Source organism: Sciurus carolinensis, chromosome 9 (assembly GCF_902686445.1).
Source record: "Sciurus carolinensis chromosome 9, mSciCar1.2, whole genome shotgun sequence".
Classification (NCBI taxonomy): Eukaryota; Metazoa; Chordata; class Mammalia; order Rodentia; family Sciuridae; genus Sciurus; species Sciurus carolinensis.
In genome coordinates this window covers 41,026,341-41,170,519 of record NC_062221.1, presented here as the reverse complement: position 1 = coordinate 41,170,519, position 144,179 = coordinate 41,026,341, and the positions used below count along the sequence as shown (strand labels likewise).

At 35.1% G+C, this 144,179-nt stretch overlaps 2 protein-coding genes, 2 non-coding genes and 1 pseudogene across 12 annotated transcripts in view; 3 read left to right on the top strand and 2 right to left on the bottom strand.

Annotated features, from left to right (window-relative positions):
- Positions 1 to 40,992, bottom strand: part of Prkci (protein kinase C iota) — a 76,746-nt gene extending 35,754 nt beyond the window's left edge. Inside the window, exons 1-9 of one of the 3 annotated variants that reach the window (XM_047564277.1) lie at positions 40,676 to 40,741; positions 21,367 to 21,417; positions 20,050 to 20,171; positions 13,484 to 13,573; positions 12,459 to 12,509; positions 8,802 to 8,887; positions 6,614 to 6,754; positions 4,169 to 4,223; positions 3,246 to 3,304 (exon numbers count right to left, since the gene is read on the bottom strand). In XM_047564277.1, coding sequence (XP_047420233.1) covers positions 3,246 to 3,304; positions 4,169 to 4,223; positions 6,614 to 6,754; positions 8,802 to 8,887; positions 12,459 to 12,509; positions 13,484 to 13,573; positions 20,050 to 20,171; positions 21,367 to 21,392 — 630 coding nt within the window. In that variant the 5' untranslated portion in view covers positions 21,393 to 21,417; positions 40,676 to 40,741. Of the gene's footprint in view, positions 1 to 3,245; positions 3,305 to 4,168; positions 4,224 to 6,613; positions 6,755 to 8,801; positions 8,888 to 12,458; positions 12,510 to 13,483; positions 13,574 to 20,049; positions 20,172 to 21,366; positions 21,418 to 40,291; positions 40,442 to 40,675 lie in introns of those variants that run through there. The other 2 variants (XM_047564276.1, XM_047564278.1) reach the window with 2 other exon arrangements.
- Positions 7,762 to 7,834, top strand: Trnav-cac (transfer RNA valine (anticodon CAC)). Its single transcript has one exon. It is a non-coding gene; the product is annotated as a tRNA-Val (tRNA).
- Positions 24,011 to 25,229, top strand: LOC124992915 (ras GTPase-activating protein-binding protein 1-like; annotated as a pseudogene).
- A 21,044-nt stretch (positions 40,993 to 62,036) lies between the features above and the next one.
- Phc3 (polyhomeotic homolog 3) lies at positions 62,037 to 142,522 on the top strand. Of its 7 annotated transcripts, none has more exons than XM_047564311.1 (16): positions 62,037 to 62,155; positions 65,267 to 65,432; positions 69,534 to 69,689; positions 70,742 to 70,819; positions 91,927 to 92,085; positions 94,189 to 94,284; positions 100,859 to 101,105; positions 107,186 to 108,057; positions 108,356 to 108,403; positions 112,588 to 112,741; positions 118,401 to 118,651; positions 122,291 to 122,450; positions 130,024 to 130,138; positions 132,243 to 132,375; positions 132,475 to 132,706; positions 137,723 to 142,522. In XM_047564311.1, the coding sequence occupies exons 1-16, from the start codon at positions 62,142 to 62,144 to the stop codon at positions 137,875 to 137,877; spliced, it is 3,036 nt and encodes a 1,011-aa protein (XP_047420267.1). In that variant the 5' UTR covers positions 62,037 to 62,141; the 3' UTR covers positions 137,878 to 142,522. The 7 variants fall into 7 exon arrangements, with proteins under 7 accessions (XP_047420267.1, XP_047420270.1, XP_047420269.1 ...); XM_047564313.1 differs by lacking the exon at positions 62,037 to 62,155 and adding an exon at positions 62,979 to 63,063 and having other exon boundaries at positions 122,378 to 122,450; XM_047564315.1 differs by lacking the exons at positions 62,037 to 62,155; positions 137,723 to 142,522 and adding exons at positions 62,979 to 63,063; positions 136,054 to 136,609.
- LOC124993859 (small nucleolar RNA U13) lies at positions 79,028 to 79,129 on the bottom strand. The gene has a single exon (XR_007110375.1). It is a non-coding gene; the product is annotated as a small nucleolar RNA U13 (small nucleolar RNA).
- Positions 142,523 to 144,179: the final 1,657 nt, after the last annotated feature.

Genomic DNA, 144,179 nt, shown 5'->3' with positions numbered 1-144,179 from the left:
TTACCGTACCAGAAGAACAGAAAATTTACTCCTTATTATTAGGAATTTCTCCCTTTGACTGACTCAATCAACTTGTGAATGAAATGTAGATGATTTTGTTATTTGTGTTGACAACCTTGGCAATGTAAAAGTAAGTAGGTAAGTAAAAGAAAATTTGGAAGAGACAGTATGGCTAGCTAAAAATGGAGTCAACATATTGACTAAAATAGAACAAGAAACCAAGATAGTAGATTAAACAGGTGACCAACTGATTTCCTTCAAAATATAGGAATAGAGACAGTGGGCAGATCAATCTCAAATTATACTACAGAGCTATAGTAACACAAACACTATGGTACTGGCATAATAACAGATATGAAGACCACTGGGATAGAAGACAGAGACAAACAGGTGTAGATTCAGTTATCTGATCCTTGACAAAGATGCCCAAAGCATATGTTGGAGAAAAGAGACTTTTAACAAATGGTGTTGGGAAAACTGAATATTCATATATAAAAGAATGAAAGTAGATCCCTATCTTTCACCTTGCACAAAAATCAACTCAAAGTGAATCAAAGACCTAGGAATTAGACCAGAAACATTGCAACTGATAGAAGAAAACATGGTAAATATTTCAACAAGTGAGTGTAAGCAATGACTGCTTGAAAAAATTCCTGAAGTTCAAGAAATAAAACCAAGAATCAACAAGTAGGATGACATCAAAAATAAAAAGATCTTTACCAGTTACTTTTCTAACAGGAGATTAATATTCAGAATATATAAGAAACTCAAAAACACCAAAATAAATAAATAAATACTTAACCCAATTAATGAATGGGCAAATGAACTAAACAGACATTTCTCAAAAGAAAAAACACAAATAGCCAACAGATATATGAAAATATGTTCAATATCCTGAGGAATTAAGAGAAATGCAAATCAAAATTATACTGAGATTTTATATTGCTCCAGTTAAAATGGTAATCATCAAGAATATGAATAAAAATAATTGCTAGAGAGGATGTGGGGAAAAAGGTAAACTTACACAATATTGATGGGACTAAAAAATTAATACAACCACTTTGGAAAGCAGTATGGATATTCCTCAAAAACTAGGAATGGAATCGCCATATGACCCAGCTATCCCACTCCTTGGTATTTATCCAAAAGATCTAAAATCAGCACACTATGGTGATACACACATATCAATGTTTTTAAGAACAAATTCACAATAGCCAAGTAATGAAATCAGTCTAAGTGCCTGTCAACAGATGAATGAAAGAAGAAAATGTGGTGTGAGTATAGATATATTCACACACAATGGAGTTTTACTCTGCCATAAAGAAGAATGAAATTATGTCACCTGAAAGTAAATGAATGGAAATGGGAGAACACTGTACTAAATGATATAAGTCAGACTCAGAAAGTCAAAGATTGACTCTGTTCTCTCACATGCAGAAGCTAAAGAGAAAGTGTGTGTGTGTTTTGGTGGGGGAGAATAGTATAGAAAAAAAGATGGAAATCTCACAAAAATAGAAGTATAGTAGAGTAGAGGAAAGAGATCAAGAGGGAGGGATGGAGGAGAGGAGGAAGTATGGGAAGCACTGGGGAATGAAATATACCAAATTTTGCTATGTTCATGTATAGAGATACCACAATAAATTATATTATAGATATATAGATATAAATAAGCTATACTAATTAAAATAATAATAGAAGGAAGATCTGTTAAGTCCAGCAAGAGGATTAAAGTTAGGGAGGAAAGGAGGGAAAGTAAGGTTCAGGGAAATGAAATTCGTCAAACTGTTATATCATGTATGAATATGGTAAAACGAATCCCTCTATTACATATAATTATAATGTACCCAAAAAATGGTAGGTAGACAAGAAAACTGTGTAATTATAATTATTTCAACTGGGTAATGGATACAGGGGCTCTGCTATACTATCCTGTCAACTTTATGTTTGAAATTTTCCATAATAAAAAGTTAGGTTTTATTGACTGATTGGCTGTGGTACTGGAGATTGACCAATGGGCTTCACACATCCTAGGCAAGTGCTCTGCAACTGAGTTCCAACCCCAGCCCTTTCTTCCTCAACTCTTTTTATTGATGCATTATAGGTTTATATAATGGGATTTATTGTTACATATCTGTACATGCAAACAATATAACAATATCATTCCCCATCAGTCCTTACTTAAAAATTTTATTTTGAGGCAGGATTTCACTAAGTTTCTCAGGAACTTGTAATCAATCCTTCTGACTCAGTCTCCCAACTTGTTGGATTATGGGCATGAGGAATGCCATCATTCAGCAAAGCTGGGTTTTTCAAAAGATAACCAAGAGAAAAGCAAAATATAATATACCTATCAAACACTGGAAAAGAAGGGGAAAGGAGGAGGGAGTGTGAACTAAATCTTTCATGGCCAGAAATACATTAACTTGAAAAACCAAAAAAAAACCAGAGATATAAACATTAAATGGGGGAAAAAACAAAATAAAACATTAAATGGCTAAAAAGTGATGACTCTAAGAAGTCAAACTGGGAGTAGAAGGGGTGAGCCATGATGTTTTTCACTATACACTTTAAGAAAGGTAAATGGTTACCATTTTAAATATTTCAGGTTAGCTGGGTGCAGTGGTGCACACTTGTAATCCCAATGGCTCAGGAGGCTGAGGCAGGAGGATCACAAGCTCAGAGCCAGCCTCAGCAACTTAGCAAGACCCTAACCAACTTAGTGAGACCCTGTATCTAAAAAAAATTAAACAAACAAAAAAGCATTAGGGCTATGGCTCAATGGTTGAGTGCCCCTAACGCGCGTGCACACGCGCACACACACACACACACGCACACACACACACACACAAAATTAAATTAGGGTTTGTTCTGATTTTAAAAGTGATAAAATGCTTAATTAATAGAAAATAATGGAAGTAAAGACATTTTAATTGTACTTTAAATAAGCAATTAGTTCACAAACTTGAAGAATCTAAAATTCTAATATTACCAGGTATTCTAAATACCATTCTTAAATATACTGTAATTTTTAGATTATCTTAAAATGAAAATGTTTCCCAAACTATTTCCTAATTTAAATTAATTTAATTACCAAATTAAACAGAACAAAATTCTCGAGTCATTAAAAACCATTGTCTTTTATCACTATGATCTAAAACCTAAGCCAATGTGTCACATTTCAAACTGTTGTATCTTATTTAAAAACTATTGAAATAGTATATATGCAATATGACAAATTATCTTACCTCCTTTTCCTCACCAACTTGGTCCAAACTCTCATGACTTGAAGGATTATATGGAATTACTAAAAATCCAAACCCAAAAATTAAAAAGAAGGAAAACAACCCATTAAAGGACTTCGACATAAAATTTTTCTTTGAATGATGTTGAGTTTTTACTTTTTGAGTTTTTACTTCTGAGTAAGTTTTTATCACTTGAATCTGAATACTTGTCCTACTAGTAGCACATTACATATAAACTTAAGTGTCAAATCCTAATCTTTAGGTAAAGAGAGAAAGCACCAACCTCGTAGACTTCTGCTCCTTAAAGCAACAGGGGGAAAAAAGGGCCTGCATTTCATAGCTTCAGGCTTTTCCAGCTTCATGAGTAAGAGATTGCACTGTCTTTCCAGAAAAACTCCCATCTTGTCTTTTTTTTTTTAATTGAGTGAGGAGCAGATCATGCTGTTCTATCCCCTTTAATTGCTCTCCAGATTTCCCAGATCTGTGCTTAGGGTTTTGTTCTAATTTAACATTTTTACTCACGTGACAGTTTTAGATTTCCTACAATGCATCTCTATATATTTTACATAATTTCTACCTCTGCTAACAAGGCTTGGAATAAAAATAGGTCACCTGAACACAGGCAAAATGGCCCACAAAATTTGCTTTGAATTTTTTAATTATGAAAAACAAATTAGGTTTGCTGAATGTAAAGGGGTTTCAAAAGAAATGCATCTGAATTAGAAAAATAAGTTATTTCTTAAGAGTTTACATAAATGTCTGTCTAAAGTGCCAAATGTGTGTATTAAATATTATGACTAAACTTACCACCACAAAATAAGCTTATCTACTATTGCCAGGAAAGAATTAATGTTTTCAAGCTTAGGGAGAAGTCTTTAAAGGCTACCTTGTTCATGAAAAATGGTTCACGCCAGACTCATTCTTACCTGTCTGTGCATGGTCTGAATGCATGGAGGACTGATCCATTGGCATCATTGGTTCCTATAAACAATTCCAAAGACACACTTTGTGAATTTTTTTTTTAAATCCCAATACCTCTATAAATTAAGAAACATTTTTTCAATGAGGAATATTAAAATTTAAAATTTAAAAGAATAAACCTTAGGTAAGAGTTGTTATTATTGTGTTTTATGAAACCATACAACATTCCTGTGAATGAGGTAATGTTTGTCACATTTTACAAAAAAAGAAAACTAATTTTAGACCATTGATTAGAAATTAAACTCCTATGCACTCTGATTTGTTTCTTTTCTTCCTTTGAATTCCACTTTAAGTCTTTGACAAAATATCACTAGAATATGAGTTCTTTGCTGAGGTCCAGAGATAGATTTTAGGGTTTTTGTAGACCCTTTAAAAAAGTATGTTTTATTTTATAGGTTTCCCATTTTTCTGAATATTCTCAAAGGTGTCCATGGCCCAAAAAAGGAAAAGAAATACCTCTAGAAATTGACTTAACCAACCATTTGCAAATAATCTCAGGAGCAATGCCAATTCAAATCAAAGTTGTTACTAATTTGTTAACCTTAAATCCAAATTTAATGCAGGAAAAATCAACTTTAGGAACAACATTAGATATATAATTATAATTTTAAGGCAGCTTAATGATAGGCTCAGAAATAAGTGTGTGGATTTTTAAAGGAATTCAACCTCTATCCTAAAGCATCAATAACTTTACCCCTTTCTTCTACATGTATGAACACCCAAGTCCTTCTATCACCTAGAAATACTCAAGAATATCAACAGGAACCAGGGTAAGTTATGTTTATAATATTTAGCCTTCTGATTTTCCTTAAAATTTAATTTTCCCCCTTAACTTTAAACCCATTCCTAAATTTATATGAACTCACTACATAATTCCAATACCAAAGAATCAGCAATAATATCCTACTTTCACAAATGACAAAGAAGGCCTATGAATAAATATGATATAATCATTGTAGAGTACAATTTAGAAAGATATATCCTAATCCTCTTAAAAACACATTTCTTTTAACTTAGTAATTCTACTGCTGGATCTTTAAGGAAATAAGATTTATCAAGCAGTTCATCATGATTTTCTTTATAGGAAAACTTAGAAAACAACCCAAATGTTCAACCACAGGGAAATAAATTATAATCAACCACAGGTTAAATAAATTATGGTAGAGGCATGTAACAAATTACTATGGTAAGAATGATGAGGCTAGCTATAAACAAACATAAAAAGATGACCAAATTGTATTGTTCAGTGAGAAAAATAGGTTAAAAAATAGGGTGCGTATGACCTCACTTTTGTTAAAAGGTATGTTAGAGAGAGAGATACACTCAATACACCCACCTTCTGATGAATGAATACAAGTCTTCTACAATAAAATTACAAGGAAAAAAGGTGAGGGGAGGAACAAGTAAATTTAAAAATATCTAAGAGATCAATCAATTACAATTTAGATCCTGATTCTTCATGAAAACAAAAAAAATTATGACAATAAATGGGACAACTGAAATTATGGGCATTGTTTGGATGGATATTTGATATAAGAAATTTGGGTTTTTTAAGTCAGATATTTAAAAGAATCCTTATCTTTTAGAAGTATACACTGAAATAAGTTTCAAAATAACATAGGGTGAGGGGCAGTTTGGTGAGGGGAGGTTTATTGAGGGGGGAAATAGAAGAAAATAAGATTAGTCATAAACTTTAACTGTTGAAGCTGGGGGGACTGGTTCATCCACCTATCTCATTGTATTTCACCCATTCTCATATGTTTATATTTTTTCATATATAAAAATTTAAAATGCTCATGTAAATAATTTGCATAAGAGAAGTTATGGAAAACTATAGATCAAAAGACAACCACCTTTAGATGATAGAATTTATAATAATTTTTAACTAATTTTTGCTGTATTCACCTGTATTCTCTAATTTTTCTAAGTATGCCTTAATTACATAGTTAAAATATGAAGAGAAAAATCAAAATTTTAAATGCTTTTCTACCCAGTAATCTCACACTTTAAATAGCAAACTTGATACTCCTAACTATTCTTAACTGGTCTCTGCTTAGGATAGATGATAGAATAATGGGAGCTATAAAGTAAAGAATTTAGATTAAAGAAGAAAAAAAAAAAACATTTCTTAAATAGTTCCTCCTATATCTTAACCAGAGGATTTTATAGGACAAAAAGAGGAAAACTACATCCTACAAATAAAAAATTATCGTAGGTATCTGAAAAGTTACAAAGTTTACAATATATCCAGTGGAATGTAAAGTGTTCCTAATCATACTACAATTTTTTGAGATGTTCCCTTAATGTCTCCCTATTTTAACCTTGTTTTAGTAATGTTATCAAGCATGCTACATTAAAAAAAAAAAAAAAAAAAAAAAACCGTGTCTTACCGGTGGCAAAGAATGTCGCCCACATTCGATTGTGACTAGTTTGTGGCACTTCTTATGAACCAAGAGTTTGCAGTTGATACACTTATATCCTTGGCGTCCAAGTCCCCATATTCGGTCTGTGCAGATGGCACAGTGAGCACGCTGCAAAGAGTATTTTATTAACAACCAAAAAAAAAAAAAAAAAGGTTATAATCATCTCCAAGACTTTTCTCACAAAATAGTGAAAGTAAGTGGCTTTCTTCTGCAACTCAATTTCCTTTATCATGGTATCAATTGCAAGCACATAGAAAAATAAAACAAAATTTCCTTATACCTAATTTTTCAAAAGCTATGAAGGTCAGTGAAAAGACAAAAAGGAAAGGGAGCTTGTTTTAAGGACATAGTGAAATGCTGCTGTTATTAAGGTCAAAAATTTTCTATAATTAAGTTCACAGTAATGAAAGCAAAAACAATGAATTAAACTTGAAAAACATACGACTTTTCAAATTAAAGTCCTGCTTTGGCCTCAAATTTTATAATCCTTCAGCCTCCAGTCCATGTAGCTGGGATTACAGGTGAGCCACCACACAGGGCTATAGCCCTGCTTCCCCTCTCCACCACTGAGGATTACACCCAGGTGTACTCTACCACTGAGATACATCCCCAGACCTTTTTTTATCTATCTATCTATTTTAATTTTGAAACAGAGTCTTGCTAAGTTGCTGAGGCTAGTCTCAAACTTGCCATCTTCCTGCCTCAGCCTCCCTAGTTGCCAGGTTATAAGGCATGCACCACTGTGGCGCATAGCCTTGCATTTTCTTTTCTTTTTTAAATACATTTAATTGTAGATGCACATGATATCTTTCTTTTTATTTATTTTTTTTATGGTGCTAAGAATTGAACCCAGTGCCTCATATGTGCTAGGCAAGCACTCTACCACTGAGCCACAATCCCAGTCCAGCTTTGTGTTCTTAAACAGCAATACCTGAAATGACTTTTCATTTGTTAAAGCAATTTTTAATACAGTGATATTGGGAAGATGAGTACTGGGATCCCAGGTGGTTGCTTCTATTTACATTAATGAATTTAGGACATAACATTAATTTTAGAATGGAAATGAAGTCCACAAATTTGTATTTACAAAGAAGTCAAAAATACGGTCTTGGGTTGGGGATATAGCTCAGTTGGTAGAGTGCTTGCCTCACATGCACAAGGCCCTGGGTTCAATCCCCAGCACCACCAAACAACAGAACCACCTTAGTGTCCATCAACAATAAATGGATAAAGTTAATGTGGTATATACATACAATGGAGTATTATTCAGCCATAAAGTAATGAAATTATGTAATTTGTAGGAAAACAAATGGAACTAGAGATCATTATATTAAGTGAAATAAGTCAAACTCAAGATAAAGGGATGATATATGTTTTCTCTCACATTTAGAAGCTAGAGAGGAAAAAGGAAAAGAAAGGAAGGGGTGGCTCTCATGAAAATCAAAGGGAGATCAGTAGAGGAAAGGGACCTAGGGGTGGAAGGTTGGGAGGGTGGGGCAAGTGCTAGGGAGTGATATTGGTCAATTATATTGTTATATTGTATGCATGTATAAATATGTGACAACAAATTCCATCATTATGTGCAACTATAATTCACCAATAAAAAATGTGGGGAACAATAATAAAAATTTTTTTAAAACTTCCTATATAGAATAAAAGCTAGGTAAACATTTGCTATTTATTTTCTAAACAGTGAAAATTAAATTACAACATTAAATGGTTTGCAGAACAAACCATGCTGATTTTCTGGGCTGTCTTTAATAACATTTTGTTTTGTTTTGTTTTGTTTTAAAATGCAAATTTCTTATAGCTAGGGTAACCATATAATTAATTAACTAATCTGGAGCATTTTTAAGAGTGAAAGGGGGAAAAAAAAAAAACAGAATGAAAGGGACAGAGCGTTTTAGATCAGTAGCAGAATGTTTGCCTAGCATGCAAAAGCCCTGAGTTCAACCCTCAATACTAAAAAAGAAAAAGTAAGAAAGGAAATGCTTTTAAACACACAGGCATACTACCTCAGGTAAACTGGGAATGTAAGGCTCTGCTACCTCTTCAAAAGGGAATAATAAGATTTAGGGACAAAATAACTTTCTTTCATAGGAAAAAAACAACAACAGATGTCTCAAATTATCAATATTCAACAAACTAAATTTACCCTGTTGAAACGTTTAGCTTGAAAAGTGTGGCCATTTGCACAATAAAGCTTTCTCCAGCGACGGGCACCTCTGCGATAGATGGATTCTGACAACAGAGTAAAAGTGAAGAAAAGAAAAAAAGAGTAAGTATGAGTAAAAATCATTTTATAAGTCTGTGATTTTTTTTTTCCTGATATTCACTGCAGGAAAAAAATATATACTGATAAAAACCATTAACTGAAAAAGTAAAACAAATTCTTCAAAACTAAATGAAAATAAAGACCAGGCAGTGTAAATATTGCAATTATTACTATTGTTTTTCTTTTAAAAATGTACCCCAAGCTTTTTTTCTTTTTTGGTACTGCAGATTGAACCCACAGGTGCTTAACCAGTGAACCACATCCACAGCCCTTTATATTTTTTGAGACAGGGTCTTGCTAAATTGCTTAAGGCCTCAATAAATTGCTGGGGTTGGTTTTGAACTTGTGATCCTCTTCCCTCAGGTTCCAGAGTTTCTGGGATTACAGGCATGTGCCACTGTGCCCAGCCCAAACTTTTGTGTTTTGAAAAAATTTAAGCCTACAGAAAGTTGAAAGATAAATCCTGAATCCTTCACCTAGCTTTACCAATTATTAATGTTAGGTCATATTTGCTTTCCTCTATAAAGACATATTTATCCCCTACCCCCAATCATTTGGAAGTATAGATGCAGACATCATAAAGCTTAAATACACTTAAATAACTAACTATTCACTGCCTGAGATAAAGGACAGTCTCCTTAATTACTTGTAACCACAATATCTTTCCTATGTTTTAGAAAATTAACATTAATCCAGTATCACCCAACATCGAGTTCATATACAAAAATTTCCTAATTGCTTCCAAAGTGTCTTTTAAAACTCTTTCTATTTAGGATCCAAACAGGATTCAGGCATTTCATTTTTTTTCTTAATTTCTTATTCTAAAACATTCATTCTGTCTTATGGTTTTTAGTATTTTCAGATGTTGACTTTTTTTTTGAGTTTCAGGCCGTTGTCTTATGTTTTATATTCCGGGTTTGTCTGTTTCCTCATGAGTCAGTATTAAATACTTTTGGCAAAAGAATAACAACATATAGATGATGTGTTTTTCTTATGACAGTACATCAAGAGGCACACAGATGTCAGAATGTAGGCTCCCACTGCTGATATTTAGTCACTATTAAATGTAGTGACTACAGATCTCTTCATTGTAATGGTACATTTTGTTTTGTGAAAAGGTGAAAGATTTACACAATCTGAAGAGAAACTAGAGTACTCTGTACTTTATATAAGCAATTTGATATTTTGTAACCACAAGAGTATCTCTAACAACCTTTTATCCAACAGTTTTATGTTAATGCTTTTCTTTTTAAAATTTTAATATTTTTTAATTGTCAGTGGACATTTATTTTTATTTATTTATATGTGGTGCTGACAATTTAATCCAGAGCCTCACACATGCAAGGCAAGTGCTCTACCATTGAGCTATGACCCCAGTCCATATATTAATGTTTTCTTAAACACATTTAAGAGAAAAAAGTTCTACAAGATCTAATTCAGGCCACCTTGGAATTTTGGTTAAGGCTATCACTATTACATATATTGACTATTAGTCATGAACAATAACATTCCATTTTGATAATTAATACTATGGAAAGATTACATTAGGTTTCAGCATTCTTTTTTAAAATTATTTGTATTATTTGGTACTAGGGATTGAACCCAGAGGCACTTAACCACTAAGCAACATCCCGAATCCTTTTTTATTTATTTTGAGACAGCATCTCACTAAGTTTGCTTAGAGCCTCACTAAGTTGCTGAGGCTGCCTTTGAACTTGTGATCCTCCTGTCTCAGCCTCCTGAGCCACTGGGTCTAAATTCATATTTTAAAGCAAATGTAGCACTGAGTTCACTATTCCACATTAAAATAGAAAAGACCAGTTGTAATACTCTGAATTGGAAATCTTCAGATAACATCATAACCTTAAATATAGATGCATTTGCTTTAATTATATTGCTAGCAATAGCCAAAGCAGAACATTTCTGTTAATAATATTTTAATCTAAAAGAACATCCTGTTTCAGAAGTTTTTATGAACTACTGTGATGTACCTTAAGCATTTTAATGTTGTCTGAGAATTAAAAGGGCCAAGAGACCTCATTAAAGATTATCAATTTTCTTCCATGCCCTAGGTTAGTAACATATATTTTACTGGAGGAGAGGTGGTGTCAAAATCTCCACTAGTAAATTTAAAGATGGAAAGTATGAAGTATAACGAAAAGCTGGGAAATTATATATTTTATCTGCTACAGACTTATAGACTTGGATGACAACAGGACTCTAAAATCAGGAAGATCTACTAAAATGGCAACAAGTATTTCAAAATTACAGCTCCAGACAAAGAAATACAGTTGTGTGAAGGTGGCGTATGTAGCTTTAACCGTTTTGCACCTAGAACCCTACAGAAATATTCCTAGTTAAATCCAAACTTGCATTTTACTGCATCAAGGTTCCACCTATTTGTTTTATTTCCCCATCTTCTTATACAGTATGTGGCTCCCATTTAACCCCATTTATAAACACCAATAATTTTTCAATTTTCCCTTTTTGCTAAAGAGCATGAGTTGTCACACAATTAGAAGTTTAGAACTTGATATTTCACTTAATTCAAAATAAAACGTTTACTGCTATTCCTTCTGAAGTCATGGATATGTGCAGAAAGCAGAAATCATAAATGAAAATGAGTTGTCTAATATCCATAATTAATGCATTATACTAAATAGTAACTAAGAGCAGTAAATTATAATCAAACTTAAGTTTGTATTTTTAAATTATGTTAAAACAAACAACAGACTCCTTCATCGTATCTTATTTATAATAACCATCTGGGCTGGAGGTGTAGCTCAGTGGTAGAATGTTTCTCTGGTTTTGAGCAAGGTGCAAGGTCATGGGTTCAAGTCCCAGCACTACAAAAACAAACAAAATATAATCATCACCTCAGAGACTTAAAAGAAATCTCCATAATGATTACCAAGAAACAAGATGAAGTATTCAGAGGTGAAGAGTCATGTCACTCCTTACTGTCATATGGTATAATAAAAATAAAACAAATGTGTGCTTGTTATGTATATATGTGCAGGTATACGTTTACACAGAGACAGGCACAGAAGTAAAGCAATCAGAGAAAATATTAATAATTGGTAAATCTGGGCAAAGAATATATGGGTACTCCTATTTTCACAGATTTGAAATTCCAAAGTTAACAACATGAAGCCACATGACTTAAAATTAACTTAGTTTTCCTTTTAGATGTACAACAATTACGTGAGCTGTAATTAACTATCTAAATTTCATCCGGCCAACGAAGAGTGTAGGCAGATGCTAATATATTCCAAAGTAGAATGAAAATATGGAAAATAAATCAGTTAAAAGTTCTATTTCTGATTTCTTTTTACTTGAGCCCTCACATAAGTCTTTTTGAGGTAAAAAGTACATAAACATGGGCTAGGGTTGTAGCTCAGTGGTAGAGCGCTTGCCTGGCCTGTGCAAAGCACTGGGTTCGATTCTCAGCACCACATATAAATAAGCAAAATAAAGGACCATTGACAACTAAAAAATATTTTAAAAAATTTTTTTTAAAAGTACATAAACACTTACTATCTTCTCCTGGACAAGGCATCCCAGGACGTTCTGGCACACAAGGGAATACTGAAAGAAAATAAACTAAAATTAATTAACAGCATATTTGAACATATGAATTATATAAAATTAAATTTGATGCAAATTTCAAACTGACTCTCTCTTTACTTGAGACAAGATACTTCGAATATGGTCAATATTATTTTTTGAAGGGATTCATTTTACTAAGGTTGTATAAAAGAAATTATGATAAAAGCAAAGATGTCTATTAACAAGACATTAGAAACTCAAATTACTAATTCCGGTCTCTCCTTATTATTCTTTTTGTCCTTAAAGAAATTAACCACTATGTCCTTAAATCCTTGTTGTAGCGATGACTTTGCTACTATGAAGAATTAAATTATAAAAATATATACAAATATGAAACCAAACACCAGAGTTTAAAGATGTCAAGTAAATTCAGAAATAAAGTAACACCAGAAACAGTACCAAAAACTCAAAAATATAAGTTCATATTAGGAGTTATAAATTCATAAAACATACGAAATCAGACCATTTCTACAAATACATAGAATAAAAAGTAAGAGTGCATTCATGAACATCTCGTCAGCTACTTGTAGTTTGTGATGTACTAAAAGACACAGTTCATTTAATAAGAGCATGGAATATAGAGTGCATAATTTCTAGTATTACATATTTTTAAAAGCTGAAATATAAGTTAACTTCTTTAAGCATTTGCTATAATTTCATACTAGAAAAAGATGAGCAAAACAATAAGATGAATTCTAAAGGTCTACTAGGATCTCATCAACCTATCTTAAGATTGCATACACACAGGTAACAAATTTCCCAAGACTATAAGAAGCAGATTGATTTTACCTTCTGTACATTTGAGAAACTACTGAAAAAAGACAATTACACAGGAATGAGGCACAGAGATTAAGAAAATGATATCAGGATTATGTTTTTAAATGGTCAGTAATAAAGGGTTATTAAAAAAAAAAAAAAGCTCCAGGAAGAGTATAAAATGATTACTTTTTTACCATGAATCAAGAGTTCAGAATCCTTGTTTAGCTCATAAAGCCTAAAGGCTTCTTCTAACTCCAACTGAGATGATACTGTACACGGGTCTCCTAAAAAATACAAAAAGTAAAGCTCAAATTTTAAATTTCTAAATGTGATGATTATATCATAGTATAATATTTTGAGAAATATATGATAAAGACAGACCTTTTAATATTTATTTAGACAATTCTATTCTCTGAAATAGTGACAAAACTTACATTTCTATTTGTAAAAATTAGTACATAAGGCTAACAGAGACCAAATTTTATACATCTAAGCCATTTTGTTCTTAATACAATGCACTAAACAAAACCTGACCACATTTCAAACTGTCACTGTTCTATGATTAATGGATCTGGTCAAGGGCAAGCTGTTACCTGCTACTTTATTGTAAGTGAAAGTAGTTTCATTACCACAATTTGGTTAGAGGTCTCCATAGAATCATTTTGTCAGTTTTTCTGTCATAGGAGAGGCTAATCATAACTACAATACCCTGAACTTAAGAACAGTCCCACTTGAGCTACTCTTAAATATAAATGCAGGGCTGGGCTTGTAGCTCAGTGGTACAGTGCTTGCCTAACACACGGGAAACACTGAGTTTGATCCTGAGCACCATCTGATCCTCAGATGGTTTGTCCATCTACAACTAAAGAAAAATATTAAAAATAAACAAATAAATATACATGCAGAGTTTTAGTAAACAGACAGAGAAAGGAAGGAACATGACCCTTAGTCAACTAACAATAAAGCGGTGGCACACCTTTGTGGTCAATGACATTCCTTAATAAAGGAGTCATTTGAAGGAACTCTGGAGTATGAGTTGATCCTGCTCTGTGCCATTCTTTTGCTCATTCTGTGTTATTCTAAACCTTACTACACACTAGATGACACCAACCCTATCTCAAACTCAGTCAGTCTCGACAGAGAACTCTGCCTACTACTTGAGGGAAAAATGAAGAAATGAAGTCATGTCCTTTCCAACTGTGTGGAAGAAAAGAATGCCTGTGTTCTTTTCTCCAATTTGGTCACTGAATCCCTATTTCCTTTCACCTTCTCTGAGAATTATTAGTCCTTTTTAGTTAACTGTATTCATTTTTTATTTCTCATAGTATCTATCTAACAGTCTGCACTGAGTAGGTATTCCATAAACTGATGGATGATGGAAAGTCCAAACTAGCTCTTTTCTTTCCTTTTTTTTTTTTTTTTGGCAGTAATAGGGATTGAAACCAGGAGCTTGTGCAAGCTAAGCTAGCGCTCTACCACTAAACTACATTCCTAGTTCTTTTAATTTAAAACAACTTTGGCACTGGGGTTGAACCCAGGAGCACTTTACCGCTGAGTTACATTCCCAGAATGTTATATTTTGAGACAGGGTCTTATTAAGTTGCCCAGGCTGGCCTCCAACTTGTGATCCTCCTGCCTCAGCTTCCAAATAGATGGGATTATAGGCCTGGACCACTGAGTCTGGCTATTCCAACTGCTCATTTAAAAGTAAGCCTGGGGTTGGGATTGTGGCTGCATGACCGAGCACTTGCCTAGCACTTGCCTAGCACGTGTGAGACACTGGGTTCCATTCTCAGCACCACATATAAGCAAATAAAATAAAGGTACAATGCCAACTAAAAAAATATTAAAAAAAAAAAAGTAAGCCTGACAACAAAGTAACATTCTAGTCTAGGAAAGTTTACAAAAGTCTGTTTTACTTTGCCTAAAAGAAATAAAGTTACTCATTTACAAAGATTCACTTCTTAGTTATACAAGTTTCTCTGTTTTTTGTCACATAAATCAAAGTCAATATACCCAGGTGGTGCACTCCTATAATCCCAGCTATGCAGGCAGAAGGAGCACAAGTTCAAGGTTAGCCCAGGCAATTTAGTGAGACCTTGTCTCAAAATAAAATTTAAAAAGGGCTGAGTATATAACTCAGTGGTAGAGTACTTGCCTAACATGCATGAGGACTTGGGTTCAATCCCAGTACTATGCAAAAAAGAGAGAGAGAAAGAAAAAGTCAATAATTACATTTCATTTTTCACAAAGGTTAAAAAACAACTGTGTCTACAAAAGTATATTTAACTACAAAACAATTAAACAAGGAAGCAACATATGATAGCATAACAAAAGTCTCCTATTTTAATAATCATGCAAAGTATCTTTTCAGTAAGAAAAACAAGCCAGCAGACTAAACTAATTCACTTCAGTTGTGATCAAACTTGAGATCAAAGTTACATAGCTTAGAGGTAGAATGCTTGCCTTGCAATAGCATTTGAGGGAGGACCTGGGTTCAATCCCTAGAACCTTCCAAAAAAAGGATACACGGGGACTGGGGTTGTAGTTCAGTGGTGGAGCGCCTGCCTTGCACGTGTAAGCCACTGGGTTAGATACTCAGCACCACATAAAATAAAGGTATTCTGTCTATCTACAATTAAAAATTACATATAAAAAATTAGAAAAAACAAAAATAAAAAGTAGATTACATGGGCACATGAGGGCTGGGAGTGTAACTCTGTGGTTGAGCATGTGCCTAGCATGAGAGGACCTGGGTTTGATCCCCAGTACTGCAAATAAAATAAAATAGTATATAGAAAGGGGGAGGGGAGAATGATGGTTACAAAATCACTATTGCTTCTAAAATGTTTACTTAATTAGCCAAGATAGTTCTTCCACATCAAAACAGATCAGTAAAACTGGTTTTAAGTAACAGGAAAAAAGGTGATTGTTTTAAATCTGTTGAGAGAGATGAAGTAAGCTTATGATCTTCATTTACTCCTACATAAAACCCCATAATTAAAAGTTTAGTTTCAAGAATGGTGCTTTTTATATGTCAGCAAAATCAAATTATAGTATTGTCTTTGACTGATCCTATAGAAAAAATTTTTCCTCCAGGTTAGTATGCCCTAATACCTACATGATTAACAATAAAGGTGACAAAAATTACAAATGAAAAATAATTCCAACTGTGAAAAAGAATTATTACTATTGCCTCTGTGTGCCTAAAATTAAGAAAAAACTGGTATCAGAATTTAAAGGTCACATATGGAAAATTTAATTTTTAATGTAAGCAAGGCAAAGACTATAGTAGTTCCATAGCTTCCCACAGAAAATTAGAACACACAATAGCTATTTGAGGAGAAGGAACTATGAATTGCTTATAAGAAGACTGTTTCAAAGAATCAATTTAATTTACCTCATGAATCTGTAAATTAAAATACCACCTTAAGAAAGCATCAGAATAAACAGCAACTTTCAATGCTTAAGTCTCCAACAGCTGAAGTAAAATCAAATCGTGGAAAGGCTTGCTACTAGCCTTTTGTACAAATCACAAATATTTTTTGAACACATTATTATTAAGAACTGCTCTAAACCATGGGGTTGCATGGTGGACAAAACAGATAAGATTTTTGCTCTCATGGAGTTTACATTCTACTACCAATAAAAAAAACAATGGTGGGAGGAGCCAAAACAAAGAAAGAAACAGGGTAAGAAGAAATAGGTATGAATGGAAATAAGGCTCTTTGGAGGACATGATATAATTAAGACCCAAATGACAAAGAATCAGTCATGTGACAATATGGGAACAGAACCTTCCAGGCAAAGACAATACAAAGTACAAAGGTATTATAAAAATATTTAAGGAATTATCTCTGAACCAAGTTCTTTTAATAAAAAGCATTATCCAATGACTCCTATGTGAGTTACAGTTTGAACACCTTGACTAAAAAAAAAAAAACCCTAAAAGGCAAATAAATGGTCTGAATGATCAGGATTGAAGTAGTGAGAATAACATTGGTTTGTGACAGGAAGCATTTTATTAAAAGCATATGCTGTGCGCTGTGATAAATTATATAGGCTGAAGACCTATTAGAAGATATCTATGACATTGATAATTAATCATACTTAAATTAACCTTTGATAGAGTAGGTAAAAAAGAATGAATGAATAGATGAAGACACTCTTCCTCTCAAATAACACAAAATTTAAAATATCAAGTTAGCATTTCACTTATATTTGCCAAAATGGTAGCAACTCAAACTACCGGAGGTGGTAAGGGAAAGAATGAAGGGATCCTCTCATGTACTACAGTGGGGTCATTAAGCATTTTAACTTTCTTGTTGATTAAATTTTTTAACCGACAAAAGAAAAAAACTGTGTACTTGTGGTGTACAACATGATATTTTGATGTGTGTGTGTGTGTGTGTGTGTGTGTGTGTTTATGTACCACATACATACATTACCGAATAGCTAAAACAAGCTAATTAACACATGCATTACCTCACATGCTTATCATTTGGTTTAATTTTTAATTTATTAGTACATTATAGTTACACGTAATAATGAAATTCATAGTAAAAAATATATGTAACATAGTTTACTCCATTTCAGTCCCTAGTACTACTTCTTTCCTTTCCCTCTTTTCTCCCAGGTTCCCTTCCTCTACTCTGCCTTCCTTTAATTTAATTGGTACATTATAACTACACATAAAATTGGAATGCATTTTGATATGTTTATGCAGACACATAACATAATTTGGTCAACTTCATTAATTGGTTTAACATTTTTTGATGACAAATTCTTATGATGTACACTTTCTGCAAATGACTATACAAATTATATTTAGAAATGTTTACAATATACGGCTTATAGTAGTGAAAAACTGTTGTCAAATGTCCATCAATAAGAGTTTAAAGAAATAAATCAAGAAGCATTCACAACATGCAGCACTATGTAGTGCTAAAAACAGATAATGATCTGAACGGATGCATACTAAAATGAAAAATGTCCAACACATTTTTTAAAAGGAAAATGGTATATAACTGTTTATATGTTTATGTTAATAAAAGTGTGCTAATAAATAATTTGCACTGGGCATGGTGGTGCATGCCTGTAATTCCAGTGGCTGGGGTTGTGGCTCAGTAGTAGAGCACTTGCCTAGCAGGTGTGAGGTACTGGGTTCATTCCTTAGCACCACATAAAAATAAGTAAATAAATAAAATAAAGGTATTGCATCCAACTACAACTTAAAAAAAAAAAAAAGCAACTTAGTGAGACTCTGTCTCAAACTAAAAAAATTAAAAGGGCTGGGGATGTGGCTTAGTGCTGAAGTGCTCCTAGGCTCCTGGTACCAAAAAAAAAAAAAAAAAAAAAAAAGACATACACATTTGTACACAGAAATTTTCTAGAAAGATATATACTAAGCTGTTATAAGTGGTTCTTCTCTTACAACTAGGATTGGTGAGGAAGGAGAGGTAAAGAGGGCAAATAGGAGATCTTCTTCTAAACTTCATAAATATCTGTACTACTTTTCTCCCCAAAACAAAAATGTCCAACAAACTTTGGAAAAGGAAAATGGTGTATAACAGTTAATATGTTTGTTAATAAAAGTGTGCTAATAAATAATTTACAAAAATACATAAGAGAAACTTTTTAAAAACTTGTTTAAGAAATGAAAATGCATCTGAGTTGCTGATAACTCGGAATTGGGTTAACGTCTTTCCAGAGCTCTTGATAACAAAAATGGCTCCAAATATTGAGCCAAACATTATAATGACATTATTCAAAATAAAATTCTATTTGTATTCCAATTAATAGAAAACTACTATTCAAAAGTAATGTATTTAGGGTAACTTTTAATTACACTTCAATGGCATTCTCTTGTGTAAAATAAAGTCTAATGTGGTTTGTAATATATTTTGGGATCCAAACCTATATTTCTCAAACTTGCATATGCATGCAATTCACCAGTGGATCCTGTCAAAATGTGAACTCTAATTCTAGTTAAGTTCTGCAGATCACAACTTTGAGTCATAGAATCTAGCCTAAGTTCATAACCAGCTATACTTGATTTTAGTGAATAACTTGATCTTTAGTGAATTATGTATTTCATACCTTTATGCCCTTTAATATTTTATTCTTAGCCTATATAGTTTTCCCAACATCCTCCATCTCAAAAGCTTTTTATTCTCTATAATAGGTTTAGTTCAAAACTGAAGATATTTCAGGCAGGTGTAGGTGCTGCTTCTTTGGTATTGCCTGAAGGCCTGTGTACCTATGTTTTAGGTATATATACACATTTGCTATACATACATCCATCTCTCTATCAGACTCTGAGTTTGAGTGGGAAGTGTCTATCCTTGGCACACAGGTATTCCATAAATGCTTTCTGAAGACAGGTCACTAAGGTATCAAGTTTCTGATATCACTTTGAATTAATGGTTACCATAATCACTTTGATTTCATAATGGTAGTATTCAGTTAAAAGTAGGTAATTTCTTAAAATATGAGACATTTACATTAAAAATTAAAGTAAATGTACTATTTGATATTTACCTTACTGCTAAAAAAATGGCAAGTTAAATTTACTTCATTTTGGGGGTAATAAGGGCAAAACAAAGATTGTGCTCTATGGTACTCTTTTAAATAAGAAAGGTGTTAAATTCCTGATCTACCTTTCTCCCTTAAATTAGAACTCATATATTTTTAAAACAAAATGGCAGAATAATATCTTAAATCAGATGCTAACACGGGCAGACCTCTCTTTACCACTCACCTTCCTCATCTATCCATTTCATGGTGAAAAGCTGTTCATTGTCAAAAGAACACATGTCTCGAACCTCATTGCAAAGCCCCTCAAAGGAGATGGAAGGCTCAAAGTGTGTTATCATGATATCCCTGAAAAATAAAAGAAGTTTTAAGTCTGAAAATGAATTAAACATAATACTCTATATATTATTGAATGCTCAGCAACTTGATGGAGTTTAGCTACTGTGTGTACATCAACACATACTACTTCCAGAAAACTATAAAGGAAAAATTTAAATATCAGTACTAAATTTCTTAAAACAATAATGTTGAATTTATGAGAAACCATAATTCAATCTCCCCTCATTGAGAAAGACTACTGTAGCTGTTTTAACAGATCAGAGTCCCACTTTTGCTTTACCATTAGTTAATCAGACACTTACTCCTTTGGGAGGAATTCTGTTCTACTAGTGAACAGCTCTTTAACTGAAATCTGCTTCTATCACTAGTCCCATATTTCCCCTCCCCCCAAACTCTAACCTTCATCCAAGAGATGTCCTTCTGTCACTAGCCTTCTGTCAGTAGACTTGACTGCTACAGATTAACCACCAATAAATCTGTTAATCATTCTTTTTGTGGCATAATTTCTAGATCTCTCTGCCTTCATTTTCATCTTTTTCCCATAAGAATTACAGTTTGCCAAAATTGGTTTTAAAGTGATTCATATTTTAAGGTAAGTAACCCAAAACACAGGAATAGACATATATTACATGTACTACCTTTAAATTAGTATTAGATGAGCAAAACTTTAAGTAAATTCACTGAGCAGGCTGGTAATCACTATAAGATTTGTAACATAATGTTTTAAAGTACAGGCTTAGGGTTTTCTCCAAGGAGCCAGCAGAAGGTTCCCTATGACCTAATCTCCCCACAACAGCCACAGTTCTCCATTCAAATATAAGTTAAATAAATTGAAAAATTCTTTATTTAACTTATATAATGATCCCTATGTATCAGACTGTGTTCTAAGGTTTTTACAAAATTAATGTAGTTTATGTCCATCCTCTGTTTTAAACTCTTCAAATGCATATACAGTCACGCAGAGCAAAATCTGAAGTCCTTCGCAGGGTTCACAAGGGAACTGTATGAACTGGCTCCAGCTACCTCTCTAACCTATTTTTCTTACCACTAGATAGACATACAAATGCTTACAGTCCACCATCTGTTCCAGCTAACATATAAGCTTGGTAAAGGTGAAAGCAAGGACTTTTTCTTCAAAATCCTCCTAGTGGCCAAAGCAGCGCCTAGCACAGAATAAATGGAAATCACAGACCAGTGAACTAACCTGGGTAGCCGAACACAGAACAGCATATAAGAAATTTAAAATTTTAGTTATCTGCAAAAAAAAAAAAATAAAAAGCTATAGCTGAAGTCTTTTAAGCACTACAAATGTAAGCAGAAAGTCAAGCAAGCATAGAAATTGATTGGTCTTTTCTTGGTTAATACTATTTTATCAAGTACCTCACGTTTTTCTGCCGCTTAGAACTCTTTGGCCTTTGCTTTTAAAATATATGCTTCCCTGACTCTCTTTCTACTATTCTGAACACTTGTGTCTCCTTTTATCTTCAATCACAAGACATTCTTTATCCTTTCTCTCACACTCATTCATTCTCTCTGAAACCTAATTCACATTCAGTGGTTTTACTATTATCTTTATATAGAGATCTCCTAAATCTGTAATTTCAACTCTGTGTGGTACTTAATGACTCTTGATAATCTGGTTCTAACTTCTATTTTCAACTGGATTTGCCACTTCCAACTCTGATTTACTCACAATCCCACACATTAAGCTCTTGATTACTCAAGTCTAATCCTAACATTCCCTCAGTTTAAGGCTCAGTGTATGGTGGTGAATGATAGAAACTACTCTGTGAAGGGTACTAAAACTTCCATTACACTTTTCAACCTACAAATTCAATGGTCTATGATTCTAAACCTGTCTAACAGGTATCTTACCATCTAGCTTCATTATTTAACTTACCATATGCTGATAACACATCCTCAACTAATTATAAACAATTAGAAGACTACAGGGACTCAAATATCTCTTGACTGAATGCAGAAGAAATACTTTCAGATCTGGGGAAATAGCTGATACAGCACTAGCCTCACATGTGTGAAGTCCTGTTTCCCAATACCAGTGAATGCACTATTATGATTTTTTCTTTTTTTTAAATTTTTTTATTGTAAACAACTGGGGTACAACTTGTTTCTCTGGTTGTACATGATATGATTTCTTTTTCTATAAATATTTATAGAATATTTATTATGCTTCAGGTGTTTAACAAGCTCTTATGTAATCTTTACAATAACTGTCAAAATAGACATACAGAATCCCATCTTACAGATTTATTTAAAAGGCACACAAAGGCAAGATTAGGTGCTTTGTTTTACTGACTACTGTGTTACCACTATCTGAAGCAGTGTCTGGCCCACAGTGGATTTCAATTAGTATATATTCAGTGAACAGAGGTGTCACATGTTGGACACTAAGGAAGTACAAGGAAATTAAAAGCATTCCAGAAAGGATGAGTGGCATATAAGAGGTAGCCCCAAAATAATGGTTAAAACCTTGAGATTTTTTTTTTTTTTTGGGTGCTGGGGATCAAACCCAGGGCCTTGTGCTTATAAGGCAAGCACTCTACCAACCGAGCTATCTCCCTAGCCCCAAGATCTTTTTGTTTTGTTTTGTTTTGTACCAGGGATTGAACCTAGGGGTGCTTAACCATTGCGCCACATTCCTAGCCCTTTGTTTATACTTTTTTAGAGTCAGGTCTCACTAAGTTGCTTAGGGCCTCACTAGTTGCTAAGACTGGCCTTGAAGTCATGACCATTCTGCCTTAGCCTCCTGAGCTGCACTACCACACCTGCCATGTTTGGGTTTGAATTCAGGCCCTGTAACTTACCAGCTAGTTTAAGTGAGGAGAGTTACTTAACTTCTTTGTGCCTTAATTTTCTCATGTATAAAATAGGGATAATAATACTCCAGATGATATAATATAATAAGTAATAATGGGTTGTTTATTTAATATTTGTAATACTTGGAATAATGCCTAGCAAATAACATACTTATATGCATTTAATAATTTTTAAAAATTGTACATTCATAAAGTACTCTAAACAGGAGTGAAACTTCATTAGAGAGAGAAAAATAATTTTAGATGGACATAACACTTTTATTTTATTTATTTATTTTTATGCAGTGCTGAGGATTGAACCAGTGCCTCACACATGCTAGGCAAGTGCTCTACCACTGAGCTACAACCCCACCCCTTTCTACGTTTCCTTTTTCCTTTCTTTTTTGGTAGTACTGAGGCTTAAACCCATGACCTTGAGCATACCAGGCAAGAGTTCTCTACTACTGAGCCTTATTCCCCACCCAATGCCCTGCCTTTTTTCTTTCTGCAGTTAATTCCACTTTTTAAAAGCAGTGCTTCTAGTGTAGCTAAAGTAAATTATCTATGTTGCTTTCCTCCTAAGGGTTCACTGACATGACAGAAAACTGAAATGACAAATTACTAAAGTCTTAATAAGCAAAAAAGGCATGAGAAAACTCTAGATGATTGAAAATGAGATAAATATGACCAAGAAAACATACCAGCCCAAAACATCAAAGGTAAGAGAAGCTTGTAAAAGAAAACTGTTTTATTGGCGGACACACTTGTATGAGGGATTCCTGCCACCTTCTGGGCTGTGGGGCAAAGCTTGTTCCTCTCCCACTCAGTCACGCAGGTTGAACTGACCAAAGCAATCGTTATGAAAAGCCTAGTCCCCTGCTGGTCGGGCGGGAATTTGTGAGACAGTACTACACACTGCTGAACCAGGTCCCAGATGTGCTGCACAGATTTTATGGAAAGAACTCTTCCTATGTCAATGGGGGATCAGATTCAAATGGAAAGCCAGCAGATGCAGTCTATGGACAGAAAGAAATTCACAGGAAAGTAATGTCACAAAACTTCACCAACTTCACCAACTACCACAACAAGATTCACCATGTTGATGCTCATGCTTCTCTAAATGATGGTGTGGTGGTCCAGGTGATGGGGCTGTTATCAAACAACCAGGCTCTGAGAAGATTCAAGCAAACATTTGTACTTGCCCCTGAGGGCTCTGTTGCAAACAAATTCTATGTTCATAATATATCTTCAGATACCAAGATGAGGTCTTTGGTGGCTTTATCACTGAGCCTCAGGAGGAATCTGAGTAAGAAGTAGAGGAGCCTGAAGACAGGAGATACCTGAGGTGGTACCTGATGATTCTGGAACATTCTATGATCAGACTGTCAGCAATGACTTGGAAAAACATTTAGAGGAGCCTGTTGCTGAACCCGAGCCTGATCCTGAACCAGAACCAGAGCAAGAAACTGTATCTGAAATCCAAGAGGAAAAATCTGCGCTGGTATTAGAAGAACCTGCTACTAAGGATGCTCAGAAGAGTTCTTCTCCAGCACCTACAGACATAGCTCAGACCGTACAGGAAGACTTGAGGACATTTTCTTGGGCATCTGTGACCAGTAAGAACCTTCCTCCCAGTGGAGCTATTCCTGTTACTGGGATACCACCTCGCGTTGTTACACAAGTACCAGCTTCACAGCCCTGTCCAGAGTCTAAGCCTGAATCTCAGATTCCACCCCAGAGGCCTCAGAGGGATCAAAGAGTATGAGAACAACCAATAAATATTCCTCCTCAGAGGGGACCCAGACCAATCCGTGAGGCTGGTGAGCAAGGTGATGTAGAGCCCCAAAGAATTGTGAGACACCCTGATAGTCACCAACTCTTCACTGGCAACATGCCTCATGAAGTGGACAAATCAGAACTTAAAGATTTCTTTCAAAATTATGGGAATGTGGTGGAGCTGCACATAAATAGCGGTGGAAAATTACCCAATTTTGGCTTTGTTGTGTTTGATGATTTTGAGCCTGTTCAGAAGGTCCTTAGCAACAGGCCCATCATGTTCAGAGGTGAAGTCCGAATGAATGTGGAAGAGAAGACTCAAGCTGCTCAGGAAGGGGACCGTCAAGATAACTGTCTGTGAGGACCTGGAGGCCCTCGAAGTGGGCTGGGTGGTGGAATGAGAGGCCCTCCCCGTGGAGGCATGGTGCAGAAACCAGGATTTGGGGTGGGAAGGCGGATTGCTCCAAGGCAGTGAATTGCTCTTCACTGATCTTCATGAAGCATAAAAACTCCAGCTTCTGCAGAATAGTGAATTTCTTCAACCAGCCTTTGTTATCTTGGAGTATGATGATCCTAGGTTTACAAACTGCTTAAGTTTGTACAATTTTACTTCTTTTTGTGTTAATGGTGTGTGCTCCCTCCCTTCTCCCTTCTCTTGGCCTTTTAGTCCTTCACTTTCAGTTTTGTGGGATGCTATTTTAGGAGTAACAGATTTTTAAAGAAGAAAAAATGAAAAGACTGAATGTCCTTGCTTACTTTGCATATACAAACTGGAATTTTTTATTTTTAAACAGTCATTTCCCCAATGTATCTTGCTTATTACTAACATTTGGTATGTTTCATTCATTGGAATATTTTTTACTTATTTTCTACGTGTTTCAAAGTCTGTGAGAAAGGCAGGATTTGATAAGCATTTTGGAGGCAGGAAAAATCCAAATTGTTTATTCTTTGAAAGTTGACTACCTTCTGATGTTGAAAAATTGCCATCTGGAAAATTTGACATTCGATTCTCCCTGATGTGGTTAAAAACTGAATAAAAGGTGTTAATAGGAAAAAAAAAAACTGTTTTATTGACATAAGATTATTTTTCCTTCTATAAGCACCTAATCACACCTCTTCACACTTTATTTTATAAATGTATATTACAGAAGGCTAAGGAAAAATTTATGGCAAAGAATAGAATATTGTTATAAACCTTTACAAATGTAAAAATTACAAAGAAAAATCAAGATGTAGAAAAAATAAAAGGAAGTATAAATTAAAAAATATCTCTCTCCTAGAGTCAATCCATTATCTAAAACTAAAAATTTAAAAATAAAAGCATTAAACAAAAAGAAACAACCTAATTTAAAAATAAGCAAAAGATGATTTGAACAGACTTTTTTTCAAAGAGGATACACAAATAGCCAATAAGCATATGAAAGATGCTCAACATCATTCATCATTAAGAAACTGCAAACCAGGGGGCTGGGTTGTGGCTCAGTGGTACAGTGCTTGCCTGGCACGTGTGAGGCCCTAGGTTCAATACTTAGCACCACACATAAATGAAAAAAATAAAAGATCCACTGAAAACTAAAAAAATGTTAAAAAAAAAAAAAGAAATTGTAAATCAAAACCAAATGAGGGGGTTCAATCCCCAGTACCGCAAAAAAAAAAAAGAAAAAAAAATGAGGTATCACCTCATGGCTACTATCCAAAAAACAGGTAATAATGGTGCACACCTGTAATTCCAGTAGCTTGGGAGGCTGAGGCAGGAGGATTGAGTTCAAAGTCAGACTCAGATAAAACAAGGTGCTAAGTGCTATTCAGTGAAACCCTGTTTCTAAATAAAATATAAAACCAGGCTGGGTATGTGGCTCAGTGATCAAGTGCCCCTGAGATCAATTTCCAGTACACCCCATAACAAATAAACAAACAAAAAAACAAGGAGGCTGAGAGCAGAGGCACAGCCTGTGATCCCAATTACTCAGGAGGCTGAGGCAAGAGGATCCCAAATTGAAGGACAGCCTAGGCAATGTAGTGAGACACTGTTTTAAATAAGAAACAGGGTTGGGGATGTAGTTCAGTGGTAAAGTGCCCCTGAGTTCAACCCCCAGTACTGCAAAAAGCAAACAAAACAAACAAACAAACAACAGAATGAGTATTAGCAGGGATGTGGAGATCTAGAACTCTTGCACACTTTTGATGGAATGTAAAACAGTGCATCAGCTCTGCAAAATAATGCAGAAGTTACTCAAAAAATTAAAAACAGATTTCCCACATAATCTACCAATTCCACTTCTAAGTATATATAAAAAAGAATTGAAAGCAGGATATTAAACACTCATGTTCATGACAGCATTGTTTATAAGAGCCAAGAGATGGCACAAGTCCGTTGACAGATGAATGAACAAGTAAAATGTGATACTTACATAAAATGGAATATTAGGTAAGTCTCAAAAAGGGAGCCTCAACTCCCAGCTTCTCCCCTTACCTCATTACTAGCTCAGCACAGAGTCCCAGGCCCTGGAAAGATGGGTCAGGGGTGGCGGGAAAGGCCAGGTGGGGAGTTCTCAGGCATGGCCCCCATCTGGTGTGAGGACAGTCAGCAATTGAAGATTTTTACTTAAAAATAAAGAGGTCCTAGAATGACTTAAAAAAAAAAAAAAAAAAAAAAAAAAAGAAGCCTCAAAAAGGAAACTGACACATACTACAACATTAATAAATATTGAGAATATTATATTGAGTGAAATAAGTCAGTCACCAAAAAACAAATACTGTGGAATTATACAAATATGAGGTACCTACAGTAGTAAAATTCATTGAAACAGAAAATAGGATGGTGATTGCCATGGACTGGGAGGAGGAACAAATGTAGTTGTTTTAATGGATAGAAAGTTTCAATTTTACAAGATGAAAAAGTTCTAGAGACTCTATGACAGTGCAAATATAAGTGACACTACTAAACTGCACACTTTGAGTGGCAAATTTTGTTATTTTTTTAAGTAACCATGATTAAAAATTGAAGTACGGAAAGATATATTATTTAAGTTACAAATATAACAAGGAAAATTAGGCATGGTCAGGAGAGAATACAATGCTAAAAAGTCCCCATCTTTCATAGTGAGCAACAGACATAACAAAACAGGATAATTTTTTTTAAAGTGGTTAACTATGGTTGGTAGAACTAGGGGTTGGGGAGACACAACAGATGGAAAGATGTACTTTAAACTTAGGGAGACTTCTGAGTCAAACAGACTTTTAACTTCTCTACCGTATAGAGCTATTTTGCCATAACATATTTTCTAAGTAAATTTAAATGACATTAGACAAGTTAAAATAAGTTTTCTTTTTTTGGTATTGAACCCAGGGGTACTTAACCACTAAGACATATCCCCAGCACTTTTTTATATTTTATTTAGAGACAGGGTCTCGCTGAGTTGCTTAGGGCCTCACTAAATTGCTGAGGCTGGCTTTGAACTCGAAATCCTCTTGCCTCAGGCTCCCAAGCCACTGGGATTACAGGAGTATGTCACCATGCCCAGCTAAAGTAAATTTTAGAAAACAAATAGTTTTAAGTAGTTTTAAATTTTAAAAATAGTAAAAAAGAAAATAAAAATAGAAAATACTTCCTTCTCATAAAATAATAAAAGAGAACTGCTTGTCTCAAAGCAAGTTTTCTTTTAAAGTGCCCTCGAGGTTACTAGTATGAATAAGGTCATAAGGATTGAGAGGATGTATTTTGGAATTAAATTAGAAGACGAGAAAAGACTCCTATAGAATTTCTTTGGCAAAGAACAAGTGTGAAATTATCTTTTTTGAATGCAAGAGAAGAAAAATAGTATCACTGAAGTATGACTTCCTTATTAAAGTCCACCAGGAATTAAAATTAACATGTACGTATGTAAATAATAAGGATTTTCAGAAATCTGGCTTTTTAAGACAAATGTTTATCAGAAGAAACAAATATTTCTGAAACATCTGTGTAATCCTTAAAAAGTATTAAGTATGTACAATTTAAAAGACTAAAGGAAGGAGTTATGCTTCATCAACTACCATTCCTTAACCAATTTTTTTCCATTGTTCAAGATGTAGAACACCTATAAAAACTTAAATAACAGAATGAATCAAACACCATTACCCTATGTAAATGTATGATTACACAAAGGGTATGCCTCTACTTCATGTACAGAAAAAAAAGTTGTACCCCATTTGTTTACCAAAAAAAAAAAACTTAAATATAGCATATAATATATAACAATTATACTATAAGAATACAATCATAATACACTGATTATTAGTCAATAATAACATTGATCAATATTAATACAATAAATGCACCTGTGTCAACTGTACTGAAATATTCATAAAATTGAAGACCTGGGACTTAATGGGTTAAGTTCTAGGAACTAAAACATTTAAAAGAGTTTTATATATAAACATTTCTCTAAGTAATTGGGAAAGTACCATGATCAAAACACTCCACAATCGCTAGATCCTTATTATAGTAGTAAAGCTAAAAATGAACTGCAAAATAAATATTTTACTTGTAAAAGTATAAAACAAGAAGATCTACAAGCAATCAACAAACATATGGAAAAATGTTCAACATCTCTAGTAATAAGAGAAATGCAAATCAAAACCACCCTAAGATTCCATCTCACCCCAATTAGAATGGCGATTATCAAGAATACAAGCAACAACAGGTGTTGGCGAGGATGTGGGGAGAAAGGTACACTCATACATTGCTGGTAGGGCTGCAAATTAGTGCAGCCACTCTGGAAAGCAGTGTGGAGACTCCTTAGAAAACTTGGAATGGAACCACCATTCCACCCAGCTATCCCACTCCTTGGCCTATACCCAAAGGACTTAAAATCAGCATATTACAGAGATAAGGCCACATCAATGTTCATAGCTGCTCAGTTCACAATAGCCAGATTGTGGAACCAACCTAGATGTCCTTCAATTGATGAATGGATAAAGAAACTGTGGTATATATATACAATGGAATATTACTCAGCCATAAAGAATGATAAAATTATGGCATTTGCAGGCAAATGGATGAAACTGGAGAATATCATGCTAAGTGAGATAAGCCAATCTCAAAAAACCAAAGGACGAATGATATCACTAATAAGTGGATGATGACACATAATGGGGGGTGGGAGGGGTTAGTGTTAGGGTTAGAGTTAGGGTTAGGGAGGGGGGCAAGAATGGAGGAAGGAAGGACTGTATAGAGGGAAAAGAGGGGTGGGAGGGGTGGGAGGGAAGGGAAAAAAATAACAATGAATCAAACAACATTACCCTATGTAAATTTATGATTACACAAATGGTATGCCTTTATGCCATGTACAGACAGAGAAACAACATGTATCCCATTTGTTTACAATAAAAAAATAAAATAAAAACAAAACAAAAAAAGTATAAAACAAAGGATGTACAGATGATTTTTTCTGGTTTAAGTTCAAAAACCTAAAAAAAAAAAAAAAAACTAATCTTCAACGGTTTTAGTCAGCTTTGCCACAAAGATTCCCAAAATGGCAAATTTAGATTTAGTTTTACTTAAATTAAAAAAATGAAAAGGAAGAAAAAAGCATTTTTAATTATGCTATCAGGCTTTTGAAGACAAACTGCTTTAAGCACTCAATTTCCTATGTTCTAAAATAAAAAATCTCAAGTTTTTATTAAGACTAATTGCTTTAAAAAATAAATCCCCCTAAGAATCATATTCAGTCCTTCTGCTAGTTCAACATAAGCTTTTCTTCTAAATAAAAGTATATTTAGAAAAAATTTTATTTGTAAAAACTAATATAAAATTGGTTAAGACCAGATTATCCATGATACTAAAACCACTGGATATGGGTCTGGGGAGAATGGAAGAGTAATACAATCTTAAACTAGCATCCTTCAAATTAATTAATTACAAAAAAAGTCACAAAGCGACTTCCAGTTTTTAACATCAAGACAGAAAATGGACTCAAAAATAACAACAGTAAGAATTTGAAAATAAAGCAAAAGAGCTGTGTTCTAAAGCCCCATCAACAGAGTAAAATGGAAAACAAATTCTGTTTGAAGCTTAAAACCCCGTTTTGTATTGTCACTGAGTCTCAATGCTAAAATCTGTAAAATGGAGATGATGAGCATTACTGTGAAGAGTAAATAAAAACAAGCACAAAACATTTACCATAGTTGGAAGTAGGGTAGATACATTATAAAAGTATGCACTTTTAACATATTTCAAAGAGAAAAGAAGGCTGCGTTATTTTAAAGTTAAAAAAAAAAGGGCAAACTAGCAACACTCCAATTCAAAAACAAAACAAAACAACAAATAAGAAGCAAGCAAAAGAATAGGAAAAAAAGGGGAAAAAAAAAAGATGGTATAAAGTAAGTCTATTAGAATAAAAGGTGCCATTCATGAAAGCAACAAAATTACAAAAATATATATGAATAAACTCAGCAGGAAATACATAAGACTTGAATAGGAACTATAAAATCTTGCTGAAAAACATGAAAAAAACAAATAGGTGGATACCACATACTTTTAAGGCCAGGCTAAGTACGATAAAACTGTAAATTCTCAAATTAATCTATAAACTCAATATGATTTCAAATCAAAATGACAATAGGACATTTTTGTTGTTGTTGTCCCCCCCTTTTGAACCTACAATAACCTTCTAAAATTCATGTAGGCAAGAAAATGCACAAATAGTCAAGAAAATTTGGAAATAGAAAATTAATGAAATGAGACTTTCTATACACAGTAAAATTAACTGTAATATTACAATGATTAAACCAATCAGCATATATAAAAAGATCTCTCTTAAAAAAAAATCCAATGAAACAGAACAGAAAGCACCAGCATATAAAAGTTGTTATTTCAAATCAGTAGTGAAAAGATGACCTCTTCAAAACTGGCATTAGAACAAATTTGTAACTGGGTGCAGTAGTGCATGCCTCTAATCCCAATGACTCAGGAGGCTGAGGCAGGAGGATCACACATTCAAGGGCAGCCTCAGCAATTTAGTAAAACACTCTCTCAAAATGAAAATTAAAAGGGTTAGGGATGTAGTTCAGTGATAGAGTGTTCCTGGATTCAATCATCACTATCATCCAAGAAAAGCAACATTAGAACAAATTTTTTAAAAATAAGTTGTATCAGACCACTGATGACTAAATTTCATCAGATGACTAAATTAAATTACAGATGACTAAATTTCCAAATACCATACTTATTGAAAAGAAAATTACCTAAAAAGCTGCATAGGGCTGCAGTTGTGGTTCAGTGGTAGAGCACTTGCCTAGCATGTGTAAGGCACTAGGTTTGACTCTCAGCACCACATATAAAAAAAGGAGAGCTTCGATTACACAAAAATGAAAAACTCAAGATAAGCAACAGATTGGGAAATGAAGACAACTTTAAAAGACAAAATGTCAGCGTCCCATCAACAAATAAGAAAAATAATACAACAGAAAAATAGGCAAAAGACATGAAGAAAATTCAGAAGAAATAAAATGAATAATGTACATCAAATTGAAATTTTAATAAGAGTAATTAGGAAAGAGAAGGATATAAAAAGGATACAAGCAGGGAAAAGTCAAATTATCACTGTTTGCAGATATGATCCCATACTTAGAAATCCAAAAAGCTTCACCAGGCCTCTAATTAATGAACAAATTCAGCAAAGTAGCAGGATACAAAATCAACATACACAGATCAATAGCTTTTCTATGCACCCACAATGAATCTACTGAAAAAGAAATCAGGAAAACAATTCCATTCACAATAGCCTTAAAAAGAAGAAAAAAAAAATACCCTAGAAATAAATCTAACCAAGGCAGTAAAAGACCTTTACAATGAAAAGTTATAGAACACTGAAGAAAGAAATTGAAGAAGATAGTAGAAAATAGAAAAGACCGCCAACATTCATTCCTAGGCAGAATTGATACTGTTAAAATGACAATATTACCAAAAGTAATCACAGATTCAATGCAATGCCCATCAAAATGTCCATGAAATTCTTCACAGAACTAGAGAAAAACAGTCCTACAATTCATATGTAAGAATAAAAGATCAGATTAGCCAAAGTCATTCTAAAGATAAAGAGCAATGCTAGAGACATTACAACACCTGCTTTTAAATTTATACTACGGAGCTATGCTAACAAAAATAGCATGGTACTGGCATGAAAGCAGACACATAGACCAATGAATAGAAGACACAGCTACAGTCCTCTGATCCTTGACAAAGGGACCAAAAACATCCAATGGAGAAAAGACAGGCTTTTAAACAAAGGGTGCTATGAGAACTGGATATCGGTATATAAAAGAATGACACTAGATCCCTACACAAAAGTCAACTGAAAATGATTTAGGAATAACACTTTGTGGCTCAGTGGCAGAGTGCTTGCCAAGCATACATGAGGCACCGGGTGTGCTCTTCCGCAAATTAAAAATAAATAAAATAAAGGTATTATGTCTATCTACAACTAAAAATAAAAAATTTTAGGAATTAGACCAGAAAACTTTGAAACTGCTAGAAGAAAACAGGGTCAACATTCCAACATATAGGCATAGGCAATGACTTTCTCAGTAGGACTCCTAAAGCTCAGGAAATGAGGGGACAGTATCAAATTAAAGCTTCTGAATAGCAAAGGAAAAGAATAAGAGCATGAAGAGAGCCTAAAGAATGGGAGAACATCTGTCAGTTACTCTTCTGACAGGATTAATATCCAAAATATATAAAGAACCCAGAAAACTTACCACCATCCATGCTAATAATAATAAACCAACCAGTAAATGCTAAATAAACAGACACTTCTTAAAACAATACAAATAATAGATGAAAACAATGTTCAATATCTTTAGCATCAAGGAAATGCAAATCAAAACTACAGAGATGTCATCTCACTCCAGTTAGAATGGCAATCATAAAGAAAACAAATAATAATAAATGCTGCTGTGGATGTGGGGGAAAGGAACATTTATATACTCTTGGTGGGATTGTACATTAGTACAACCACTCCAGAGATTGGTATGGAGGTTCCTCAAAGGACTAGGAATTAAACTGTCATATGACCCAGATACACCACTTATTAGAATTTATCCAAAAAGAATCTGTTGGATAAATTCGAAGTGGTGTATCTGGGTCATATTAAAGTTAATATACTATAGTGATGCATGCATACCCATGTTTATAGCAGCACAATTCATAATAGCCAAATTATAGAACCAGCCCGGGTATCCATCGACAATGGATGAATAAAGAAAATGTGATACATATACACAAGGGAGTTTTATTCATACATAAAGAATGAAATTATATCATTTGTAGGAAAATGGATGAAACTGGAGAACATTGTGTTAAATGAAATAAGATTCAAAAACTCAAGTGGCATATATTTTCCCTCATACATGGAAGAGAAAAAAGTGGGGAAAAAGAGGTTAGGGAATCTCATGAAATTAGATCAGAGAGTAGAGGAAAGGGACCAGTATAAGACTTGAGAGAAAGGGAAGGTACTGTGAAGTGAAACTGACCAAAGAATGTACATGTATAAATGTCACAACAAATCCCACTATTATGTATTATTATAAAATACCAATAAAATTAATTTAAAGATAATGTATAAAAGCATACGTGTTAGAAAGTTACCATATTTTGCCATGCAACTGTCAAAAACTTAAAAGACAGATAACAAGCAATGAGAGCATAAGGAAAAAGCTTTACTCATATACTGCTTTTGAGAATGTAAGTTTTGAGGAGGACAGTATCAAACTTTAAAATGAGAATATCTTCATCCCTGTTTGCAAGTATATTAAATATAAGGATGCTCCTCCAATACTATTTAAAGTAGTGATTTAATGAACACAACTTCAAATGTTCATCAGGAAAAAAAAAAAAAAAGATTCAATGGGGATGGGATGTAACTCAGTGGTAGAGCTACTTGCCTAGCATGTGTGAGGTCCTGTGTTCAATTCCTAGCATAAAGATTAAATTATGCTACACTATATACCAACTACAAAGAAAGAGACTTGTTTATCTATCTGTCCATCTATCCTGGAATGAAAAGATGACCAAGAATGAAAAAAAAAAAAAATCAAGTTGAAGCACTGTGTAGAAACATGAACCCATCTACTGGAAAAATAAAAGGGTGTGTCCATGTGTGAATACATGTCTCTACATATAGATACATTGCGAGGGTAGCCCACACTGTTAACGAGGGTTGCCCCTATAAAAGTGGGAATGTGAGACTACAGGGGGATTTTTCCACTTCATGTTCTGTTTTAAATTTAACTTCAATACCTTGTCTTTGTGATCTGTAATTGGCCACTGATGACATTTTCTATCATCATTCTCAGTCACATTCCCACATTATTTAGTTGTCATGCATAGTACCTGCCACACAGAGCAGGTGCAAAATAAATTATGTTCAGTTAATTCTGGACATTCCACCTGGATGCCTCACAAGTACCCAGGACTCAAAATAAATTGTTTTGGCAATGAATTATCCTCTCCCACAAATATTTTCCTTCTGTATACCCTAGACTCTCTCAAACAAGAAATCTTTTTGAGTTTTCATACTCCCCTAATGGCAATAAGTCTCAAATTCATATCATTTCTACACCCTAAAATCTCACTGAATCATTCCTTCCTTCCATCTCCTTAGATTATTTCATAAGCTTCCAAATTAGGCTTATCCTCCACCAATCCATTTCCTATCCTGGTTCCAAGAGTGATCTTTCTAAAATGAATGTATCTCTCTTACTTAAAATCTTTACCAATGATAAAGTCCGAACTCTGTAGTGTGACAATCAAGGGTTTTCAGGATCTAGCACCTGAGAACTTTTTTAATTTTATTTCTCATCAGTGCCCACTTTATACTTTTTATTCTAATAGGGAATGAAAATGAGACTAACAACCAAACTGTCTTTAATTCCCCAATCTTATCAAGCAGTTATTTAAAGCCTGGAATGACATCATCATTCACCAGACAAACTTATTTATCTTTTGTTATGGCAAATGGAGAGGTCCTGGGGATTGAACCTAGAGCCTCATGCTTGCTAAGCATGTGCTTTACCACTGCACAAACCCCCACCCTACTTATCCTTTAAAAGTTGCAGGCTTGTCTTCCTCTAAGAAGCCTTCCTTCACCCAAACTTCTCTCCTATATGCAACCTGCAAGCTCCCCCACATCAAATTTAATCCTTTATAATTCTATGTAGTTACAATATACATGTAAGCTATAAATATGTATGTAAACACACGCAAGTATATATTTATCTCTCCCTCCACAAGTCTCTCAGATCCTCAAAGGCAGAGTCTTATATCGCCTACCTCTAAATTTTATCTGTGTCTAGGAGAGTCCATGGCCCTGAATTATAGTAGGTGTTCAACAATATTTACAAAACACAGTTCAAATAACCTCCAAGAACTAAACAAGATTGGAATTTTTAAAATTCATGTTTTAATCAGGCTCATGTCAGCCACTAAAAACAGACACTCAAGTTACCTTTAAAATGGGGCCTGGGCCTAAGCCAGGTGCAGTGGCACACGCTTGTAATCCCAGAGGCTTGGAAGGTTGTGGCAGGAGAACCACAAGTTCAAAGCCAGCCTGAGCAACTTAGTGAGGCCCTAAGCCAACTTAGTGAAACCCTGTCTTAAAATAAAAAAATAAAAAAACAAGCTGGGCGTATGGCTCAGTGGTTAAGCATTCTTGGGTTCAATCCTGGTACCAAAAAAAAAAAAGGGGGGGGGGGCTAGAGACCTAGGAGTTCTATTAGAAAGCTATCATGAACTAAAGACCTCAAGGGAGAATTTTCTGTACAGAACCCCTTCTTCCTTCTCAGCTTTTGTTTCTGTAGACCTCAAGTTTGCAAGGAGTCAATTCTGGCCTCACCTGCCTTTTTCTCCAACTCCAGCTTCAGGCCCCAGTGCTGACAAGGAATTTATCTCCATATTATTTCATTCAAATTTCTGATAGGGTTTCTTTTTTGCTCTCTTTCCTTCTCTCTTGTTCTCTTTTTTTAATTGGCAGTAAGCCACCGTGTCTCCCTCTGGTCAGGTTATGGATCAGCTGCCCTATGAGTGCTGTGCCAAAAACACTAGGACCAATCTGCTGCCATTCCCTCAACCCTTACCTCAAGATGCTGTTTTTATTTTCCCAGAATCATTACTAAAGCATAGTCCTAAAATAATTTTGCAACACTTCTCAAAACAAGTCTTGACAAGACTTGTTTACAGTGAGAAAAATCCTACATGCACTTTCACCAAACCAGCTATGGAGTCCAAATATGCAGAGTTAACAATCCTTTTTAAAATATTTTTTTAGTTGTTGATGGACCTTTATTTATTTACACGTGGTGCTGAGAATCAAACCCAGTGCCTCATACTTGCTAGGCAAGCATTCTACCACTGAGCTACTACATTCCAGCCCCCAGAGTTAACAATCTTAACTTGGGGATGCAGCTCAGTGGTAAAGCATCTACCTAGCATGAGTGAGGTCCTAGGTTTGACCTCCAGCACTACCAAAAAAAAAAAAAAAAAAAAAAAAATTGTTAACAACCCTTTTTGTTTCTAGATGCGCACAGAAAGTATCCTATGGATTGTTATCACTGTTCAACAACAGTGTTTTAAAAAGTTATTTGCAAAATTTCCCATACAGATATAATATAAAGAAATGAGCAGTTCAGACATTCTGTGGTTAAATGCTATCCCATAATATCAAAAAACTTTATATAAGGATATGCACATACAATAGCAATCTATCACTAACCAACAAAACCTGTTTCTCTTCCTCCAAACTAACACCACTAGGTAATGAGTGAAAAAGGTCACTCACTGAAAAGCTCCCATGTTGGGGAAAGAAGGGTGCTGGCCATGAGACAGGAACCCTTAGGTTGGTCTCCATAAAATCAGATTCTCAGTGCTATTAATCACCTGCTTGAAAACTAGGGGGAAAAATCAAATTAAATGTTTATTATATCTAGGAAGACATCACACTTTCACTAGGATCAAATTTAGCAGAATAAGAATACCATACATATTGTTGAAGGGAAAAGACAATTTATTCATTAAAAAAAATCTGGTTATTTCAAGATTCAACATTCACTGTAAAGAAATACTGTTAGAAGAGAGTAGGGGAAAAGTTAAATGATAATGCCTGTTCAAAAGATCCAATGGAAAAGAAAACCTTTTTAAATAAAATTGTCCTTATATTTCTTAGTATAAAGAGGAGATTTTGTATTTTAATAACAGGTAGGTGTTCTAGTTAGCCAACCTGTATACTCATTACCCTCCTTTGGTGACTCATTTTAGTTTCATAAAAATTGATGAACAGCTGACTATGTAATAGTATAACCATCAGTTTAGACTGTTGTTAATAAACATAATCTTAAAAGATCTAATATCAGAGGACAGAAATTTTTACAGTTCAGAGAGTGCTGATGTCTTAAAATAAAGGTACTATTAGGAGGCCTCTGTAGAATAAAAAGCATGAAAGGGCAAGGGGTTACTGTGTCTTTCCTTAGCAAAATTTTCTAGGTTTTAAAAGATAATGTTAGGGCTGGGGATGTAGCTCAGTGGTGGAGCCTAGAAGGTAGGAGGCCCTGGGTTCAATTCCTGTATCATTAAAAACAAAAACAAGTTAATTTGAATGTCTTGGAGAAATTTTAGTTAAAACAACTAAAAGGCTGTATGTCCTTAGTCTTTTCTTTTTTGTCACTGGATCAGTAAGTCAAGAAAGTATCTCTAGAACATCTATATTTAAGCACAGCAGACTGATTTCTTTCCAAAGGAGAAGCTGTACTGCAAATATAGCTCACTGGTAGTGCACTTGGCTGGCATGCAGGAGGCTGTGGGTTCAATCCCCAGTCCACCAAAATAAAACAGGGGGATGGAAACAAAGGAGACATTTACAATATTTTTCACTTATTATGTCTATTTACACTTATTAAATAAAAGTAGGAAAAATGAAAAAGCATTAATTTCTTTATCTTTCAGTGTCACTGGATGTCATAAAAATTTAGTAACTCAAGATTTTAGATTATTTAAAACCAAGAAGGTAACACAGAGAACTAAATAGCTTAACAGTCAAAACTTTAAAGGCACTGAAAGGACAGGAGACAGAGGTGATATGCACTTAATTTCTCATCTTTCTAATGAAAAGAATCAATAAATACAATCTGAAATGGATACGTCAAGAAGTGAAAGTACAACTTTGAAAGTAATAAATTTAACCTTTAGAAAAACTAGAAATAAACTGCCAGTAGTAGTAACCTGTGAAAGCTGAGGGGATGAAATGGGACACTTTTTATTTTACACTCTGTACAATTTGTACTTTTCCTACCATGTGCATGGTAAATCTAGTTTGCTGAACTGTCAATAATCATATACCTTAAAAAAAAAAAACTACATTCCTGCACCTAACAACTGGATTGTCAACCTTATAAAATGGAACATACTCCAAAATTAACTGTTTCATCTATCAAATTGTGAATTAGATCAATAAAAAAAAAGCAAAGGAAGTTTTTTTCTCATCTTATTAAATTGATGGGTGACCGTGAACCAAAATGGGCAACACAGCTACAAACATTAAAAAAAAACACACAAATTCATTGGTATTGTTTTTAAAATCAAAAACCTCTTTTACCTGTGTTTTAAAGTAAAAAAAGTTATGATACTGTCCAATATAACTCTTATAAACTACTGAATGCAGTCAACCTTTACAAAAGACAGAGGCTTCATAATTTAAAATAAACTAGTATATCCTTACATTTAATGAATAAGACATATGGGGATTATATTTTCTTTGAAATCAAAACAAGAGAGGCAGTTTGAAAGTTTGCTATCTTCACTGATCCTCTCAGGAATGTAAAAGTATGCACTGCAGTTTCAATCTTGTAGTCCTTGAGTTTTTGGTTTTTGTTTTCCTTAAGCAACTTATTTCTGCCTAGACAAGCAGTAACCTGGGCCAAAGTAGTAGGGTTTTCTGTTAATCCTTGGTCTCAAACTTTGTGCTCACACTCACCTTTCACCTTATTAATGCTCCTAAACATAATTATCTCCAAGAAATTCAAACCACAGCTGAATTCAAAGGAGGGGAGGACTGTGCGTCACTGATGACAGAATGTGATTTAACACGATGATCTCAGGATTATTTGTTAATCAAAGTCCTTACAGCTTAGGTAATAATATGAGGAAAGACCACAGAATTTAAAGCTGTGCCTCTTCCTCTTCTCACCTTACAGTATCTCACCCTATCAGATGGTCCTTAAAACAATACCAACAAAGAAGGGTCCACAAAATTTTCATTACACATTTGCACTTATCTTGACAACATAATACCTAATGCACATCCTTGAAAACGCCACCAACTTTACTCCTAAGTATGACTCCTATATCTAACATACTGGTCTGACCATAGCCTAGGTGCACTCTATGAATTCTTCCTCGGCAAAGATAACCCTGACTTAGAAAACCAGAGGCTTTAGGCCTGCTGGGAATCGAAAGGGCCAGCAACTGAAACAGTCCTGTCTTCTAAACCCTGAGCAAACTGAGGTTACCTGAGACGTGACTAGGAATCTTCAACTCTCAACCCCAAATACACCTAAACGAACGACATAAGGCCCTCGCAAATCTCTCAGCAGGAGAGCGTCTCGTCCCCATCAGGTGCACACACTCTGTACCAAGGCTCCTTTTCTCGGACTCCACTCCGTCGCGCAAGCCCCCGGCTCCCCAGGCCCGGCCCCACACCTGGGGTACCTACAATCTGGTGCCGAGTTGCTCCTCCCCCGATCACTTCGTCACCAACCCCCACCCGGAGCCGCCCGCCCGCCCGGCCCAACCCACCCACGACACCTCCAGCCCCTCACCCTTCCCTCCTCTAGGCCAAGCCGAGTTGGCCTTTCCTCTTGCTCCCACCCACACCCCTGCTCCGAGACACTCACCCGCGGTAGTAGGCTTTCACTCGGACCTGATGAGAATGGTCCCCGCTGCCGCCGCCCGCGACCGTATGGGACATGGTGCTGCTGTCCCTCTGGGTCGGCATCTCCTCAGTGCCCCGCCTGGACGCCGGCGGCCGAGGGTGCGGGGGGCGCGCCGGGCGCCGCTGTGCACTCCGCCGCCCGAGCCGGTAAGAGAGCGGCTGCCGCTTGCTCACCTACCTGCGTTCCTCGCCCGCGGCGCCGACCCAAGGGTCGCCTCTCCCGGGCAGCCGGAACCCCGCGGCTCCTCCCACCGCCCGCGGCCGCAGCCGCCTCCACCGCCGCCCGGGCCCAGCACGCCTCCCCGCCGCCGCCCCTCCCACCTCGCGGGCTCCCAAGGCCCACATTCCCGGGGAGGGCGGGCGCAACCATCAGACCAGTTCAAGGAGCCTCCGTGCCGGGCCGAACCATCCTTGAGGGGGCAGCAAAAGGAACCGAGCCAATTGGAGCCGCTAGCCATGGCACCAAACCTTCCGGAATCACGCCTTCCATGGGAGCCGTAGTAGATAATTCAGGATTATCGTTCTGTAAAAAGCCTCTTCCCTTCAGGAAACATGGTGGGGGGCAAATACTATAGCCTCTCACCCCAGTTCCCAACTTGGTCGCGCCCACGGCCTGCCTTCTTGGTACCTGGGATAGGTTTGTCGTGCGGGTTTCTGGGACTTGGAGTCCGGGTGGGATTCTGGGACTTGTTCCTTACGTGTGGTGTGCCGCGCCTTCTTGCTGATAGTCTGACTCTCTGGCTCCCCCGGGCGCTGTGGGCGTGGAGATCCTATATACAACTTGGGCATCTGAGGGCACTGAAAATCACTGGGATTCGTCAGGATCCAAACTTTGTTCTCTGATGAATTCTCCTTTCCAATTACTTAAATCACCTAAATGACAGTGCTTCTTTTGGGGAACGTTTGGTTTCCTGCTCTGCATAGCCTCTTTTATGGTATTTAATATGTAACAAACGTATTAATGAATGTAATAAATGGAGAAACAAATAGAAGATACGTTGGAAAGCAAACTTTTCTTCCTTCTCGGCCCCCACAGTTGGACCCCTGTGCACTGTCATTGGGTGGAATAGATGCACAATAAATACTTAACCAACCAACATTTGTTCTATGGACACTGGCTAACCAAGGATTAGATATTGTCGAATTTTATGGTGGTTTTTTGTTTTTGTTTTTGTACTGGGGATTGAATCCAGGGGCATACTACCACTGAACTACATACCCAGTCCTTTTTCTTTTGAGATAGTGTCTCGGTAAGTTGCCCAGACTGGCCTAGAACTTGCAATCCTCCTGCCTCAGCCCACGGAATTGCTGGGATCAGCCGTGTGCCACCACGCCTGGTTTTAACCAAGAATTAGAAAGAATCTGCGCTTGTAACCTACTCTCTCATTTTCCTCGAGTCTTGGCTCTGTCACAAAACATACTACAGTTGCTGGTGGCATGAATCCAGGCTCTGAGACAGTCCTGGAACCAAAACGTGCCAAGAGTTGGAATAATCAGCCAGGCACAGTGGTCCACACCTGTAATCCCAGCGACTGAAGAAGCTGAGGCAGGAGGATAGCAAGTTCAAAGAGAGTCTCAGCAACTTAGCCATATTCTATCTCAAAATAAAAATAAAAGGGCTGGGGATGTAGCTCAATGATTAAGCGCCTCCGGGTTCAATCCTGGTTTAATAAAAAAAAAAAAAAAAAAGAATAATCAAAAAAAATAGCTTTCTTTTTTTTTTAAGATTTTTTAGTTGTTGATGGACCTTTATTCATTTATTTATTTATTTATATGTGGTGCCAAGAATCGAACTCAGTGCCTCACACATGTCAGGCCAGCACTCTGCAACTGAGCCACAACCCCAACCCAGAAATAGCTTTCTTTACAACAATAAATTGGGCTTGGGAGTTGATTCATCAGAGTTATGAGTAACACTTAGCTTTTTTTTTTTTTTTTTTTTTTTTTTTTTTGCAGTGCTGGGGATTGAACCCAGGGCCTTAAGTGCTTATGAGGTAAGCACTCTACCAACTGAGCTATATCCCCAGCCCAACACTTAGCTTCTTATGACATTCTCCAACTGCTACAAACCTGCATTATATGTTTTTAATGAAAATTCCAAGAACCAGGGATGTAGTTCAGTGATAGAACATGCAACGTGAGGCCCTGGGTTCAATCTCTAGTACCGCATTAAAAGAAAAAATTTCTGACAATTGGAGACCTGCATGATATGTTAAATATAGATCTCAGATTATTGGAGAATTTGATATGTGCAAAATCTGAGTACATGCCTTAGGGAAAAAACCCTAAAGTCATGTAAGGAATGAACATTAATAAAGAAATGAAAGGTGTAAGAAATGTTTTTTCATCCTTATTCCTTAGCACTTTTGAAAAATCCTTCATTTGCCTCATAGCACACACATTGAAGGCAACATTACCAAAGGAGGTTTTCTGTTTACTTTGTTCTCTAGAAGAATCTGTAAATATTTATAATTCACATCAATAACTGCCATGTATAAATAAGTTCTCCTTTTCTTAAAGATGAAAGCTTTTAAAAGCAGGGTGTGGTGGCACATGACTGTAGTCCCAGCTACTTGGGAGGTTGAGGTTAAAGGATCACTTGAGCCCATGAGTTGGAAACCAGCCTGGGCAACATAGTGCCTGTTAAAGAGAGAGAGAGAGAGAGAGAGAGAGAGAGAGAGAGAGAGAGAGAGAGAGGAGGGAACATATGTGACAGAAGAGTTTTCTGCTGTGATAACCAGGGAAAGCATGGCATTAAAATTTTTAAATAGCTTTATTGAGAAATAATCAATAGTTTTTAATATATTCACAAAGTTGTACAACCATCACCTATCTAAATTCCAAATATGTGCATCACCTCAAAAAGAAACTGCATATCCATTAGTAGTTACTGACCATTCTTCTCAGCTTCTAGCAAACACATTTAATATCTTGTGTTGCTATGGATTTTCCTACTCTGGACATTTATAAATGGTATCATGTAGTATGTGACATTTGTGTGTGTGTTTGTGGTACCAGGGATTGAACTCAGGGGCACTTAAGGGGTACTTAACCACTGAGCAACATCCCCAGCCCTTTTCTATATTTTATTTAGAGACAGGATTTCGCTAAATTACTTAGGGCCTCTCTAAGTTGCTGAGGCTGGCTTTGAACTTGCAATCCTCCTGTCTCAGTCTCCCGAGCTGCTGGGATTACAGGTGTGTGCCACCACACCCAGCTAGTATGTTGCTTTTTTTGTGTCTGATTTCTTTCACTTTGTTTAATGTCTTTGAGATTTCCTCCATGTTGTATCATACATCAGTACTTCATTCTTTTTATATAGTTAAATAATATTTAACCAAAAAGATGTTAATGCTACTATGAACATTCATGTACAAGTTTTTGTGTAGACATAGTTTTTCATTCTCTTGGGCATATACCTAAGGGTAGTTGCTGAGTCATATGGTAACTATGTTTAGCATTCTGAGGGAATGCCAAACTGTGTTCCAATGTGGCTGCACTATTTTACATTCCACAAGCTTTGTTGCTAAGGGTCTTGCTATAGTTACTGAATTCAGTTTCCTAATATTTTGTTTAGGGACTTTGCATCCATACTCAAGAGATTGGTTGAGTCGTTTTCTTATGTCTTTGATTTTGATTATCAGTTTAATACTGTCATTATAGAATTGGTAGGAAAATGTTCCCTCTTCTTATATTATTTGTAATAGTTTTTGAGAAATTAGTGTTAATTCTTCTTTAGATGTTTGATAAAATATACCAGTGAAGCCATCCAGGCCTCACTTTTTTTCTTTAAAAGAAGATTTTAGGTGACTAATTCAACTTCTTTACTTGTTATAGGTTTTTTATATTTTTAATTTTTTTCTTGGGTCAGTTTTGGAAGTTACACATCCATCTAGGAATTTGTTCATTTCATCTAATTTCTTCATACAGAATTGTTGATAGTATTCCATTAATAATTCTTTTATTTCTGTAAGGTTGGTAGTTATAGTTTTTCTTTCATTTCTGACTTTGTTAACTTAAGCGCTCCCCCTCATTTTTCCCCTTGGTCAGTTGAGTTAATCTGTTAAATTTTGTTGATCTTTTCAAAGAAACAAATTTTGCTTTTATTGCTTTCTCTCTTGTTTTCAGTTCTGCATTTCATCAATTTCCACTGTAATCTTTATCATTTTCCTCCATTTAATTGCTTTAGGCTTACTCTTTTTCCAGCTTATCTAGGTGGAAATTCAAGTTACTGATTTGAGATTGTTTTTGCTTACAGTTGTCAAAGGAAATACTCCAAACATGTCTTTTACTGCACCACATCAGTTTTGGTATTTTCATTTTTATCCATTTTATGACATTTCTATTTCTCTCTTGATTTCTTCTTTTTAGAACTGTGTTGTCCACATGCTTGTGAATTTCCCAAATTTTCTTCCATTATTGATGTCTAAATTCATTCCATTGTGTTCAGAGGACATGCTGTTTTAGTCAGCTTTTTCGCTGCTTGACCAAAAAACCTGACAAGAACAATTTTAGAGGAGAAGTTTATAGGGAGGCTCAAAGCAGTTTCAGAGATCTCAGTCCTTAGATGGCTGACTTCATTGCTCTGGGCCCAAGGTAAGGCAGGACATCATGACAAAAGAGTGTGGCAGAGGAAAGCAGCTCAGGACATGGCACCAAGAAGCAGAGAGAGAGAGAGAGAGAGAGCGTACAAGAGAGAGAGAGACTCTCCTTACCATTGCCCAAAGACACACCCCCCAATAACCCACCTCCTCCAGCCACAGTCTTCCTGCCTAAAGCTTCCAGCCAATTAATCCCTATCAGTAGATTAACACATTGATTAGGTTAAGGCTCTCATAATCCAATCATTTTACCTCTGAACTTTCTTGCATTGTGTCACACATGAGCTTTTGGGAGACACTGAGTATTGAAACTATAACATATGCTTTTTATTATTTTGATTCTTTTAACTTTATTGAAGCTTGGTTATTGTTAGCATATTTCCATGAGTATTTAAGAATGTGTTTTCAGCTGTTATTAGGTAGAATATCCTTTAGATATCTATTAGGTCTAGCTGGTTTGTTGTGTTTTCAAGTATTCTCTATCTTTATTGGCTTACTGCCAATAATACTTGTTCTATCCCATAATTAAAGTGAGATGTTACAATCTCCAATAGTTGAATAGTTCAGTTTCTCCCTTCAATTCTGTTAATTTTTGCTTCATGTATTTTGGGGTTATGCTATTATAAGGTTTATATGTGTTTTAATTTTATATAATTCCAAGGAATTAACATTTTCATTATAAAATGTCCCTCTTGATTTCTAGTTGTTTTTAAAGTCTATCTTTCCTGACATTAATATAGCCACTTCAGCTCCTTGAGGTTACTATTTACATGGTATATTTTCCCCCGTCCTTTTATTTATCATCTGTTTATATCTTTGGATCTAAAGCATACATCCTATACATGACACATTGTTGTTGGAATTTGTTATCCAACCTGACAATCTATGCCTATGCCTTTTGATTATTAATTCACTTTTAATGTACCAGTATGGTTGGATTTATATCTTTTTTTTTTTTTTTTTTTTGTACTGGGGATTGAATTCAGAGGCTCTACCACTGAGCTACCTCCCAGCCTTTTTCTTTTTTAAATTTTGGGACAGGGTCTCACTAAATTGCCAAGGCTGGCCTCAAATTTGTGATCCCCCTATCTCACGCTCCTAAGTAGCTAGAATTATAGGCTATGCCCCCACAACATACACTCTGCATTTTCTTTGTTTTCTATATGTCTCGTGTCTTTTTTGTTGTTGTTTTCTTTGTTTTCTATATGTCTTGTGTCTTTTTTGTTGTTGTTGTTTTGGTGGTGCTGGGAATTGAACCCAGGAACTTGTGCTTGCAAGGTAAGCACCCTACCAACTGAGCTATATCCCCAGACCCCTTGTTGTTCTTTTATTACTTCTTTACTGAATTTTTTTTTAAAGTATTTTTGTTTTAGTTGTAGGTGGACACGATACCTTTATTTTATTTTTATGTGGTGCTGAGGATCGAACCCAGGGCCTCACACATACTAGGCAAGTGCTCTACCACTGAGCCACAACCCCAGTCCTTTACTGAATTCTTTTACAACGATTGTGTTCAAATGGAATATTTAAACTCCATCAGTGACTTCCTAAATACATTGAGTTCTTTTCTTTTTCCGGGGAGTACTGGGGATGGAACCCATAGGCACTTTACATCTCTGGCTCTTTCTATTTTGAGACAGGGTCTCCCTCAATTGCTGAGGCCGTCTTTGAACTTGTGATTCTCCTGCCTCAGCTTCTGAGTTACTAGGATTATATGCATCTGCCACCCTACCTGGATTTTTGTTTTGTTTTGTTTTTGGTACTGGAGAATTGAACCCAGGGGTGCTTTACCACTGAGCTGCATCCCAGCCCTTTTTATTTTTTGAGATAGGGTCTTGCTAAATTGCTTAGGACTTCATTAAGTGCTGAGGCTTGCCTCAAACTTGCAACCCCCCTGCCTCAGCCTCCTGAGTTGCTGGGATTATAGTACGTATGCACCACCCCATCTAGCTAGCTCTTGAGTTATTTTCTTAGTAGTTGCTCTAGGGTTTAATATTACCATTTAAATTTTTTTTAATTTAAAATTTAAAATTTATCACTTCTACCTCATATGTATAATAACTTCATTCCCATATGAAGGAACAGTTACATAGAAACATTCCTTTGTAACTCCTCATAGTTTGATGATGTTCTGTAATACACATAGCATATATATTTATTAAAAACCAAACAATTAATTATTATAATTATCTGCATAATTTTATGTCTTTTAAGGACCTTGAAGCAAGAAAAGAGAACAAGTGTTCTCTGGGTGTGTCTGGGTGTGTGTTTCTTTACATTTATTCTACTTATGAGTTTCTTGGATGCTTGTTTGTATTATACTTTTTCATCAAATTTGTGGAGTTGTAACTATTATTTATTTAGGTACTCTTTTTTCTTCTCTTTCTTCTGTTTCTCATTCATGGGTTGCTGCATATAGTGCTATCCCACATTTCTGAGGCTCCCCACACCGTTTTTCAGATTATATCATCTCCACTGATCTATCTTCAACTTCTCTGGTTCTGTTGTGTCAGTTCAAGCCTTGTGTTGGTCCCTTAGGCAAATTTTTCTTTTATGTACTTTTCAACTCTAGATTTTCAATTTGGTTATTTTTGTTTTGTTTTGGGTACCAGGTGCACTGTACCGAATCCCCAGTCTTTTTTTTTTTTTTTTTTTTTGTTACTGTTTCAAATTATATATTTTCATTGTTCCATCTTGGATACAGAAGGCTGGTTGTCATGATGGTTGTTTGTTTGGTGACTTGGCTAGACTAGTTTAGCAAAGTCATTTTGCCTACAGTATACACACTCCACAGTGTCACTCTCCCTGCCCACCCTGCCCCACTGCCTTTCCAGGGATGATAGCTGTAATAGTAGTGGGTTCTCTTTGTTACCCTCATCTCCCTAAGTTTTAGATGATTTGCCTTTGTTGATACCACTCCCTGCTAATTACTAACTGACCACTCCAGTGTTTTTTTGTTTGTTTGTTTGTTTTTAATATTTTGTTTTAATTGTAGGTGGACACAATACCTTTATTTTATTTTTACGTGGTGCTGAGGATTGAACCCAGGGCCTCACACACACTAGGCGAGCAGTCTACCACTGAGCCACCATCCCAGTCCACTCCAGTGTTTTTGTTTGTTTGTTTGTGGTGCTGGGGATTGAACCCAGGATCTCACACATGCTAAGCAAGTGCCCTGCTACTGAGCTAAACTCCCAGCCTTGCTCTAGTATTTTTGATAATACCCTGAGGGATAAATCGTTCTCTATTATGATCATAGTCATTTTTTATTTATAATTTTCACCAGGTGTGGTTGTTTTCACTGGGGAGAATGTCCACAGAGTTCCTCATTCTGGAAGTACTTGGAGGTGTTTTTTGTTTTGTTTTGTTTTGTTTTGTTTTGTTTCAGTGCTGGGGATTGAACCCATGGCTTCACATATGCCAGGCAAGTGCTCTACCACTGAGCTGCACCTCTAATTCTCTGACACTAATTTTTAAAGTCAATGTGATGCAGTTGAAATAGATATAAGGTACAGTAATGCATGCAGGACAACTGGAATACAGAAATGTTATTTTTAGTAACAAAATACTGGGAACTAATGAGCCATCTCTTTAATGAAAACAATAAAAAACAAAAACAGAACCCTGTAAAAAGGTTTAAAAGAAACCTAGTAGTCCCATGTTCAGGAAATATGGCTTTCCTTCTGAAGACTTGGCTGCTTTAATGAGAAAATGGCTAATCAGAAGGGGTTGACCGTTTTATTCGGTCAGCATTAGCCTTACCAGTTGTGCCTTTCGGGCAGGATCAAATAAGAAAATTCATTTGCCGCGTTCTTTTTATCATTTAAAACTCTTGCCACTGACTCTGCAATGCCTGTATCTCAATGAAAATCTAATAAGAGAAAATGAAGGCAATGGTAGATAGTGTGTACAAGACTCCCAGCCCACTTTTCTTTCTGTTGAACTTAAAATCATGCTTACTAATGTGCTCCACTTTGCAGAAGCCTGTCCCCCTTAGCTAACTTCACTGGTTTCACTGAGCCTGTGATATTGTCATTCAAAGGAGAGAAAAGTGTTCCAGCTAGAAATCCTGATCATTGAAGGGATTTTGTGCCCTCATGGAGATAAACATTGGGCAGTGGATAAAGTTTTACTTGCCTTTGGTTCAGTGTAATACTGTTAATAGGAGAAAACTAATTAATGCTAATTTACATAGGCTTAAGAGATCTTATGCATTTTTTGCCAACAATCTGTGTTTTGTGATCATTTAGAGGGCTTGTCCCAATGTGGAGCAAATAACGTATTTGGAAAATGGTGAATGAGGGAATAAATAATAGGCACAGATTCTGTATGATCATTTTCCTAGTATCATACTGTTTTACTTAACCTATGAAAGCAGAAGTAATGACCAAAAATGACCAAAACTCCTGATTGGAATCAGACAGCAGAGGTAAATGAGAGAATTTAGTTTTTATTCTGTTAATTAATCTTACTGAGTTAGCATAGTTAGCTGATGTCCCCTTCACGTTCCTGTTTCCTTTTCTCCTTCCTACCCATCCCCTATCCCCTTCACTCTGTTGACATTGCCAGCTTTATCTCCAGTTAATCTCTGGGTTCTCCCTTCACTCCAGCCACATGGGTTGATTTATACTATAGTTCCCTAATCTCACTCCCACACTACAGATAATGACATACAGCAGACTGAGGCTTAATCCAGTTTGCCTTTGAAATATAATTGCTTTATTTTGATTTTTAAATAATTCAAAAAAATTAATGTTGTGCCAAGCGTGGTGGCACATGCCCATAATCCCAACAACTCAGGAGGCTAAGGCAGGAGGATCACAAGTTTGAGGTCAACCTCGGCAACTTAGTGAGACCTTGTTTCAATATAAAAATAAAAATTACTGGGGATGTGGCTCAGTGGTTAAGTGTCCACCCCCCCAAAAAAAGTTGTATGTTCCCTGACAAAGGAAGTGCATGTATTGATGCCAGGATATCTATCCCATCTATTATCCTCTGGTTATTCTGAAATGCCCTCTCTCAAATCCAGTCCCCACCATCCCTGCCTGACTTCCCTGTTTCTTTTCTGGACATTATAAACTCCTCTCTGCCACATAGGCTGTTAGGTATCCATTCTTTTCACTCTTCTTCCTCTGTACTCCTGCTCTACAGTTTATATGTTGGTTACTACACATATCGCACAGTATCATACTACTTTAATTCTATTTTGACATGTTTTCAAGGCTGGGATTGTGATTAGTTCATCTCTGTGTCCCCTGTACCTAGCACCTAGTAGGTGCTCAATAACATCTGTTGACACTGAACAGTACTACTTTGCTTCATGTTCCTATGTAAAAGACAAGGGTAAGAAAAAATTCTTTACTTGTTAAGAACTTCCTGAGGTTGGATTAATTATTTAATTCCTAAAATGGAAAATTATGGGTGTTAGGGTTAGATATGAAGTGTTCCCCCAAAAGCTCATGTGTAAGATAATGCAAGAAAGTTTAAAGATGAAATGATTGGGTTATGATAGTTTTAACCCAATCACTGCATTAATCCTCTGAGGGATTATATGAGTGGTAACAGTAGTCAGATAGGTTGTGGCTGGAGGAGCAGCGTCAATGGGGGTGTGCCATTGGGGTTTTATATTTTGTCTTTGGTGAGGGGAGCACTCTCTCTCTCTCTCTGCTTTCTGGTGCTATGTCCTAAGCTGCTTTCCTCCACCACACTCTTCCGCCATGATGTTCTGCCTCATCTTGGACCCAGAGCAATAGAGTTGACTATAGACTGAGACCTCTGAAACTGAGAACCAAATAAACTTTTCCTCCTCTAAAATTGTTCTCGTTAGGTCATTTGGTCCCAGCAGCAAAAAAAGGTGACTAAAACAGTGGGGTAATCATCCTCCTGTGATTCCCATGCCCCTACCAAAAGTAAATTTGCACAATGTTAATACAAAAAAAAAAAAAAAAAAAACAAATAAAAGAAGAAGTTTATTCTAATGGCCCACAAATGGACAGGTCCATGAATCGGAGAAGTCAACAGTAAAAAGAAAGAAAGAGAGAAATTATAAAGCATTTAATTAAAGCCACTGAACACTCAGAGAGGTCTAAGAAAACTCAACATAATTAACTTTTATAGCCTTAATTAGTGCCAGGCTCCATGCCTCTTCTTCCTTTCAAGAAAGTTGCAGTTCAGATCTGATAATAGGACACACACTAATAAAGAAAAAAAAATTCAAAGTAGTACTTATTACATGCCAGTAAACAATAAAGAATAATTGCAACAGCACATGAGTGCTACCTCATCTTCTTTCAGAACCAGAAGAACCCACTTGTGTCTGGCTATACTGAAATGCAGACTAATAAAATGACATGTTGAAAGAGATTCCTTCCAACTTTCATCTAGCAGTAATGTCATATTTGCACATTAAGTACGCTGTCACTAACAATAATTAAACATAAAATCTGAGCTACCCTTCAATTTGAAAAAGCAAATCTTTGAAGGTGGCATTTTCGATTGAAAATGTAAACCTATTCTAATAAAGTCTCCCTGATTCAGTGGCTCACTCACCCAGCCTTGGGCCTCCTTCTGTAATCCAGTTCTCTCCCACAACCTCTTTTATGAACATCTCTCCTCCACAAAGCTGCTGACCTCTCCCCACTCCCATTTCTCCATCACCTCCACCTAGTTCCTGTTGGACTCAAGTATTTTCATATTGAATTTCTGTTGACCGCCAGTGAAACTAAGCCATATTCTATTTTGGGCCACTGATAAATTAGGGGGAAAAGCAGAGCTGGTGGTCCATAGTGATTTCTAGCTGCCTAATTGCATATACAATGTCAATGGGAACTGAACTCCAGAGATAAAGCTAACTGTGAGTTTACCTGCACACTGTGCTTAACACTCTGTGACTTAAGCACAATGTATTTCACTGAATTAGTATGGCTTCCCACTCTAGATAATAAGAACAAATTATGAAACTGCCTATAATTAAATTGGCTCAGGGTTCCAGATACTGAGTCTTTTAAAGCAAAGCTACCATATTGTGTGCCTAAAAAGCAGGAAACTTACCTTTTCTTTTCAATACTTAGAAAATTATAAGTATTCAACAAATAATTAGCTATGGTTTATGTCCTTTTAAATGCTAAAAGTTGATGATACCAAAGAAGCAGAACAAGTTTTTATTTTCTGTCTTATTAATTTAAAGCTGGGATCTGAAAAGTCAGTTGAGCTTGCTAAGCCGTCTGTTCACTCAAGTCAAGCACAATTCTTTGGGAAGAGTTCAAGCTCTCATTTTACCTAACTTGAATCCCTCAGGTACAGTCAGGGGATGTAGAATTACTAGCTGGAAGTTACTCTGTATCATTAAGGTCGGTCTTCTTAAACTTTAATATGTACACAAATTAGGTGGGCATTTTATAAGAATGAAGAATTTGATTAGAAGTCCTAGGATTCGTCTTCAGATTCTGCATTTTGAACCAATTTTCACATGTTGCTGCTGTTGTTGATCCACTCATTACAGTTTGAGGTGCAACAAATCTAGGCTAACACCCTCATTTCATAAGTGAAGTTCAAAGTGAAAGGATTTAGTGATTTTATGTTTTGAAACAATTTTTTCATTTTTTTGTGTGTGTTTTTAAATTTGTTCTTATTAGTTATATACGACAGTAGAATGTGTGTTGATATAAATATATAGAGAGAGTTCAACTTCCCAAGTCTTCTGGTTGTACATGACGTAGAATTATATTAGTTGTGTATTCATACGTGCACATAGGAAAGTAATTTCTGATTTATTCTCTTTCCTATTCTCATTCTCCTCTCTTCCCTTCACTCCCCTTTGTTTTCTTATTCTTTAGCATACTTTAAGAATAGCATGAATTTGAAAAAGGAACTGACTTCTGGAAGATGAGGAAAAAATTACAAAACTTGACAAAATTCTTAGTTTTGCTTTTTGTGTTTTATTTGTTTGCTTTCCAAGATTTAACAACCATGTGTGCTGAATTCATTGTTACTTGAGGATCACTTTAGCCCACAAAAACTGTCATAATCAATAGGGTCACTGTATCACCACAGATGCATGATAATGTCCTGAGAATCATGTCATGATATGCCATTCTTTTTCATTCGGTCACCTTTTATTTAGCCTCAATTTTATAGTTTAACTCAGTTATAGTAGTTCTAAAGATTCTGCTTATGTTCAGCAAGGCATTCCATCTCCTTTTTCCATCTCATAACAAGAAAGCAAGTTTGATATGAGAATAGAAACAGATTCTTTCTCTACTTTCTGACTCAGAAATTTAAAGCTACAACTCAGAGTTCTCTTGAGTTAGTTTACTAGGTCCTGGGGGGAAATTCTTCCACTCTTCCTTATCCTTTAAAAATTTTTAAAACTTTTAAAATAGTAATATTAAGAAATACTTTAAAACACACACACACACACACACACAAAAAAAAAAAAACTAATTATTAGGGCACTGGTCTTTCCATTTCTCTAAGAAAGTGATAGTGAGTCACTAGAACATTTCCAAATGAAAGAAGGTGCTTCTTCCCTGAAGCCTCTTACACTAAGCAATGCACACAGATTCTCACCCCAACTTCTAATCAGGCCTGACCTGCTTAGTTTCTGATATCAGACAGCAGGCATGTTCCAAGTGGCATGGTATAGTAAACTAAATAGCTGTATATCTCTATGGGAAGGTGTGAAAGGAAATGAAACTTATGGTTAATAATTTTTTTTTTTTGGTACCAGGGATTGAACCCACAGAGCTACATTCCCAACCCTTTTACAGATCTTGCTAAGTTGCTTGGGGCCTCTCTAAATTGCTGAGGCTGGCTTTGAAGTTGTAATCCTCCTGCCTCAGCCTCCTGAGTTACTGGGATTCCAGGTGTGCACCAACACACCCAGCTAATAACTTCTTATTTAAAAAATAAATTGTTTGCACAGATATGTACATATACTGTATGTCCACTGGGTACAGGACTTTATATTTCATATAATAAACTGTAAAATGTAATTTCTGTCTCTACTTCTAGTTGGGGCAGTCTGTTTGGTAAAGCAACACATAAAGTTGTGACTAATCAAATAACAATTAAGATTATATATCAATCCAAAGCAATATAGCAATATCAAACAATTTGCTAATTTTGTGTAAGGGCAAGTAGGACCTGTAGAAATGCAGAGAAAGGAGTAATTATGTACAGCTAGGGCAGAGGGTTTTTTTTTTTTTTAATCTTTGATAACAGTTATCTTGGAAGATAAGCATGGTATGAAACAGAAGCAGCCGTCTTTCATCTAGAAAGGACTTTCATCGGGAGTAACTGAAAAAAAAAAAAGCTTTATCAAGACCTGAAAAACTCTTTTGTTAACTTGTAATAATCAGAATGTAATTTCAAAGGCAACCCTCATTTTATATAAAACAGGTTACCAGCTGCTATTTAGCCTTTCAGGTTCTGCTCTTCTTTACCAGAAAATAAGAAGGATGGATGATCTCTAATACCCATTTCTGTTTAGGATTGTAAAATTCTAAAACCTTTTGGGATCTTTTGACTTGAAAAAGTCACTAGGTTGTTAGCTTCATATACAAAATTTTCTACCACCTAACAGAGTCTAGCATTTGGTATTTGTTGGTTGATATTTGAAGTATCTAGTCAGCTTTACATTCATTGAATGTTTATTGAACATTTATTATGTCATAGGACATTACTATGTTCTGTGCTAGACATGAAGGTAGAAAACAAAAACCTTGCCCTCAAGGAACTCACAGAAGCAGACTTGTATCAACATTTATTTAAACATGTGATAAGGGTCAAGACTATTCAATAGTGAAGAATAGTTTAGCTGTTGTTTTGAACAAATGATGCTCGGACAATTCAACATCCTCATACAAAGGAGTGAAGGTAGACCTTTACCTAAACCATTTACAAAAATTGATTATAAATGGATCAGAGACCTAAATGCAAGAGCTAAAACTATAAAATGCTTAGAAGAAAACATAGTAGTAAATCTTTATGACCTTGAATTAGGCAATGGTTTCTTAAATATGACTCCAAAACCACAAATCATAATAGAGAAAACAAATAAACTGGATTTGATCAAAATTAAAAATGCCAATGTGTCAAGGGAACCATTAAGGAAGTCACCCTGGGCTGGGGATGTGGCTCAGTAGCAGAGTGCTTGTCCTGTATGCAAAAAGTCCAGGGGTCAATCCACCACCAATACACACACACACACGCACACACACAGAGGCATCCCATAGAATGAGAGAAACATTTAAAAATTGTATATCTAATAAGTGACTAGTATGTAGAATATATAACTAACAACTAAACAATAAAAAGACAACTCAATTTATTTTTATGGGAAAATACTTGAATAGATGTTTCTCCAGAGAAAATATACATATAGACAATGGAAATATAAAAAGATAGTCACCATGGAACTGCAAATAAAAATCACAGTGAGTCAAATACACTGTGGTACACACCTGTAATCCCAGTGACTCAGGAGGTTGAGCCAGGAGGATTGCAAGTCTGGTGCAAGTCTGTCTTCCCTTTTCCCCAAAAAAGTTCCTACAGTAAGAGCATATTTGTATCATTTATACCTAGTTCATTGCGGTTATAGAACACTTTAACATATACTATTACACTTAGGTCAGTTGATTTCTCTCAGTGACACACCTGGTAGAGATCAGCGTTATCTCTGCTTTAGTGATCAGAGGTTAAATAAATTGCCTGAGAGCATACAGCTGAAAATTGGCATGACCAGCAAGTTAAAACTCAGATTCTTAACTCCAAATGGCAGTTCTGCCCACCATTCTGTAGAGAACTAGACAAACATTCATACACACACACACACACACATACACACACCCTCTCCCCACCCCCAAATATTGAACTACCTGGAAAATGTTCCATACTTGTTACAGAGTAGACTGCTTCTGGCTTTTTTACAAATGCCACATTGAAACAGGAAATTTAAGGTAGATTAAATAGTGAAGAAAATTATCAGCTTTTTATTGTTTGAATGTATTTCCACAGAACTACTTGAAGGAAGTAACAAATGTTCCTCAAAATAAGTATGCCAATGTTATACAAAATATTTGATTAAAGCTATATATAGCTGGGTATGGTGGCACTCACTCGTAATCCCAGCGGCTCAGGAGGCTGAGGCAGGAGGATTGCAAGTTCAAAGCCAACCTCAGCAACTTAGTGAGATTGTAAGCAACTTAGTGAGACCCTGTCTCAAAATAAAAAATAAAAAGTGCCAGGGATGTGGCTCGGTGGTTAAGCACCTGGGGTTCAATCCCTGGTACCAAGAAAAAAAAAACATATAAATATGCAATATTTATATATTATACAAATATATGATATATATTTATATTAAATCATTGTAGCAGAAATCATTCTGAAATCACAATATATGATACTATGCTTTGTATAAGTGTGCAGTGTACATACTACATAGTAATAATTTGCATGACAAAAATTAACCTATTTATATGATTAAATTGTTTTTACTATATTCACATTGTTGTGCAACCATCACTGCTACTGAATTTCAGCACATAGTCATCACCCCCCCAAAACACCCCATGCTCATTTTGTAGTCATTCCCCATTCTACTTTCCCTGCAACTCCTGGAAACCACCAATCTGCTTTCTGTCTCTATAGATTTGCCTATTCTGGGCATTTAATATAAATGGAATCATGAATTATGTGGCCTTTAGAGAAGTAACTTCATTTATTCAATGCATATTTATTGAACACTTAATGTTTTAAGAAGCAGGAATACAGCAGTGAACAAAACATGGTGCTTACAACCTGGAGGTTGGGGAAAAGAATAAATAAATATGTATATAACATAATGTCTGTTGGATCAATGTGCTATAAAGAAAATTTTGTGGGATAGGGAAGGAATACTTTCCTTCCAAGAAGACCACATTAGGTCAGTGGTAAAGGAGTATGCTCTGAAATGTTGGAACGGAGGTCTTTATGAAGTGAAGAGATAGGATTAATGTGAAAGGCATCATAGCTGGGGAAGAACACGAGCTAACAAAGAAAAGGAGGCCAAGGTGGCTGGAGCAGAAGGAGCCAGGAAAATCACACAGGGCCTCGTGGGCTCATGGTGAAAACTCAAGGCTCGTCACTAAGGGTGAGGTGAAGACACTGCAGGATTTTAGCAGTGTGATTTACATTTTCTCTTTAGGATGCCCCATGGACAAGAGACTGTAGAGGAATAAGAATGAAAGCAGGATGACCTGTCAGGAGCATATTGCTGGGGTCTAGGAAAGAGATAAAGCTGGCCTGGCCTACGCTGATGACAGTGGAGGTAGTAAGGAATAACAAATCTGATTTGTAGTTTGGTGCCTGGGGGGTGGGGGGAGGGGGTTGTGGCCAGAGATGAGGTGGACTTAACAGGATTTCAAGAGGTCACAGAATGAGTGGCAGAACCAGGATTCAGTTTTGTTTGATTCTAAAGCCCTACTTCCAAAAAGTCTTCTAGGCTGATGCAATGCTAAGTAAACACTAAGCATCAAGGCAGAATGGAAAGGACAGTACACAGCATCTCGAGTGTTTCTCGAGCACCAACACACTTGTTCAAAGGCCTTGTGGCATATGCCCAAAACTCTGGACCGGGTGGACAGGAGGTGAAAATTCAGATCCTGCATGTGTCATGGATTGTCTGTGTGGACCACATGACTCCTCTAGGCCCTTTCAACTTTTGTGCTCTCGGTTGCCCCATTCAACACCTAGGGGGATAGCCACTGTGTATAGTGCCACCCACAGATAAACAGAGAAAAGAATGATAAGCAAAGAATTGTTTCAAGAGTAGGTAAGAGTAAATGTATGATTACACAAATGGTATGCCTTTACTCCATGTACAGAGAATCAACATGTATCCCATTTGTTTACAATAAAAAAAAAAAAGTAAGTAAGAGGTGGCAGCACTACGAATTATGTTTTTGGTTTCAATATTATTCAGTTTAGCAAAAACATTTGGTTTCAGCATATTACTTTTCCAATTTAGCAAAAACATTTGGTTTTAGCAATTTACTTTAAAGGAAAAGAGAAAGCAAATCTATGTATTGTGCCACTCCAACTTACAGGATATAATGAAATTTTATGCCTCATTCATCCAAATATCCAAGTGTTCGTTCTTTCAAAAAGTATTTTATGTCTACTCAGTATACAATATATTTTATAACATTTATTGAGCAAATCTAGACAGAGGGATGCCCTGGTAAAAGTTAAAAAAAAAAAAAGGACTATTTTTTAGAATTTACATTTAGCTTTTTTAGATTTCGTAATAATCTTGCAAGGTATTATTGTCCTCCCTTTCTTTCACATTATAAGATATAACTTGGAGCAGTTAAATCACTTGCACAAGGTGGCTCATTTGGTAAAGCAGCAAGCCCAGTATCCAAATCTGGGTCTGCTGGACTTTCTGTCTCACTACCTGGGATCCTGTGACAGTATCATGGTCTAGGTGGGGCCCAAGACAGTGTATGTCCTACATTAACTACTCTGAAAGGATCCAGGGTAGGGTGAACGGGATCTAGAATAGGGATCAGAAAATTTTCCATAAAGGACCGGATAGTATGTTTGTTAGCTCTGTGAATTGTTAGTGTATGTCATAGTAACTCTGCCCTTGCAGCGCGTCAGTCACAGACAATACATAAAGGAACAAGCAGGGCTGTATTCCAAAAGGATTTTACTTATAAATACTTGAAATCCGAATTTCACATAATTTTCACAATTATCCCACAATATTATTCTTCTTTTGATTTTTTTGCCCAATCCCTAGAAAAGGTAAAAGACATTTTTACCTTGATGACTGTTCAAAAACAGGCTTGATTTGGTCTTTGGGCTGTAGTATGCCAAATTCTGATAGCGTCCAGACCAGTGCTGTTCAACAGCACTTTCTGTGATGATGGAAATGTTCTAATCTGCATCGTCCTATGTAGTAACCACTAACTACATGCAGATATTGAGCACTTGAACTATAACCAGTATGACCAAGGAACTAAAAATTTTTTTTTTTTTTTTTGAGACAGGGTCTCACTATGTCACCCAGGCTGGTCTTGAACTTCTGGGTTTAACTGATCCTCCTGCCTCAGCCTCCCTGGTAGCTGGGACTACAGGGGCATGCCACTGTGCCTGATTTGAGACTAAAATTTTAAATCAGCCCTCCTTTCCATTCCTGTTGCCCTTATCTTTTCTTTAAGAATTATGCAGTATCCCAGCTAATCTTCCTGTCTTCTATTTTACTTTCTTCCAATCCATCCTGCACAAAGCTAGAGAGATTTTCCTAAAATCAAATAGGATCCTAGCTCTTCTCCAAGGTACTATTACTCCAAGGTAACAGTTCCTGTGAACTTTTGGAAGTTCCACCTGTCAGTATGCCACATCCATGTTTTCAAGAAATGACAGAAGTAAAATACTTTCCTCTTTTTTGAACAGATAAGTGATGGTTGAGTTTCTTGAAAGTAGTCCATCATACTTATTCTCTGTTTCACAGTGGCTTGCTGAATGATGGAATGAAGGAAATTTGGCTTTGGAGATGGAGAGCTATTTAAGCTCAGGACCCCACTTCTGGTACATGCTAGCAGTCAGGAAAGGCACCTAATTACCTTGAGCCTTACCTGAAATTTATGTGACTTCTGTGCTAAATGGGAATGACGATAACTATATCACAGAGTTGTGAAGATCAACAAATGAGTTAGGTGGAAATCTTTTGCACTTAGTAAGAAGTTATACAAATGTTAGTTGTTGTAATATATCCTGAGTTTTTAAGGGTTTCTAAAAATCAATACTAGTCTGAAGGGCTGGGGATATAGCTCAGTTGGTAGAGTGCTTGCCTCGCAAGCACAAGGCCCTGGGTTCAATCCCCAGCACTGCAAAAAAAAAAAAAAGAAAAGAAAAACAAAATGCTAGTCTGATTTTACCTAGTGTATTTTCTAATTTTTAAAGCTAGTCTGCAGAAGGCTTTCAATATCCAAGGGAAAGGGGAATAAAAAAGAACAATTCTAGCCTATTCAAATACTCCTGGATTGTATATTAGTCTTAGGTCTAAGAGTGTGCTTTCTTGCACTTCTGTTTTTCTTTCTTCTTTTAAAAAATGGTTTTAGTTGTAGATGGATGCAATACCTTTATTTTTTATTTACTTATTTTTATCGGGTGCTGAGGATTGAACCCAGTGCCTCACACATGCTAGGCAAGTGTTCTACCACTGAGCCACAACCCCAGGCCACACTTGTCTTTCTAAACAATAATTTCAACAATAAATATCAATGGACAGTTGATTCTTTTAAAAAAACTTTTTAGTTGTAGATGGACACAATACTTTTATTTTATTTACTTATATGTGGTGCTAAGGATGGAACCCAGGGCCTCATGCATGCTAGGCAAGTGGTCTCCCATTGAGCTACATACAACCCCAGCCTGATAGTTGAGTCTTGAGAGTTGAATGACAATGATATCATATCAAATCATAAAGAAAAAGTGGTAATAGTTTTTAGCATTTACAGGGCTTTTCAAAGCATCTTTCTCAGTGAGTTCTAGTAGTTGTAGGAAGAGAATCGTTATCAGCAGAACGAAGGTAAAAAACAAAACAAAACAAATGATGTTATCAAATAGGAAAAGGGACAGCTTATGCTCACGTAAGTATTTTTCTCCCTTCCTTAGGGACATCCCGGAACACAGGATTTCTAAGGATAAGTATATTTTTCATTTGAGCATACTACACATTAAGATGAATTTATATCAGTACTTTATTTCTTAGTTTTTGAAATAAGTATGCTCCATTATCTTACCAATACAAAAGACATCCTTGCTACGCACAGTTGCACAGACCTATAAATCTCAGCTACTCTGGAGGCTGGGGCAGGAGGATGCAAGTTCCAGGCCAGCCCAGGTAACTTAGGGAGATGGGTCTCAAAATAAAAAATAAAAAAAGGGCTGGGATTTAGTTTAGTGATAGAAAGTCCCTGGGTTCAATCCTCAGTACAGAAAAACAAAAACAAAAACAACAAAAGCAAAAAAATACCATTGTTTCTGATCAATATTCTTTTTTCTATGAAGAGCTGTAAGGATTTTTTTTTTTCTTCTTTGAATTTAAGGTTTCCAAAGAGCTTGATGGGTCTGTTCCAAAGCACCAATGTCTACAAAAACCACTCGACTCTCCAGATTGTCTCCTTTCTGGGAACACGTTTTTACTATTTTATAGTTATAGTTAATATTTTACTTATTTTTATGTTTGTCTCACCCCGCCTCAGAGGAGTTGGCATATAGTAAACTACACTAGCAAACTAGTGGCCTTGTTTGTGCTCGTGCTATTAAGTCTGCAACACCCACTAAACGCTCACTTAAACTCTTGTGTAAGAAATTATTTCTTAACCATCCACTCACCGGCATCTAAACATCACCTTTGAACCAGGTACAGAGACGGTTGGATAGAACCACTAAACTCAAGAGCGTCCCAAACAATAAGCCCCGTAGGAGCAGCACCGAATTTCCTTTCGCTCTGAGACCTCAGCATCCTCGTGGGTATTTTCTTTCGAGCCCCTCTCTGAATATTTGAGTAGATATTCTTCAGATATTTAACAGTCAACGCAGTCTTTCTAAGAGGAAAATTCTGGGCAAGAGAAAATAAAGTTTGCAAGTGACATAGTGGAAACCAAGATAGAGAAACCTGGTCAATTCCCAGAGACAGCTGGAGCTGACGTGGGCTAGGGATTGGCAGCTGAGGACCCCACGTGACCCGAGGGGCCCGCGGCGGAGTCGACCCCGCCCCTCGGTCCGCCGCCGGGGGGCGCATGCGCAGCCCTTGTTAGTGATGGAGGAGAGAAGATGGCGGAAGCGGAGTGAGTGACTTGCTGGTGACTGATGTCGTAACCGGGGCGAGTGGGGGCAGCGACACGTCCCTCAGGAGGAGCGCTCAGAGCTCTTTGGGTAGCAGCGCATAGAAGGGAGACCTGAGAACTACATTATTCTGCTGGAGCCTGCTTGGCCCTGCTTGGGGGGCGGAGGCGAACTAGAAGGGTCCAGTTGCCCTGCAGGCGGGAGCGCCCCTTCTGCTGTCTGGTCCCTGTCGACCGGGCCCTGAGAGCGCGGTCACCCCTGGGACCCCGTCCGCTAGGGTTTTTCAGGAAACGGGTTCCTATGGGCCCCTCAGGCGCTGTCATCCCTGCAAGTGGGCCCTGCGGGCTGCCTGCGCCAGGGAGCCGGGGAGGCTGGGTAGGGCAGGGCGGGCACTGCCAGGCCTCCTTGGTGCTATCATCCTTCCGCTCAGGCGCCGCCCCGCTGCTCAGCTGGAGAACTGGAGACCCAGCTGCCCACCACCCTCCTGCGATTGGGTGGGGCTAGGGCGAGGTGTCCCGGCGTCCCTGGCGCCCCTGGCGCCCGGGCGCGGGCCTGAGGGCGGCGGGGGTTGCTGCGTCTCTAGTGAGGCTGAAAACACCCCGGAAGGAAAGACCTTTCCCTAGGGTATCTGGCTGCAGTGTTGCTGCCTCCCCAGAGTGCCACATTCTTATGTGGCAGTGTGATGGTATGCTTAGTTAGCGACTCTAAAACTTAAGTGTTTTCTGCGTAGGCCTCTCGTACACCAGAACTGCAGACTGTATTTTGCAGGTATTAATATGCACAGACGGTGGAGTTACCAAAACTGTTCTTTTGTGCCAGGCCTCGAAATGCAATACGATGGTTTGGCCAGTTGCCCTCACCGATGTTTAGACTTAATGCCTAGAATTTGGATTCTCTGTGACCATTTTCGGTTAGTAGTTAGACCTGTGTTTGTGTTTGAGGATATGGTTGAGCAGAATAACTTTAAAAGGACCAGACTTTAAGTGGGCATTTTGCATATCACTTAGTGCATGGTACACACGTGTTATGACAGGCAGTAATTTGGTAAAAAGTTTTTCTTATCTACTACTGATTCTATAATATTGAACAGCTATCATATAATACTGTAATTTAATTATTGGAAGACAATTTGAAAAAATAGCAAAGAAATGTAAAATTATGATTTATTTCCATTTTCTGGTTTTTTTTTTTTTTTTGGTACTGAGGATTGAACCCAGGGGTGCTTTATCATTGAGCTACATCCCAGCCCTTGTCATTTTTTGTTTTGAGACAGGGTCTGGCCAAGTTGCTGAGGCTGGCTTTGAACTTGCTATCCTTCTGCCTCAGTGTCTCAAATGATCATTTTCTAATAAAGAAAATTAAGTGAGAAATCAGCCACCTCCTTTATTCTTTCACTTTTTCTCTTCTTAAATGGATGTTGGTTCCTTAGAGCCTACAAATGTTGTTTACATAGTGATATAGAAAAAAAGAAAATTTGTACGTGAAGGGACTCCTATGCGAATAGTATATGAGTACCCAATTAGTGCCAAATTCCTTTTGCTTTTTGTGAAGTAGAAAAGTTTTCGTTACATTCTTGTCACACAGGTTGTGTTTCTCCAAAGAAATGACTAATAAGAAAAGGCAGCGGTCTGGGGGTGTGGCTCAGTGGTAGAGAACTCACCTGGCATGTGTGGGGCACTGGGTTGGATCCTCAGCACCACATAAAAATAAATAAACAAAATAAAGGTACTGTGTCCATCTACAACTTAAAAAAAAAAAAAAAAGAAAGAAAGAAAAGAAAAGGCAGATAAAAGAAGGCAAATAAAACCAGTATAATTTCAAGTGTGTTTTTCATCGTCGTGTGCATTTCTGACCCTATAAAAGTTACAGTGGTTCTTGAAGCCCTTAGAATTCACGTTTAAGTGTTGAATTTAATCACATATGGATTCTGTGTTGGATGGAATTTTAATATTGGAAGAAATAGAAAGTCTGGTACAAAAATGTACTTTACACATGAGGAAACTTCAGTATTTGAGGAAAATAACAGTTATGCTGCCTTTAAAATGTAGAGCAATTCATCATGAAAAAGATGTGGAATGTTGCTGTCAACTGCTACTCTATTTCCCTAGAGTAATCTATTCATAAGTCAAACTCAATTATTAGAAGTAGTAAGGACAGTATTGTAAACTAATTAGAGAAAAAGTTTGTATAAATTCAAATTTTTTTGTTAACTTTTTTAAGGTAACTTTTTTTTTTTAATAAAGTGTATATATTAACCAAAACTAAGCTACTGAACAGAAGTTACATTCTTTTAAAATGTATAAATATGAGTGACTTTAATTTGTTATTATTAGTATCAAATGAATATAAAGTTTTTTTACAGTACTCTGATATTGCTTAAATTTTTATTTTTCTAGTTAGTTTGGTATTCTCTTATTACCTCTTTCGAGTTCAAATCCCTCATCTTTCAGTATTTCAAAGATAAACTTTAGACCAGTTTTTGTCAGAGTTACATATCCTGAATCATTTAAATTCAACTTAGGTAGGTATTAACTATTAAATATCCTAGGTATCTGTAAAGTATTTTTCCCTTCTAAATTTCTAAGTGTTTTTTTTTTGTGACTATGTACTAGAAATTTAGACTTGCCGATTATTTCTATTTTCCCCCTTGTATCAGGGATTGAGCCCAGGGGCGTTTGTTTAACCACTGAGCCACATCTCCAGTCCTTTTTTTTTAATGTTTTATTTAGGGACAGGATCTCACTAAGTTGCTAAGGCTGCCTTTGAACTTGCAATCCTCCCGCCTCAGCCTCTGCAGCTGCCGGGATTACAGATATGTGCCACCACGCTCAGCTTGCTGATTATTTCTTTGGAATGAATTTTTTTTTTTTTTTTTGGTACCAGGGATGCCTAACCACTGAGCCACATCCCCAGCCCTTTTTATTTTTTATTTTGAGATGGAATCTTGCTGAGTTGCTTAGGGTCTTCCTAAGTTGCTGAAACTGACTTTGAAGTTGTAATCCTCCTGCCTCAGCTTCCCAAACTGCTGGCCACAGGGCCTGGCTGGAATGAATATTTTTTAAATTCATAAGATTGTGCTTTTTATCAATATAAACCCTTGTGTTATCTGCCAGATTTAAGGACCACAGTACAACAATGGATAGTGAACCAAACCCTGGAGCATCTTCAGTGTCAACAACAACCAGTAGCACAACCACTACCACCATCACCACTTCCTCCTCTCGAATGCAGCAACCACAGATTTCTGTTTATAGTGGTTCAGACCGACATGCTGTACAGGTATTTCAGCTATAATGATGGGTAAAATTAAACTTGGAATATCATATTGCATTTTGTTTAAACCAGATCAGTATATTGATTCAGATCCTCAAATGCACAGTTAGAATTGTAAACATTTGGGCAGGGGCTATAGCTCAGTGATAGAGCACTTGCCTAGCAGATACAGGGCCCTGGGTTCCATCCCTAGCACTGCTAAAAAAAATTGTTAATATTTGAAACCAACCAACAGTGATTTAATAATCATACTGTTAAATAGTTTGTTAGCATTTAACTTATGTCTCAGGAAAATTGTAATTGAAAGTGTCTTGGTGTTGCTATAAAGTAAAGGTACTGAACCTACATCCCTAATATGCAGAATGACTCTAGGTTTAAATTTTGTATTTGAATCCAAAATATAGACTTAGGGAAATCTTTTCAAGTCTGTAGAAATGTTATACAGGTTCATTTTAAACCCAGGTGGCCTTAGATGCATTCTACAGTTCCTGGGGCAAAGGGGAAAGGAGATATTAAGCTAGGTCACATTAACTTTTAATAATAATGGAGATAATGTGGTATTGTATAAAAAGGGCATGAACGTTGCATTCTGATATGTTGTTTGAATTCCATTTTTGTTATCATCAGTAATCTCTGTGGCTTTGGGTGAGAGGCACAATCTCCTTGAGCCTCAGAAGACTAAAATGAGGATAAGACTACCTTTTTTCCATTAGTTACTTTGAGGATTAAATGAAGCATCTAGAACTCTGTGGAATATATTGTAGGTTCTTAAATTAGTAGCCAAGCATCTGATAAATGCTTCATGTGGATTATTTTCTTTAATTCTCAGCATACCTCTTTAAAGTAGACATACTTATTATCTCCATTTTACAAATGGAAAAACCAGTGTTTAAAGTAGGCTAAATAATTTCCCCAAATGCATACAGCTAGTAGTTCTCTGACTTCAGAGTTTGTGCTCTGAGTACTGTGTGAGTTCTTGTGTTTTTCTATTATACTTGTTTGCTTCCTCTACCTTATAATTGCATTTTTTTTTTTTTTTTTCATTCATGAAGAGGAGACTTGGGAATGCTAGGCAAACACTACAAACCCTACCACTGAGCTATATCCCCAGTCTCTTTAATTGCATTCTTAACTATTTGTGATATGGTCCTCCCTCTATTTTCCTTTAGCATAGTAACTATTTAACTGCTCTGTGGTTTAGGATTTAGTTTTCTGAAGTCACTATAGAGTGGAATCAGAACTGTTGAGGACCCAGCCAGCTCAGCAGAATTCAAACTGGAATGTAGAGAGTGCTTTTAATGTTCTTTACTTTTCTCTGAGGCAAAGGATATGGGGGAGAGTATCTAGATCTTTGAGATAATAGAATATTTTAATATGCCATTTTATTTTCTAGTTTTCCCTTAAGCTGAATGTGTTAATAAAAATAAAATGTTGGGGTGAGGTTGAAGCTCAGTGGTAGAGCGCTTGCCTCATGTGTGGTACAGGGTTTGATTCTGAGCATCACATATAAAGAAATGAATAAAATAAAGGTTCAACAACAACTAAAAAAATTTAAAAAAAAAAAGGGTTACTGGAGATGTGTAGGTGTAGATAGATATACCTCACAAATATTTTTTAACTCTAGTTCTTACAAGATTATGAACTTGTTTCTCCTAAAATGCAATCAAATCAATATTTATTGAATTACCTAAGTAGTTCTTTATTCTTCCAGGTTTTTTTGTTTTCTTTTTCTTTTTTTTAGTCCTGTGAGTTCTCTTTACCTTGTTTATTCCTGTAGAGAAACAAAATAAGAACAATTTTCTGTACTTTTAACTTGTATTTACTCAATGCCAGGAGTATAGTTTTGAATGGTAATAAAAGACTACTGAAAACAGAAAATTACTGCAGTCTGACATCATTATGTCAAATAGAGTATTTATTTGTTATTTCAGTTATTTGTTATTTAGAATTTTATTATAGAATTGAGAAGAAGATATATAAATTTATCTGACAAGAAAAGATAAATTATTATAATTCTGAATTGCTTAATGCTGATCCATAGTCCTCTGTAACCAGGAATCAAAAGCCTACATTGATTTTGTGACAGGAGCTTTTAGCAGGCATGTATTTCACTGTTGGAAAGGTGAAATAATGAATGCCTGAAGTAAACAATAACTCGTGGAAATATGCTTTCTTGAAATTTGGATTCATGGTTTTATGATTAGAGGTGTCCAAAATTTAGACTCTCAAGCTATGGGATTATGGCTGTGTTACTCCCTTAGCACTTTGGAAATTGGTTTGATGCTGAGATTGGGGTCTGTGCTGTTTTGGTTACAGTGGGCATGATGTGACCTTGGGATGTGGCTATAGAGGACTAGTGTAGTCTGACTTGCCTTTTATTTTTATTTTTTTTATTACAACAACTTTTTTTTTCTTCTCTTTTTCTAACTTACCATTTGAACAGATGCAGAATTTTTCTCTGGTCGTAATAGAATACTTAACTTTTCCACATTTATCTATTTGTGAAATTTCATGATCAGATTTTACATTTTTCTAATATTCACTAACAATTTTTAGGAGTCTTTTTAATAGGAAAGATTGTGGAAATTAAGAAATCTGATATTTAGAAACATTTAAAAATAATTTTTGAGTAATTTTCAGAAAAAGAAATAGTTTGATAAGTTTTATAGGATTTTCAGACACTTAAAGAAAAGTACAAACCAGAAGCTAAAAATCACCTCCAGTCTAGCTACCCATTGGTAGTCGTTTAATGTTTTTCTAGATCCTAACATGCAGAATGTCTCTAGGTTCAAATTTTGTATTTGAACTTGAAATATAGACTTAGGGAAATCTTTTCATCTACAGAGCATTCTACTCATCTGCAATCTCCTTGAACCTCAGGATCAAAAAAAAAATTAAATGCATTTATAAGAAAAATGCAATTATGAGATAGAGGAAGCAAACAGGTATAATAGAAAAACACAAGAACTCACACGGTACTCAGAGCACAAACTTTGAAGTCAGAGAACTACTAGCTGTATGCATTTGGGGAAATTATTTAGCCTACTTAAAACACTGGCTTTTCCATTTGTAAAATGGAGATAATAAGTATGTCTACTTTAAAGAGGTGTGCTGAGAATTAAAGAAGATAATCCACATGAAGCATTTATCAGATGCTTGGCACATAGCAATTGTTCAGAAGATACTAGCTACTATTATTTAAGTACCTACAATATATTCCACAGAGTTCTAGATGCCTCATTTAATCCTCAAAGAATACTCACAAATGTTTATGTCAGTTTTATATCAGTTTTTGATATAAAAACGACATCTTACTCTAAACTTTTTTCATGTGCCAATAAATTTGAGGATTTTTTTGTTAATATAGGTCTGCATCTGCGCTGTGAAATATGGTAGCCATTATCTATCTATGTAACTGTTTACGTTAAAATCAAAGTTCACTTAAAGTTAAAACCCAATTCCTTAGTTGCATTAGCCGTATTTTTCTATTCAGTAGACACATGTGGCTAGTAGCTACTCTATTGAACAGTGTAGAGCCATATTACTGTTTGTAATGGCTCCATAGTCAAAGTATTCCTCCCCATACTTAAGTCCTGAATTCTTCCAACTTTTATCCAAAAAAGGTTATACCAATTTAAATTTTTACTGACAGTGTGGGAAGATTTATTTTTTCAAGGTAAAAGTATTTAAAATCGTTATCCATCTGAAAGTTGGAAAATAGTATCTTGTTTTAATTTGTAAATTTTTGATTACTAGTGATATTAAAGATTTCTTCAAATGCTTATTTGGTCCTTTTATGATTTATCTCTACTGGGTAATTTAATTTGTATAACTAGTGAATCCTAGCAATATGTAATTGGGAGAGAAATATGTTAATAAACTTGATGATATTGAATCTTAAAGTAGTAAAATTTAAACTGCCATTTTTCTACTTCATTTTATAGTTAAGAAAAAGGTTGAACTGGAGATACGGTATAGTGGTAATGTGTGTGTAAGGCCCTAGGTTTGATCCCCCCCCCCAAAAAAAAAAAAAAAAAAACAAAGAAGAAAAAACACAGACGAAGGTTGCGATTATGATTTGACATTGGTTCAATTGACTTATCACAGGTAATTCAACAGGCATTGCATCGCCCCCCTAGTTCAGCTGCTCAGTACCTTCAGCAAATGTATGCAGCTCAACAGCAGCACTTGATGCTGCACACTGCAGCTCTTCAGCAGCAGCATTTAAGCAGTTCCCAGCTCCAGAGCCTTGCTGCTGTTCAGGTGAGACTGAAATAAATAAGCATTTTATAAGACCAAACTTTACATTATCTTCAGATAATTACTGAAAATAAATACCCTGGTATTATTTCAGAGTTCCCAGATGTTATGTGGTTATTTGTGCTAAAAGAAATATTAGTAAATTGCCAAATAGAAGTTAATTGGAGAAAAAAAATGGATATGTTTTATAACTGTTGCCAACTTTTGCCTCTGCTTTTTATCCAAAGTGGATAGTGGTGTGGTTTTGTGTCCACAAAGTTCTAGGTACAACAGTGAATACTTAGGGCTTCATGAATTATATTTCTATTTCTTAAAAAAGTGAAATTTTTATTATGTAAATAATTTGTATTCATTGAAAGCATCACTCAGTATAACATTTTAAGAGGCAAATAAAATAGAGATTTTTTTTCCATATGTGCCATGTGTTCCACTCTTCAGTGGTGGCTGCTATAACAATTTAATATATATCTAAAAATCTTCTATACAAAAATGCATATATGCACCTTTCTAAAACCCAATCATATTTCTACTAATAACATAATAATTTTATGATTAAATACCTGTTTAGAGTTTTTCATTAATATTGTACTACTTAAATAAAACTTAATGTGAGTTTAATCTTAAGTCTCACCTGTGGAAGATCTCTGTTGAGTGAATCTGAAAAAGGTTTACTTCTGTTATACCAGATGTTACTTCTTTTCGGTAGTGTAATTTTAAATAACATCATGTTCATACTATGAGTTAGGAAACTGAAACCCACTGGCTCTTGATGTAGCTCAAATGTCCTTTTTGTAATGGTGGAGTGGTGAGTCAACTTCAAAGATGACAGAGACCTGTAGAGTGAAACAGACAGTGAGTACAGCTAATCAGATTAGCTGTTGGGCCTGTTTTTACCTTTCAGATTTTTATTTTCTTTTTTAAAAAAATTTGTTTGGCCAAAGATTAAATTGACCTTTTCCTCCTTTTGTTATTTTGGTTTTGTGTTTTTCTCGGTAGCAGAAGGGTTTTAACTTTAGATTTTTGCAGGCATATTATAATGGTCTTTATTATTTTAGGCAAGTTTATCCAGTGGAAGACCATCTACGTCCCCCACAGGAAGTGTCACACAACAGTCAAGTATGTCCCAGACATCTGTAAGTACCCTACATTTTTTCTGGGATTTAAAATTTATTTTGTTTATTTAGGTTTTTGTTTTTTTTTTTTTTTTTTTGTGCTGCTGGGAATTGAACACAGTGCCACAGTGCCTCATGCATGCTAGGCAAGTGCTCTACCACTAAGCCACAACCCCAAAAAAAAAAAAAAAAAAAATCTAATTACTGTTTTCTAAAAATATACTGTTGTTATTCATGAAGCTATTAGTGTAGATTTGTTGCATACTTTTAAGTAACACGTGCCTAGAAATAGGAATGATAAAATTGGAGAATACAGAATTATTAAGTTTCTGAAAATGTAAGCCTTAAAAATCATTTTGTATTTCTTGTATATCTTTCCCATTGATTATATTCAGATCTCATGTGATTCTAAATTGTTTTAATTTTCATTGTACATTGAAAGCCTGAAATACACTGTGCAGGCATATTGACCATGAATGTCTAGTGAGATACTAAAGTATGTCATGTTCTTGGTAGACATCTAACTATTTCTAGCTTTGTGCATTTCACATTTTAGAAATTTATATTTTTTTAGCATGTGCAAGGTCCTGAGTTTGATCCCTGGCACAGTAAAAAACAAACAAACAAAATTACACTTTTTAGCTTACCTTGAGTTATTTAAGGTCAAATTTGTAAATATTCATTCAAGATTGGATAATTTATTTTGAGAAGGAATAAAAGAAAACTATTCTGCTATGTTGCATGTATAGAGAAATTGCAGTTTCCTGGATGAAAGAAATTTATAGGCATGGTAATGTAACTTTTTATTTGGATATAATTTCAAATTGCAACCATAATAAAAAGTCCTATAATACTGTCTACTTGAATTCACCTAGTGTTAGCGTTTTGCTGTAGTACTTTATCTTTTATTTTTTGTTGCTGCATATGTATATATATATATATATATTTTTTTTTTTTTTTTTTTTCTGAACCACTTGTGGATAGGTTGAACCATGCTTCTAAATACTTGGATATGTATTTCCTAAGAGCAAGATTGTTCTTTTTTGAAACCACAGGAAAATTTTTAAACTCCAGAAATTTAACTGATACAATTCAGTTAATATTGGAATTACATCAATTTTCTCAGGTTTGTCAGCCTTGTAACTAAAGTCATTATGGGTCATTATAGTTTTTTGTTGTGGCTGTCATGTGCATTATGAGGCATCATCCCTGGCACTGGATACCAGCAACAGATTATGGCTTTCTCCTTCCCCCAGGTAACAACCAAAAATATCTTAGGGGGACAAAACTGCCTTTGGTTGAAAACCATTATGTCATCCTAAAAATGTCCTTTCTAGATATTTTTCCTGGTCCAGAATAGTAGTACTTTCATACTCTGTAAAATTGACTTCAGTAAAATATAGATTATAGTTCTTAAGAAACTGAAGATGAATTTATGCTGTATTTCTTCAGTTAAAGGGATGGTCTTTGCTATGTACATGCTGTGTTTAGCGTGTACCTGTTTTTATGACTATTGATCTAGCATTTTTAATTAAAAAAATCTTTTTTTTAGCTCATAAGTATCCTGGAATATGACAAAATTAGTTATGAAAAATTTAATCTTAACCCTTTAAGTATGAATACTGTAATTAATGATTATTGATGTCAGATGTCTTGATTTAATGTGGTTATAGTTAAGGGAAGGATTAGTAAATATTTTGTGGGTTAGTTGAAATTATAGACAAATTCTTTATTTTTTTATTTATGGAATAACATTAAGATATATGTGTTCATATATATAGATAATTTTGTTGTCTCATAATTAAAAGGTATCCTTTTAAATTGTTTTATCTTATGATTTTGTGTATGTGACATTCACAGAAATTAAAATTCCAATGATTGTGTTTATTTTTTATGACATTGTTAATACTTCTTGGTATAAACCAGGAAATATTCTACCATGTAGTATGCCTGCGCTTGTGAATGACTGGTTAGGAAAAAGAAACATGGAGGGAGAATAAATGCCTAGTGTTAAAAAAAAGAACAATACATCATATATCACATTTGTTTTATTTATAATTCTACATAGAATTCTAGTCAAATGAATTGATTAGCAGTATGTATCATAATGGCCAAAGTAACTTAGTAAATTCAGGTTAATATCCAAAACAGACGCAGAGCATGGCAGTAGAAATCTCTAGGTAATGATAATAATGAGCCATTAGGTGGCAGTCTAGTATTCAGAGTATTTTATTTTATTTTATTTTTTAACTTTTAAAGTACAATTTAGAATCCAGAGTGTATAACAACAATAATCACAGGTCTGCATGGGTTAACAAAAATCAAAGAATAGCCTTAAATCTCTAATACATTTAGCAAACAGTTTTAATCATCAGAAATTGACTTAATCAAAGCAAACAGCTATAGGACAGGTGTTCAAATGTGGTCCAGCTCTTCTGTACCAGATACAGTGTATAAAAGAGAGCACTTATTGTTTGTCTTGCCAGTAAACTTACATAAGCTTTCATTTTGTAAACTTTTACATAACACTTAGACAAGGCTTAGACATATAGTGCTCAGATGCATACATATACCTAGTCACATATATTTTGGGTATTAACAATATTGTTATAACCTAAATAAGAGTTGTTTGTTTAACCAGTTACAAAGTAATCATTTAAGACTTAGAACAGGTACAAACCTTAATTCCTTTAAGACTTGTTTCCCCAAGTAATAAAACCTAACAAAAATAAGAAAATTATCAATAGAGAAGAGCAGATCAGGGGCTGGGGTTGTGGCTCAGTTGTAGAGCACTTGCCTAGCATGCATGAGGTCCTGAGTTCAGTCCTCAGCACCATAAAAAATAAATAAATAAAGGATTGTGTCCACCTGAAAAATATTATATTTAAAAAAAAAAGAGCAGAAGAGAAGATCAATGTTTCAGACTTTGCTTCATATCAGTACATTAAAGTTCAAATAACTTTGTGCTAATTTTTAGCCAATTTAATCACAAACACTGGTAAAGTTATATTCTTGGGCTAAAGTCCAGGGTGAAAGAGGATAAAACTAAGGATGTGACAAAACTAAGGATGTATATTTGTGAATGTCTTAAGTTAAAGAAGGTTTGTGGAAGGTAAATCTTTCAAAAAGTTTGTGATTAATTTGGCTATAATTAGCACAGTGAGTTTGGGTTATTTTGAGGTAAGTTTTCAGGTAAAAGTTGAAGGGGTTTAGCCTCCAGAAAGTGCTACAGGGTAGGCTGTTGAGGAACCAGCTAGATAGGTTTGGGTATAGAGTTGGAATGGGATCTCAGTGAGGAAATGAATATTACATAAAAATCAAGCCAAATACCCAGGCATATAATCTGGGGAAACTATGTATGTGGTTTGGGGAATATACTTGTTAATTGAATGTATAGGTAACTAGCAGGTGCCAGCATTATCTTCTTTCCCCTTATTGGGTCAGGACAGCTATTTCTGTCTAGACTAATACTAATAGTGATGGTGGTGACATTATGGTCGTTTGACTCTAAAATGAATTGGGACTGAACCTTAAGGTTGGTGTCTTCAGCACTTCAATTGAAAGAGGATGAGGTTTAGGTAAATTTGGCTTGCCAAAATGAAATCTGAACCATTTAAAAACTCTGGTGCTGCCCAAAAAACCCCAACAGAAACAAGGTTAAAAATAACATAATGGAAGAGAATATATTTGCACCATGTATGTCAAATGGCTTTTATTTCTAAAATCCAAAAGTCTCTTTCATATTAGTAAGATAAACAATGAGCATTCACAGAAGACCCTACATGGGAATTTTTTTTTTTTTTTTTTTTTTTTGCGGTGCTGGGGATCGAACCCAGGGCCTTGTGCTTGCAAGGCAAGCACTCTACCAACTGAGCTATCTCCCCAGCCCCGGGAATTTTTAAAAGAAAGACTGGGCTGGGGGTCTCAACTCAGTGGTGGAGCACTTGCCTAAAATGCTTGAAGCCCTGGGTTTACTTCCTAGCACCAGGGGGTGGGGGGAAGGATTACTTTTGACTTTGAAACACATAACAATGCATTTATCATATTAATAATAAAGAAATATATGTAAAAATAACCATGATATCCCATTTTCACCTGTCGAATTCAAAAGCAAGGCATTAAACAATAATCATTGCTGGCAAGGATGTGAACTAGTTGGAACACTCATATACTATTAATGGGAATGTAAATTGGTACAACTTTTCTGAAGAATTATTTGGCAGTTTGTATGAAAATTTAAAATGTTCATGTTCTTTCATATGTTTTTTTTTTTTTTTTTTTAAATATTTTTGGTTGCAGATGGACACAATACCTTTATTTTGTTTATTTAGTTTTATGTGGTGCTGGGGATCGAACCCAGTGCCTCACATGTGCTAGGCAAGCGCTCTACCACTGGATCTCAGCCCTCATATGGCACTCTGTTTAAAAAAAAACATTTTTTTAGTTATTGATAGACACAGTACCTTTATTATTTATTTTTATGCGATGCTGAGGATCAAACCCAAAGCTTTACATGTGCTACACCCCCAGCCCCTCATATGACTGTTAACTTTTAATGATATCATTAAAAATGACAGGCTGAGCATATAGCTCAGTGCTAGACCACTTGCCTAGTATATGCAAGGTTATGGGTTTGACCCCCAGCACTGCAAAAAAACCAAAAACCAAAACCAAAAAAACCCCCATAGATAATTATGTGTGTATGCATGGTTTACAATGTCAGACAATCTTAAGTGTCCATTAATTGTAGGACAATTATTGAGAGTTCATACAATGGAGTACTATACCTGTACATGTGCATATAGACTGACTTTGATTTTTATTGTGTATTGAGTGTAAAAAGCAAGAATGTGTAGTGTGATCTCTTTCATTTTGATTATTCAATTTTTTGGTTCTGAAATTTCCATTTGTTTCTTCCACATATCTTATTTCTTCGTTGTGACTTTTTTCCTTTTCATTTGTTTTGGTATGCTCATAATTGCTTGTTTGAAGCATTTTTATGATAGCTACTTTAAAATCTGTCTTTAGAGGTGATTTTTCAATTGAAACCTGAACATTTTTAGTATTATGTTGTACAACTGGATCTTATTTAAACCTTCTGAATGGGAGGATGTGTCACTTCTATATTGCTGTATGGGATAGAAGTCCAGCTTCTTCATTTGTCTTCTGTTGACACTGGAGGGGATCCTTCTCTTAATTGCTGAGCTGTGGCAGGAGTTCTGGCTCCCCATTGGGCCTCTGGAAGCCTCCCTGGCTGGGAGGAACCTGAGTGTCTTGTTACTGCTTCCTGTGTGGTCCCCCCACCCCCATACTGCATAGTACATTGTGTTGGTGGTGGTTTATTACTACCTGGTTGGGTTGAAGGCCCTGGCTCTTTGCTTGACCTTCTCTGACTAACTAATTGTGGAGAGTTGACTGGGGGATGGGATGCCTTTGAGGGTGAAAATCTAGTTTTTTGTTGTGGGTGGGGTCACAGTTTTTTTCTTTGGTGTTTGCCCATAGTAAACTAATTATTGTCTTAAGTGTTCTGTGTTGCTTGGCTTTCCTTTTCTTGGTCCTTTGGCTAAAAAGAGCAAACTTTTGTCAGACTGTTTTGTTTTTGCCCACTGGTATTTCTGGGTTACTAACTTCTTCAGTTCCAAGTTTGGGTTATATGAGACAAAAAGAAAACCCAGGGAACTCACCCCCATGATGTTCACAAGGTCTCCAGTCTCCAGCCAATCTGCTTTTCTTCACCTTTTGGTATCTTTTTTTTTTTTTTTTTTTTTTTTGCGGTGCTGGGGATCGAACCCAGGGCCTTGTGCTTGCAAGGCAAGCACTCTACCAACTGAGCTATATCCCCAGCCCCTTTTTGGTATCTTTTGATGTTTGTTTTATATGTTGCATCCAGAATTTTTAGTTGTACTTTGTGGGAGGAATAAGGAAAAGTACATCTACTCCATCCTTCTGGAAGTAGACTTCTTGTCATTTGACTTACTTTTAAAAAGTTATATCTAGGACTGGTGTTGTGGCTCAGTGGCAGAGCACTTGCCTCACATGTGTGAGGCACTGGGTTCGATTTTCAGCACCGCTTAAATAAATAGAATAAAGGTATTGTGTCCATCTACAACTAAAGATTTTTAAAAAAAGAAAGTTATGTCTATACATCTGCCTGATTATGCAGAGAGAAAAACTTTTAATACTGCAAAACAGCTATCAGTGATTATCTCTAAGGAAGGAGACTGAAAAACTTTGTTAATATTTATGTTGCCTAAATAAGAATAAACTTTTTGAATAAGAGATGGACAATAAAAGTATATAGAGCAAGTCCAGCATGATAGTGCATGTCTGTAGTCTCTGTAATCTCAGTTACTGGGGTGACTGAGGCAGGAGGATTGCAAGTTCAAAGCCAGCCTGAGCAATTTAGTGAGACTCTCTCAATTAAAAAGGACTGGGATGCGCTCAGTGGTTAGAGTGCCCCTGGGTTTCATCCCAGTACTGCAAACAATAAAAGTGTAGAGTAAAAGTAAACATCCTCTTTTCACACTTGCCTTGACAAAGTTGTGTGATGCTCTCCTATTACTATGCATTTCTATACATAAATGCAAAAAAATAGTCCTGAGGTTAATATTGTTTGTTTTCATGTAAGTGAAGTACCATCATATTCTATGTATACTTTCTCTTCTAAGTATTTGGGCATTTGTAGCTGGAAAAGATTATGTGACTGGAGACTGCAGTCAAAAGTCCTATAAATGACTCAGGGGCTACTTGAATCTCATTGCCTTGCCTTATTCCTTTTTGACCCTAGAATCTACATTAATCCCAGATGTTTTGACTTCAGTTCACTGTACTATTCTCTCAAAATGGGGAAAAACTTGTTTTTAATAGCTTTCTAGTTGTATTACTAGACAAGATGAACTTTTAAACTCAGTTTTGTGCCTTTATTAATTCATGCATTCACTCATTCACCAAATACTTATTGAGCATTGAATATGTACTGAATACTCATCTAAGTATTGGGGATACAGTAACAGAACAAACAAACATCCTGTTCTAGTGGAGCTAGGGATAGACAGTAAACAAGGGTATAATACGTCAGATGGTGGTAAGTACCGTAGAGGGAAATAAAGCAAGGAAGGGGAATGGGGTGGAGGAATTTGTTGTTTTGCAGTGATCAGGAAAAGCCTCTTTAATAAAAGTGCCATTTGAAGGAGGATAAAGGAGGCAGACATATCCCCGAAAGGAGGGCTGCGTGACTGGAGTTAAATGAAAGAGTGAGTGTATGGTTTAGAGATGACACCAGAAAGGTAGTTCTAGCCAGCATGGTGGTGCACACCTGTAATCCCAGCAACTCGGGAGGCTGAGACAGAAGGATCTCAAGTTTGAGGCCAACCTCAGCAACTTATTGAGAACTTAAGCATTTTAGCAAGACCCTGTCTCAAAAAATAAAAGATAAAAATAAAAGGTAATACTAATCCTAGATTATTAACCTTTGGATTTTACTTGACATCAGTTGGGAAGCTATTGAAGAGTAGTTTAGGGGGGAAGTGACAATCTCACAAAAGGGACATGATCTCACACTGGTTTTTAGCATAACTCTAATTTTGAGAGCAGACTGTTAGAGACAAAAACAGAAACATGAGAGGGCAGTTCAGGGGTTTTTGTAATAATCCAAGTGAGAGATACTGGTTCTTGCACTGATAGTGATGGTGGGTGAGGACTGAAAAGTGGTTAGCAAGATTCTGAATATTTTTTTCTTGAACATTTTATTATGAAAGTAAAGTGAGCAGGTTGAATAAAAGATGTAAGGAAAGGCAGGGAGTCAAGGATGACTCCAGTGTTTTGGTCTAGACATCTGGAAGGATGGAGTGGTCAAGCAGGTGTTGAGGAATAAAAGCAGGAGTTGGTTTTGGATGTAAGTTTATGATGGGTATTAGACACATTCATAGATGTTTAGTAGGTATTGGATAGATGAGTTTGGAGTTCAAATGGGAGATCTAGTAATTAATGATGTCTCGCACTATGGCTCATTGAAAATTCAAGTCAAGCTCAGTGGTAGTTTCTGATGATGTAACTACTGTTTGTGGCATTTCATAAGAGAAAGTTTGGGGGAATGGAGACGAGGCATCTGGGTTTTAATGTTAAATTCTGTGGTGTGACTTCAGACAAGTTCTTTAACCTTCCTGTACTCCCAGTTTTTTGTAAAATTAAGTGGTCTAATTAGATTTATTTTTATTTATTTATTTCTTACATCAGACAGGTAATGTGCTGATGTTGGATCAAGGTTTAGAGGGAGGCACATCTCACATGATAGTGTGAATACCTAGTCATCACGCTCATGAACGGAAGGATCAGTTTTTATTTTTTTAAGGTATCTCTTCATTTGGATCAAGGAGAAGGTTCTGTAAATGGTGATATGAACTGAATTCTCTTCCTAGAACTCATATGTTGAAACCCTAACTGGTTGTATTAAAAATCGGGTCCTTAAGGAGGTAATTTAGGGGGCTGGGGAAATAGCTCAGTCTGTAGAGTTCTTGCCTTGTAAGCACAAGGCCCTGGGTTCGATCCCCAGCACCCCCCCCCCAAAAAAAAAAAAAAGGAGGTAATTTAAATGAGGTCTTATGGGTAGAGTCATGGTCTGATAGAATTGATGTTTCTGAAAAAGAGGAAGATCATCAGTGAGCTCCATAAAGGGAGGAACAATGAAAAGGCAGCAGGCTACAAGTCAGGAAGAGAGCCTTTGCCAGAAACTTAATTGACCAGCACATTGATTTGGATGCTCTATTCCTTCCAATGGTGGGAAGTAAATTTCTGTTGTTTGTAATTTTTAAAAATCAAAACCAAAAATTTGGTACTAGGATTGAACCCATAGCCTCTTGTGTATGATAAGCAGGAACTCTACCACTGAGCTATACCTCCAGCCCCAGATTTCTGTTGTTTAAGCCATCTAGTTGTGGTAGTTTGTTATGGTGTTCTAAGATAGATTGGGCTCTGGGCCTTACTTTAAGCTTTAGCCAAACAGAGCATTTCTGTGATGTCTTTAAACCTTGAGTTCTAAATAAGATTACATTTGAAGAAAGAGTTTTATTTAAATAAAAAAAAAAAAAGTTTGAGAATTAGCGGTTTAGATGATTCTGTCAAGGTTTCTTAAATAGTTTATATGTATTATGAAAATACATGTGCTTGTCACATAGTAGGCATGTAGTAACTCAAATAAATATGTAATGCATAATTTTAATGTTAATTTTTTGTTATTGCAAGTGAATTATCTGTAATCATTTTAGGGTACATTCTGATTGCCTGAAATTGGATTATTGAAGAGGGTGTAATTCTGACCTAGTGATGAGATTCTGTTGCCAGGTGGCCGGTTAGCAGGTGTATCTATTGTCTAACATTGTGTTAATTGCCCTGAGGAGGGGCATGAGTTAAAGACCTTTCCCTCAGGGACAGTAATACTCATTTGAAGAATTATGACTGAACATAACAAATAGTAAGTAGCATAACGTTATAAAATCAAATGATAAATATTGTAGGAGTTCACAGAAAAGATATTTTTGGGAATTGTAGTAGTCTGAGAAAGCTTCTTGTATGGGGCTTCTATTTTTTTAGGAAATAGATAAGAGAGCTGGGTATGGTGGTAAATGCCTGTAGTCCCATCTACTTGGGAGGCCAAGGGAGGAGGGTCACTTAAGCTCAAGAGTTCAAGACCATCCTGGGCAACATAGACACCATCAAGGTGTGTGTGCAGGGGTTGTGGACGGCAGCATTTGCAGAGAAGAGGTATTATGTGCTCATGATCCTGAAAAAGTAGATCTCAGTTACAGGGATTATTATTGTGTGGGAACCTGTGTTGGTCCATACTAATGAGGATAATCTGTTTCAGTACTTTCAGTGTCTACTTAGTGTCAGGCACAATGTTAGGTACCAAGGACTCAAAGTGAACAAAAGTTTTAGAGCACACTGAGGATACAGACAAGTAAATTGATAATAATTTGTTTTGTTGAAGTATCTACTCTTAAAGGTTACACAGAAAATAGATTTTGAATCCCTTGTCAGCCTGTGAATTCTCTCCCTATACATTTTTTATAATTATTTTTACATGAATTTTATCTTGAAATTATTCTTTGGAAATTTGAAAACAAGGATTATTATTTTCAAAATTTTAGTTATTGGGGCTGGGATTGTAGTTCAGTAGTAGAGCGCTTGCCTAGCAGTTGTGTGACCATGGTTTGATATCCAGCACCACAAAACAAAATAAAAACAACAAAAGAATAAAAAACCCACCAACTTCAAAATTTTAGATACTACTGGAGAAAAGGCTATTATTAGTCTCATTATCATTGCTCTGGGGTAACTGCTGATTCTTTCTGGAATCTTTTAGATTTGCCTATTCTCTTTAGGTTTTTTTTTTTTTTTTTTTTTTTTTTTAAGTTTCATGTCTAGAAATCATTGTGTAGGACACTTGTAAGGACCCTCTCTGGGTAAAAACTAGGTATTCAATGTTCACGTATGTGAAACTGTAAAAATTTACAAGAAAAGTTTTCTTTTGTTTCTCTGTTCTTGTTCTCTCTTCCTCCCTCCATCCCTCTCCCTCTCTGGTGCTAGGGATTGAACCTAGGGCCTTTCACATGCTAAGCATGCACTGTACCACTGGGCTACATCTTTCATTTTGTTCTCTCTTTTGAGCTTTTTGGTTGAATGTTGGTTTTTCAGGATTGATCCTGTATTTCTTTTACCTTTTCACCTTTTCATTCTTTTTCTGTTGTGGGATGTTGGTCTTTTTTTTTTTTTAACCCTTTCCTTGAACAACTCCCCCCACTAAGTTTTAGTTCAGCCATTGTATTTCCAATTCGGAGGAGCAGTTTCTTGTTTGCTCATTCTCTTCATAGTATCCAGTTTTTCTGTATGGATGACACTTATCAGACTTTTTATTTTTTATCTTTATATCATTTTTTGTTGTGTTGGGGATTGGATCCAGGTCCTTGCACATGCTAGGCAAGCACTCTACCCCAGCCCTACTTCTCAGATGTTAAAATAAGTTTTTCTCTATTTCTCTAGTAATCTATTTTCCTTAGGATCTCTCTTAGTCTTTTTCTTCCATTCTGCTGCTGGTTTTTCTCTTGTAAGCTGTGTTCTTGAAAGCTGTTTTCTTTCCAAATTCTTAGTTTTCTGCTTATGTTTAAGAGTGCATGATTGTCACTTAATTACCATGGGTTTTCTCCACTGCTCTGCAGGTGCTCCCAGTAGGGCCCTCTCCTTAAGTGGAAAGACTGTTTGGAAAGTTGGTGTTTGCATACGGGAATAACAGTGATGGTGATTGCTGCTATATCTTGGTCTGGTTGGAGTTGAAGGTGTATAGGTGTGGAGATGACAGTTAAGTTGTGGAGTGGCAGTTACAGAATAAGGAGAGCTTTACTGCAATATCGGAGTATCCACTTCAGAAACTGAGCTTTTTCCTGGCAGTGCCTGTGACTTAGAGAAGAGTCCTATCTATCTGGAAGGTTTAGATGCCTGTTGTTCTAGGTGTAAGTGTGGTGAGCTTATTTATTATATGTGAATCTGTTTTATGGATAGACCTTTAGATAATCCTCCAGTTTTTAGCCCCACTTCTTTTTCTTTGGTATGGGGGATTGAACCCAGGGACCCCACTTCTTAACTCTGCCCCCATACCTGTAAACTTTGGGTTGACTCTTGCTCTAATTTTGGACTCTAACCACCTTCACTCTGTTATAGAAATGTGATAGTATAATCTTGATATAGATGACTCCTCCTTTCTATTTTAATTTATGTATACTTTTTGTTTCATGTTCTTGTTTTAGATCCCAGTTTTTGTTTTGCTTTGCTTTGTATGGTACTAGAGATTGGATCTAGGGGCATTTAACCACTGAACCACATCCCTAGCCCTTTTTATTTTTTATTTTGAGATAGGATCTCACTAAGTTGCTTAGGCCTTGCTGAATTGCTGAGGATGGCCTTGAACTTCAGATACTCCTGCCTCAGCCTCCCTAGTTGCTTGGATTACAGGTATGTGCCACTGTACCTTGCTATCCCAGTTGTTTTGAAATCATTTAAACACATAGAAAAATAGAAATACTATAGAGTCAACCTCACATACCCTTCTTATAGCTATATCATTTGTTGTTTGCCATATTTGCTCATCTCCCGATCTGTGCATAGACCATTTTCCTGATGATTTGAAAATTTGTAGGCAGCGTGACTCTTCAGTTTTTGTCCTAAGGAGATTTTCCTGCATAGCAATAGTAGCATTTTATCACATCTAAGAAATTCAGCATCAATACACTAATATCTAGTATAAGATCCATATTCAGATTTACTTTGTAGTCTTCCAAAAAGGTTATTCCTTTTACAAACTTTCTTCCCATCCAGGATTTTATTAAGGATCACACAGTACATTTGAGTGTTCTGTCTTTTTGTTCTATAATATAAAAAAGTCTCCTCATCTTTTTTTGTTTTTCTTTTGTGATATTTGAAGAACTAAATTCACTTGTCTTATGGAATGTCCTACTGTTGTCTGAATTTGTCTCTTTCTTCTGTCCTTTTTGTTATTGTGTTGCCATTTTAGAGAGTCTTAGGATTTTATCCTACATATGTGAGGCCTTGGGTTTGATTCCAGTTCTGGGGTGGGAAAAAGCAATCAAAAGAGAAAGAAAAAGAGAAAAAATTTTATGCTAGAAGTACATATATGAATGATAGCAAATAGGCAAAAAGTGGGCGAAGTAGTCAGTTCTTTGGGATATAGGGATGCCTTAAAAAGCTTATTAGAGTAACTGATTTTTGAGGCATTGTTTACTGTGTGGTTGAGAAGGATGCTCATTCCAATCAGGAACATTGTTACCAGTGCCATAAAGGCCTGAGAGATCATGACATTTTAATTAGCTTTGTATGGATAATGTGAAGGATGTGTTTGGAGGTGTGAGAGGGGATTATGGAAAGGTTATCAGAGGAAATTGAACATTATCCAGAAAATTTTTCTTTTTGTTAGCAGGGTTGAACCTAGGGTCTACTTGTGCTAGACAAGTGCTTTACCAGTATACTACACCCTCAACCCTATTCATAATATTTTTAGATGGGTAATTAATATTAATAAAATCAGGGAAAGGAGAGGTGGAGCAAATTGGTGGCTAAATAAAATCAGAGAAAGATTATTTGGCAAGCCTTAGGAGGGATATGATTCCAGGGAGGTAAATCAGTTTGTAGCTGTTAAGGTAATGTAGCCGGGGTTGTCATGGGCCTAGACTCTCAAACTAAGTGATTACAAAGTCAAAATGGAGAAGAACAAAAGATGTAGAAACAAGACATGTGTCTAATTTCACTCGTATGTGGTAAAGTTGGAGGAAGAATCTGGATGATTCCCAGATAATCTGTGCTGAGGGGAATTTTCGATGACAGGCAGTGCCATTTTCTGAGAAGCTGGTTTAAAAGGAGTAACAGTCAGTCTGAGGTTTAAACATCTTGAGTTTGGGTTGATAAGAGACTCCAGAAAGAAGTGTTCTGTAGGTATTTGGATCTAGAGCTCCAAATTAAGGGATTATAGTCAAGAATTGAGAGTCATCAGGATTGAATTGTTTGAAACTGTGGAAGTAGATGTGATAATCTAGGAATTGGAGGATAAAAATGTTGAGGACAAAGGATAAAACATTTTGTGGTTGGGTCAGAAAAAAGAGCTAGTGAAAAAGACTAAGGGTGATCTGAAAAAAATCTCCAAATTTTTTGGATGTCATTAGCGACTATTAGTAATTGGGTTTCAGTGATGTGGTAGAGGTAAAATTCAGATTGCAGAATAAATTTGTATTATATTTATGCATTGAATTATAGATTTAAGTATTTCATTAAAATTAAAATTATGAAATACTTGAAAGATTCAGATTTAAATAATTGGATAACCAACTGTTATGTACCCACTTTTCCCTTTTTTTAAAAAATTAATTAATTAATTTATTTATTTTTTGTAGTACTAGAGATTGAACCTATGGGTATTGTACCATTTAGCTACATCTCCAACCCTTTTTATTTTGGGACAGAGTTTGTCTTAAATTTTCAGGCTGTCCTCCAACTTGCAATCCTCCTACCTCAGCCTCCCAAATTCCTGGGATTATAAGTGTGGGCCACTGTGCTCAGCTTGCTTTTTTTTTGGTTCCAAAGATTGAACCCAGGGTCCTTAACCACTGAGCCACATCCCCAACCTTTTTTTTATATTTTAATTAGAGACAGGGTTTCGCTGAATTGCTTAGGGCCTTGCTAAATTGTTAAGTCTGGCTTTGAACTCACTATCCTCCTGCCTCAACCTCACGAGCCACTGGGATTACAGTTGAAGGCCTCCACACCCAGCTCACCTTACTTTTTATTGTTCAATGATTATAGACTCATAGGAAGTTATATATGGATCTTTCTGTGAAACTTTCAGTTTCTTCTAGTCACTGTTCAGTATAACAAATGTCCTGGACTACTAAAAATGCTAGTGTCATTTTGTTTCTCATGTCTCAGTACATTATTGTTGTCTCCATGATATCATTTTTTGAAATTAAAAAATGTTTTAATTTACAGTAAATTGTATTTGTTGTGTACATATTGTGATGTTTTGAAATATATATACATTGTGGAAGGTTAAATCTAGCTAATTAACAAATGTTAGCTCACAGTTATTTTGTAGAGAAGATTTAGCATTTACTCTCTTTGCCTGTGATTATTAACTGTAGTCAACATGAAGTACAATAAATCTCTTGAACTTATTCATTCTACCTCACTGTAATTCTATATCCTTTGACAAATATCTCCCCGCTAATTGCCGCAGTTTCTGGTAGCCACTCTTACATGAGATAAGCTTTTTTTAGATTCCACACGTGAGTGAAATCATGCAGTGTATGTCTTTCTGTGCCCGACTTATTCCACTTAACATAATATCCTCCAAGTTTATCTTTGTTGCTGCAAATAACAGTACTTAATTCTTTTTTTTTTTTTATAGCTGAGTAGTCTTTCATTTTGAATATATACCACATTTTTGTTAATTTTTCAGCTGGCGGACACTTAGGTTGATTCCATAGTGCTGCATTAAACATGAGAGTGCAGCTATCTCTTTGACATGCTGAGTTCATTTCCTTTGAATGTATACCCAGTAGTGAGATTGCTGCATCATATGGTAGTTCTATTTTTAATTTTGTGGGGCATCTCCATACTGCTTTCCATAATATGTATACTAATTTACATCCCTACCAACAATATGTAAGAGTTTATTCTTCTCCATATCCTTGCCATTACTGTTTTCTTTGATAATAACTATTCTTTTTTTTCTCTAGCTATGTGATATTTTAATTACTATTTTTCCTCCTTTTTTTTTTTTTTTTTTTCCGCGGTGCTGGGGATTTGAACCCAGGGCCTTGTGTTTGTGAGGTGAGCACTCTACCAATTGAGCCATATCCCCAGCCTTTTTTCCCCTTTTTTAAATTTTAATTTTTACGGACTGTATTTTGATTCATTGTACACAAATGGAGTACAACTTATGGCTGTACACAATGTAGATTCATACCATTGTGTAATCATGTACATAGGTAATAACTATTCTAACAAGAACAAGGTGAATTCTCATGGTTTTGACTTGCATATCCCTGATAATGAGTGATGTTGAGCATTTTTTCACATTCCTGGCTATTTGTATGTCTTCTTTCAAAAAATGTTTATTTAGGTCTTTTGTCCTCTTTTAAGCCAAGTAGTTCAACAAGTAGTTCAAATGGTTACTGTTGAGTTGTTTTGAGTTACTTATGTATTTTGGATTAATCCCTTATCAGATATGTAATTTACGAGTGTTTTCTTGTATTCTGTAGGTTGTCTCTGCATTCTGTTGGTTGTTTCTTTTACTGTGCAGAAGCTTTTAGTTTTATGTAATCTCATTTGTGTATTTTTGCTTTTGTTGTACGTACTTTTGAAGTCATTTTCAAAAAGGCAGCTCCCATACCCATGTCCTAGAGCTCTTTCCCTACCTTTTTATAGTCGTTTAATAGTTTCAGGTCTTATCATTTTCAATGTGGAGATCTTTCACTTCCTTGGTTAAATTTATTCCTAAGTATTTAATTTTTTTTGTAGCTATTATAAATTAGAGAGTATATAGAAAAACTACTGATTTTGTATGTTATATTCTGCAACTTCACTGAATTCATAGATTTAATAGTTTTTTTGATAATCTTTAGTATTTTCTCTATATAAGACCATGTTATTTGCAAATAGTAATAATTTGACTTCCTCCTTTCCTATTTGGATGCCCTTTATTTCTTTCTCTTGCTTTGTTGCTTTGGTTAGGACTTCTATTACTGTGTTGGATGTAAGTGGCAAAAATGGGCATCTTTGTCTTGTTGTAAAAACTGAAAGCTTTTTCCCATTCATTGTGATATTGGCTGTGGATTTGTCATGTATGACCTATTATTGTGTTCAGGTACATGACATCTATACCTAATTTCTTGAGAATTTTTATTAAGAAAGGATGTTGAATTTTGTCAGATTTTTTTCTTCCTGCATCTGCTGAAATGATTGTACAGACTTTGCATTGTGTAGAGGGAAATGAGGGGAGGGGAAAGGGCAGGGGGAAGTAAAAATGGTGGAATGAGACAAGCATCATTACCCTATGTACATGTATGATTACACAAATGGTGTGACTCTACATTGTGTACAAACAGATAAATGAAAAATTGTACTCCATTTGTGTACAGTGAATCAAAATGCATTCTGTCATGTATAACTAAATAGAACAAACAATAAAAAAAGACTTATACAGTTTTTGTCCTTAATTCTCTTCATGTGTTGTGCCACATTTATTGATTATGTTGAACATTTATGTTGAACAATCCTTAATACCTGGGGTGAATCTCATTTGATTATGGTGAATGATCTTTTTAATGTGGTATTCAGTTTGCTAGTATTTTAGTTTTTTGTTTTGTGTTTTTTTTTTTTTTTTCCCCCTCAGTCCTGGTTATTGAACCCAGGGCTTAGTGCTTGCCTACCAACTGAGCTATCTCCCCAGCCCAAGTTTGCTAGTATTTTGTTGAGTTTTCGTATCTGTGTTCATTAGGAATAGTGGCCAGGTTTTCTTTATTTGTTGTGTCTACATATGGTTTTTGTATCAGGGTAATGCTGGCCTTGTAGAATGAGTTTAGAAGTATTACCTTCCCTTCAGTATTTTTGGAATAATTTGGGAAGAATTCGTATTAGTTTTTCTCTAAATGTTTGATCAAATTCAGCAGTGAAGTCATCAGGTCCTCGGTTTTTTTTTTGATGGTCCTAGGCTTTTTATTACTGATTCAATTTCCTTATTACTGGTCTATCCAGGTTTTGTTTCTTTATAATTTCATCTTGATAGATTGTATGTCTTTTTACCAGTGAGTTTTATACTTTCAAATGTTTTCATATTACTCTTTAGTGTCCTTGCCTTTCAGCCTGAAGAATTCCCTTTAATATCTATCGTAAGACAGGTGTGGTGGTGACAGACTCACTCAGATACTGTTTTTCTGGAGATCTCCATCTCATTTATGAAGGAGAGTTTTTCTGGGTACATATTCTTGATTGCCACTTTTTTGTCTTTAACACTTTGAATATGTGATCCCAGTTTCCCCTTGGCCTGTAAAGTTTCTACTGAGAAGTTTGTTACTGGCCACATTGTAACTCCTTTATATACAGTTTACTTCTTTTCTGTTTTCAGGATTCTCTCTTTATCTTTAGTCTTTGAGAGTGTGATCAAAATATATCATGGGATAATCTTAAATTTGGATTAAATCTGGTCGGAGACTTTAGACCTTCCTGTACCTGCATATGTAATTTCTGGGGATTGAACAAAGGGATGCTTTACCAGAGCTATGTTCCCAGTCTAAGTTGCTGAGACTGGCCTTGAACTTGTGATTCTCCTGCCTCAGCATCCCAAGTTGGTGGGGGATTATAGGTATTACCACCATCCCTGGCTATTACCTCTTTCTCTTTTTTGTATTCCCTCTTGAATACCAATGATTTATACATTTGTTCTTTTAATGCCATCCCATAAATCCTATAATCTTTGCGCATTTCTTTTTTTTTTTTTTCTCTTTTATCCTCTGGATATTTTTAAATACCTATCTTTGAGTTTACTGATTATTTTGCTTGATCAGTTCTGCTGTTGGTGCTGTGTTGCATTTTAAAAATATTGTTCATTGTATTTTCTAGCTCTAGGATTTGTGTGTGTGTGTGTGTGTGTATTTAAATTCAACTGCTATGTTAAATTTCTGTGATAAATTTCTGACTTGTTTTTCTTTTTCTTTTTCTTTTCTTTTTGTTTACAGAGCTTCCTTAAAATAGATATTTTTAGTTCTTAGTCAGGCCATTCATATATCTCCATCTTATTAGGGTCAATCACTGGCAACTTTTGTCCATTTGGTGATGTTGTTTTGTTCTTGATCCTTGTGGTAGTTCATCCTTGTCTGCATCAAGTAAACAGGTACTTATCTCAGCTTTGTACTTTGTACTTTGGCATTCGCTGGGAACGTCCTTTAATACCAATCCCTAAAACCATGACTACTGCAGCTGTTGTAATGTTTGGTAGGGGGTGTCATAGCCCTGGATTGCCATGACTGGTGCAGAGTAGGCTGACATCCTGTGACTTGGGAGGCTGGCTCAACAGTGGATCAGAATTCCATGGTCGCTGAGGTTTATACAGCCCTGGGGATTATCAGAAACCTCCTGCTGCTGAGATAAACCTGCAACTGAGATTTGTACCGGACTTAAGGACTCAAGTAATTTGGTGCTACAGTGGGTTTGTACACAGACTTTTACACAGAGTTCCCATCTTGTGCCAGTGCACGTCTATAGGCTTTGTCTGTGGGTATCAGCAGGTAGGTCAAGGGTTGTCAAAGTCTGTCTGGTGCTGGGTTTTACTATGCGAGGCCCAATACTGGAGTCCGAGGCAAAATCCTGTAATTCTGTACCTCTTCTTTCCCTAAGCAGATATTTCTATCCATGCTGTGCTGCCTAGAACTGGGGGACGGGTGACACAAGTGTTCTTCCTACCCTCTTCACTGTGTCTATTCTTATTATTATGCTGTAACCAGATACTGAGATCTCTTATCCAGGTTTCCTTAACTTTCCTGAAGGTAATTTCATGCATGGATAGTCATTTAAATTGATGTTTCTTCAGGTGGACTCAGATGCAAATTATCAGAATGAACTGTGGAATTACAGGAATTGTAAATTTGAGTTCTTACATGGTACAAGCCTGGAGTTTTGATTCTCATAGGTGCCACCCTCTGCTCCTCCAATGTGAGCAGGCTGCTCCTCAGATGGCATTTGTGGAGCTTTTTCAGTTCCCTTTTCACATACCTAACAGTCCTTTTCAGGATATTATCTCAAAACAGGATATTATCTATTATTCACTAGGCTCAATTTTGGGTGTTCTGTCTTTGTAGGCCCAGCATACCTTTATAGACTGCCTTGGGGGTCAGCTAGAGCTTACATCTCTGACTTTGAGTTTCTTTTCTTTTCTTTTTTTTTTTTTTTAACCAGGGATTGAACTCAGGGGTGCTTCATATCTCCAGCCCTTCTTTTTATATTTTATTTAGAAACGGCATCTCTCTGAGTTGCCTAGGGCCTTGCTAAGTTGCTGAGGCTAAGTTTGAACTCGGGATCCTCCTGCCTCAACCTCCCTTTGCTGCTGGGATTACAGGTGTGCACTGTAGCATAATTTTGAATTTCTTTCCTTCTGGCACTTGGGAATTTCCTTCACCCTTCTTTCTTTTTGAGTTTAAATATATATTCTAATTTTTTTTATGTTGATATAACTTTTCAGTGAGTACATTTTGAGCACATGTATGTATTAGTCCAATCTGCCTTGTTGTTTGAATCAAGTCTAATTAACTATTTCTTTAATTTATTTTTTGCTTTGTTCCACTAAAAGGATTTGAGCCAGGTGTGGTAGCGCAGCCTGTAATATCCATCTGCTTGAGAGGCTGAGGCAAGAGGATCACAATTAGAGGCGAACCTGGGCAACCTAGCAAGATTCTATCAAGATAAAAAAAGGACTTGGGGGTGTAGTTCTGTGGTAGAGTGTATGCCTAGTAGTGTGAGACCCTGGGTTTAATCCCTAGTATTGCCAAGAAAAAAAAAAAATTGAGGTTTGATTATATTATTCTCTTTTTGAAAATATTTATTTTTAAAATGGTGCTAGATACATGGTTGTGAGTTAAAATTGGAAAAATAAAAATGGGTATATGTGTCTCCTTTTTGCTTTGTTCCTTCCTGTACCAATTCCACCTCCTTTCTCTAGAGATTGACCATACACTAATTTATTCCTAAACAGAAGTTTTAAACTTTAATGATTATAGTTTAATTTCATAGCCAGTACTCAGGATTTTTTCCCCATCTTCTTAACAAGTAGTTATTGTGTTTTCTTCTGCTCTGAGAGCATGTAAGTCAAAGCTTTATATTTCATTTGTATGTTTTTATATATGTGAATGGATTATCTGTGTTTTAATCTTTGTTCACTTCAGAAACCCCTCAAATGTGAATTTGACAAAGAAGCATAAATTACTGATTAGACTGTTTTATGTGGAATATTAAAACAATGGAACTTTAGACCCTAAGTTTTGGGAGGTAGTAGAAATGGTATTTTAAGATATTGGGTCTTATTTAAACACAATGTGAATATCCTTAAAAATTGTACCTTCAATTCCCAGCACTGCAAAAAAAAAAGTCCCAATTATTAACCAGTCCATGCTGTTGGTTGCAAATGTGCAAATAATTGCCCAAAGTGAGAAGTGTGTCAAAGGTAACAGCTTCTACTGGGTGTGGTGGTGGATTGGGAGGCTGAATCAGGAGGATTTTGAGTTCAAAGCCAGCCTCAACAATTTAGCAAGACCCTAAGCAACTCAGTGAGACCCTGCCTCTAAACAAAATATAAAAAGGGGTAGAGGATGTGGCTCAGTGGTAAAGCACCCCTGGGTTCAATCCCTGGTACAAAACAAACAAACAAACAAACAAACAAATAAATAAAGCTAAAGGTCTCTTTTTTGAGTTTCTTAGCCACAATTTATACCACTGATTACCTAACTTCAACTTGATGAAATTTTAGTAAAATGGAGGCTAGAAATGGAAGTATTTTTGACATAATATGTTTTCTTCCCTAGATCAACCTCTCTACTTCTCCTACACCTGCACAGTTAATAAGCCGTTCCCAGGCTTCCAGTTCTACCAGCGGCAGTATTACCCAACAGACTATGTTACTAGGGAGTACCTCCCCTACTCTAACTGCAAGCCAAGCGCAAATGTATCTTCGAGCTCAAATGGTAAGATATGAGCTACCAAAGTTTTTTAGTGTCTAAGGACTTGAGAGATCAAAATGTTTCTTGATTTGATGCAATGAGGAATTTTTAATATTTAAGACATGTCTAACAATTTTGTTTGTATGATTAGTTTCTTATACATTTATAAAAGTTACAAAAATTCTAATTTGAATTAGTAGTCCTTCTTGGTAATAAATAATTATTGTTAACCTTGGGAAGCTAACAGAGATTCTATAACATAAGAATGGCTATTTAAAAAAATTTTTTTTTAGTTGTAGATGGACACAATATCTTTCTTCATTTTTTTTTATGTGATGCTGAGGATTAAACCCAATGCCTCAGACATGCTAGGCAAGCACTCTACCACTGAGCTACAGCCCCAGCCCAAGAATAGCTGTTTTTTAATAATAAGTTTACCAATTTCAAAACTTTTTTTTCACATTTTAACATCTCTGAAATTGCATTTTATAATAGGTGTCATCTTACAGTGGTATATAAATTATTGTATACTTTTGACATCTTAGATTTGATGAAATAGAAATGTTAAAGGCCTAGTTATTAACTGTAAGTAAGAAGTCATATCCTGGAACTGTCTGAAATTGTATTGGAGTCTCTATAATTTACCAAATGATTCTTAGCTTTGGTTATTCCCATCTCAGATTCTGTATAGTTGTATTAATTAGGCTTACCTTGATTTTTTTTTTTTAATTAACATAATGTGAATTTGGTATTCTGTGTTTGGGTACATACTCTTTTTCTAATTTAATTGTTGAACATCTTTAAGGAATGTAGAAATGGTTGACATTTATTTTATTTGATGTCTTTACAGGAAACTAGACAAAAGCTTTGGCCCTAATATACTTTTTTGTGTATTTCTGGATCCCCAGTTCACCACCTAAAATTGGAAAGGATGTTCGCAGTCATATTTCTAACAGTAAATAATGATATGACTAACCTGTTATTCACAGATTATTCAATAGCATTACCATATTTCTGGGTGCCCCCATGACATCTTCTTTAAGTAATAACATACTTTAAAATTATGTTGAACCATTTTAAATGGTTGCTATTTTACCATTTTTTGACCTTTAAAATTGGCAATTCATGTGGTTGAAACTAAAGGGAGCATCTTCTCTTTAGGTTAATGCCGTCAGGATGTTTGTTTCATAAATTAATTATCTTTATGTGAAAGTTATATTTTGTTGTTGAATTTACTTAAATTTAGTGAAATACTAAAACACTGAAGTTTCAAAGATTCCATAATTGGTTGTTTAATTTAAACAGCAGTGAGGAACAGAATAGTTCTTTACATAATCTTGAGATAATGTATTTACACATTCTTTGAAACAGCTGTCATAATTTACTAAATTGAGTTGGACAATATGAGTGAATTGTATTGCTTTAGAAATCACTGACATCTGTTTAATGTTAAAATTTTGAAAAAGAGATGGTGATGAGGAAATAAATTGTGTGTGACTTTCCCTTTTGATGTGAAGCTTTTATTGTTCTATTTTAACATATTGTGGCATTTACATTTAGATTATTTCTTTGCAAATAATTTTTAAATCAAAAGAAACTAGGTTTGTCCTACAGATCCCCTGTAGCTGAGAGAAATATTGTCGTATAGAGGGTAGCATAGTTATGCGTGTGGTAAAGAGGACTGAACAGACTTTTTGGTGTTTCTTTTCTTGTTTCTCAATTAAATTTATTTTGTGTCCCAAAATAATAACTGTAGTTGTTCATTTTAATTTCCCATTTTAGGAATCCTGAGATGGTAGTTTTGAACTGGGAAAAATTTAAGTATGATAACTTATTTGGGACAAAATTTGGTCTGAGGATTTCATATTACCAAAATATATTTTCTTCTTTGAACACTGATTTATTTTAGTATTCATCAGAATCATGAGCTCTTTCAAAACTGTTAGGATTTTTTTTGAGTTCTCTATTAGAAACTTCCCTTTGTCATGTAAAATGTTTTGCTTAGGAGATAGTCCTAAACTGCATTGTCTTTATGTCATAAATTTCAGTCTCTCTTGCCTGCTATACATTGTGTGTGGGACATGTTCTTTTGTCTTAGAGTATTTTTTTGGTTTTCTGTCTGTACAGCTGATTTTCACACCCGCTACCACTGTGGCTGCTGTACAGTCTGACATTCCTGTTGTCTCGTCATCGTCATCTTCCTGTCAGTCTGCAGCTACTCAGGTGAGCTTGTCTAGCTTCATAATGTGGTACTTGAGGTCTGGATCTTTAGATTAAAGAAGCATTGTCTTTGTAGTTCAACTACTGATGGTTTCAGAGCTCATTGTCATACATTTCAGATTGAAATTTGGTAAAATACAGTAAGAATTCAAAGAAAATTTTTTGTTTTGTAGAAATTATAATTAAACATAGATATTTAGGTTGTTTGACATTTATGAGAGTTTTGCTAATGACATTGTATTTTTAGATTTATTGTAAAGTAGATTTTTCTTATTTTTTTGTAGATTCCTCTTTAGGCAACTATAAAATACATCAGTCAGGGTGGATGGTGATTTTAAATTTAAAAAATCAGTTAAAATCAATTTAAATTTTAAATTTAAAAAATTAAGTAGAATATTCCTTTATTTGATACCATGGGAAAAAGAACCTACCCTTCTCCTCACACCATTCATAAAAGTAAGCTAGAAGTAGAGTGCAGACCTAAAGGTGAAAGCAAAAACTGTTAAATTTCTAGAAGAAAACAGGAGAATATCTGCAAATCCAGGGGAGGCAAAGCCTTCTTAGATAGGACACAAAAAAGCACTAATCATAAAAGAAAATCATGATAAATTGGATTATATCAGAATTAAAGATGGTTCCTTAAAAGACATCCTTAAAAAAGTGGAGAGGCAAGCCACAAAGGGAAAATCTTCATAATACATGCATCTGACAAAAGACTTGTACACAGAATATACAAAATATGCTTACGGATTAATAATTAGGTCATAAGCTATGCACTTAATGGGCAAAAGAGCCAGGTGGCACTGTGGTGGTGCATAATCCTACTTATTCTGGGTGTTGGGGCAGGAAGATCACAAGTTTGAGGCCAGCTTCAACAACATAGCAAGACTGTCTCAAAATAAAAGGCTGGGAGATGTAACTCAGTGGTAGAATGCCCCTGGGTTTAATCCCTAGTGCCAAAAAATGCAAACAAAACAAACAGCAAAAGATTTGGAGATGTTTCACAAATGACAGTAAAAGACCAGTAAGCACCTGAAAAAAATGCTCATCATCATAAGCATTACAGAAATTCAAATCAAAACCATACCACACACATAATAGATTGACTGCAATGTAGAAGACTGAAAGCCACATGTTGGTGAGAATGTGGAGCAACCAGACTTATGCATTGCTGGTAAAAATGTAATATGGTACAACCATTTTGGGAAAAAATTCGGTACTTCCTTTTATAGTTAAATATACATTTAACACATGACCCAGCACCTCTCCTCCTAGATGTTTTCCATGAAGGATGTGAAAACATACATCTACACAAAGACGTAAATTTTTAACGTTCTTGGTAACTCAAAACTACCAATGTCCTTTAAATGCTGAATAGATAAACAAATTGTGGTATATTCATATGATGGAACACTAATCCGAAAGAAAAAAAGGAACAAACTACTGATACATCTCAGAAACAGTGTTTAGCAAAAGTCTAGACAAAAAGTAAATCCTCTCTGATTCCATTTATATGAAATTCTAAAACAGGCAAAACTATCCACAATAAGAGAAATCAGATTGGTGAGTGGTATCTGGGACAGAAGGTGGGGAAATTTGGGAAGGGGCATGAGTGAACTTTTAGGAGGATGAAATGTTTTACATCTTGATTGGGGCACTGGCTGTGTTGTATATACATAATGTCAGAACTCTAGAACTGTTTCATTAATTTCATCGTACATGAACTACATCTCAATATATTTGGTAAAAATGATTTGGAGTGAATAAAGTTTAAATAATTGAGTGGACTATTATTTTGTATGATACAATTTTGTTATTTTTTCCTAGTAAATGTTTTAGATTTCTTGTGGCAGAAATTGATGTTTATTGCAAGGATCTTAGTCTTCTAGTAAAAGAAAGAAACGAGATAGTTCTTTGGTATTTTCCATAGTACCTCTGTAAATTTTTTCATTTAGTAATAAAGGCTAGTTTTCATGAGAGTGTATGAAGGTGATAAGTTAGTTAAACTCAGATTTCTCCCAGTTTGCTCTGTGACTTTTCACAGTTCCTTAACAGAGTCTCATAGCACTCACTAAATGTTAACAGCTATTATTATTCTTGCTAAACCTCAGTTTCTTCACTGTAAACCCAAAGTAATAGCTCAAGGTTGTTACAAGGAATAAATGATACAACAATCAAAAAGTACTTAGCATTGTACCTACCATATAATATCCTACACCACTAATTATTATTTTTGTTCTACATTGTCTGAAAATGAGTAACAAAGTTGGTTCTTAGATTTTAAGTAGCTGGTAGTAAAGAAAGAAACACAACCACTTAAAGGATTTAATTTCCAAGGTAAAATAAAAAGTTTGCTTTGGAAAATGCAACTGTTTCAAATTAGTTTATTGAAGTATAATCCCAGGTATTCAGGATGCTAAGGCAGGAGGATTGTGAGTTCAAGGCCAGCCTAGACAGCAGCATAGCAAGACCATGTCTTAAACAAGGAAACAAAAAAGCAGTTTTAGGGTCCTGTTTGATGTGGTCTGTGTGATTTTCTGACTTAATTCAAGAATGGGCTTCCAAGAACTAGAGAACTGAATTGACCTTTAGGAATCTCTTGACAAATGTTGTTTTTCTTTGCTGTGCTTTTGAAAGGGCAGTAAATGAAGCTAATAGTGGTAGGTGATGCTAAGACTTTTTAACTCCAGTGGTAACTTTTCTCAAGTTCAGAACTGTTTTGAAAATTTTCTGCTCTACCCTGATTTTTTTAAAACTTTTTTTTTTTTTTTTTAAATCATAGATGGACAGAATGCCTTTATTTTGTTCATTTTTATGTGGTGCTAAGGATCAAACCCTGTGCCTCACAGGTGCTAGGCAAGTGCTCTACCACTAGCTATAGCCACAGCCCTTTACTCTGATTTTTAAAATTATACTTGCAGTTTGGGCTGGGCTAGGTGGCACACACCTGTAATCCCAGTGGCTTGGGAGGCTGGGGCAGGAGGATCGAGAGTTCAAAGTCAGCTTCAGCAATGTGAGGCACTATCTCTAAATAAACTACAAAATAGGACTGGGGATGTGACTCACTGGTTGAATACCCCTGAGTTCAAGCCCCAGTACCAAATAAATAAATACATAAATAAAATAACATTATATTTGCAGTTTTAAAAAATTATATTTGTAATTGAGAAATATCTAGTTTTATTTTTTAAATTTTAAGCTAAAAAAAGTCAATTTTAAGCTAAAAAAAGTCAATATAACTTAATTTTTCCTCAGCAGTAAACAGTTTTTATAACATACTATTAAAAAAAGAAATTTGGAATATCTTACCCTTATTTACTATTTTAAGTGCTCCATCCCTTCTATCATGCAAAAATAAAAAACAATTTTAGAATGATGATATAGGATAAAAGATATATTTGTAGGAGAGTAAGAAATTTCACTTATCAAGGGCATCTGGGGAATGAAAAGGTGACAGCACTAAGTTGTGCCTTATATAATATTTGTCTACAATAGGTAGGCAGTGTATATTTGATGTACTAATAGTTCAGGGTTTTAAAAATTTGGATTTTGGTGGCTGGGGTTGTAGCACAGTGATAGAGTACTTGTCTAGCATGTGTGAGGCACTGTGTTTGATTCCCAGCATCACATATAAATAAAATAAATGTCCATTGACTCTTTCTCTACACACACACACACACACACACACACACATACATACACACACACATATATATAAATTTATATATATATATAATTTAGATTTTAGAAATTATAAGTCTTTCCCATTAGCATTAAATCACTGCTTAGAATTGTTAAATCTGAATCTTAGATAAGTACTATAGACATTGATATATAAATTAATAAAATCCATTTGTAGTGTATATATATTTATACACTACAAATATATATATGGTTTGTTTTTTATAAAATCTGTGTCCCAGCCCTTCTCTCTATATGGCCACACAGAGAAAAATTAGCTAGAATTTAAAAGCTAGAAACAGCTTTGTTGCTAGAACTGTAACATTGACTCTTAATTTCTTAGTTACCTTACAATGATAGAATGCAATGATATTTTCTACAGTATTTGTTTGAGTTAAATAACTGATGTGAGAATGTTTTGGCAGTGGAGACTCACTATAAAAATGTAAGGTGTGAAATTAGCAAAAATACTTAATGCAAAATGTAGACTCAAAATCAGAACATTTTCCTCATTTGATCATAGGAAAGGTTCGGGTGAAATTAAAATTGGATATTAGAGTGCCCCAATATTCTATGTCTTAGAAAAGATGGATTTTTTCGCCTCAAAAGTGAAACTCTGTCATGGAAATCTGAGTATGTGGTCTATTAATAACTAAATTAATTTTGTAATATGTTTTGGCAATATAGTTTACATGGTTGGGATTTATGTATAAGTAATATATGTAGCATTGTATAGAAATATATACACATATATTTTCTTGCAGAATTCAGAAACAACAGGAAATTAGAATGTACTCTAGAAATGGATGTGGTGCAGGTTTTAGGGTTCTTTGTGTCAAATCCTCATTTATTGTGAATATGCTTTGCATTTGAAGGAATGTGTTCAAGTTTTCCAGATGATTATTTACCCTTGGGTAAATCATTTTTGATTTACCCTTGGGTTATCATTTTTGTATAGTCTGTTTTATAGATTATTTGCAGCTAATGTAGATTCTGTATTGTCTATCTTTACCTGGGAGATTTTAATGGGCCTCCGTCAGATACTTCTTGAGGTTTTGGGGATAAATATGAACAGATTTCAATGTTAGCCTAAGAACTGAGTAACTACAGAAAGAAAAACCATGTTAGATGTATTTCAAAATCAGATATGGGAGAATATTTGAGATTTGTGAAGTTTTTGATATGTTTAAATACTGAGATGTAAGGAGTACAAAAAGGAATGTTAGAGATGAGAGCCTAGTAGCCATAGTCTCAGTGTTACACACATACATTAGTAGTTCTGAAGTAAGCTAGATATTGTGCTGTAGGCGAATAAGATCCCAGTTCTATGGAAAATTCATTTTAGAGGAGAGGGAACAATTGTTTTCCAATAAAGGACTGTGGGTATTTCTCTAAGAATGTGAATGGGATATTATTAGGGCTTGTAAGAATGGACTTCAGGAGATAACTTTGAGGAAGTTTGGCATTTAGGCAAGAGGAGTTTGAAAGAAAATGAAGGAAGTGCAAGATATGTTTGGAGGATGGGGAGCAGAACAGTTTGGCAGGAATGTGAGAATTGTGGGCTGGAGGAATAGAAAATGGGACATAAAGTGGTTTGGGCTTAGATTATGTAAGGTTTGAATAGCAGTCTGAGAAATACATGCTTTAGTGATTTTATTTTTGTATTTTAACAATACAGTGGTTATTTGTCTATTTGTTAACATTGATACTAAATATTTGAGAAAAATCAGTTGGTCTTTATAGTTGTGTGTGTTTTTTTTTTTTTTTTGCGGTGCTGGGAATTGAACCCAGGGCCTTGTGCTTGCAAGGCAAGCATTCTACCAACTGAGCTATCTCCCCAGCCCCCGTCTTTATAGTTTCACTTAAAAAGTTCTTTTAGTAGCTTGGAATAGAATCGATTAAAACTTAGACTTTCCTAACATGAGCATTTTTTTAGTACTTGTTATTGACAGAATACTACATTTGAAACTTGGATGGAAAAAAAGTATAGCCTTTAAACATCTGTTGATGATGTATTTAGAAATAAGGCACATATGAACCTGAAAAACATTTATAAAGCAGCAGTATATTATTTGGTTTTTCACTTTCTTTTACTTCAGTTTCCTTCCCAGGACCAGTGCTAGTACTAAATGTATTTGGTTATTTATTCCAGATAAGCAAGAAGTTAGGCAGCTTACTTTATGCCTTGCTGTTTGGAAATGTTATAAATCTCAGGTGAGAGTAATTGGGATAATCCTTGCCTCAGTCCACATGTAGCATATGTAGAATAGACCCAGGTATACACAGGAGCCATCGCACAAACCCATTTCAGGACCACACAGTTTTTTCAATTCCTGATAACTAGTTCTCAGAGGCAATGAGTGTTCAATAACAGCAACAAAATTTAACTAAATTAAAAAAGGAGTTTCTGAAAATGCTTTTCATAAGTATCACAAGTGGGGTAGGTGATTTGATGAGTTAACTTACTTTCTTACAAGATTAGTATCCCCTTATAGTCTCTATAGTTAGAGTAGGTCACTTTTAATGTTGTATGTTACAGAGTAATTTCCTCACATTCATAGTTCATTTGAGATACACCCCACACACATGCTCCCAATCTGTTGTCATTTAGTCTTTCATGATTCATCCTTCCTCTCCATTTTTCAGTTCCTCCTTTCCCTTTCTCTCCCCTTGCCGCTGCCCCTTATATCTTTTTTAAAATTAGCACATGATATTTAAGATGTTATTACTTAGATGATAATTCTCCTTTTCTTCAGGGATTAATCATTTGTTTTAAGTGCTTGGAGCTTTATGTGTGAAAAGTATAATATAAATGTGTTGTCATTGTTTTAATTGTAATGATTATCACATCAAAATCATCTGTTTTCATCCTTATTTTCTGTTATGTGGTTCTTAGGTTCAGAATTTAACATTACGCAGCCAGAAGTTGGGTGTGTTATCTAGCTCACAGAATGGTCCACCAAAAAGCACTAGTCAAACTCAGTCATTGACCATTTGCCATAACAAAACAACAGTGACCAGTTCTAAAATCAGCCAACGAGATCCTTCTCCAGATAGTAATAAGAAAGGAGAAAGTCCAAGTCTGGAATCACGAAGCACAGCTGTCACTCGGACATCAAGTATTCACCAGTTAATAGCACCAGGTGGGATAAAACTTTTATTGAAAATACTTGCTTTGTTTATTTTCTTGACAGAGCAAAAGCAAAGGATGTCTACACTTGAACAAGGATGACATTTTTAAAACATTTTAAAATATGAATTTCCTGAGTTAAAGTTCTTTATATAGCTTTAAAAGAGATTTAAAACCCCAATAGCTAAAACAAGTTATATAACAGTAAAATAGACATTCTTTGTTAATTAACAATTGATTACTGTCTTCATTATGTACTGGTCTGTCCTTGTAACAATAAAATATTTTAGCTTTTAAAAAAGATTTGCCTATAGTTTATTTAATGTATTTTAGTGGAATAAATTTAAAAGCTTCTAAAAAAGCAAATATATTATTTTGTTTAAAGTCATCTATAGAAGAATTTGTCACTTTCCAAAAATAAGGATTATGCAAATAAGAAAAGTTATTTTCCTTGCTATTTTTTTTTTTTCCATCTCTGATTTCATGTGGGAGAAAGATGTCAGGGAATCAGCTAAGTCATTTTCATTCCTGTCAGGCTTTGAAGCTCACCTGTGCTTCCTCTTCTTTCTACAGATAACCTTGCCTCATGGTTCTTATACTGAAAATGTTGGGGCCATCCCATCCAGAGTGAGCTTCCTTACTATCTCTTATAATTATCTCATTATTTCTCAGGATTGAGCTTTCTTCACTTTTAATAAGATAAAGTGCTACCTACTTTCTTCTTAAAGTCAGCACCATTTGCTTATGATCCTATCTCTCTCTCTTTTTTTTTTTAACCTGTTCCTGACATTGTTTAATAGTTATTGTAGCATGTTTTGTCTTCTCATGCTGGATCCTTTGCTTCCCGAGCATATTAGGTCTTCCCTATTCTTAACATATCTGCATGTTTTGACAACAGTATAACTGTTGTTTATTGTGTATGTATGTGTGTGTGTGTGTGTGAGAGAGAGAGAGAAAGAGATGCACTAGGCTAGACACTTCATTTAAAAGATTTCCTTTGGTCCAACAATCTCATTAAACATCTTTCTGTTTCTTTTTACCTGGCTTTAGTTTTTTCTTTTTTCTTTTTTCGTTCTTTGCAGTACTTGGTGCTCTACCACTGAGCTATATCCTCAGTCCCTTTAATTTTTTTTTTTCCCTATCTTGATACAGGGTACTATGTTGCCAGGGCCAGCCTCAAACTTGTGATACTCCTGCCTTAGTTTCCTGAGATTTCAGGCATGTCCCCCCACATCCAGCTAACTGCTTTTCTTTTTATAAAGTTGTTCTACACTACTTAAGTTTGCTTTTTCCCCACTTACACCTATTTCTCTTTTCATGCTTCCTCTATGTTAAAATTACTGTCATTCACTACCTCACTAAATGTCAGAATTTTGGAATGGTCTGATTCCTCTGGTTAAAACTTTCTCCTCACTGAACATTTGTAGCATTTTGCGCTCCCTTATGGTTCTTTATTTCTTTTTCTTTTTTCTTTTCTTTTTTTTTTTTTTTTGGCACTGGGGATTGAACTCAAGGGCACTCAACAACCTGAACTACATCCCCTACCCTAATTTGTATTTTTATTTAGAAACAGGGTCTCTATGAGTTGCTCAGAGCCTCACTGTGACTGAGGCTAGCTTTGAACTCTCGATCCTCCTGCCTCAGTCTCCTGAGCCTCCCGGCTCTTTTTTCTTTTATAGTGATCTATATACTTATTGATCTTACTTCTCTACTAGATAATAAGGTCCTTAAGGGAAGAATATAATATTGAGTGCTTCTGCATGTGTCAGCACTATATTAACATTTTACATTTATTAACTCTTTTTTTGTTGTTGTTGTTTTGGGGGATTGAACCCAGGGGTGCTTAACCATTGAGTTGCATCCCCAGCCATGTTTGTTTTCTATTTTGAGACAGGGTCTTGCCAAGTTGCAGAGGGCCTCCCTAAGAGGCCGGTCTTGAACTTGCAATCCTCCTGCCTCATCCTCCCAAGTTGCTGGGATTATAGGCATATACCACTGTACCTGGGTGATAATATTGAAGAATACATAAATTTTTTTTCCAGTGAGAGTACTTTCTTCAGGGAAATGTGGAATCTTTCCCTCTCTCTCTCTTTCTCTCTCTCTCTCTCTTTCTTAAAGTGGAAACTCTTTCAGGTTTAGTTCAAGCAAAGAGATCTACTTTTGGATTTAGGTCCCCTTAACCAATACCTGGTTACAAGTTGCAACTTACTCTTTCCTCTTTTGTTGATAGTGTGATAATTATCTTTACTGTTTGCTGCCTTCTGATGAGCAGTATTTTATGTAGGTAGTAACCCAAATTGCCTGAGTCTCAGGTCAGTTTCAGTTCCAGATTCAGATCTTACCTGTATTAACCAAATTCCAGTTTTCCATTATACTGTTTATTAGAAACAAAATCACACTAGAACATCTTAAACCACATAAAACTTTCCAAGTACCAAACTTATAAGTTTGTTTAATCCTTATACTGCTATTATTGAAAGTAATTCATATATTCTGGCAAGGCAGCAGCTATACGTTATACTCATTTTGTTTACCTCTTCTTATTGATAGGAAGTTAATCTGAAACTAAGTTATTTCGAGAGATTCTAGAATTGGTAACTTAACCTTTTATAAAACCACAACCGTTCTGTCATTTTAAATATTAAAAAAACTACTTGTGTTCTGATGTAAACCACATTAATAATTACATTGTACATGGTTATTGTTTCCTTATATGTATTTTTAGAATGCTAAAATAATATTTTCTGTACTGCTTCTCCTTGGAGGTGGACTTCCTGCTTGTTAGTAGTTCTGTGTGTGTGTGTGTGTGTGTGTGTGTGTGTGTGTACTGGGGATTGAACCCAGGGGCACTTACACTGAGCTACATCTTCATCCCTTTTTATTTTGAGACCCTCTTGCTAAGTTGCTGAGGGTCTCGCTAAGTGCTGAGCCTGACTTCAAACTTGTGATCTTCCTATCTCAGCCTCCTGAGTCATTGGGATTACTGGTATGCACCACCTTTGCCTGTCAGTAATTCTATTTTTAATGCATAAACAAAGGCAAACTTAAACCAAATGTCTAGAAAATCATGAACTATATTACAGCTGAAGAATTTTTTAAAGTTTTATTAAATTAGTCTAATTAAAAAATACATTTTTTTTTTTAATGCATCATTTTTTGCTGACATTTTTTGCAGTGAAAACATCTGCTGTAGCTGCTATAATAAAATACCTCAAACTGGGTAGCTAGAAAGCCCAGATTAAGGTCTGGTGATACACAGTTTATGGTGAGATGTCTTGGTTTGCAGATGACCTTTCTCTTGTTATGTGCTCACATGGCATTTCCTCTGAATGCACAGTAGTGTAGGGGTAGCTCTCTGATGTCTCTTTAATATAAGTACACAAAACCTGTCACTTCAGGGCCCCATTCTTACAACCTCATTTAACTTTGATTAATCTTAGAGGCGCCATTTCCAAATACAGGGAGATAGGGGCTTTAACTTATGAATTTTGTTGGGCAGGGGATCTGCCCATAACAAGTTCCTAGACTCAGGATTATGGGTTCTGTTAGACCCAGTGCTGTCCCTTGACAGCATTTAATTACTCAGTTTGTTAATCTGTAATATGTTGGATTTGTGTAGTACCATGCCTACCTCATGTAACTTGAGTGAAAAAATGTTATTGTAAAGAATAGACTTATTTATGTGTGTATCTATGTGGGTGTAAGAGAAATGATGCCAATTATTTGTCCTCCAAATATTAGGCCACCCTGACAATAATTATTTAAAATCAGAGGAACCATGCAGCATGACATGATTCTCTTGAGTGGTAGACTTTTCTTATTTGGAGACATTGTTTCAGATATTGTCACAGTTGGGCTAGGGATGTAACTCAGTGGTAGAGCACTTGCCTAGCATGCACTGAGGCCCTGTGTTCCATCCCTAGCACCCGGCCCCCCCAAATCCTCATAATTATTCTGTAATATACATTTTTTTCACATGGACTTATGAACTAATGCAAAATATGTAAACTTATTTTGACTTCTCATCCAAGAAAAATTTAATGTAGGTGAAGGGATAGGCTATTCTATTGAATTACCAACTCTAGAATATAAACAGATTATTTACTTGCTAGAGCACAAAAATCAAGAATATGGTAAATTTAGGCTGGGTGCAGTGCCACATGCCTATAATTCCAGTGTTTTGGGAGGCTGAGGGAGAAGGCCAGCCTCAGCAACTTAGTGAAGCCCTAAACAACTTTGTGAGATCTGAATGAAAGTTTAAAAAAATAAAATAATAGAAGGTCTGGGAGTGTAACTCAGTAGGAAAGCACCCCTGGATTCAGTCTCCAGTAACAAAGAAAGAAAGAATATGATAAATATAAATTACAACATTACTTTAAAAATTAAAGTGGACCTTTTCTGTCATACTTGCAAAAACTTATTTCCTTAACTATAAGAAGGGGATAGTAATTCCTGCTCCACAGGCATTTTATAAATAAAAGTGAGAGATGTGAAAGCATCTTGAGCTCCTTAGAGGAAATGAAAATCCAAGATTTTGTTAATTCACATTCTATGAATATTATATAACATAGCCTATATGTAAACATTTATAAAGAGCTGGCAGTCTTTGTTTGAAACAGTAGTCTACTTACTATGTGAAAATTATTTTGTGAGATGAAATTTCAAACTTAATTTCCGTGTGTGTGTGTGTGTGTGTGTGTGTATGTGTGTGTGTGTGTTGCAGTGCTGGGCACTGCAACCTAGGGCATGATAAGTATGTGTATGCTCTATCACTGAGCTACACTCTCAGTCCCTCATTCTTGAAAAATAATTAGTAGATGTCAACTAAATCTTCTAAACACTTTATTGAGATGTTAATTAGATGTTAATTTCATTAAAGGATCCCTAAAAATTTAAATAATAACCAAATGCAAAAGTATTTGAGAAAAAGTTGGAAGTTTTAATAAGGCTATCGTCACAGATGTTGAATATAAAAGTAGATGCAAGTCTTTCAGACATGTAATAGAACTTTTATCTTTTTCTGAGATTCGAGGAAGAAAAATTATGCCCTATCTTTAGATCTGTTTTAAATGTGTATAATTCTATATGATATTAGTATTAAACAATCATTGCAATTTGTCTTATAGCTACCCCAGTTTCCATTTTTACTTATGTAGGGAGGATTTTGCTAATACTTCCCTCTGTGTAAACATATGTACCAGTATGCAGAAGAGACATAATGATGGTGGTATTATTCACAGCTCACTTATGATAATTCTTATATATTTTTATCCCTGTCATGAGTGTTTCTTCTGTGAAGAAGATCTGTTACCATCTCTTAAGAATTACCATAAGGTTTTTGTGGCAGGGAAAGCATTAAAGAAGATCCTTTATTTAGATAGCATGACCTTCTGATTGCCTCATGCTCTACAGGCAAAACTAGTGTTCTCCTATTTCTAGAATGACCTTTAAGTTTCATTTCTTTGTTACAATGGTTATTTAACTGTGCCATAAGACTTACACGTAGTTTGCTTAATTGAATTACATTTTCATGCTAAACATTTTCTCTTCCTGGAAAAATAATGAGTATTTGATCTCAAATTTTGAAACTTATTTGGGAAATTTTATAAGTACTTACCTTGCCTGTTAGTTGGAAGTATGTTTAGAAATAGGATGGAGATCTTTATTTTATTAATTTTAATATACATTCTTATGATTTGAAGTTATCTTTATATGTACTATACTTGTTTAGCCATGTACTCCTCTCTTGAAGAAATTCAAGTGGATAAATTTTGCTGAAAGTTAATGCAGCTATTCTGGTGACCTATAACATTTAGTAAGAACACTCATGTATAGATTCAGATTTATGAGTAGAATATTTAAGGCAGTTTTCTTTTGAAACTTTTCACAATACAGCTATTTTATGAAATTTTTGTAGTCTTTTAAGGAAAAACCATTTCTTACAAAATTTCAAATCACCCTTATCTGAAAGACTTGTTATTTAATTCTAATGATTATGTCCTTCGTGGTGTGAAAAGTTTCCACCTTTAGATTTATTTAAAATTTTCTGATATTTTTGAAATCAGTACTAATTGTAATTTTTTTCTCTCACAGCTTCATATTCTCCAATTCAGCCTCATTCTCTAATAAAACATCAACAGATTCCTCTTCATTCACCACCTCCCAAGGTTTCCCATCATCAGCTGATATTACAGCAACAGCAACAGCAGATTCAACCAATCACACTTCAGAATCCAACTCAAGATCCACCCCCATCCCAGCACTGTATACCACTCCCAAACCATGGCCTTCCTCCAGCTCCCAGTAATGCCCAGTCACAGCATTGTTCACCAATTCAGAGCCATCCCCCTCCTCTAACTGTGTCTCCCAATCAGTCACAGTCAGCCCAGCAGTCTGTAGTAGTGTCTCCTCCACCACCTCATTCACCAAGTCAGTCTCCTACTATAATTATTCATCCACAAGCACTTATTCAACCACACCCTCTTGTGTCATCAGCTCTTCAGCCAGGGACAAATTTGCAGCAGTCAACTGCTAATCAGGTACAGCCCACAGCACAGCTAAATCTTCCATCTCATCTTCCACTCCCAGCTTCTCCAGTTGTACACATTGGCCCAGTTCAGCAGTCTGCCTTAGTGTCCCCAGGTCAGCAGATTGTGTCTCCAACGTCACACCAGCAATATTCAACCCTACAGTCCTCTCCAATCCCAATTGCAACCCCTCCACAGATGTCAACATCTCCTCCAGCTCAGATTCCACCACTGCCCTTGCAGTCTATGCAGTCTTTACAAGTGCAGCCTGAAATTCTATCCCAGGGCCAGGTTTTGGTGCAGAATGCTTTGGTGTCAGAAGAGGAGCTTCCAGCTGCAGAAGCTTTGGTCCAGTTGCCATTTCAGACTCTTCCTCCTCCACAGACTGTTGCGGTAAACCTACAAGTACAACCACCAGCACCTGTTGATCCACCAGTGGTAAGCCCTTGGAAGCTCTTTGACTTTCTTGCTGAATTAAAAGTAAAAACTATTTTCTCCCACACTGTTATAGTGCTAAAACTAAATGCCTATGAATTTTAAAAGCTTGGGATTTCCATATGTCAGTATTCTGACAAACATGCTATATGGGCAAAAAAAAAAAAAAAAAAGCCATTATTTATTGTAGTATGGTTGCATGCTTGATAATCTGTGATGGTTATTAAAATCCCTCGTTAATTTTATTACTATTTAAACAAATCCATCTGCTATCTTTACAGAGTTGATTTTTTTCCCCAAGGGAATGCATTTGAACCAGTGTCATCTGCACAAAGTTTTTTCTCTTAAGGTGATTATCCTTCATAGATCCCTTCTGTTGGCTTGTATGTTCTTAAACGTATGGTTTATCTAGCTAACCTTTTTGGTTGTATGCATTCAGAAGTCCTGGGCTTTGAGAGGCTTTTGTTTCAAGGTGGAGGAGGTATGCTTGTATGATGTAATTTTTTGGTAAAATTGCATTTTGTAATTAAAATTTTATAAAAAATTATTCTAGGAAAGCCCAAGTTTGCAAAAAACATTAATTGATTTTTTATTTCTACTGAGGGAAAATATGTACTTAAAATATTTCTCATTTACAAAGCTTCAAAATCTCAGTAAATAATTGTAACAGTGGGAATGAAAAAAAAATCTGGGAGGAGTAAAAATTTTGAGTAACTGAGAGTGTAGTGAAATTTATCAGAAAAACTAAAAATGGTTACATGTTGTCTAGAAAGGAAAATTATCTTGAAAAACATTTAAAAATAAGCATCTAAAGAATTTATAAAATAATTTACAACAAATTTGGAATAAGGACTCTAAATATTTAGTTAGAATAATCAAATTTATAACTTTTTTTTTTCCTTTTAGTACTAAAGTTGAACCTAGGGACCTCTTCCATGCCAGGCAAATACAAAATATATTCCCAGGGGTTTTACTTTTATTATGACACAGGGTCATGCTAAGTTGTGCAGGCTGACCTCAAATTTGTGATTCTTCTACCTTAGCCTCTTGAGTAGCTGGAATTTCTGGCCTGGGCAACCATAACCCACTCATAATTAATTTCTTACTGAGGAGAAGAATCTTCCTAAAAGGGAGGTTTTGTATCAGACCTCGCTGAAGAGATTTTATCACTTAAAAGTTAATTGACTTAGAATAGAAAGGAGTTTCAAAGTCTCCATATTGGGAAACATTTGGGATTTCAAAATGCAAATTTATAGATATTTTATTCTTGTCATTTTGAGTTATCTTAATAAGCATAGATTGAATTTCACTTGCTATTCCTTTTTAACAGAACTTCACAGTAACAACAGTGCTAGAAATGTTTGTGTTTATAATTATTATGTCTATTTTCTTTTAATGGATTTTTGAAGTGTTTACAGTGGGTACTGTCACAAAAACTGTTTAGGAAGTATTTGGTACCTTCAGAGAACTCAAATTTAATTTAAATTTTATTTTCTATCTACTTCAGTTGTTTGGTTTTTAATAAGAAAAAAAAAACCTTCTATATATTCCTTATATTTTTCTAATTGTTTTTGTTAAGAGAAAATATTTGGGTAGAAATATAAAAAATATAACACTTTAAAACTAATTAAATTAAAGCTGAAAATATTTAAGGTTATATTTTATTGATTTCTTGCCTACCTCCCTTTTAAAGATTTTTTTAAAAAGTTTCTTATCTCATTTTTGCAAGTGTTTTTTCCTATGAAATGAATAATTTTCTTTTATCACTAATATGGTTATTATGCTTGCTGTACATGTTTCCTTGTTACCTTTTCTCACCTTTACCTTTCTTTGAGTAACATAGCTCTGTTTATTAAATTGCTATATTTTTCATCGAAACACATTTCTTTACAAGTTACAGTTTCTTGGTGGTTCCAAATATTTAAAGGTAGAGAGATATACTTATTTCTTAAGAGATGAAGTTTTGAAAGATAAGAGTGAATTATCAAAGTGAAATCAGTATGTTTTTTGAAAGATATTTATAAAAGATTTAAAGTTTTTAATTGACATTTGGGTATAAATGAGATATGTTCAGGGTAGATAATTTAGAACTAATAAACAAATGTTCCTCAGTTTATTTAGGAAAGGGAGACAGATGGGAATAATGGACTATATTGAGGTAAGTTTGGCAGTCTTTGTTATTTTTAGAATAGTTATAGTTATGAGCTAAACAGAAAATGTGATGTGCAGTTTCCTAATGATCTTGTGAGCAAAACCTCCACTTTGCTGTTTTCAATATTTTAGTTGTTGCATTTAGATTTCTTTGTGCTGATCATGCCAGATATCTGTGACAGATTTGTTTTTGCCTATTTCCTTTAACCTTTTAACTTACTTTGCCTTTACATGGGAGTTTGGAAGAAAGTATGTATAGTTAGCCTTAACTATAGAGAATGAAAATCATTTTACAGCATTCTTTTGATTATTTTTTTAATACTGTTTGTGTTATGACTTCATCCTTTAAAACACTTTCATTATTTTTAAGAAATCAGTTCAGTGTATGATAAGCTTTGATTCCTTAAAAGGTATTATAATAAATGTTTGAGTGACATGTGACAGCATGAAGATTAAGGTGAAGTTTCAGCTTTTCTTTGGAAGAAAGGTAGTATCTATTCAAGAAAATGCTATCCAGATAAAATTGAACTGGTTAATAAAACCATACTTGTCTAATTACCCTGAATGAATTCCCCAACCACTCAGGCTCATTAATCAGGTACCAGAAAAGGATTTTTTTGTTTTTGGTTTTTGCTTTTGGTTAGCCCTTACATGTCTTTCTGGTTGATTTTTCCTATATTGAACATTGTCATCATATTTTGAAATTACTGTTATCATGAACAGATGCTACCATTGTTACACCATACAACATTAAATAACAGTTTTCACTTCTGAGACCATACATGAGGCAAGGAGTCTATTTTGGTGAGACAGTTTTCCAGGTATAGGGTTATAAGTGGATTACTTGAATAACATTGCCTACTTAGAGGCTGATTCAGATCATAATTCAGAATATTACACTTGATATAAAATTATCAGTAACAACAGAATATTTATACTTTTATATTTTATTATTGCCATACCTGGTATCCATCCCAGGGCCTTGTGCATAATAGGCAAGTGCTCTAACCATTGTGCTACACCCCTGGCCTAGCCCTGTAATGTAATTTTTGAGTTTTAAAAAAGACTTAAAGAGACTTGGGAATATTTTTATTTTTCTTAAACTTTCTTGCTTGTTGTTATGTATACCTTCATAATAGATGAAACTTGATAGCACCTTCTATAAACATGGCTTATGCTGGATTCAGTAATCTTGATCACTTTAATTTTATATACTTCAAATCATCAAAATTTTTAATAGTTAAAAATAGCAATATTAGATGTCACAGTTATTTTGTGAACATTGTTGATTTTATTGGAATATTATTAATATTTATTGGACTGTTAATCAGTTTAGTTAAACAATCCTAAAACACTCATAATCCTTTTATAAATTTAGGTAAAAGCCTAGCATATTTAAAAGGAGGGAGGTGAACTGTTTTGCAGCTTTGTTTTTATTATCCTTGTCATCTTTCATAAATGTTAAATAAATAACAAATGATGATCAATTAAAATACTTAGTCTATAGAAATGCACTTTGAAAATTCAGCCTTCAGTTTAATAAGTTAGTTATTTCTAGTTATAGTGCTTTTTCTCAGAGATCTTTTGATTGCATGTTCCCTCTTAAGTATAAACTTCACAGTTGAATAACAGAAATATGGAACAATATCAAAGAACTAAAATATATATCCAAATGGCTTAGGGTGTGTGTGTGTGTGTGTGTGTGTGTGTGTGTGTGTGTGTGTGTTTGTGTGTGCATGTGTATAGGTGAGGGTTTTAAAGAAAGGTGTTTTCTGTAAACATGGTGTTAGCTTAAGGATTCATTAATTCTTCAGTAGAACAGAAAAGGAAAGATATAATTGCATACTTCTTTTAAAAGCTTTTTGGACCTTAGTTTTCATAGTTTAATCTTTAGTTCACAACATAATGATAAAAAGAACCTGGGATGTAGTCCTACTGGCAGTACATTTCCTGACCTATTATGTTATTTTGGAAATTCACTTCGTGTGCCTTTAAAAATTATGAGTACCTACTTGGATTTATGATGACTAGAAATTAATAGACAATATTATTATTCTTGAAATTGATATTTGATTATAGTGAAATAAAAACTTTTTATAATTCTCAAAATTTTACGCTTAGCTTTGATTATCATTATTTTGGAAAATGTAGTGATTTTTGGCCTAGATAACTGATCCACAGCTAACTTTCAGTGAAATATTATCCAGTATAATGAAAAACTTCATTTGAATGATTATAAGGTTTTCCTCTCAATTTGTCAGAATAGTCATTTTTACTTGTTTTAAAATTTAATACACTTAGAGTTTAACTTTCTAGAATTAAGAATACCTCATTAAATGTATTTTTGGAAACACTGTAAGGCAGTGTGGTTTGTCATTGCAGGTATATCAAGTAGAAGATGTGTGTGAAGAAGAAATGCCAGAAGAGTCAGATGAATGTGTCCGGATGGATAGAACCCCACCACCACCCACGTTGTCTCCAGCAGCTATAACTGTGGGGAGAGGAGAAGATCTGACTTCTGAACATCCTTTGTTAGGTGAGAAAATGCCAACATATAGGGGAATTTTTCTATTTGATTAATGTGAGTAATGAGAAGTATTTTTCATTAGAGATGGTATTAAACTAATTTGTTGCTGTGGTTAGCTATAGCAAAAGATAGTCAAGGTTTTAAAAGATTTTATTTTCCTTCTTGGAAAACTATTTAATAGCAGGGAGACTTTGCAGTTTATGTATTTTTCAGTACTACTCAAATGAAAAACATGCATTGCAAATCTAATTTTCAGTGGTTTGTACAGATGTGTTTCACATGCCTATTCAGATTCATGAATTTATTTCTATCTTAAAAATTAGAATAGCTGGGCACTCCTGTAATCCCAGTGGCTCAGGAGGCTGAGGCAGGAGGATCATGAGTTCAAAGCCAACCTCAGCAAGTTAGTGAGGTGCTAAGCAATTCAGTGAGACCCTGTCTCTAAATAAACTACAAAATAGGACTGGGGATGTGGCTCAGTGGTCAACTGCCCCTGAGTTCATTTCTCCCCCACACCAAAAAAACATAGAATACATCAAAATTCTGTCAAAAGATTTAAATTATACTTTTATATGCAAAATAATGATAATTTTAAATTATCATAAAGCATTCTAAGTCATATCTGATATTCCTCGCAATTGTTTGTGATCAAGAAGACTAAGTGCTTTTAGTTTCTTTAATATTATGGTACTTTTCTTACAAGAGTCATAGTTTTAAAAATTTTTTGGGGCTGGGGATATGGCTCAATTGGTAGAGTGTTTGACTCAAAAGCACAAAGCCCTGGGTTCAATCCCCAGTACCGCAAAAAAAAAAAAAAAAAAAAAAAAAAAAAAAAAAAAAAAAAAAATTTTTTTGTACTTAAGCAAATTCTTACTCACTACTTCAGTGCTACTTATGAATTCAAGTACCTCTCCTGTATATCCTTCCTCACAATATCGAAGTTCCTGGGAACCTTAGGTATCTTACTGAAATATTAGTTTAACTTACAACCTAACGTCTCATCCTAAAATGGATACGTTCCATTTAAAAAAAAAAAAATTACGAATATTTTTATCTAGATCAGGGGTTCACTGTTCAGATCTCTTCTCCTGCCTATTTCATGGTTCAAGCTAAGGAGGATTTTTAAATTTTTGAATAGTTGAAAAATCAAAATAATCATTATTCATGTCATGTGAAAATTATTTGAAATTCAAACTTTATTGAACATAAAGTTCCGTGAAGCATAGTAATGCTTATTTGTTCAACTGTTACCTATGGCTGCTTTTGTGCTATTATCCACAAAGATGAGTAATTGCAAAGACCATATGGCCCTTTACTGAAAACTTGGTGACCTCTGAGCTAAATAATACCAAACTTGGTTCAGGCTTTTTTATAAGTATTCTATTCTGTTGAATATCTCATGGCTCTCATGATTGTTTTTGGGTAAGAAAAACCACTGTAGCAGGCATGGAAGCCAACTGTAATGGGATGCTCACCCTGTTTTGTACCAAAGGAACTTTTGCCCTTCTGTTTTCTTCATCATGCCACATCCTCTTTCCTTCCATTATCTCAAGTTTTTATTTCCTTACTACTAATGTGGATCCCTGGAAAGTAGAAAAGGGAAAATCAATTTTCTTGTAACTTTTTCCCCTCCTGAAAATTGAAAACATTTAGTTAATAAAATTATATAAAGTAAAATGGATTAACATTATTTCCTTTATTTATTCTAAGTAATACCTCAAAAGATAGATTTAAGTCTGTAATATCAAATATATGTAGTTTCTTTATACTGAAAATGCATTTTGAAGCTACAGTTTTTCTGGAGTTTTGATTTAAAAAGCAAAAATGTAGATTTAATTGAATATTAAACATGCATTGTGACTGTGATTTAGTTACAAAATAAGCACCACTAATGGTACTGAAACCAAATTTAAACATTTTTTGCTATGTTGAAACAATATCTTTACATCTTTTCCTTAGAAATATAGTCTAAGATCCTGTGGATGCATATCCCTCTGGCTAAATTTTGACTACAATGTAGATATTTTAATCTTGCTTTAATTTCTTTCATCCTTTTTACTCTTTTGTTGTATGTGGGCCGGGTGTGGCGGGTATAGGGGAGTACAGGTTGATTTTTAGAAATTCTCATCAAATGAGATAAACTAACTTGCAAAAATAGACTTCAAAAAGGATTTAGTTTTTATAAATCTTTAAAAATTCTTTCAAAGTAAACGTATCCATGCAAAAAGCTAGAAAAAGTTTATAGCTCTTAAGTAGAAAATGAAGTACTAAGTAGACACTAAAATCTATAAAGTGGCAATGTCATATAAGGTTAAGGTTTTCTGTCATACTTGCCTTAAATCTAGAGGGTATAATAATTGTGTTTCTGTTCTATTGTAATATGTCAATGTTTCTCATGGTTTGTTTTTATTTTCGTTTTGATGGTACTGGGAATTGAACCCAAGGGTGCTCTACTACTACTGAGCTATACCCCTGGCCCTTTTTATTTTTCATTTTGAGACAGGGTCTCTCCAAGTTGCTAAAGGCCTCTCTAAGTTGCTAAGGCTGACCTCGAATTTGTGATCTTTCCTCAGTCTCCTGAGTCACTGGAATTATAGACATGTGACACCACATTCAGCTGTTTTTAATTTAATAGCTTTTTATAAGCTGGCAATTAAGAGGTATTAGTAACTTATAGCTCTATTACTTTCTTTCAATATTTCTTTCTTTTTTAAACTGGGGATTGAACCCAGGTGCTTTACCACTGAGCTATAGCCTCAGCCTTTTATTTTATTTTATTTATTTATTTTTTTGACACAGGGTCTGGAGGCTGGCCTTGAACTTATGATCACCTGCCACAACCTCCTGTAATCTTGGGATTACAGATGTGAGCCACCGTGCCTGGCTTACAGCCCTGTTTGTTTTTGTTTTTGTTTTTGTTTTTAATATCTGTGTTTTTTAGTTTTAGATGGACATGATATCTTTATTTATTTATCTTTATGTGGTGCTGAGGATTGAACCCAATGCCTCTCATATGCTAGACAAGCTCTCTAACGCTGAGCTACAATTCCAACCCCACAGCTCTATTTTTAACAAAATTTAGGACTAAGATTTAAACATATGATCTAAAAATTAATTAGAATATATACCAAGCAGTACTTTCTGAAAACCAAATTATACTTAATTATGTTTAATGCCATGTGTCTTAGTCCGTTTTGTGTTGCTATAACAGAATACCACAAACTTGATCATTTGTATTGATCAAAAATTTATTTGGCTCTTGATTCTGGAGTCTGGAAAGTTTAAGATCAAGGGGCTGCATCTAATGAAGGCGGTGTTATAACATAGTAGAAGGTATCACATGGGTAAGAGTATGCATGCAAAGGGAGGTCAAATTTACTTTTATACCAAATCCTTTCTAGTGATAAGAAATCCACTTCTAAGGTAACAACATTAATCAAATCATGAGGGCTCTGCCCTCAGGGCCTAATCACTTTTTTTTGGTGGAGTGGGTACCAGGGATTGAACTCAGGGGCACTCGACCACTGAGTCACATCCCCAGCCCTGTTTTGTATTTTATTTAAAGACAGGGTCTCACGGAATTGCTTATTAGCACCTCAATTTTGCTGAGTCTGACTTTGAATTCTCAATCCTCCTGCCTCAGTCTTCTGAGCCGCTGGGATTACAGGTGTGCACCACTGTGCCCGGCCCTAATCACCTTTTACTAGTCCCACCTCTTGTCAGTGTTACATTGAGGATTAAGTTTCCAATACCTGAACTTTGGGATACACATTAAGACTATAGCATGCTACTTTATATTTCTAAAGTTAGGAAGTATCATAAACCTATAAAGGATATTAAAATTTTATTTTTTTCAGTTCCCCATAGATTTATTTTATAGTTGCCCTTCAGAATTGTGTTTTTTATTCGTTGTTTTATAGAAGTATGTGTGAAGATTGGATATATGGGATAGGAGTTTTGTAGAGTTCCTTTGGTACAACTGTAATGTGTGTTCCTAGAACTTAGCAACCTAGCATCTTTTACTGAATTTTTAGTTTTTTATAGATTGTATGGCTTTAAATAGGCTTTCTAGTATAGTTTACCTTTATAAATTTGGTGGAATTAGATTAATTTTTGGCTGTATATAGTTTACCTTTGTAAATTTGGTGGAATTAGATTAATTTTTGGCTATAATAGTGCCATTAAAAGCTACATAGTGATATTAAGTCATGTTTGTGTTACTAATGGTGAACCATTAGTGTTTCCATTGCTTACTTATCTTATTCATTTTAATTAATTAACTATTAATTAGTGATACTGGGGATCCAACCCAGGACCTTGTACATAGTAGGCAAGTGCTTTACTGTTAAGCTAATTCTCAGCCTGAATTTCCATTTCTGAGACTATATGTATACAATTACTACTCTATTTAATTAGTTTAATTTTTTGTGTTGCTAGGGTCAAACCCAGGGCCTTGTGCATGCTTTATTGCTGAAATAGACCCTTAACCCTACTACATATTCTATTAGCTGAGTTTTCTATTCTTTGTGGATTCCATTCTTTCTTCTACTCTACCTAACTGGGCTATATTTTGAGTACCTTGATAGTTAGTTTCAGTTCTTTTCAAACTAACGGTGGAGAGTTAACAGAGCAGTTAAAAGCAAGATGTCTAGAACCAAACTGCCTGGATCAGTATCCCAGCTCCATTGCTTATTTGCTATGTGCCATTAAGGCAAGTAACTTAATCTCTGTGTCTTGGTTTCCTCATCTATATGATGGAGATGATAATAGTATCTACCCATAGGCTAGTTGTAATGATCAAATGAGGTAGAATATGTAAGACATTGAACATAGCATGCCTGGCATATGAATTGCTCAGAAGCTATTATTATCTTTGCACACATACCTTTTTATTTTCTATTCACTGATATTCTTAAATAGCCACTGGTTCCATCTTTCCACTTCATTATGGGCAGTAAAGAGCTGGTGCTACCAAATGGGCATACATAAAGTACCCATCATAGGTTGTCAGGACCATCTTACTATAGTCCTCAGAATTTGAAGGGGAAGAATCGTAGTGATCCAGTCCAACATTTTGCATTTGCTTGGTGCTGCAGCATCCCAAAATTGACACATATAGTATACATATATAGTGCCATTGAAGAGGGAGGTATCTTATTGCTTGAAGTTAAAAGTGATGACCTGTGTGAGTCATTAAAATTCCTACTTATTCTGTGGATTTCATGGTCCTTTTTTATTTTCAAATTATTTATTTGCCTTTCTATTTATACCATCATGAATACAGAAACAGGAACATAGGGAATTGAATACCTTCTGTACCTTAAAAAACAAACAAAAAACCACCAACCATTTTTGTAATTACTCTTGAGTTGATATTCTAAAACATTTCCTTTCTTACAGGACATAGGTTTTTTTTTTGTTGTTGTTTTTTAAGCTGTTTGTTGTATTTTGAACACAGTTGCCTTCTTCTATAAAATGGGGATAAAAGTATTTCTACTTCATACAGATTACTGTGCAGATTAAATGAGTAGTAAATACAAAGTTCTTAGAACAGTTTCTGAAATAACATTGAATATTATCATCATTAGTGTTTATTTTTTAATGCTTTTTTAATGTTTGCATGGACAAAATGCTGTAAAATCAAAAAAAATATATATTTTTTTTCCAGAGGAAGTGGAATTACCTGCTGTGGCATCAGTCAGTGCTTCAGTAATTAAATCACCATCAGATCCTTCACATGTTTCTATTCCTCCACCTCCACTCTTACTTCCAGCTGCTACCACAAGGAGTAATAGTACAGCTATGCCTAGTAGCATTCCCAACACAGAAAACAAGCCTCCACAGGCTATTGTTAAACCACAGATCTTGACTCATGTTATTGAAGGCTTTGTGATTCAGGAGGGATTAGAGCCATTTCCTGTAAGTAGCAAGCATATTTGTGGGTTTTTAAAAAATTATTATTATTCATATACCCTTATTTTTAAAACTTTTATATTATCTGTTCTGTAAGAAAAAGCTGGTAATTTTATTTTTAAAAATAGTTGAATTTTATCTGGAATTTAACACTCTACCTGCTTTACATATATATATATAACTTCCAAATATATTTCTACAATTTTATGCTAGCCATTTAGATGTTTAAAGTAAGGAAAAAATGAAAATATTTCAGAGTATAAAGGCATTCTGAAATTTTTAGAGAAAGGTAGTTGGAAGTTTACTTCAGTGAAATAAGGCTTTTCATTTTTTCTTTTTGAGGGAATTGAAACGGTACCTGGTACATTATTCAATAATGGTATTTTCATGTATGTAATTTTTTGGTGAACTTTAACTTAAATATAGAAAATATTATCTTCTTGGTGTCTTAACACTTGAAGTTTACCAACTTATCATTTATGATTACCAAAGTCTTCTTATTCTTAAATTTCAGCCTTTAATCAGATTTTTTAAATGTTCACCTCATAATTGAGGTGCTCTATCACTATGAGTTTTACAATTTGAGACTAGCTGTAGCTACATGTAATTTATATGACAATATCTAGAGATAAATGTTTTTCCTTAGAAAATAAATCAAAGACAAGTAGACATGTAAAAACATGAACTACTTCTCTTGAAGACCTTTGAATCATCTGAATTTTCAGATTCATGGGTGAACATCTCCTATTTTGATAATCACCTTTGTGTTCAGTTTTGTGCATGTGTGTCTATGTGTTGAACTTGGATTTCTTATAAAAATGTTGGTACAGTGGATGGAGGAATGGTCTTTTCTCCTTACTTAAACAAAACCATATGTATAACTAAAAATGTTTGTTTGGATCCTGTCTGTGCTACATACTGACTGTATGATTTTGTCAAGTCATTGAACCTTTCTGATCTTCATTTTGCTTGTCTGGCAGATGGAGATGATTAAATATGCATACATTATTCTGTGTAGTGTCTGACACTTAATAGCCATAACAATTATTATTTGTTATCTCTAATGACAGAACTCTTTTTTTTTTTCCAGATTACAAAAACAATGTATGTGTTCTAAATGAAAAATATGAAAAATTGGGAAATGTAGGACAAATAATCCCAAGTGATACCACAGTGTGTGTGTGTGTATATGTTCATATAATCAGGATTGTTATTATTACATATATAGTTCTACTTTCACTTCATAAATTTGAGCATTTGTCATTCCACATCTTAAAAAAAATTTTTTTTTAACTTTTTTTGATACTGGGGATTGAACCCAGGGGCATTTTTACCACTGAACTACATTCCTAGCCCTTTTTATTGTTATTTTGAGACAGAGCCTTACTAAATTGCTGAGGCTGGTTTCAAACTTGCCATTCTCCTTGCCTCAGCATCCAGAGTTGCTGGGATTACAGGTGTGTGCCACCATGCTGGGTTTCCTTTCCATATCATTAATAGTACTTTGGAAACATTTTGAAATGTTTCATAATTCACTTTATGGACAATCATAATTTATTGTAATCCCCCCATCATTGTTGGATTGTTTTAATTTTTTCACTGTTGAAATAGTTATATGAGGCCAAAGGTGTAGGTTGTGTGCATGCTTTTAGCATGTGTGCGGCCCTGGGCTTAAGCTCCCCCACCACACAAAAGAAATTCTGAAAGAAATGCCTTTTATATAAACTGTTGCCCTCCTTTAAGTAATTTTCTTAGCCTGAATTCCTAAAAGTAGGATTATTTTATCAGACTACACATAGCCAAATGACCTGATAAATACTGTCAAAATTTTTTATGGAAAGATTAAATTTATTCATCTGCCAAAAGTATATGGCTTTGGTAGCATTGACTATTAGTCCTCTCCCCCCAAATAACTTCTATAAATTTTTTGAAGCATATTTAGTAACAAAATTTTAACAGTCTGTTTTATTTAAAATACTGATTATACTCCAGTTAATTTTAGAAATTTTCATTAAGCTATGGTTCCCCATGTGTAGCAGATACTGAAGATTCAACCAGCATTCTTGAGAAGAAAGATATTCTTCTAATCATCCTCTCTTTTTTTTTTTTTTTTGGTACTGGGGATTGACCTCAGGGGCACTAAACCACTGAACCACATCCCCTGCCCCTACCCCTATTTTGTATTTTATTTAGAGACAGGGTCTCACTGAGTTGCTTAACACCTTGCTTTTGCTGAGGCTGGCTTTGAACTTGGGATCCTTCTGTCTCAACCTCCCAAGCCTCTGGGATTACAGGTTTGTGTGCCACTATACCTGGCATTTGATCATCCTCTTTTTAGCTGCAGGCTTACCTAGAGAATCAGTAAATTTTTTTTTTTTTTTTATTATTTCTTCTGGAAATATTTCTGTAGTTTTTTTTTTTTTTTTTTTTTTTTTTTTTGTGGTGCTGGGGATTGAACCCAGGGCCTTGTGCTCGCGAGGCAAGCACTCTACCAACTGAGCTATCTCCCTACCCCTGGAAATATTTCTAAAATGAATATTCATGATAAACGAATATACTAAACATTATGAATATTTTGTTGTTGATGTTAATGTTAATATGTTTGAGGTTTTTCCTTTTATTTTGTGATTACAGTGGGTTAGGTTGCTGACCCACTAGGAATTAGGAGACTTGAGTTCTAGACCTGATTTTGCTTTTGTAAAGCAATAACCTAAGTCCTTTTAACAAGAGTTTCCTTATCTTTAAAATATACACAGTATGGACTGGGGATGTAGTTCATTAGTAGAGTGCCTGCCTAAGCATGTGGGAGGCCCTGGCTTTGATCCCCAGCACTTAAAAAATATATTGCTCATTTTTTATTTGTGTTGCATTCATATGGAAAACACTAAAGTTTCTGAAGGAAAAAGATTAGTCACCACATAGAACTTGAGAGGTAATTGTTCACTTGAGTAATATTTTTTAAAAAGTTAAAATAAAAGCTCTTGCCTAGCAATCTCAAGGCCCTGGGTTCAATTCCTAGCACCACAAAACAAAACAACAAAGGAAACTCACCCAACTCCTACATGTACTGATAGTTATAGCCTTGTTTTTCAGTGTTGGGCAGAAGTACTGAAACATTCATAATGTAGGATAATCTGCATTATGTTTGTATTAATTCTGAATATCAGGAATTACTCAATTAACTACTTGCCTAAACTGAGGCACAAGTCTCCATTTGACAAAGACTTTGAAGTATTCCGTTCTGCTGATAACTAGAAATAAGGTGTTTGTGTTAAGACTCTGCATGCCTGTAATTCCAGCAGCTCGGGAGGCTGAGGCAGAAGGATCCCAAGTTCAAAACCTGCGTCAGCAAAAGCAAGGTGCTAAGCAACTCAGTGAGACTCTGTCTCTAAATAAAATACAAAATAGGGTTGGGGATGTGGCTCAGTGGTTGAGTGCCCCTGAGTTCAATCCCTGGTTCTCCCCCCACACTCTCCCACAAAAAAAAAAGACTCCTTAATCTTTAGTGGAAAATCACTAAATGAATGGAGACTATCAATAAACAAGTAAATTATCACAGATATTCATTTCAAAAGATATTTTAACCAAATTATTTTTGGATATATTTCAGAGATTATTTCACTTTATTCTCTTTCCTTTATAAAGGTGAGCCGTTCATCCTTGCTAATAGAACAACCTGTGAAAAAAAGGCCTCTTTTGGATAATCAGGTGATAAATTCTGTTTGTGTTCAGCCAGAGCTACAGAATAATACAAAGCATGCAGATAATTCTTCAGACACAGAGATGGAAGACATGATTGCTGAAGGTGTGTGAATTTCACTTAAAATACCCTTTAATTTAACTGACTTCTGCTTGAAACAGTACATGGATTTTTACTCTTCATAGATTTTTACTTAAAAATTTGCACTTTTATTCTCATGCAGTACATCGTTTGACTAAAATAATTGGAAAGTTAACCAGACTTGTAGTGACAAATAACTAAAATAGCAAATTGGGTGTTAATTTGTACAATTTGTGTGACATTTGAAGGACTGTGGGTGGGAAAAGTTTTATCATATAGAAGAGAAAATAATTAAACATTTTGTATCAAAGCAACTAATTTTTCTTTTTAAAGGAAAATTAAGTAACAAATACCATTTTACTGAATTTGCTTAAAAAATTTAGAGCTTCTGGGTTGTTTGGCTTTAGACTTTCCATATTCTGATGGGTGATACCAGGTGGTACATTATGGATATAGTCTTCAATCAAGAGGGGATTACATTTGTTCAGAGATAAAAATATCACTAAACCTCCATACTGTCAAAGAATCTTTTAAAATAGACTTTATTCCAATAATGAATATTCCATATAAGTCAAACTAGTATTCAAAATGACTGAAGGAAAACACATACACATAAATACAAAAATGTTATATTTTGTTCCTTGAGTTCGCTATTTAAAATCAGCAAATGCTTGTACTATTTTTTTTTTAAATGAGATTCTGAAGGTCTGATTAAAAAAAGTTGCACTATATTCTGTAGGAACATCTTCATGAGACTGTCTGATTGATTCTGATCATGGCCTACAATTGCTATAGTTCACTTAACTGTAATAGCATTTAGTATAGTCAGAGCTGTATCATAGGGAATTAACATCTACAACTAAGTAATTACTGTCAATATATTCATATATTTCATCAAATTAATTTATTCATTTTGAAATATTTATTGAGACTATACTAATATACCGTGTGCACGTGCATTGCTAAATTAAGCAAAGTAACATACTGGTAAGCACATGCCCTTTTTTTAATTATTAAAAGGATAGCACCTTTGTCTTTATTGATACTTTGTAAATTGGTGCAATGTATTTCACATGGTTTTGTTTCTTGGGGGAATAACGAAGATTATAATATTAGTATAAAATTTGATTTTTTACTGCTTACCTCTATTAAGTTTAATTTGATTAATTCAACTCAACATTATGACCCAGTTTCAACAGTAGCATCATGTATAGTTTTTTGTTTCCTTCCCTCCCTCCATTTTCCCTAATCCTTTGTTCATTCGTTCCTTCTTGTTTTAAAGAAAACCAGTCTTTATTTTATTTCATTGGTACATCTGTCAGTGTGCATCTCTAAAAAAGTATGCCTTTTCTTATATAACTATAATGCCATATCACACATAACAATAGTTCTAATTCTTAGGGGTCATCTGATGCCTGGTCCATGCCCAGAGTTCCCTTTTATAGTTATTTGGTTGAAATCAGGATCCAAACAGGGTCTATGTTGTGCTTTTTGTTGTTAACAAATTAAATTTCTTTTAATTCTCAAATACTTTTGTTTTTAGTTATATATACTGTTTTATCTGAGGACATTTCTAATTTGAGATGGAACATAGTAAAAGATGGATATGTGGGTATTTTTCTCTTACTATAAGTAAAAAAATGAAAGTTCTAGGCTAAGATGTTTATAATGTGCCCCCTTGTGTACACACATAGGAAGAACATGGATATCTGCCTAGGAAGTTTCACAGTACATTTCATGATCCTCATGGTTTATAAAACAGTGGGCATACAGCCTGTCTATGCTAGCTAGTCTATGCTAGAACCCAGAACCTGAGGATCATATATATGTGTGTGTGTGTGTGTGTGTATGTAAAACATACCTTTCTTTCCCATAAGAAGCTTTTAATTTAGTTTGGAATTAGGGAATCTCCAAAACAGAAAATAAATAAGGAGCAACAAATGTTAAGTTTTCAATTAACAGTAAGAATTTAGGACTGGTTGAGATTATTTCCGGTTTGGTGAGTTTCTTATAGAGGTGAGAGTTGACCTGCATCTTGGATTTTTAAAAAGCATAGATTTAAATAGGGAGAACAGTTCAGTTTAGGAAATCATGAATAAAAGCACAAAAGATGTGTAAGGGTTATGTAACTTTGGGAGAGGTAGTAAAGAGTAGAGAGTTGGATTAGAGTAGTGGGAGATAAGACTGGCAGAGTCACATTCTAGAGTAGCTTGGGCAGAGCAGTTAGGAATTATCCTGTTGAGAGGATGGTGAAGATTTCTAAAGCAGGTGACATGAACAAAAGAGTATTTTTGGAAATGGCTAGCCATCCAAAGGATGTATTTAGAAGCTTAATTTCTTAAGGTAATTTTATAATTTCAGTGTTTATGTTACTTTGTACTCAGGTGTTTATTGGAGATCTTATAGGGTGTAATGGTGAGGTCATTTATTTAGTTACTTTGGTTTTAGTAATGTATATGGTTTCATTATGAAAAAAAATTATTATGGTAAGGATTATTCTTTTTTTAAGGGTAAACTGGTTTTATTCAGGTTGGTTTTCTTGCCAGATTCTCCAGCCAGATTTATCAAAATATCTGTTGTTTTTGGTAAGACAACATGGTTTCCATATCATTGTTTCTCTTTGCTGCTGAACCTCAGGGGTTCCTCACACAAAGGAATTGGGAACTTGAATTATTTAGGTTATAGGTTTGGCCACTCCAGTAGAGACCCAGAAAAATAGAATAGGTGAATAGAAAGTAGGTTGATGAATAGAAGGTTAGGTTTTCACTGACATAATCCAAAGGTCAGCAATCCAGAAACTTGATGACGGTAGGTACTCTTAACTCCAGTGTCTTATGTCTGTGCCATCCCTAGAATGTTACTCTAATTTCCCTGAGGCTGATTTTCATCATCACATTCTAACCAATGAGATTGGGGAAAGGACATCATTTGGAATTTGTTTCTACTAATATCCCAGTGGTCAGAAATCAGCAATATGTAGGCAGAAACTATTCTTTATCCTAGATAGCCAAGTTCTAGGGTTTTGTTTCTGTGGAAAAAGTGAAGAATGAATGCTGGACAATTATCAGGCATTTCTTATATAGAATCCCATATTTATTAGCTAAATCAACAGTTTTTAAAATTCAGTAGGTTCTGTAATTTTTTTATTCACAAATGTGAAAAAGAAGCCATATTTGTTAAAAAATCTGACCAACAGTAGAATAGAAAATTTTGAACTATTAATGTTCGTCACTTCTATATGAGGAATAAAACTGATGTTCCACTTTTGTTAGGCTGTTAACCTTAAGCCATATCTGTTTGGTATCTCCCTTCTATAACCAGCAAAAACAGTTTCTTGTTCTTTACAAGGTATTCTAACCTGTTATCAGGTATTATATATTGTTTTGTTAATATTAACAACAACTTTGAAGCAAAGGTTTAACTGTAGCCTGATCTTATAACAACTGGAGCAATGGACTCTAGGGTTCTATCAGTAGTGTAGTGATTGAGTGAGAGGTTCTGTCTCTGTTATAGGCTTTTCAAATTCAGATGAGATTATTATAAGCATGACAAATATAACATATTTGGGAGTTATGATATTATGTCCCAGGAATGTGTTAATAAGAAGTTCTGACTGGGTCATAACTGTATCAAAATCATCCCTAAGTAATTGGAAGGAACAATTTTTTTAAAATTGTGTTGAGACTATTTCTTCCTCATTGCAACTAAATTGGTGACTTCTGTTTATGAAGATAGTCCTAAAAATTTCCTTAAAATAGTCTCTTGGGGGCTAGGGGTGTAGCTTGGTGTTAGAGTGCTTACTTAGCATGCAGGAGACCCTAGGTTTGATCCAGAAAGGAAGGGAGGTGGGGGGAGAAAGAAAGAAAGGATGGGTGGACAGACAACTTTTTAACTCATAATTTCAATAGTCAGGATAATATATTTGGAGTCCCATGGTGTCAAATATTATTTCACAGTATGTTTTTCTTACTACCTTAAACTGGGATAATGCGAGTGGTTGCATTTTTAGAGTCCCTGACATGTTTACATTTTTAGAGTCCTGATTTCATCTTAACAAGTTTTTATTAGAATAATATAGAGATATATTCATCTTTATATGTTCTATCATATATTCTAGCAGCTCTTTTAGAGTTAATTATTTTTTATATACTCTTCTAATATCAGACATCAAAATGGCACAATTACGAAGTCATCCTCATACTTTGAGTTAGAATTAAGTAATAGAGTACATAGAGAGCTCATAGCTAAAAGATTTAGAGTGCTTTTTATTTCATATTTTATATGACACCATGGGAATTATGATGCAAGAAATTGGAAAAATATGGTAAATTTACAAATTTAACATTTCAGTGAAGTATTTCTTGAGCACTTTTTATCCTATTACTTTTCATTCTTAGGTGAAAAATAGGAAATGGAACTGTCACGTTTTTCATGACTGCTGCCTTTTGGGCACTCATTTAATTGTTACTTCAGTTCTTTGGGAAAGATATTATAAAACCCATTTTACAAATGAGAAAACTGGGTCATGAAGATTAAGTTGTTTGCTTATAGGTGACTGCCTCTGAGTATTTGAGGGTTATAGTTTGGAAGGTTCTGTGGGTCCTGTCCTACGGCCTAAAGGAGATGTAGGGGTAGAAGGAAGACATTTAAATTTAATGGGGGAGTTTCAAGATGGCGGACTAGAGGGCGGCTGCATTTCACGTTGCTCCAGGACGCAGGATTCAAAAGAGGAGATAGTGAGAGACTTGGGACCAACTCAAAGCCGCCGGGTGAGTCTCTCCCATTGGGGAGGCGTCCCGGATGGGGCGGTAGCCCCGGAACGCAGGGAACTTTGTGAAGTAGAGTTGCTCGGCGAGACGCCCCTCCCCCCACTGGAGCGGTAAACACGGACAACTGGGATCATCGTAGAGGAGGCGGCTCAGCACAGCGCTTGGACTCCCGGAGCAACCACTGGGGCTCCGGGCGGCTGCCTGAGGAGGAGCTGCATGGCGAGCTATTTGGACTCAGTAAAGTATCGGGATATAAGATCAATGCACATAAATCTAAGGCATTTTTATACACAAGTGATGAATCTTCAGAAAGAGAAATTAGGAAAACTACCCCATTCACAATAGCATCGAAAAAAATAAAATACTTGGGAATCAATCTCACAAAAGAGGTGAAAGACCTCTACAATGAGAACTACAGAACACTAAAGAAAGAAATTAAAGAAAACCTCAGAAGATGGAAAGATCTCCCATGTTCTTGGATAGGAAGAATTAATATTGTCAAAATGGCCATACTGCCAAAAGTGCTATACAGATTCAATGCAATTCCAATTAAAATCCCAATGATGTACCTTACAGAAATAGAGCAAGAAATTATGAAATTCATCTGGAAGAATAAAAAACCCAGAATATCTAAAGCAATCCTCAGTAGAAAGAGTGAAGCAGGGGGTATCGCAATACCAGATCTTCAACTCTACTACAAAGCAATAGTAACAAAAACAGCATGGTATTGGTACCAAAATAGAAAGGTGGATCAATGGTACAGAATAGAGGACACGGACACAAACCCAAATAAATACAATTTTCTCATACTAGACAAAGGGGCCAAAAATATGCAATGGAGAAAAGATAGCCTCTTCAACAAATGGTGCTGGGAGAATTGGAAATCCATATGCAACAGAATGAAACTAAACCCATATCTCTCACCACGCACAAAACTAAACTCAAAATGGATTAAGGATCTCGGAATCAGACCAGAGACCTTGCATCTTATAGAAGAAAAAGTAGGTCCAGAGCTTCAACATGTCGGCTTAGGACCAGACTTCCTCAACAGGACTCCCATAGCACAAGAAATAAAGCAAGAATTAATAACTGGGATAGATTCAAACTAAAAAGCTTTCTCTCAGCAAAGGAAACTATCAGCAATGCGAAGAAAGAGCCTACAGAGTGGGAGAAAATCTTTGTCAATCATACTTCAGATAGAGCACTAATCTCCAGAATCTATAAAGAACTCAAAAAACTCTACACCAAGAATGCAAATAATCCAATCGACAAATGGGTTAAGGAAATGAATAGACACTAGATATACAAGCAATCAACAAACATATGGAAATATGTTCAACATCTCTAGTAATAAGAGAAATGCAAATCAAAACCACCCTAAGATTCCATCTCACCCCAATTAGAATGGCGATTATCAAGAATACAAGCAACAACAGGTGTTGGCAAGGATGTGGGGAGAAAAGTACACTCCACATTGCTGGTGGGGCTGCAAATTAGTGCAGCCACTGTGGAAAGCAGTGTGGAGACTCCTTAGAAAACTTGGAATGGAACCACCATTTGACCCAGCTATCCCACTCCTTGGCCTATACCCAAAGGACTTAAAATCAGCATATTACAGAGATACAGCCACATCAATGTTCATAGCTGCTCAGTTTGCAATAGCCAGAGTGTGGTACCAACCTAGATGTCCTTCAATTGATGAATGGATAAAGAAAATGTGGTATATATATATACAATGGAATATTACTCAGCCATAAAGAATGATAAAATTATGGCATTTGCAGGCAAATGGATGAAATTGGAGAATATCATGCTAAGTGAGATAAGCCAATCTCAAAAAACCAAAGGACGAATGATATCACTAATAAGTGGATGATGACACATAATGGGGGGTGGGAGGGGTTAGTGTTAGGGTTAGAGTTAGGGTTAGGGAGGGGGGCAAGAATGGAGGAAGGAAGGACTGTATAGAGGGAAAAGGGGTGGGAGGGGTGGGGGGGGAAGGGAAAAAAATAACAAAATGAATCAAACAGCATTACTCTATGTAAATTTATGATTACACAGATGGTATGCCTTTACGCCATGTACAAACAGAGAAACAACATGTATCCCATTTGTTTACAATAAAATAATTTAAAAAAAAACTTTAATGGGAAGAATGATGAAAAAAGTACCAGCAGTTGATAAATTATGAAAGTATTTGTAATTTTTTTAAAGGCTTAATCTAAATTATTTTTTGTTGAATACAATGTAACTTACAGGAACTGTTTTACAATTAGATATATTCATCTTTATATGTTCTATCATATATTCTAGCAGCTCTTTTAGAATTAATTATTTTTACATACTCTTCTATTATCAGACATATCAAAGTTGCACAATTATGAAGTCATCCTAATACTTTAAGTTAGAATTAAGGCTTCTCTGCTATATAGTTCCACAGCACAATTTTTTCAAAATTCATATATCACTGTTTTTTGAAAGTGTTCTTTGGGAGGGTAGTGATTATGTCTTATTCATCTTTGTTTCTCATAGTGTTTATATAAAGTTTGCATATTTTAGGCATGCTGAATCTTAGCAAAATGAACCTTTAAAAATGTTATATTCATTTATATAGAAAAAAACTCCATATGATTTTTATGTAGAAGCAAGAGGGAATTAATAGAGGTGGCTGTTTTTAAAGGCTTTGGCCTTGCTAGAGTGACTGAATTGGAAAGTGATGGACCTTTGGTCTGGTAGCAGTATCTAACCCATATACAGGCTAACAATATAAGCTACAATTAACTTTTTGGAACTTCTTTCCTTTGTTTCCTTCACTTTATTTTTTTTAGAGACATTAGAAGAAATGGACAGTGAGTTGCTCAAGTGTGAATTCTGTGGGAAAATGGGATATGCTAATGAATTTTTGCGGTCAAAAAGATTCTGCACTATGTCATGTGCCAAAAGGTATTTCTATACTCTTGAATTTCCTAAAGGACAAGCCAACAACCACTGAAAAAACAAAAACAAAAACAAAAAAACCCCTTGAATTATTTAACCCAGATACTGTAGTACAGAGGAATACTTAGGCAATATATGGAGCTACCTTGATACTTACTTAGTTATGCTCTGTGGAAATTACTTATTCATAACACTTAGAATCAGTTTTACAGTGCAGTCTAATATTGAAGTAGGAGTATTATGGTGGTAAGAATACCCTTAAAAGAATCTCTCCTATGAAATGATCAGGATATTGTAGAATGCCAGTCCTTCAGATAATTGAAACAGTTTTTATCAAATGCTCTTTTACCGGTATTGAAATATTTGGATTTACTTTGTTTTAAAGTGTTTTCATTTGTTTGAATCATATCCTATATATTTTAGATTTGTTATGGAATAGCAATAGATAAGTTTTCCACATTGTTAACATTATACAGCCCAATATCTTTGCTAAATTAATATTTTCAGTGGTAATTATTAGATAAAGAGTATTAATAGCAAAAAAAAAAAAGTTAAGTCTCTTCATTAAACTTGTAACTCCTAAGGGTAGTATTATCAGAACCCACTCTGATATTCATCACTAAAGTTGAAGAGTATACACAGGTTGGTTATTTCGAAATTCTCTGTTCAAAAAAGTAATTCTCTTAAATTCTCTCAAAGAATTTAAGATCTTAATTTATATACATCCAGTGAATTTCTTGCTTCAGTATTTTATTTTGTATTGGTGCCACCAAAATATACATAGTAAAACTCTTATTACTTGTTTCCTCCAAAAATGGATTATTTCAATTGGCAATCTATTACTCAGATAGTCTTTCATATTGATAGATTTGTAATAAAATTATATTGAACTTATGTTTTAACTTAAATTCTTTTCGCATATACCACAATATACAAAGTTTTTCAGAAATCTGTTTCTTCGATAATTTCCTTTTATTCTTTCTAGGGGTGAATTGGCAAACTCACCCAGGACAAATCCTTCCTGCTGCTTATATTTTGTGTGGCCCCTGAGCTAAAGATGGTTTTTAGAGTTTTAGATAGTTGGAAGATAAATCAAAAGAATATTTCATGATAAGTGGAATTCAAACTTCAGTGTTTGAAAAGTTTTATTGGAACACAGCCATGCTCATTCAGTAGTCTGTAGCTGCTTTCACACTACAGTGACAGGAATGAGTAGCTGTTGTCAGACACTTGGATAGCCATAAAACCTATGACCCTTTAAAGGAAAAGTTTGCCAGTCTTTGTTGTAGGACTTTGAGATCTACTAGATGGTATAAGACTTTTTTTTTAAATAATCATTTATTTTTATGTGGTGCTGAGGACCAAACCCAGAGCCTCACACATGCTAGACAAGTGCTTTTCCACTGAACCACAACCCCAGCCCTAAAAGACTCTTTTTTAAGACAGCATCATGCCTTTTAAAGATCTGTGTTCAAAAATATTAGGCAGACTGTTGACATAAAAGAAAATAATCTTTAAACCAATTTTAAAGAATTAAGAATGTCCTTCAGAATTTCCTGAATAGTGAGAGCAATGAATTTATTGTAACTTTGAAATATCAACTTTACATTTTTACTCTTTGATTTTTGTAATATTTAAAAAATCTTCTAAGTGCTTGAGATCTTTTCCCTACTACATCAATATCATTTTATTAATCTCTCTTCAGAAATTATTACTTGGGAAAATACCAGTTTGAATAAATTCTAAATATTTACCACAAAATTTTTCTCCTGGAACTTTGAATTTTTTTGTTACTATGAAAATTAGTTGTGCTCTGTACTTTACAGAAAGTTTCTCACTATTATGCTATAATCAGTACCTTTTTTATAGGTATCCAGTGTTATGTTGAGATGTATTATAAATACACAAAGACCATTTTTTTTTTACCACTAGCATAAATAAATCCATTGAATTATATGGGTATATGGATTTTACTTTATGAGGTATTATGTTCCTTAAGGAAGAATATGGTACTTCCTAATTCATAATTTCTCTTTAAAGTCATAATTAAACACTAAATGGAGTGTCTCAATGTCATCATTTAATATTTTTTCTCACTTGAATTTCTTAGGTACAATGTTAGCTGTTCTAAAAAATTTGCACTTAGTCGTTGGAATCGTAAACCTGATAATCAAAGTCTTGGGCATCGTGGTCGTCGTCCAAGTGGCCCTGATGGGTCAACAAGAGAACATATCCTTAGGCAGGTATGTAGAAATCTTGCTTCAATATACAATACCCTTTTCAGAAATGGCAAGGAAAATGCAAAATACAATGCTGTATTTTACTTGTACTACATTTTCCAGCTTCCAATTACTTATCCATCTGCAGAAGAAGATTTGGCTTCTCATGAAGATTCTGTACCATCTGCTATGACAACTCGTTTGCGTAGGCAGAGTGAGCGGGAGAGAGAACGTGAGCTTCGAGAAGTAAGAATTAGGAAAATGCCTGAGAACAGTGACTTGCTACCAGTTGCACAGACAGAGCCGTCTATATGGACAGTTGATGATGTCTGGGCCTTCATCCATTCTTTACCTGGTATGTAATTCACAACTTTGGCTTTAATGTTTTCTTGTGTAACACTCAAGAATGATGTTAGATCCATCCATACTTTTGCATTGAAAGGGTTAGAGAAGTCTGCGTGTATGTATAAATTAAATGGCATTTGCTATTGAAGTTTGATCTGTTTCCTCTTGCTTATTCTCTCAGCACAACTGGGTAGTTTTTCATACCCCCAAGTCGATAAAAACTGACTAGTCCTGCTTCTGTGACATCCCAGCCCGTGAAGATATTAAGGTGCTCTCTTCTCTTCAGTCTGATTTCTCTCGAGAGGTCAGTAGAGAGATTGAATCAGACACTTCTTCCCTTCTACTCTATTTTTCTATTCTGTTTCATCTTATTTCCTACATTAACCTTTATAAAAATGAAACGAGAGACTAGTAATTTTTTTTTACATTTTTGAAAGCTAATCAAGATGTATAAAATATAAAATTTTGGTTTCTTTTTAAAAAATCAAGCTGTTTCTTTTAAAGGAAGCAGCATTCTTTAATTCCTTTCAATAAACAAACATCAGCAGTTGAAATTCAGTTACACTGATTCTAATGTTAAAGGTAATCTTATTTATATTTTCCTATTCTAACTCTCAATTTGATACTCTTTCCATCAACTTGAGTCTCCTTTTTTTCTTTAAAGGAACAATAATTTTCATATCCACTCTCTCCAAAGGGTGGACAACTAGAGACATTTGCACTGTTGCTCATTATGAGACCCATACTGGTTATATATGTGAAGACAACATATTTCTTTTAAATCAGCAAATCTTATTCACTTTGACCTTATGGATATGGTAAATGAGATTTTAAAAAATATGTTTTCTTTTGGTTTTATGAATCATGTCGTTTCTCTTGATTCAGGCTTTCCAGAAGAATATATCCCATCAGAATTATCTATCAGACTTCTATAAACAAAACTAATTATTTAGCTATTATTGCTGTCTTTCTGTAAAGGTGACCAGTCACAGAAGACTACTTAGAGCTAATGTGGTATGCAAGAAAATGTTCAGAAATATTAATTTTAAAAACTGCTGCCCATTTTAACTTATATACAGAACTCTCTGAAGTTTTATTAAATATATTTTTTATAAATACTTTGATAAGTGCTAAAATAAGATATAGTCACTTTTATAGAAAGATGGAATTGTTTTAAAATTTATACCTTTAGGAGGTACATTTTTTTCACATGAAGATTTTTAAGCATATGCCTAAGAAAACTAAGGTCTGAGTTAATTGCCCACCATGTGGGTTTAGAACCTGCTTTAAACCTACTCAGGACAGTGAATCTTCATTGGTTGTGGTTTAGTATTTAATAAACATATTTTAGTTTTGGGACCAGTATAGCTATCTTGGGAATTAACATTGGAATCTGTACCAATCATCTGGGGTTGCACTTTAATTCTGTCATCTTCAGTAGTCTTAGTCTTTCCAAGTGGGGGCGTGTGATCTATTTATGACTCTCTTTTCTCACTTGGGAGAAATACTCCTTTCCCTTTGGAGAGGAGAGTTGGTATATATCCTGAGGAAATTAATTGCCCAAATAATTAACAAATAATAGCTATTGCTGATTCTTTTATCACTTAATGTGGGGGTTTTTAGGCTAATTTTCGCAGCACCCATTTGTTCTGTTGCTACTACTGGCTGCTTTATTAGAACAAAGGCCAACTTTTTGTGTTCCATACTTGCTTCTTTTGAGATTAAAAAAAATTTCAACTTATTGCTAAACTTGGGGTGCTTGTCTTATTGAGTTCATCCAGAAAATTTTGTTCTGAGTTCTTTAGAGAATACTACTTATCATTAAAAAGAAACTGCTTTATAATTTAGAATTACATGGTGCTGTTTTAGAGTCTACTCAGTATAACTCTTTTCCTTTACTGATAATACGGGAGTATTTCCCAACCTCTTTGACAGGCCAGATAAGCAGCTTATTTCTGTGATCAGTTATCTCACCTTTCTCAAAGATTTTCTCGGAATAATACCTGTAGCTTAAGTAAATCTTATACCAGAACATGCCTATATCTTCATTTCTTCTGCTCCTCTGGGCTTTGTGAATTTCCTTCTGAGCCTCTTTTACCTCATTCAGGACTTTTTATTTTCCTGGAGTAGTATCTTCCTGAGCTTTTCTCATGGTATGAACATGCTTATCAATTTCATAATCTCTTGTATTTTGTTTCTTTCCAGTTTGGGTAGACTTCCTTCCCTCTCTAATCAGGGCACCTCTATTTTATGGCTAAGGTTTTCAGTTCTTTTTGTATATTATTTTGTAACCATCCTGTTGGGACGGTTCATACTTAAATGAAGTACACATACCTCTCAGAGCTGTTACCACAGTGAAAAGCTGTCTTGTAACCTCTCATGCATTAAAAAGTTCTCTAATAAAAATTCTTATTTTCAAAAAATTATGCAGGTTATCTTCTTTAACTCTTCCTTGTGTGGTGAACTACCTTTTGCAAAGATTATTCTGTATTCTGTGGATCAATAGAATTTCACTGCAGGCACATAAAGTAGGGAATTATTTCTTCAAAGTATGAATATTTACTGATATTTTGTTATACTAGTTCTGAGAGTCATTTATTTGTAGTATTGAGTGGGAAGTGATCTTTTTACTAATCTTACTGAGGTCAGTTTTGAGGTAGGGCATTTTTTAAAATTTTGGGTTTAAATGGGGGAGTGACTCTGTTCACTTACAGTGACTTACAGGGATCAATTGAGACCCAGTGCAAAGGTTCATACTGAGAGCTACACTGTGCTTGGTTCCCATGAAGTGAAAGCAGCCAAGCTGACTGGTTGCTTCAGTTGGTGTGTATTTATTACATGTCACTGGGTTCCAGCCATTCTGTAGAAGTATACACTAATCCAGAAGCTCACAGAACTTTAGTTCAGTGTACCTTGATCACTTGATTTTTTAACTGTTTTTCTACACCAAGTTTTTAGAATTATATTTACTTCTGCTTCCCTGCTCCCCCTATTTTAAAAGTCACTTTATTTTCTCATATCTGTACTAATGTAACTATATTTTTTTGAGGTGAGCTTAAGTTGTGATCCAAATTTCTCAAGATATACTTTCCTGTCTGATGATGCTGTTTTCCAAAACACTTGTTCTTTATTATTTTGCCAATACATTTACTGTCCACCTTTGAAAAGACATCTGCAGAGGAATCTCTCAATACAGAGGAATAAGAGCGAGCTATATATTTTCCTTATGGAGAAGTCATTTCTACTCCTAAATGTAGCTCTTTATGGCCCTCATTACTTCTCACTGCTCCTGTTTTCTGAATCTAAGTTCTATCCTATCTCTCTTTCTCTTTCCTTTCCTGTGTTCTTGTAAGTAAGACTGAAGAGAGAAGAACATTAGTTATTTCATAAAAAGGAGGATGAAGTCACAACTAGATGCAAGATTAGTCAGTTTTGTCTGCCCAATTTTGTTGAGAGCTACCTCTGAGAAAAGAAAAGGGGCTTTTCTATGGTGAGTAATCTTTTATCTCTATAGTTTCTTTTAAATGATACATGGGGAAAAACCATAAACATTCTGTAGAGGGTACTGAAATATCGACTTTTAAAAATCTGAGAAATTATTAAAATAGAGAAATTGAAGGGTTGAATGCCATATAGGAAATAGTAAAGATAACAACTAACAGGACACAGGAAAAGAAATAACTAAAAGATGACCACATCTTTTGTGTTTTTTCTGAACACAAGAAAAAAATGTACTAGTCTTACAAATAGTTCTTCTGTAGGAGATTACATTTTTGTTCATTATTTATCTTATTCATTTATTCAGTTCTTCACTTATTCACAAATGTATTTTGGACTTACAATGCTTTGTGTTTGGTGCTGGGGTTAAAAGGAAGAAGTCATCTCATACAAACAAGAGGATGATATATTTGCAATAGAAGGCAAATATTATTCCAACAAAAGTGTGATGTCTAAGGTGTAATGTAATCATTTTTGTTCTTCATTACCCTTTTTTTTGTATTTTCTCTTTGAATGCTGATTTGAATAAAATAAAAACACTTTAAAGCTGTTAGTTTTTATTTTTAAGTTCAATTTTATTTTCTTTCATAAGGAAGCTTATGTTTCTTCATTCTCTCCTCGCTTGCTTCTTCATTCATTACCTAATCTACTGGTTTCTTTACCTCTAATCGGGGAAGTTATTGAGAAACCTGGATGTGCAAAAATTTTGGTAAATGGTAAAAACATTTGCGGTTCAAGTGGATACTAACATTGTTACCTGATAAAGCACCTGATTTAGACTGAGCGCTAAAATATTGGTTATTTGTCAGAAGATTGGTGTAGAAGTTCATAATTTCAATGAGAATGTGTTTTCTTAAAAAAAAATGGAGATGAGTCCAGTGATATTACGATTTAAGGTTGAAATTATAACTTGAGCAACATATTTCAGCAGCATTGCAATACATTGATACTTCAGTCTCAAGGGATTTGCTCTGTCCTGAGTGAACAATATTTTAGAGATACTTGGCAACAAAGGTCATAAATTAGAATAAGGTACAAATGTTAATGAAAGTGGTATTCTGATACTTGAGAAAATATTTCCAGATTATCATTTATATAGCAGAACATTATATTTTATTCCTCTGTACCTATATGTGAAGGATGTATTATACAGAGCTCATGAGATGTATCAACTAGTTAATCCAAGCATGTGTGGCATACTTTAGGGTGATAGCAAGAGACCTTTTTATGAAGGAAATGTTATGATTACTCTGTACATTTTTACCTCTAATTATTTCTATAATATTATCTTTAGAGCAAGAATTCCAAGTAAGTCTCTTTACCTAGCATTTGAATTTTTATTTTCAGAATGCCAACAAATACTTTGTTCTTCAAGGTGAACCCCAGGATACTCTATGTAAATTTTATTTGTTTGTCAACTTGTATTTCAGATTCTTAGACCCAGTTGAGAATATAGCTATGGCTGTTAGGAATTATGTCTACTTTTCATGTATTTAATTCTAAATTCCTTCCTCTGATTAAATTCCAGGCTGTCAGGATATTGCAGATGAGTTCAGGGCACAGGAGATTGATGGACAGGCCCTTCTTTTGCTAAAAGAAGACCATCTCATGAGTGCAATGAATATCAAGCTAGGCCCAGCCCTGAAGATCTGTGCACGCATCAACTCTTTGAAGGAATCTTAATAAGAACATGAAACTTTGATATAACGCCAGTTTTACTCTTTATAAACAGACTTGTAAGGTAAAGGCTTAAGTTGGCCTAGGACATTACACTTACGATAGATGGCCAAGCACATTGGAATCTCCACATCAAGTGTTGACATTTCTTCTACAGATGTAATTACTCATCATACATTTTCATAGTTAATTAACATTAGTAAAATTGATTTTACAGGTTACATGCAACATTGAAAGAGCTGTTATAGATGGTCATGATATTTTTCAAAGAAACATGTTATACTAGATCATTTTTAAAAGTGATGTTTATCATTAATATAAAGAATTCTTTTGAAAGTAAATTAATGATTTATATTTCTCCTCTTTTGATTCAGTTTTCTCATACATTTTTTTACCCTATTCATTTTCTAAAGGTTGTCATAAAGATACGAAGTGACTTAGGAGTCCAGTGATGGGATAATATGCATTGAAATATCAGTTTGCATTTTTAAAAATGTCTTTAGACAAATGCTGTAAGAAAGGATTGTGTTCTGTATAAATGATAGTGCTCTGGAGGTCAAAAGAGTTGATTTCTATCCTGGGCAATTTGGCTTGCCTGACAAATTTTCCTCTCAGTTTTTGTACATTTAGAGCAATGCTTCTTTATAAAAGGTTGGTTTGCTCCCCAGAGGATATTTGCCAACATCTAGAAACATTTTGGTTGTCACAGATCAGAGATGAGTTTGGGTGAGGTTGCTACTGATACCTAGTAAGAGACCAGAGTTGTTACTAAATGTCTTACAATGCACAGGATAGCCCACCACAGCAAAGAATTATCTAGTCAAAAATGCCACCAGTGCCAAGGTTGAGAAACAATGATAAGGAAGGAATAAAAAATGTTAACTCTTTCACTTAAAGGAATATTTTTAAGAGACGACTCATAATGAGACATACATGTATAATGGAAGTATTATTCAGATAGCATTAATGTTCTGCTGAAGTATTTTTCCAGTTTATTATGCAGAATAGAAAAAGGGGAAAAAAATCCATAAACTTGGTCTATCAAATAAACACTGGCTTACAGTCTGACACTCAGTACTGATTCATATTAGTTATCTTTTGTAGTTCTGTGCTTCTCTGCACTGATGAAGGCATAATATAATTACACTTATGAACCAGGGCACCATTTTCTGGCAAGGAAGTTTTGTAGTGGATATGTGATTGCACTTTGGATTCTTCTAGTTTTGAACATGCTGAGTCTGACTAGAATGCACATTCCTTTTTCTTTTACTAAATCTTTGCATGCTTCCTGCAAAATACTTACCAAGTGATTTCTCTTGGATGATCAGATCTAACTTAGAAAAACTATAAAGTGAAACTTTTCACTAACTTTTCAGTTAATTTTCTATAGCATCAGGACACTAAAAAAGAAATTGTGGAGTCCTGACAGCTTTATAATCCTGGATGTCAAATGTTTTATTTGAGAAGATTGTGAAAGTTTCAGTCATTTCCTATATCTTATCTTTACATGTGATTGAAGGAAAATACACTGATATTTGGCCACCAAGTTCATTAAGTGAAAACAAAGAGAGTTCATGAGTTTCAGTCATTTCACTGCTCTTTTCAAAAAGATTGTGTTGAGCTAGTAAAAAACTAAAGATGTCACAGGACATCACAGATATTTATCTTTTGGCTTTGTGTACATTAGAAAATGTTGATTATTTTTATACAAAAATATAGCGGGTAATTTTTTTAATCTTTAGATGCCTCTTGTTTGAATGTATGCTTTGTGGGATTCTTTGTGTAGTTGTTTTTAAAAAAGATGTTTACTGATAGTCATGTGTAGGATTAGAATGTGTAATATAATGGAATGCTCACTTTCCAGACCCACAATAGCTTGTAGTCTATGTTACATATTTCTTTGTATCACAATTTTAATTATTGGATTGAAGTTTCAAGGAAAGGTAGGTACTCTATGATCAATTTTCATTAGTTAGTAGTTAATCATCAGGACATAATTGTCATGTGCTTTTCCCCTCATTTTGCAATTTCAGAACATAAACATATACTAAGCAGTATTAAGAGATTGCCCACTGTGTAGAGGGAGGGAGGCTCAAAGGAAAATCTCCCCTGGAATTAAAACTTTATTGTAGGTAATCCACAATTAATATAAAATCCATTTTTCAGGGATAAGCTCCTCTAGCAATAATAATTATTGACCTCCCATAACTATTTTGTCTGTAGCCTTTTGGGTATTAACTTTGAACTATGTTGAAAGTTCCTTTTATTTTCTTCCTCTACTAATGTAAGTTGTTCTGTATTGGAAAGCCTGTGCCCAGCACTATCTTACATATCCAGAAGGAGCTTATGAGAGGAGTTTCTATTGGAGAACACCTACTTATAATCCTTATAAATTCTGTTGTCCCCACTCAAAGCATATCCAAAAAATATACTTGCTTTTTTCAAGTCATTTGATTTATAAGTGGTTCATTTGCTATCAACTGGTAGTTCTCCCATTGATGCAGCTATTTCTTCTAGATGATTTAGTCATCTTAATTTCAAAGCTTAAGTTATAGATAATGGATGTATATGACACTGAGCATGCACCTCTCTCCTGAGGTTTAGGCAGCTGCAGTATGGTATATGTAGGGAGAGTCCTATTATTCTCTTTTCCTTTCATATTACTGAGTGTTTTAGGGTTTTGACTGGAGAGAAGGAATAATAAGCAAAAGGGAACATGGGGGATTCTTCTTATTTTTTGCAACCTAAATTTGCATTCTCTAACTTCTTTATACTGTTGCACTCTTTTCCCATTGGGGGAAAAAAAAAGACCATAATTTTGAAATGTTAGTAGCTTTAAGCTTTGTGTTCCTTGTCAAAAACCTGAAAGAGCTGGTTTTTAAAAATGTTATTTTTCTATGACATTAGTATTCATCAGCCTTGTGTAGACACATGTAAAACACAGCTTGCAGCTTTGATACAATCAGTACAGTATAAGACAGAGTTGTTGTCATCCTTTGGTGGCATATAACTTTTTAAAATTCTGTTTTAAAGAACTGTGGAGTTCTTTAAACAGAACTTTTAAGTCCAAGTTTAAGGGCCACCTAGGGATAGAGAAGGCAGAATGGAATTAAAGAAATGTTAATCAACAAGCTTGAGAATGGGAAAGCCGCAGACTAGGACATCTGCCAATTTTGTTAGTTTAGCCCATTTCAACACTGAACAGATTTCCGTACCTTTGATATTAATATTCACATTTTACCTAATTTAAAATAGAAGTGATATTTTAAAAGATATTCCACTGTTTAATTTTGCTTCCTGGTATGTGGAAACACTCAGAACTTTATGAAACAGGTATTACTGTGACCACGCCTTTGAATAATTTTTGACATAGCTAATCATACAATGTGTGAAACATTATAATAAGACATTTATTCACAAATGTAAGTCTTGGATTGACGTCTGTTTCATAGTACTCCAGCTCTCACTGGCTTGTTCAGATAAGTTTCTTAAAGCCTAGTGTCTATATTTTCAAGGTTTTGGTAACCACCAACACACAAATATAGTAGGGAGGTAATGGAGTTGTATAGTCTTAAGCTATGCTTTTGTGTGTATTAATTTGGGAAAGAATAAACTATTACAGATGAAAGTGAATGAAGCTGGCATTACTGCTATGTCCAGTGGGTAAAATCCCTGACTGGAAACCCTTAAAATATTTTAAAGATAAATTTTCAACCAGAAGATGCTGGTTATATTTTGGGGTTCAAAGACTCTCATTCTTGGTGAGTGGCACAAATGCATGCTGCCTACTGGTACTGAGCACTAGCTGATGACCTGAAAGCACCTCACCTTACTTCCTCCCCTAAAGCCTCCAGCCCCCCAAAATCTGCACAAAAACTTTCTTCTTAGATCTCTGCTTGAAAACCCTTAGGGAGGATTTTGCAGTGGGGCCGATTTTAGGGGAGTGGGTGGCTTGGGAAGGCCTAACCTAACAGTTATGTTTTAGTGGAAACTGGCCTTCTATGCACATAGTTAGCTCACTCTGTGTAGCCAGTTGTGCCCTAAAGGTTTCAGGTGGGTGGGAGAAGTGAAGGAGGAGACAAAATAGGAAGAAAGGCATTCTATAACCAAAGGGATATAGCAGAGTTAACTGCATGAAATCATCTGATGTAAAGGTGGCTTCATCAATAATAGTTCAAGATAATAAATTATAATTATTTGATCCCCATTTTAATGATGTATGGGTTTGTTTTAGTCTTTTCATCTCTGAACAAAACCCTCGAATAACAACTTAGGAAAAGTTTGTTTTGGCTCATAGTTTCAGAGATTCTGTCCATGGCTGGCCAACTCCATAGCTCTGGCCTCCATGTGAAACAACATCATGGCAAAAGGATATGGCAGAGAATAGCAGCTCAGAACATGGCAACCAGGAAGCAGAGAGCGAGCGAGCACTATGCACTATGTTCACTAGGGACAAAAGAGAAACTCCGAAGGCACACCCCCAGTGACATACTTCCTCCAGCTACACCCTGCCTACTTAGTTACCACCCAGTTAATGCATATCAGTGGATTAATCCACTGATTAGGTTACCCTTCATAATGTAATCATTTTGCTTCTGAAAATTTTTGCATTGTTTCACACATGAGTTTTTGGCTCATATATAAGCCATAATATGGTTCTGTTTTTTTTTTTCCTTTTTTTGGTGGTGGTAATGGGGGTTGAACTCAGGGACTGAAATACTATCCTTGAGCTATATCCTCTAGCCTGCTTGATTTTTACCGTTAAGATTTGCCTAAAATCAAACTCATTGTTTCATTCTTTATCAGCTGACCCTGCCCTTGGAAGTATAGATAGTAATAGCACCAATGATACATGTTGGTAATTTTTGATTTCTGAAGATGACAGCTATTAGAGTTGAATATTTGTCAGAAATTCAAAGATTCATTGTTATAATTGAGTGGCCAGAATTACAGAGCAGAATTTCAATTTCCGGATACCGCAGTTGAATCAACTTTGTAGTTTGTTATAAAGAAACTATTTTAAGATAGCATTTTGTGGTTGTGTCTCAGTCTAAGAGTTGGGTGACTAAAAGCTATAGTTTTCTCTTTACCAATCTGAATTTCATTAAACACAAGCCTACCTCTATTTCTCTGGTGCAAAGCAGAATGGATTGTGACATGCACTATTTAACTCATACTGACATATTTAGAGCATTTGATTTCATCTCAGATTGTGGTTCAATTTACATAAGCACAAATACATTATTAGGAAAAATAAATGTGCAATCTTATTAAAATTTAATTTCAACCCATTAAGCTGTACATCTTAAACATTCTTTGGTAAGATATCCATCTTTTGTTAGAAGCATATAAAACATGTCATATAGTTTTCTTCATAGCAGCAAGCCTTTTCTTTTGATACAAAATATTTAAAATTATATTACCTTCTTTGGAAAAAGTGTTTCCTAAAATAATTTCAAAAATAATTTACATATTATTTTAATTTATTTATTCTGTTTTTAAATTTTTTGAAAGTTGTAGGGCACTAATACAAATACAATCATTACCATCATATTTCAGAGAAGAATGGGGAGTCCATGCAGTCATTTTTAAATCTGCAACTCAGTATCTTAATGCATGCTCTTCATTTTACTCAGCCACCAGCACACGCCCCTCGAAAATGTCATGTTCATGGAACTTTTAGAGAAATATCTACCACAAATGTTATTTTTCTGCCCTTTTTATAGGTTGTGGACATTTAATTTTATTTGAAGATGACAAATTTAATCGAACATTAAGCATACAGAATTAGTTTGTGGTTAAAGCTTTGTACTTTAGAAAAAAAATTTTTTTCTATTGCCTTTCAAAAAATACAATTCAGTGATATTGGTGGTATTCACTGAGAATCCATAGAAAGAATGTGTAGTGAATGAATTTTAATTTGAGGAAATAAACACTGAAAAGACTGTTATGCTTTCATGGCATAGTTTTAAATAAAAATAAAAGTAATGCAGAATTCCTTTTAGACCACCTAAATTAACTCCACTAATCACCTTAAGGATTGATAGCTGCCATCATTTATTGGTTGAAAAGTTAAACTTCATGGAGTATCGTGTTAAATCCATGCTTTGTGGAGCTTTAACTGATGGCAGTGAAAAGGCTCATGCTTATGAGAGAAGTGGGGCTTGAAGTAAATATCAACCTATTTTGCAAAGAACTTTTTGTGCTTCAAGTAAACTAAACTAGAGGTCTCCAATGATAAAAATTTTTGTTCATAATACTTGTTTTCTTTGGCTAATATTAAAAATGAGTAGTAGTAAATCATATAC

Bases quoted from the DNA above. Each gene is read 5' to 3' on its own strand.
- Phc3 (XM_047564309.1), top strand. From the start codon at position 62,981: ATGCAATACGATGGTTTGGCCAGTTGCCCTCACCGATGTTTAGACTTA. The intron at 130,139-132,242 runs GTATTTCTATAC...TGAATTTCTTAG, and splicing joins ACTATGTCATGTGCCAAAAG to GTACAATGTTAGCTGTTCTA. The intron at 132,707-137,722 runs GTATGTAATTCA...ATTAAATTCCAG, and splicing joins CTTCATCCATTCTTTACCTG to GCTGTCAGGATATTGCAGAT.